The 144,179-nt window shown below is 44.4% G+C and overlaps 9 protein-coding genes and 1 long non-coding RNA gene across 10 annotated transcripts; 7 read left to right on the forward strand and 3 right to left on the reverse strand.

Moving 5' to 3' along the window:
• The first annotated feature begins 2,074 nt into the window (after positions 1-2,074).
• Positions 2,075-3,001, forward strand: LOC113036986 (olfactory receptor 4S2-like). Its single transcript, XM_026193643.2, has one exon. It carries the CDS (start codon positions 2,075-2,077, stop codon positions 2,999-3,001), a length of 927 nt encoding a protein of 308 aa, XP_026049428.2.
• Positions 3,002-12,997: 9,996 nt separating this feature from the next.
• Positions 12,998-13,975, reverse strand: LOC113036496 (olfactory receptor 11A1-like). The gene has a single exon (XM_026192887.2). The coding sequence runs from the start codon at positions 13,973-13,975 to the stop codon at positions 12,998-13,000; it is 978 nt and encodes a 325-aa protein (XP_026048672.2).
• Positions 13,976-31,205: 17,230 nt separating this feature from the next.
• LOC113036500 (olfactory receptor 11A1-like) lies at positions 31,206-32,168 on the forward strand. Its single transcript, XM_026192893.2, has one exon. The coding sequence runs from the start codon at positions 31,206-31,208 to the stop codon at positions 32,166-32,168; it is 963 nt and encodes a 320-aa protein (XP_026048678.2).
• An 8,575-nt stretch (positions 32,169-40,743) lies between these two features.
• LOC113036501 (olfactory receptor 11A1-like) lies at positions 40,744-47,515 on the forward strand. Its single transcript, XM_080289154.1, has 2 exons — positions 40,744-41,124; positions 45,192-47,515. Exons 1-2 carry the CDS (start codon positions 40,744-40,746, stop codon positions 45,738-45,740), a joined length of 930 nt encoding a protein of 309 aa, XP_080145280.1. The 3' UTR covers positions 45,741-47,515.
• Positions 41,135-45,062, forward strand: LOC145420187 (uncharacterized). The gene is made up of 3 exons (XR_013901485.1): positions 41,135-42,360; positions 43,141-43,290; positions 43,608-45,062. It is a non-coding gene; the product is annotated as an uncharacterized LOC145420187 (long non-coding RNA).
• Positions 47,516-53,211: 5,696 nt separating the features above from the next.
• LOC113036503 (olfactory receptor 4B13-like) lies at positions 53,212-66,171 on the reverse strand. The gene is made up of 3 exons (XM_026192896.2): positions 66,056-66,171; positions 65,459-65,523; positions 53,212-54,409 (listed from the first exon to the last, which is right to left on the reverse strand). Exon 3 carries the CDS (start codon positions 54,139-54,141, stop codon positions 53,212-53,214), a length of 930 nt encoding a protein of 309 aa, XP_026048681.1. The 5' UTR covers positions 54,142-54,409; positions 65,459-65,523; positions 66,056-66,171.
• Positions 66,172-78,620: 12,449 nt separating this feature from the next.
• LOC113036504 (olfactory receptor 4B13-like) lies at positions 78,621-79,547 on the forward strand. Its single transcript, XM_026192898.1, has one exon. The coding sequence runs from the start codon at positions 78,621-78,623 to the stop codon at positions 79,545-79,547; it is 927 nt and encodes a 308-aa protein (XP_026048683.1).
• Positions 79,548-87,735: 8,188 nt separating this feature from the next.
• Positions 87,736-89,329, reverse strand: LOC113036505 (olfactory receptor 11A1-like). Its single transcript, XM_026192899.2, has one exon. It carries the CDS (start codon positions 89,327-89,329, stop codon positions 88,400-88,402), a length of 930 nt encoding a protein of 309 aa, XP_026048684.1. The 3' UTR covers positions 87,736-88,399.
• A 17,623-nt stretch (positions 89,330-106,952) lies between these two features.
• Positions 106,953-108,076, forward strand: LOC113036506 (olfactory receptor 52K1-like). Its single transcript, XM_026192900.2, has one exon. It carries the CDS (start codon positions 107,123-107,125, stop codon positions 108,074-108,076), a length of 954 nt encoding a protein of 317 aa, XP_026048685.1. The 5' UTR covers positions 106,953-107,122.
• A 12,760-nt stretch (positions 108,077-120,836) lies between these two features.
• Positions 120,837-121,766, forward strand: LOC113036566 (olfactory receptor 52K1-like). The gene has a single exon (XM_026192984.1). It carries the CDS (start codon positions 120,837-120,839, stop codon positions 121,764-121,766), a length of 930 nt encoding a protein of 309 aa, XP_026048769.1.
• The last annotated feature ends 22,413 nt before the right edge of the window (positions 121,767-144,179 follow it).

The following is a 144,179-nucleotide window of genomic DNA, read 5'->3' on the forward strand; positions in this document are numbered from 1 at the left end:
CCCTTAAGGCTTTTGAGATCCAGCAGCTCCTCTGTCACGTTCATCTTGTCGTCGACTCCTCATAAAAGAATCAGCAGTTGCGCGGTGTCAGATGCATCGGTGCTTTCATCACAGGCTAATGAGAAATAATCAAAATCCACTCCTCTGTCCCGCAGCTGTCTGTGAATGTCTGACGATATATCCTCACCTCTTCGTGCCACAGTGTTGCGTGCCAAGCAAGCATTCAGAAATTCTTGCTTCCACTCGGGGCAAATGTTCTCCACCATTTTCATGACACAGTCTTTGACAAACGTACCTTCAGTGAAAGCTTTGCCATGTTTAGCTGTTAACATAGCCACTTCGTAGCTGGCTTTCATGATATTTTCATGTGTCTCACAGGCCCGCATGAAAAACCGCTGTTGCGAAGCCAGAGCAGCTTGGAGTTGCTTCACTTTTTCAGCGCGCTCACTCCTTGTTAGCTTGTTATATGTTGCAGCATGTTTAGTCTCGTAGTGTCTCCTAATGTTAAAATCCTTAAACAAGGCAACAGTGTCTTTACAAATCAGGCAAACACAATTGCCTCGAATTTCAGTAAAAAAATACTGCAATTCCCACCGCTCCTGAAAGCAGCGGCCCTCACCATCAACCTTTCTCTTTTTTTGTACAGTCGCCATGGCAGAAATGAGCAGAGAAGGGCGGGCTCGCCGCACAGGCGCAAGTAGCAGAAAAAATGTGCTGCCACCATGTGGTGAAAAAAGGAACTACACCTTTAAAGCCAGGATTTATTTATTCAGACTTAGAAAGTGAGCCATAAATTACACATAATTAGACTGAAGCTGTGGGCCGTGATTGGGCCGCGGGCCGGACTTTGGACATGCCTGCAGTAAGAGAAGGTACGACCTCTCTTGTGACCTTAAGATGTGTGTGTATGCCAGAGTGCTCTGGGAGGCACACAGAGTCTTTGCAGGCTGCTAAGGATCAGACATCCTATCAATATGCAATTGATTATATAACTGTAAGCATATATGAGTAAATATTTCTAAGCATAAATGACAATCCAGCAATATAAACCTAACAGATGTCAACTCTCCCCACTCCTTTAACCTTTTTATAGAACCCTTAGCACAGTCAACACGGCAAAACAACACCTTCATCCCTGTTTCTATAGGGTGTACAAAACACCATATTTCATTATATGCCGATGATGTCTGTCGGACGACATGTCGGCTATCCAGTCGACCTTACCCACACTATTGAACTTAATAGATACTTTTGGTAAGCTATCAGGTTTTAAGATTAACCTCGGGAAATCTGCTCTTATGTTACTCAAATTAGACTGGAACACTCTCAATACCCCACCAGATATAAACATTGTAGGACAGGTTAATTATTTAGGTACTTAGGTAGTGATGTCTGTAGCCTCTATTGTTAAGAACAACTGCTGTGATATTTTTAAAAAGATAGAAAAGGATGTTAATAGATGGACGCATGCGTCAGCGCCAGCTCGGATCGCTGTAGTTAAAATGAATGTATTACCAAGAATTCATTTTATAAGTTCAATGTTTCCTTTAGCCCCCCCCCCCCCCCCCCCCCAGTCGATTACTGGAAAAAAGTGCTCTGCTCGAGTCATTCATATGGATTAACAGGCATTCACGTATAAAGTGGGATATATTACAAAGATCCAGACTAGGTGGCGGATGGGCAGTGCTGAATGTTAAACTATATAATTTTGGCATTCACACTGAAACATATCAGCCAATCAAAAGATCAAAAATTATAGAAATATAACAGCTCCACATATAAAACCCTTTAATAAGTTTAGAATTACAGTTTTTTGTATTTCAGCAAAAGTTGTTTTCATGCTGAGAGTAGCGGTGAGACACAATTAGTGTCCGTTGGCAATGAGCTCAGACTATTACATCACCCGGTTGAAGAGTTTAAATGAAGGAACGTCTGCATGTCAGTCAGTTTTATGCTAATTCACTTCTGCAACATGCTGTAAGTAGACTGAAAACTACTTTTGTTTGGCAGTTCTATTAAATAACACTGTGATCCTCGTTTAACTTTCATAGTTCCGAGAAGCAAACTGTTGATCATGACGAACCTTTCACAGGTTTCATATTTCACTTTCAGTGCCTACTTTGACACTGGGCCATTCAAATACTTATATTTCACTATTGTCATGTCTCTGTATGTGTTTATATTTGGATCTAACCTGCTGCTGATTGTGGTTATCTGTGTGAACAGAAGCTTACATGAACCTATGTACATGTTTCTGTGCAGCCTGTTTGTGAATGAGCTGTATGGTAGTACAGGGCTGTTTCCGTCCCTCCTGCTTCAGATCCTCTCTGATGTTCACACTGTTTCTGCTCCTCTCTGCTTCCTGCAGATCTTCTGTCTGTACACTTATGCAAATGTAGAGTTTTATAACTTAGCCATCATGTCTTATGACAGGTATCTTGCTATCTGCTGTCCTCTACAGTATCACACACATATGACGTTTAACAAGGTTGCCAAGCTCATCGTTCTCACATGGCTGTTCCCTATTCTGAATATAGTCGTGATGATATCACTGAATGCCTCACTGCAGCTCTGTGGACACACTGTTGACACACTGTACTGCAACAATTACTCTGTCGTGAAACTGGCCTGCTTTGACACAACAATTAATAACATCTATGGACTCATGTACACATTCACTGTACTAATTGGTCTTGCATTGCTAAACTTGTTCACTTATGTTAAGATTCTTAAAGTGTGTTTTTCTGGATCCAAACAGACCCGGCAGAAAGCCGTCAGCACCTGCACGCCTCACCTCGCTTCTCTGCTCAACTTTTCATTTGGTTGCTTCTTTGAAATAGTGCAGAGCAGGTTTAACCTGAGCAGAGCTCCCATGATTTTACGCATTTTCCTATCAATATATTTTCTCACTTGCCAACCAGCTTTCAACCCCGTCCTGTACGGACTCAAACTAACCAAAATCCGACTCATATGTAAAAGTCTTTTATTTGGTAAGATATGAATTTAAAAAGTTAATAGATACTTTACTAAGTTGATTTCTGGAACTGTTTGGAATATGTGTGACTGTAACAGGCATTACATTTACATTTTTCAAAACAAGTTCAAACAAAACTAGTTTATTTAAATCTTTGTCACATATTGTCACTTTGAATAATATGAAATGCTAATCTTTCACAATAAGGATATTTAGAAATCTTATAAATGAAACATTTATTTACACAATCAATTCTCACATAACAGAGAATAAAACATATTTAAGCACATTAGTCAGAATGGTACATAGCGTGGTGTTTATGTAAAACTTTTCTAGTCTCAATGATGAATCAAGGATTTTGTAAACTAGAGGAAACAACGGTCCATAAAAGTCTCAACGAACAGGATAAATGAATGGAAACATTTTAATTTAAAATTAAAAGAAATCCAATAAAGTATTCTTTGGAAGCGCCTTCATCTTTGTCTTTTAATTGCTGATTATAATATGCCGTGTTAATGAACAGCATTGTGCAGCTGCAGGTTTATCAGTGGTCACAGTACTCTGCTGAGGCAGCTGAATTCTTGCAACACCGTGATTACAAATGTGGAGCTGAACAGCGATCAACGCTGACCTCAATAGTTCAAGCTGGCCTGATAGACACTCACAGAAACATTGGTAGAAACATCCATCACAAGAATCCATGATGGTTCCCTTAAAAATGGTTTTCCATAAAAACTGTTAAATCTGTGATGGTTTAAAACTGGGGAGTGGGATACAGTGTAGAAGCTTCCAGCTCGGCACATGTATATGGGGTTAGGTTGTAATTAAAGTCATTTATCACAAAGGTCTGGGCCGGGAGTAAAACCTCTGACCCTGTCATTGAAATGCTTATTTTTTTCCACTTATGTAGCCACAACAACATTAATAGATACTTAGTCCAGTTACATTTTATTTATAGTGTCACATCACAATAACAGTTATGTCCAAGTGCTTTATAATGTAAGATAAATCCTACGATAACACATAGAGGTGTTAGTAATTATACACAATAATACATCTAATACACGTTTACTCCCCCATCCAAATCACTGAATTCACTGTGAATGAATGGTTCGCTCTCAGGAGCTCAGTGAACTCCAGTGTGTTACTGTGATAGGACGACACCTGCGCAACTAAAAATTCCACAGTGAGATGTTAGTGGGATAATAACCAAGTGGAAGTGATTGGGAACAACAGCAGCTCAGCCATGATGGCCATGTAAAATCACAGAGTGGGGTCAGTGGATGCTGAGATGCACAGTGTGCAGAGGTCACCAACTTTTTGCAGAGCCAAACTTCATGTGGCCTTCAGATTAGCTCAAGAAAATAATTATTATAATATGATGTGCTAAATTTGTTTAGATCAGAGGAATAAGGAAGGATTGGTCTGTGTTTTAGTTTGGCTTAGCTGTAGCCTGAGAGTGTAATTGTTTAGAAGGAAAGGAATTTATGGACACTGGGGTCAGCCTGCCATAGAAGGAGACAGGAAGCTACAGTTGGGGGTTGCTGATGCTTGTACCTTTAATAAAACTCATAATTGTTCTAAACTTAGAAGCAGGTTTGCAGGAGACTCTCCACCTGATCTGTAAATGTAAGTCAACAAGAGGCCACTGGCCCAGTGGATGCAGAGTGGGAGTCTCAGTGTTTCTAATATGTTAACTGTGTTTTCTATGTTGTGTAGAGGAATCTGGTGTAGCTTGGGTGAGGAGATTACTTTTATGACCCCAGGAAGTCACGTATACAGACACACACACACACACACACACACACACACACACACACACACACACACACAGTGCTTTGACTGTTACGACACACCCACACCTACATGCACACTCACTCACGTGCACTCACATAGACACACAGGCACTCACGTGCACGTGCATACACACACACAGAGACACAGAGTTTGCAGCACACCGTGGGGGTCTTATGATGGGGTCGCACATTCTTGATTTTTAGTTCACAAACACTTGTTGTAATGACTAACTGCTCCTGACATGTTGGAGATGTTTGCTCTTTATACAGTAAAGTTACAGCAGGATGCAAATAACATCAGGCTGATCCTGCCACGATTTGCTCCCCGGTTCAAATCACGGACAAACAGGATCCCACAGCTGTTTATGTTTTTAAACCCATTTTGCACAGAGAGGCATTTTTTGAAAAATGTATTGATGCAATGTTGAACATTATTACACAGGAAAAAACAACTACAGTAAAAATAATCACAGCGTGACGCCTCTGCCTTTGTAAATGGAGGGACAGTAACTGCGTGTAAAACCTGCAGACAGTCAGATTAACAGTATTTGTCTCTATCTGCCATTCTGTGATTCATCTCCTGTAAACAATAACGTGGCCACAGCGTTACTTGTATTTGCTTAATTGTTTACTGAATGTTTGCAAAAAGGTTTGGGAACCGCTGCTTTACACCTACATGAGGATCCTCAAAGTCTGTTTTTCTGGGTCCAAACAGACCCGACAGAAAGCCGTCAGCACCTCACCTCACTTCTCTACTCTACTCTACTTTTCTTTTTAAATTGTGCAAAACAGACTTGATATGAAACACGTCCCAAATCTGTTGCGTATTTTTTTTATCTTTATATTGGCTCACATTTCAGCCGCTCTTCAATCCTGTGCTCTACGGACTGAATCTGACCAAAGTCCGCATCGAATGTAAAATTCTGATTTTTGGTAAAATGCAAATGCTTGATGTGGAAACTGTGGTATATTTCTTTAAATTCAATAAGCTGGGGAAGTAAGTAAAGGGGAAAATAAAAATCCCCCTTTTGGCACTGCTTCATCTATCTCAGGGTTCCCCACCTGCCAATTTCAATTTTAACACCTGTACATGAGTAAAAATAAACATGTTTTAGTATCAAAATATATTAAAATAAATAAATAAATAAATTCAATAAGTTGAAATAAAAAGATCAGAATGAACATTGACAAAATTGGATATGTTTTTATTAAATGTTCCTGTCAGGAGTTGAAAAAATGGGTTGACTGTTTGGGAAAATAACTCAGATTATTTCTATGATTATTCTCATGGTGGCTTTTTTATGTTTTACGTGTTTTCTGCCTAATATAACCACAGCAATAAACATCTGTCTTAGTTACTGTCCTGAATGTACATTAACAGCTCAGGGCAAAGTTAGCCGGATCGGTTGCCCCTCAGTAAATAAGTGATTCAATATGTCAGGGAGATAATAGCATAATATTGTTAAGTGTTTAATCGGTGATGCATTCAAGGTACAGGTGTCAAAGTTGCATTCACTGTACTTTTAAGCAAATTTGCCCAGGGTTAGTAAATCCAGTGCTAGAAAGTGTTACAGGACACGGATGAGCCTGAGGAGGTTTTGTAAGTTTCTCGAAAACAACAGAAACAAAATTCCAGTTACCGTATTTTCACGACCATAAGACGCACTGTGCTAAAAGGCGCAGTCTCAGTTATGTGTGCCATTACTGTATTTAACACACACATAAGGCGCACTGGATCATAGGGCGCATACAAGTACCGTATGCGTATTTAAAAATAAAGCGGGAGCAAACCTGAGTTCGGTACCTTACTCGCATTTCTATTACCAGTAATCGTCATCATCAACAACACACAAGCATACAAGTGTGCGTATTTAAAAATAAAGCAGGAGCAAAACAAAGTTTGGTACTCACATTTTTATCATCAATCAAACCCATCGAAGTCCTCATCCTCTGTGTCTGAATTGAACAGCTGTGCTAAATCTCCATCAAACATGCCAGGTTCACTTTCTTCACTGTCAGAGTCACTTTCCGTGCCGTGCGGCTCCTCGGAAATGATGCCGGCTTTCGCGAAAGCTCGAACAACAGTGCCAGCAGACATGTTAGCCCAAGCATCTACAATCCATTGGCAAATTGTGGCGTAACTCGCCCGGCGCTGGTTTCCACTCTTGGTTAAACTGTGGTCTCCATCGGTCATCCATCGCTGGATGTGTTTGTCGCCGATGTGTTTGCTGCAGTAGGAGCGGAAGATGGCCAGCTTTTCCTTATAATCCGCTGGAAGTTGCTGCGCTACCGTAGTCCTGGTCCGGATGGAAAAATGGCACCGTTTCATAAAAAGTGAAAGTGAAACTGCTTTTAGCCGAATGGTGACCGTCGAAACGCTTCTCCCGCTCGTTCTTTGCTCGATGATCGCCTTATGTCCGCGGAAACTCAGCTGCGTCTTCTTGACCTGCCGGAGCTTGTTTTCCAGCTTCCTCCACTTGCGAACCATCGATTCATTAATCTTAAATTCTCTCACGGCTGCTCGATTTCCATGTTCCTCCGCGTAGCTGATGGCCTTCAGTTTAAACTGTGCTTCGTAAGCGTGTCTCTTTGCCATTTTCAGGGTTGTTAAAACAACGATGTCCTGCATAACGCACATACCTGTTCTTTTATACAGGTATGTGCAATAAAGTCAACGCACACACTTCACCCTTTAGCGTTCTCATGGTGTTCTCTACTACGTCCTCCTTACAACACACAGGGCGCACTGCGCTATAGGGCGCGCCGCACTTTTTGAAGAAAATCTAAGACTTTTAAGTGCGCCTTATGGTTGTGAAAATACGGTACTCTCTTTCCAGACTCCACAGAGCCTAAACTCATTTTTCATGTGACAAGTAATTCCAAATACAAGTTCTGAAATAGCTCAACAATGATAACAAATCATGTCTTGGAAGCTAAATAAAGTGTGGTGATAACTGAAGGTTAGCAAAGGTACCAGCAAGCCAGCACCTACAGCTTTCATCACTGTAACGAGCTTCTAAATTTAGAGGCTGACCACAAACAGGATGCAGCATTTCCAGTCCAGTATAACTCTTTATTGTTTTATACAGCTTTTACTCAGTGCTTTTGCACTAATGCCTGGTCAGCTTCAGTGTACAGCACCAGCCTCCTCGCTGTCAGCTTCTCTCCTTCTGGCCCAGTCCCAGCGTAAAACAAGGAGAGGCTTAATTAGCTCATGGCTGCTAGCTGTTCCAGCCTCCCCTGCAGCTGAGGCACAAACCACATGTTTATAGGAAATACACTCAACTCAAAACCATAAAAAAACATATTTTTTCCATTTTCCAAACAAAAATATTAAATCCTCGGCTGACTGGGAACCAAGTAAGAATTTCATAATATATCAATAAATATATTTTATTCCCCCCAAAGTTAAAAAAGGAAACTAAATTCTTTGTACATTTTTAGTTTGTAATGCAACATCGTTGCTCTCAGAGATGTAACTGAACACACTGTGATGTGTAACCACTTCTAACATTAAAAACACTTAGCTTATTAGTGCTTCACATGTTTATCAAGAGCTTTTCGAGTTATATATATGACGGAAATATAACAGTTCTTAGTAGGTGAAGAGTTTTTAGGCTATGAATACACGTTTACAGATCAGGGAATGTTAAATACTGGAGGTGATCAACCAATTATCCAGTCCCAGGACAGGAAGAGACTCCACCCAACTACTCAGCAGGCACGCCCAGGTGTCCACCCCCTAAGAAAGAAAAGGGGAAAAAGACCCACAGCCATCGTCTGGTGGGAGGAACCACACATAAAACAAACACTGACAACATTGGATCATAACAATGCCAAAGATCAAACCTGAAGAAAGTTAAAAATCAGTAATTAACTTTGAACTGTAAAAATGGCCTTTCAACAAGAATACATTTATGTTCCATAAAAATTATTAATTAAAATAAAAAGATAAGAGAAAACAAAAAATTGTTGATGCTTTTCTATGTTGTGAGTTTATTAGTTGAATTTTAAAAAATTATTGCAAATTTCCCACAAGCTCTCAGAAATCAGATACTGCTGCAGCAAATCCATCTCTGCAGCACTTTTGGCCTCTTTCCTATCAGTGCCACACACTGGCACGAGTGTTTAATGATTCTTTGAGCTGTTGTTTTTCCGGGGTGGAATGATTGTCACCCAAACACCTTTAAGGCCTTTAACAGTGAGAATTGTTCCTAGAGTATTTAAAAGTAGAATGGGAGGCAGAGCCTTCAGTTTTCAAATTCAAATTTCAAATTCAAATTTTATTTGTCACACACACACAGCCATACACAGTATGACATGGGGGTGAAATGCTTGTAGCTGTACAATGCCCGACCATTAAATGACAGAAGAAAGTTTTACAATATTTACAATTTACAGGTTACTACAAAATTTACAAATTAACTTAGGAATTTACAGTAAAGAATGTGCAAATAGCAGAAGAGATTATAAAGATAAGGATTATAAATTATAGGAATTATAGGATTATAGGAAATGTGTGGTGGTGCGTGTGGTGACGTGTGTGGGAGAGTCCAGTCTTATAGTGACGTGTTTGGGAGAGTCCAGTCCTACACCTGGTTCAGGGCCCGAATAGCCTGGGGGAAGAAGCTCCTCCTCATTCTCTCTGTTTTGGCTTTAAGGGAGCGGAAGCGCTTCCCAGACCTCAACAGTGAGAAGAGCCCATTGTTGGGATGGGAGAGGTCCATCATAATCTTCCTAGCTTTGGACTTGCACCGCTTGGTGTAGATGGACAGCAGGTCAGGGAGCTCTGATTGAATGATGCGTTCTGCCGAGCGCACCACCCTTTGCAGATCTCGTCTGTCCTGCTTGGTGCTGTTCCCAAACCAGGTGCAGATGTTTGACGTCAGGACGCTCTCGATGGTGCAGGAGTAGAAGTTCTTGAGCACCTTCAGTGGCAGATGGAAGTCTCTAAGTCTTCTGAGGAAGAAGAGACGCTGACGGGCTTTCTTAACCAGGGTGTTGATGTGACAGGACCATGACAGGTCCTGAGTGATGTGGACACCCAGGTATCGGAAACTGTCCACTCTCTCCACTGGCGTGCCACTGATGATGAGGGGTTTGTAATTCCTCGCCTGCTTTGTAGTGAAGTCCACGATCAGCTCCTTAGTCTTGCTGATGTTTAGGAGGAGGTTATTCTCCTGGCACCAGGTCTCCAGGTTCCTAATCTCCTCCAGGTAGGCCGTCTCGATGTTGTCGGAGATCAGGCCCACAACAGCAGTGTCGTCAGCAAACTTGACAATGGAGGTGGTGTCGGATGTGGCTACACAGTCATAAGTGTACAGTGAGTACACCAGGGGGCTTAAAACACAGCCCTGAGGCACTCCAGTGCTGAGTGAGATGGAGGGGGAGACTTGTTTTCCTACCCTCACTGATTGGGGTCTGTCTGTGAGGAAGTTGAGGATCCACTGACACAGTGATGAGCTGAGTCCTAGATCCGTCAACTTGGTGAAAAGCTTAGAGGGAATTATTGTGTTGAACACTGAACTGTAGTCCACGAACAGCATCCTAACATAATTCCCTCTGCCATTGTCCAGGTGACTCAGGGATGTGTGGAGCAGGTGAGATATGGCATCGTCTGTGGAACGATTAGTCCGGTAAGCAAACTGAAGTGAGTCGATGGTAGCAGGAAGTGAAGAAGTGATGTGATCTCTCATCAGCCTTTCAAAACACTTCATCACAATTGAAGTCAGTGCTACTGGACGGTAGTCATTGTGGCAAGCGGGCTGTTGTTTCTTTGGTACAGGGACAATAATGGACTGTTTGAAGCACGTGGGAACCACAGCTTGGGCCAGGGAGAGGTTGAAGATCTCCATGAACACCGGTGCTAGTTGATCAGCGCAGGCTCTAAGGACCCGGCCAGGGATTGCATCTGGTCCTGCTGCCTTCCTGGTGTTCACCCTCCTGAAGGTGTTCCTCACGGCATGCTCTGTGATGACGAATGCATTTTCTTCACTGGTGCACTCCGAGCGCGCGCAGCCGTTTGTTGTTTTAATTGCTGCGGCGTCGAAGCGAGCATAAAACGTGTTCAGCTCATCAGCCAGTGAAGCATCTGCATTCATCATTGAAGAAGCTGGTCGTTTATAGTCCGTTATAGTCCGCAGTCCTTTCCACAGGCTCCTAGAGTCGCACTGTCGTAGCTGTGACTCTAGTTTTTCCCCGTAGCTCCGCTTTGCCTTTCGGACCGCGCTGCGCACGTTGTAGGACGCAGCCTTGTATAGGTCCATATTACCGGAGACAAGCCCTTCATTGTAGGCATCGGTGCGTGATCTCAGAGCGTCGCGGATGTTTTTATCCACCCACGGCTTCTGGTTGGGAAACGTTCGGATGATAGTTCTTTCTGCTGTGTCGTCCGCTAGTTTCCCGATAAATCCCACAACCGCTTCCGCAAACATGTTGATGTCATCAGAGCTGCGCCGAAACATGTCACAGTCTGCGTCATCCAGTGCGTCCTGCAGCGCGGCCACCGATTGGTCCGTCCAGCGAGCGACCTCCCTCCTGATTGGTGGTTGCTGCTTTAGCCTTTGTTTGTAAGCAGGCATGAGGAAGATGGCGGCATGGTCTGATTTTCCAAATGCCGGCAGGGGTTGAGCCTTGTAACAGTTCTTGAACAGGGTGTAGCAGTGGTCTAATGTCCTCGTGCCCCGGGTGGGGCAGTTGATGTGCTGGTGAAGGTTGTGAAATGTCCGTTTGAGATTCACTCTGTCAAAATCTCCCATAACAATGAGTGCGGCATCTCGGTGAAGTGTTTGTTGATGTGTGAGAGCCTCATGTAGCTCACATAAGGCAGTGTCCGAGTCCGCGTGAGGCAGAATGTAAACAGTGCAGGCAATGACCGCAGTGAATTCCCGAGGGAGATAGAAAGGGCGACACTTAACGATCAAAAGCTCCAGATTGGGCGAGCAAGAGCGTGTGAGTGGGGAGATGTTTGTGCTGTCGCACCATCTGTTGTTCACCATCAAACACACTCCACCACCTCTTTTCTTCCCCGACTCCATTGTCCTGTCCATGCGGTAAACCGAAAAGAACCCCGTCGGCTGCACGGCGTGGTCTGGTATCGCTGGGTTCAGCCAAGTCTCGGTGAAGCAGAGGAGGTTGCAGTCCCGAATGTCTCTCTGGAACTTGATTCTGGCTCTGAGGTCATCAAGCTTGTTCTCGATGGATTGAACATTGGCTAGCAGGATACTGGGCATGGGTGCGCGGTGTGCGCGAGCCCGTAGCCTGTTCCTGATGCCGGCTCTTGTACCTCGAGGCCGTCGCTTAGGGTCGCGTCCTTTGTTCTCTCTCAGGATCTCCTTTGGCCAGTTTGGGTCCGGAGTTAAACATGGTGAAATGTTCGTGTATTGCAGACCAATAGAAACCAAAGTGTCTCTACTGTAGCGGATTCGTGTGTTTTGCATGATGCCCATGCAAGATTATCGCAGATATAGCAAAAAGTGACGAAAAACTGCAAAAAGTGGAGAAGTTAGGGCAGAGCATCCAGCACGGCAGCCGACCTCATCGGCGCCATTTTAAGTTTTTCAGGCCCCTCTTCTGTGGAACCAGCTTCAGTTTGGATTCAGGAGACAGACACTATCTCTACTTTCAAGATTAGGCTTCAAACTAAAGAGCAATATGTGTAATTTGTGATGACTGAATAAAACTTAAATCATTTGGCCTAGTAGCTGCCTACCAATGACACTGCTTTAAATATAATTGCATTTGAGCTACAAATCGAAAGTAAAATGTAATTCTGCTTTTGTTTTCAGGCACATAGTTACAACAAATTTTTATTCATAAAAAAATAAATTATTCAAACATTGTGTTTGATGATAGCAGCAAAATGAAATGATCACAGTGATTTCTTAAACAAGATGTGACACGCTTCAAAGTCTTAAACTCAGAAAATTCAGGAAAAGAAAAAATATTTTTTTAAAAACTGAGGTCACATATTTAATGACTAAAGTACCGATGTATATTTTAGCAAAGAATTACAGGTTAAAGTTTGCATTTGTTTCAGTTTTGTTCAGATTTAGTCTGTATGCAGGTGTCTTTATGGTAGCTGACATGAGAGCAAATGATCAAAGGATTTAAACAATAAATTAATAGTGAGTTATGATAAATAAAGCGATAATAAGAGATGACTTTATTCTCATAAACTGTCAACAGTAAATTGAGCATGAGCCAGCAGCCCACAACCCTCTTACTCTCATTTCCTCTTTACTAATGCACTGCCTTGTCTAAGTTTCAACATCAAGCACCTGCATTTGACAAAGATTAGACCTTTATATATGATCCGGATTTTGGTCAGACTCAGTCCATAAAGTAAAGGATTACAGAGCGGTGGGCATATGAGCCAATATAATGATAAAAAAATACGCACCATATTTGGGACGTGTTTCATGTTGGATCTACTTTGTGCAGTTTCGAAGAAGGAACCACATGAAAAGTTGAGCAGAGAAGCGAGGTGAGGCGTGCAGGTGCTGACGGCTTTCTGTCGCGTCTGTTTGGATCCAGAAAAACAGACTTTGAGGATCCTCATGTAGGTGTAGAGAATCAGAGTGACAGAGGATATGGTTATGAAAATAGCACCAAGTATTCCACAGATGTTATTGACTGTGGTGTCAGAACAGGCCAGTTTAACAACAGAATAGTTGTCACAGTACACTTTGTTAATGATGTTCCCACACAGCTGCAGAGGAGCACTCAGAGAAATCAAAAGAGTGATTCCAAGAAATGAGGAAAACCACGTTAGAACAATGAGCATGGATACCTTGCATGGACTCATACGTGTGTGATATTGAAGAGGAAAACATATTGCAAGATATCTGTCATAAGACATGACGGCTAAGTTACTGAGCTGCAAATTTGCATAAGAGTACACACAGAAGATCTGCAGGAAGCAGAGAGGAGCAGAAACAGTGTGAACATCAGAGAGGATCTGAAGCAGGAGGAATGGAAACAGCCCTGTACTACCATACAGCTCATTCACAAACAGGCTGCACAGAAACATGTACATAGGTTCATGTAAGCTTCTGTTCACACAGATAACCACAATCAGCAGGACATTGACAGTAACAATAACAATATATAAAAATGCAACAACTATGAAATATAAATATTTCAAAGCCCCGCTGTCGAGGTAGGCAGTGAGTGTGAAATATGAAACCTGTGAAGAGTTCATCATGATCCTCTTTTTGTTTTTACCATACATCACTTAAACTGTGCACAAACTGAGCTACATTTAAGGATGAGAATCACCCAACAGCGGCCTGATTGTAAGTCCCTCCCAACTGCACTGAATCACTTCTTGTTTTATCCTTTTCACTGCAGCAGTATGACGTCATCATCAGGGGACACACCGGAGAGATTTTAAACTAGTGGTTTCGAAAACGCAAATGGGCCTTCAGAAAAATGTATATTTGTCTTTTGTTAGAATAGAATAGAATAAAATAGAATAGAATTGAATAGTACTTCATTATCTTGGTTGCCCCATGCCAACTGTGCAGGAGTGAAAAAATATAGATAAATACTACAAACATCAGCAATAAATAGCAAACATGGACCTAGTTTTCCTGAGACAGGAGGATCAGGTGATGACCTCCAGGGGTGTCAGAGGGCAGCCAATGATGTTTTTGGCAGTGTTAATGACCCTCTGTGCAGCCTTCCTGCTCTCAGTCGTGGCCCCTGAGGAGAGCACGCTCTCCACTGAGGAGCAGTAGAAGGCCAGCAGCAGCTTCTGGTCCAGGGTATTCGTCCTCAGGACACAGAGGAGGTACAGCTGCCGCTGGGTCTTCTTTTCCAGGGCGATGCTGTTGTGGGTCCAGGTGAGATCAGCTGAGATGTGGGTGCCCAGAAAGTAGAGCTTCTGAACCTCAAGTTTTGTGGTTTTCCACAGGCGATCAGCTTTGCAGCACATTTGCCTAAAGCTGCGGATAGCTTCTGTGAACCAGGGCAGGGATTAAGCACTACTGCCTTTTCTGATTTAAGAGGAGCCACTTTATCTAGAATTTTTTGACATTGCGAGTTGAAGGAGGCCACATATATCTATATCATCGGTTTCAGATAAATTATGGCCTCCGCTGTGTGTTGGGCAAAGTCTAGTCTAAGAGAGTAAGAAAATGAGAAGCAGTGTGACATGAACTGTCAGCAACATGGAAATTAAAATCCCCCAGCAGAAGGATTCTTTCCAGCTTGATGGTTGAGGATAGAAAGTCCACAAACTCCACTAAGAAACTCCTGGCTAGTCCCGGTGGCCTATAGATTAAGATCACATAGAAGGGATAAGTCCTATTGAGCTCCATCATCTGAATTTCAAAAGAGTTAAAGGAAGGAGGTTTTCACCAGACAACAGAAAAAGGAGTTTCTAGCAATAACTTCCAGCCCACCTCCACGTACTGAAAGGTGCAGTGTGGTTAGACAATTACAGTCTGCTGGGCACAGTTCACTAAAATGAACACGTTCCATATTCTGCTGCCAAGGTTCGGTTAGGAACATAAAATACAAGTTATTCCGAATAAAAAGGTCATTGAGAACAAATGCCTTATTTGAGATTGAATGGCAGTTAATAGGGTCATCTTAATCAGCGGAGCTAAAGCATCACGTCTCCAGGTTCCGCTGATCAAAGACGGAACAATTTGTCAGATCAAAACAGTCCTGTAGCTGGAGGAGAGCATAACCTGGCCATGTTTTAATGACCTGGGTGCTTGGAGCACTCTGTTTCCTGAGGGGGTTGTGGGCAGGGATGAGGAGCACAGAAAAGTGGTCAGATTGACCGAGACCATTCTCTTTTCCTTTTTTTCTTCTTCTTTTTTTCTTTCTTTTTTTCTCTTTTTTTTTCCCTTTTTTTTCCGCCTGTCCCATTTGGTTCTTTAGCCATCAGAATTGTTGTCTGAAGACCAACAAGGATACCCAATGGATTTACTTTGCCAAATGGATCATCGTGGCATTGCCGTATTGGTCCATTTGGTCGATCTTTGTTTTTATTATTTATTATATTTTATTTTCAGATGTTACAGACGGGACAGACATGAGTGAGGGATAGGAAAGGGAGAGAGAAAGAGGAAGGAAAGGAAAAACAGAAGGGGAGAGGGACAGTGAGAAAGGGGGGGAGAAAAAAAATAAAAATCTCCTGGATCACCTGTTGAGAGAGGAATAGAAAACAAGCAAAAAAGACAAAAAAACAAAACAAAAACAAAGCAACATACTAAACGCATAACATACCAAAGATTTGTCACATTCTTATGGGATGCCTCGGCCCCATAAGAACGCGAATAGTGACCTTCAGCGTCCCTATGCTAATTAAATCAAATCAAATCAAATCACTTTTATTGTCACATCACATGTGCAGGCACACTGGCACAGCACATGCGAGTGAAATTCTTGTGTGCGAGCCCCACAAGCAACAGAGATGTGCAAACACAACAACACAAACGAGCAAAATACAAGAATGGCCAACCTGAAACTAATAAATATATGTACAATATATAATAGTGTATGCATTTCTGGATGTGTATACTAAATATTTTCCTACGTGTGTGTGTGTGTGTGTGTGTGTGTGTGTGTGTGTGTGTGTGTGTGTGTGTGTGTGTGTGTGTGTGTGTGTGTGTGTGTGTGTATACACATTTTTACAAATTAAATAGTAAAAAAAAAAAAAATAATAATAATAATAATAATAAAATATATAAATATACAGAGTTGAATATGTGCAAAACAAGTGGCATTTATATACAGTGTGGAGTGCATAATGTTGAAGTTCCAGTAGTGAAGCTGAGGTGTCTATGACGTGTTCAGCAGTCTGATGGCCTGATGGAAGAAGCTGTCTCTCAGTCTGCTGGTACGGGACCGGATGCTGCAGAACCTCCTTCCTGATGGAAGCAGTCTGAACAGTTCATGGCTGGGGTGACTGGAGTCCTTGATGATCCTCCCCCCTTTCCTCAGGCAGCGCTTCCTGTAGATTCAGAGCACCGCACTACTCGCTGGAGAGCTTTGCAGTTGTAGGCAGTGCTGTTGCCATACCAGGTGGTGATGCATCCAGTGAGGATGCTCTCAATGGCACAGTGATAGAAGGTCCTGAGGATGCGGGGGCTCATGCCGAATCTTTTCAGTCTCCTGAGAAAGAAGAGGCGCTGCTGCGCCTTCTTCACTGTTTTGTTTGTGTGTACTGACCACGTAAGATCCTCAGCCAGATGTACTCCAAGGAACCGGAAGCTGCTCACTCTCTCCACAGCAGCGCCGTTGATGGTGATGGGGGTGCGTACTTCTCTGCACCTCCGGAAGTCCACTATCAACTCCTTTGTCTTTGCGACGTTGAGGGTGGGATGGTTGTCTTGACACCAGTGGGTCAGGGCGCTGACCTCCTCCCTGTAAGCCGTCTCATCACCGTTGGTGATAAGACCCACCATTGTAGTGTCGTCTGCAAACTTCACAATGATGTTGGAGCTGTTAGTGGCCGTGCAGTCGTAGGTGTAGAGTGAGTACAGGAGAGGGCTCAGTACACACCCCTGTGGAGCACCAGTGTTCAGTGTGATGGGGGATGAGGTGATGCTGCCCAGTCTGACCACCTGGCGTCTGTCAGACAGGAAGCTAAGGATCCAGCTGCAGAGGGAGCTGCTCAGTCCTAGATCCTGCAGTTTCCTGTCCAGCTTCGAGGGAACGATGGTATTGAATGCTGAGCTGTAATCTACAAACAGCATTCTCACATACGTGTCTCTCTTCTCCAGGTGTGACAGGGCAGTGTGTAGTGTCAGGGCTATGGCATCATCAGTGGACCTGTTGTGGCGGTATGCAAACTGTAGAGGGTCCAGTGAGTCGGGTAGTGGAGAGCAGATGAAGTCCCTGACCAGCTTCTCGAAGCATTTGCTTACGATGGGGGTCAGGGCTACAGGTCGGCAGTCGTTCAATGAGGAGATGGTGGAGGATTTGGGTACAGGGACGATGGTGGCCATTTTTAAGCAGGCTGGGACTACAGACAGAGAGAGGGAAAGGTTGAAGATGTGCGTGAACACTCCAGCCAGCTGAGCCGCGCATGACCTGAGGACGCGGCCGGGAATCCCGTCCGGACCAGTAGCTTTGCGCGCGTTCACCTTCCTGAAGCACCTCCGCACATCCTCCTCAGACACAGTGTGCGCACTGATGTCATCCGCGGTGCGCACACTGTCCGGTCTCATGGTGTTCGCTGTGTCGAATCTAGCGTAGAATACGTTTAGATCCTCACACAGAGAGGCCGTGGTCTGCGGTGTGCTGGTTTTCCCTCTAAAGTCTGTGATCGTGTTTAGTCCCTGCCACATACTCCGAGGGTTGTCAAACTGTTGCTCCACCCTGTCCCTGTACTCACGTTTGGCTGCTTTGATTGTCTTCCGGAGTTGGTAATGTGCGTGTTTGTAGTCCGATGGCAAAGGCGGTGTTCCGTGCCGCCAGTGCCGCGCGAACATCTCCGTTAATCCAGGGTTTTTGATTTGGGAAGGATTTAACTGTTCTGGCTGGGACGACATCTTCCACGCATTTCCTGATAAATCCGCAGACTGACTCTGTGTACTCGTCAATGTCTCTGGCGGCCACGTGAAACATTTCCCAGTCCGCGTGATCAAAACAGTCCCGCAGCGCAGACTCCGATTGGTTCGTCCAACAGTGCACCGCCATCCGGGTTGGAGCTTCCTGTTTCAGCTTCTGCCTGTAGGCGGGCAGGAGCAGGATGGAGCAGTGATCTGATTGGCCGAATGGGGCGCGTGGGAGGGCTTTGTATGCATCCCGGAAAGAGGTGTAACAGTGGTCGAGTTGCCGATTTCCACGTGTGTTGAAAAGGATGTGTTGGTGGAGTTTGGGTGAGACTTTCTTCAGGTTTCCCTTATTAAAGTCTCCGGCTGTGATAAACGCTGCCTCTGGGTGTGCGGTTTCCTCGCTGCTGATCGCGCTGTACAGTTCCCTGGGTGCACGGTCAGTGTCGGCTTGTGGGGGAATGTAAACAGCCGTAATAATCACTGCTGTAAATTCCCTCGGTAGCCAGAATGGCCGGCACTTAATCATCAGGTATTCCAGGTCCGGTGAGCAGAAGGATTTGACCGGGTGCACGTTCGCATAATCACACCAGCTGTTGTTGATCATGAAACACACACCACCGCCTCTGCTTTTCCCAGTAAGATCCTGTGACCTGTCCGCGCGATGCACGGAGAACCCCGGCAGTTGTATTGCGGAGTCCGGTACTTTGTCCGATAGCCAGGTTTCTGTGAGGCAGATCACGCAGCAGTCCCGCATCTCTCGCTGGAATGAGATCCGTGCCCGAAGCTCGCACAGCTTGTTCTCCAGAGACTGCATATTAGCCAGTAATAAACTGGGTAACGGTGGTCTGTAAGTGCGCCGTCTCAGTCGAACCAGAACGCCAGATCTTCTCCCTCTGCGTCGGCGTTTGCGGCCTCCAGGGCCAGAGAACAAAGGCGTCTCAGGTGAGATGAATGGGGGGTCTGCAAACGGAGCGTCCGTGTTGCAAAACTTGAACTCCGGAAAGTTATAAGAAAGACCGTCTTTTATGTCCAGTAAGGTTTGTCGGTCGTACACAAGGAGACAAGTGCTGCTCGTGAAAAAATAAAGGAAAAGTAAAATTAAACACAGAAGAAAGCCGTTGCTTCGGGGAGCTCGCGACGAGGCTGCCATACTCGGCGCCATCTTGTACTTTGTACGAGTCGGATTGTGGATGGAATCCAATAGAATGATGCTCCTGGCTGTAATACATGTTCCTGCTCTGTATTCCAGCCCTGACCCTAACATTAAACCTAATCCCAACCATTTCCAAAGCGATTCATGATGACACAGTAAAATAAATGTACATGTGTGGATTGATTTCAAACGGTTCTCATGTTTTCGAAAGCGTAACATAAAGACGGGTTGGGTGGCTGAAAGTGTAACATACCAACGATAGTGTCGGTATGTTACACTTTGGGATGAGAATGTGTTGCAGAACCCCAACAAAGACGATTTGATATATAAATCTAAACCATAAAAATAGGCTTTCAACAGCAGCAGGTTCTTCATGATGGAATAACTCATTGGTGCTTTGGACAAAGATGTCAAATACAATTTAGCATGCTCCAATGTCAGCTTTTCTATTAACTCAAACAACATAGAGTTTTGCCTTTTGAACCTTTTTGATATATATGAAAATATATAAAATAGAAAAGAAGGGAAAACTTTCGCAGTAAGATTTTTGGTTTGTATTTTTAAGCTCCATGTAGACTGGAAAAAGTTCTACCCAGCCTTATTCATTTAGACCAGATGGGATTTATCTGACAAACAATGGCTAATATAAGACCAATATTGCATATTGTCACAGTCCTGGGTTGGTGACCCAGTGTTTTGTGTATTATTATTGTTGTTATTCTATGATTTCTCCTTTGTATATGACTTATAGTGTTCTGAGTTCTGTTTTTGTATTCTAGTTTGAGGTTTTGTTCTAGTGCCCCTGTGTCTAGTTCTTAGGTTTAGTTCTGTCCCCAGTCTGTTTCCTGTTTTACTTTGAAGGTCAGCTGTTTGGTTCCTCCCAATCTCGTCTTTGTAATTAGTGTCAACCGTGGGTGAAAAAAAGGATGAAAGGTATTGAGATGGCAGGAACTGAACAGAAGATGGCATTGTTTGCTGATGATGTTTTGGTCTTCTTGGAGGAGCCAATTAAATCATTTTGAGCTTTAACTAATATACTAAATCATTTTGGGAAACTGTCAGCTTACAAAATTAAGGTGATAATTTTAAACTTTGCTGTCCCTAGATCTGTCAGACAGGTATAATCTCCAATGTGGAGCCAAATTACTCAAGTACTTGAGAATAAATGTTTAAAAAGACCTTTTAAAACTCTCACAAGCAAATTATAGCCTCTTGTCCTTCATTTGCATTTTCAAATGAAAAGTGCAACACACGCACAATGCAACATTTGCGAGACAGTTTTGTCTTTTCGAGGGGGAAGTACATCAAATATGAGAAGACATCTCAGTAGCAAGCACCCCACAGTTATGCTACAACAACAGCACAGTCAAAACCCAGCTACTAGCATTGGACAACCTAGCGGCCAGCAGCAGGAGCAACAATCTTCAACAGCAGCATTGTCAACAGCGGTCACATCACCTGCCCGATTTGTTTCAGAAGATAAGAGCTGATGTTCAGGAAAAAATCAAGACAGCACCTGCTGTGTGCTTAACAACTGACTGCTGGACCTCCAGCACATCAACAAGTTACATGTGTGTTACATGCCACTATGTGTCATGGTCTGGGTGGGTACCTGCAGGTCTCCAACAGCGGCTCCTCCTCCTTTAGGCGGAGTTCGGTTGCTCCTCCCTGGCTGACCACCTGTGAGTAATTATTCCGGCAGTATATCAGACCTGCGCACTCAACCGTTCATCGCCTGAGTATCTGCTATCCCCATGTTAGTCAAGTGGAGCATCATTGCTCTGTCCAGAATCTGTGTGATGACTTACCTGTTCTTCTTGTTCTCAGAGGTAGCACCTGGAGTGGAGGTCTTGTCTCCCTCATTCCCGCCTTCCTGGACCTGGGCCGCTCGCTGCTGATACGACGTTGCCTGCCTCCCCACGTCTCGACCGCTTCCAGGCCTTCCGCCCCACCTGTCCCCTCCACCTGAAACCAAGTAAGGCAACTCAATTCAACTGTGGAGGTTGAGTCATTTGAGTCATTTGAGTCATTTGAGTCATTTGAGTCACTGAGTCAAATCACCAAATCACAACAAAAGTCGCCTCAAGGCGCTTCATAGATACAGAGAAAAACCCAACAATCATATGACCCCCTATGAGCAGCACTTTGGCAACAGTGGGAAGGAAAAACTCCCTTTTAACAGGAAGAAACCTCCGGCAGAACCAGGCTCAGGGAGGGGCGGGGCCATCTGCTGTGATTGGTTGGGGTGAGAGAAGGAAGACAGGATAAAGACATGCTGTGGAAGAGAGACAGAGGTTAATAACAGATATGATTCAGTGCAGAGAGGTCTGTTAACACATAGTGAGTGAGAAAGGTGACTGGAAAGGAAAAACTCAATGCATCATGGGAATCCCCGGCAGCCTACGTCTATTGCAGCATAACTAAGGGAGGATTCAGGGTCACCTGGTCCAGCCCTAACTATATGCTTTAGCAAAAAGGAAAGTTTGAAGCCTAATCTTGAAAGTAGAGATAGTGTCTGTCTCCTGAATCCAAACTGGAAGCTGGTTCCACAGAAGAGGGGCCTGAAAACTGAAGGCTCTGCCTCCCATTCTACTTTTAAATACTCTAGGAACAACAAGTAGGCCTGCAGAGCGAGAGCGAAGTGCTCTAATAGGGTGATATGGTACTACAAGGTCATTAAGATAAGATGGGGCCTGATTATTTAAGACCTTGTATGTGAGGAGCAGGATTTTAATTCTGGATTTAACAGGAAGCCAAAACAGGAGAAATCTGCTCTCTCTTTCTAGTCCCTGTCAGGACTCTTGCTGCAGCATTTTGGATTAGCTGAAGGCTTTTCAGGGAGTTTTTTGGACATCCTGATAATAATGAATTACAGTCGTCCAGCCTGGAAGTAATAAAAGCATGAACTAGTTTTTCAGCGTCACTCTGAGACAGGATATTTCTAACTTTAGAGATGTTGCACAAATGGAAGAAAGCAGTCCTACATATTTGTAAGACCTCCATCGTCCCGATACCCAAAAACTCCAACTCATCAAGCCTCAATGACTACCGCCCAGTAGCACTCACCCCCATCATCACTAAGTGCTTAGAGCAGCTGGTCCTAGCACACTTCAAATCCTGTCTCCCCCCCCACCCTGGACCCCCACCAATTCGCATACCGCCAGAACAGGAGCACAGAGGATGCAGTCTCCATCGCACTGCACTCTGTCCTCTCACACCTGGACAACAACAACACCTACACCAGAATGCTGTTTATAGACTTCAGTTCAGCATTCAATACAATCCACCCCTCACAACTCATCAGGAAACTGACACACCTGGGCATCAGTTCCCTCATGTGCAAATGGTTACTGGACTTCCTGACCAACCGCCCCCAACATGTCCGGCTGGATAACCGCTGCTCATCTACAATCACAATGAACACCGGTGTACCACAAGGCTGTGTGATGAGCCCTTTCCTCTACTCCCTCTTCACCCATGACTGCAGACCTGCTGATGGTTCCAACACCATCATTAAGTTTGCAGATGACACCACGGTGATTGGCCTCATCAGTGACAACGATGAGGCCGCCTACAGGGAGGAGGTGGATCGTCTGGCTGAGTGGTGCGACAGAAACAACCTGCTGCTTAACACCGAGAAGACCAAGGAGCTCATCGTGGACTACAGGAGAAATGCGCACCCACATCCACCCATCCACATTAAGGGGACGGCTGTGGAGCGTGTGAGCAGCTTCAAGTTCCTGGGAGTCCACATCTCCGAGGATCTCACCTGGACGACCAACTGCTCCAAGCTGGTCAAGAAGGCTCACCAGCGCCTCTTCTTCTTGAGGACTCTGAGGAAGAACTACCTGTCCTCAGACATCCTGGTGAACTTCTATCGTTGTACCATTGAGAGCATCCTGACCAACTGTATAACAGTCTGGTACGGGAACTGCTCTGCCTCGGACCGGAAGGCATTGCAGAGGGTTGTGAAAACTGCCCAGCGCATCGCCGGAGCACCACTTCCTGCCATAAAAGACATCTACAGGAAGCAGTGTCTGAAAAGGGCTGGGAAAATTACCAAAGACCCCAGTCACCCATCACATGAAGGTGAAAAAAAAGGTTGGGGACCGCTGCTGTACAGCATGAAGGTTAATAGAACCGCAGTCATATGAATATGATGTGTAAATTGATTTATTATTTATTCTTGTACATTCACGCCGTAGCGGCCCAATTCTTCACCCCAGTGAAGAGGTGATTGTTTCCTCGTTTTAATAAATTAAGCTGTTTGGTCTTTGTTCCCCACAACATATCACCAATTTGAAAAAATCTAAATTAGCTGTATGTAAGCGGCAATACATGGAAAACCGCGGGTCACACCATACAAGCTGGTTTACGGTTATTTAAATAAAATAAAAAAACGTGTCTATGCAGATGCTCAAAGCTTAACAACACAACCGCTATAACAATTTAATTTTTGTACAACCAGATTTTCATATACTTACATTTGAAAGTGTTTTCCTCTCCCACTTCGACCACCACCGTTATCAGAAACAAATCTCCTCCAAGACCCGCAGTGAATCCTGGGATATAGTAGGACACGAAGGATACATCGGACCCATCCTTAAAATTCGGGGCAAAGTAGGACGCATTTGTCGCCACATTTTGAGTACTCTTTGAATTCAGACAGCCTTCGTTGCGTCGCTGTGACGTCATTGCATCCAAATATGGCATTTTAAGCATCCTTCCTCTGAATTCGGACACACCTATCGTTGCCACCTGCCCAGCACAAGCAAAAGGGCACGCCCACCAGTAAGGGTAGGAGTACTGGTGGACGTAACTTCAGGGAAAGATTCTCCTCCACGTCTGATGTTGTCTGCAAAAAATCACATCCAGCACAAATACTTACACCCTGTCTGCCCTGGTTGATTCTGGTGCCAAACAGAGTTTTATGAACACCAATTTAGCGGCCCAGCATTGCTCCATGCACTCCGCGTCTCAGCTTTGTCCAGTCAGCTGCTCCCAGACATAACACACATCACTGAACCTGTAACTCTTACTGTCATGGTCCTGGGTCATGCGACCCAGTTTTTTTTTAGTTTCATGTTATTTTGTTATTTCATCTGTATTCCAGTTTCTTTTCAGTTATCTAGTTATTTGGTCAGGCTTAGTTTGCAGTCTAGTTCATGGTTTATCAGGTTCCCCTTGTGTCATGTCTAGTTTCCTTGTTTCCTGTTTTATTTTGTAAAACGTCTTGTGTTTTGTGTTCTGTGTTCTGTGATCATGTGCTTAGTTGTACTCTCCCCTGTCCTGTCATTAGGTTCATGTATGTCAGCTGTTTGCCCTCGTGTGTTTCCTCTTCCCCTAATCACCTCCTGTGTAGTTAAGTCCTCTGTTTTCATTGTGTCATTGTCAGGTCATCTGTTTTCCTCACCATAGTCACGGTCACTGTCATAGTTAGCTTTCATAGTTTGTTCCTAGTTTAGGTTTCTGTTTAGTTATTGCTCTTGTGCTGCTCTCGTTCTCGTTTGTTTTATTCGTGTTCATCAGCCACAATAAAAGGCTCGCTTTTTGTTTAAGTTCTCTCCCGTCTCCTCACTTGTGTTCGCACCTGGGTCCACCACACACACACCTCTGCACAGTCTGTCTCCACAAACTGTGACACTTACTCTCTCAGGTAATCATTTGGAGAACATTACCTTTTTTGTGTTTAACGCACCTCAGACACCCCATGTTTGGGCACTCCTGGTTAATGCAACACAACCCCTTGATCAATTGGAAGAGATGGGGTGTGTCAGAATGGGGGGAGGAGTGTCACATCTTGTCTGAAATCCACCACACCATCTATATCAGGTGACTCTCTGCCCTCCTCTTCTGAGCCACCCGATTTAACTTCTGTTCCACCAGTCTATCATGATTTATCAGAGGTTTTTCGCAAAGAGAGGGCTGCATCTCTCCCACCACATCGACCCTATGGTTGTGCAATAGACCTGCTCCCTGGAGCTAAGCTACCTACCAGCCGCCTCTACAGCCTCTCCCAGCCCGAGCGAGAAGCCATGGAAACATACATTAACGATTCACTCGCAGGAGGGATTATCAGACCCTCTTCATCCCCGGTTGCTGCTGGTTTCTTCTTTGTGGAAAAGAAAAACAAATCACTGAGACCGTGTATAGATTTCCATGGGCTAAACGACATTACAATAGAAAACAAATACCCACTACCCTTATTCACCTCTGCCTTTGAGCTCCTCCAGGGGGCCACAATCTTCAGCAAACTGGACCTGCGGAATGCCTACCACCAGGTAAGAATCCGTGAAGGCGATGAGTGGAAGACGGCATTCAAAACCCACCTGGGCCATTTTGAGTACCTGGTGATGCCTATCGGCCTGAGTAATGTGCCGGCTGTCTTCCAGGCTTTGGTCAACGACGTGCTACGAGATTTTATCAACCGGTTTATGTTTGTTTACCTGTCCTACAGCGCCTCCTGGAGAACACACTGTTTGTTAAGGGTGAAAAATGTGAATTCCATGTCCAGACTGTCTCTTTTCTCGGTTATACCATTGAACAGGGCAACCTTCAGCCAGACCCAGCCAAAGTGAAAGCAGTGGTAGAGTGGCCTGAACCCTCCAACCGGTGCCAGTTGCAGCGTTTCCTGGGGTTTGCAAATTTCTACCGCCGCTTCATTCAAGACCACAGTAAGATTGCTTTACCATTAACCCACCTTAATTACCCTAAAGTTCCGTGCCTGTAGGCTGACGCTGCACAATCAGCGTTCATGGATCTTAAGGAACAGTTCGCCTCTGCACCCATCCTCACCCAGCCAGATCTTTCTCTCCAGTTTGTGGTCGAAGTGGATGCTTCTGACTCTGGGGTGGGGGCTGTGCTGTCACAACAGAAGGAGGGTAAGCTTCACCCGTGTGCTTTTTTTTCTCATTGGCTCTCACCCGCAGAAAGAAACTACGACGCTGGGGATTGGGAGTTGCTACCTATCAAGCTAGCTTTGGAGGAGTGGAGACACTGGCTGGAGGGCTCTGCTCAACCATTCGTCGTGTGGACCGACCACAAGAATGGGCACTGTTTTTGTCCTGCTTCCGTTTCTCTATCACCTACAGGCCCGGATCTGGCAATGTGAAACCAGACGCATTATCTCACCAGTTCACTACCTCTGAGAGCAACTCTCTGAACCAGGGCTGCCGCCCTCCCATCCTAGGGGTCGGGTGCATTGTGTGCCGGGCAGCGGTCAGGAGCGGAGGCCCTGGCGGACTAACCCCCAGCTACCAAGACTGGCAACTGGGACATGGAATGTCACCCATCTGGTGGGGAAGGAGCCTGAGTTAGTCCGTGAGGTTGAGAGGTACCGGCTAGATATAGTCGGGCTCACCTCTACACATGGCTTGGGCCCTGGAACCAGTCTCCTGGAGAGGGGCTGGACTCTGTCTCAGTCTGGAGTTGCCCCTGGTGACAGGAGGCGGGCTGGGGTGGGTATTCTAATATCCCCTCGGCTTGCTGCTGGTACGTTGGGGTTCATCCCGGTGGATGAGAGGGTTTGTTCCCTGTGCCTTAGGGTCGGGGAACGGGTCCGAGTGGAAGTTCAGAGTACCCACCCTTCTTAGAGTCCCTGGGTGGGGTGCTGGAAGGTCCTCCACCTGGAGACTCTGTTGTCCTACTAGGAGACTTCAATGCTCACGTGGGTAACGACAGCGAGACCTGGAGGGGCGTGACTGGGAGGAACGGCATCCCTGATCTAAACCCGAGCAGTGTTTTGTTATTGGACCTCTGTGCAAATCACAGTTTGGCCATAACGAACACCTTGTTTGAACATAACATAACAGTTTCCATAAGTTCATGTGGCACCAGGACGCTCTAGGCCGCAGGTCGATGATCGATTTTGTAATCGTATCACTAGACCTGCTACCATATGTTCTGGACACTCGGGTAAAGAGAGGGGCTGAGCTGTCAACTGATCACCACCTGGTGGTGAGTTGGATCAGGTGGCGGGGAAGAATGTCAGACAGACCCGGTGCACCTAAACGCGTAGTGAGGGTGTGCTGGGAACGCTTAGCAGAGGCCCCGGTCCGCGAGATGTTCAACGCACACCTCCAGCAGAGCTTCAACAGCATTCCGAGGGAGACTGGGGACATTGAGTCCGAATGGACCATGTTCAACATCTCCATTGCCGAAGCTGCTGCATTGAGCTGCGGCTGCAAGGTGGTTGGTGCCTGTCGTGGTGGTAATCCCCAAACCAAATGGTGGACACCAGAGGTGAGGGGAGCCACCAGGCTGAAGAAGGAGTCCTATCGGGCTTGGTTAGCCTGTGGGACTCCGGAGGAAGCCGACAAGACTTTCGGACTGCCTCGAAGAGATTTTGGCAAACCGTCAGGCATCTCAGGAGGGGAAAGCGGTGCTCTACCTGCACTGTGTATAGTGCTGGCGGAGTGCTGCTGACTTCGACTGAGAAAAATTGTCGGGCGATGGAAGGAATACTTTGAGGATCTCCTTAATCCCACTGACACGTCTTCCGAGGAGGAAGCAGAGTCTGGGGATGATGGGGATGACCCGCCAATCTCTGGGGGCGAGGTCACTGAGGCAGTTAAACAACTCCTTGGTGGCAGAGCCCCTGGTGTGGATGAGGTCCGCCCTGAGTTCCTGAAGGCTCTGGATGTTGTAGGGCTGTCCTGGTTGACACGCCTCTGCAATGTTGCATGGAGATCAGGGGCAGTACCTGTGGACTGGCAGACTGGGGTGGTTGTCCCCATTTTTAAGAAGGGGGACCGGAGGGTGTGTTCCAGCTACAGGGGGATCACACTCCTCAGCCTCCCTGGGAAAGTCTATGCCAGGGTGCTGGAAAGGAGAGTTTGTCTGCTAGTCGAACCTCGGATTCAGGAGGAAAAATGCGGTTTTCGTCCTGGTCGCGGAACACTGGACCAGCTCTTTAGTTAAACAACTCCTTGGTGGCAGAGCCCCTGGTGTGGATGAGGTCCGCCAGGGGCTCAGAGTAGAGCCCCTGCTGCGCCACATCGAAAGGAGCCAGCTGAGGTGGTTCGGGCATCTGACAAGGATGCCCCCTGGGCGCCTCCTGGGTGAGGTGTTCCAGGCATGTCCCACCGGGAGGAGGCCCCGGGGCAGACCCAGGACACGCTGGAGAGATTATATCTCTCGGCTGGCCTGGGAACGCCTTGGTGTTCCCCTGGATAAGCTGGAGGAGGTGGCTAGGGAGAGGGAGGTCTGGGCCTCTTTGCTTAGGCTGCTGTCCCCGCGACCTGGCCTCGGATAAAGCGGATGAAGATGGATGGATGGATGGATGGATGGATGGATGGATTTCTAGGTGCAGCCAAGTGGCGGAGGGCTTTCACTTTGGTGGCCTCAGAATTTCATCTCTGCTTTTTGCGGATGATGTGGTTCTGTTGGCTTCATCGAGTGATGGCCTACAGGTCGCACTGGAACGGTTTGCAGCCGAGTGTGAAGCAGCGGGAATGAGGATCAGCACCTCCAAATCTGAGGCCATGGTTCTGAGCCGGAAAAGGGTTGCGTGCTGTGGTGGCAGATTTCTTTTCTCATGTATTAATCACATATTCAATCATATCACATTAGTTATAGTAATATCACTTTCTCACTATACTATAGTAAGAGCACTCCTGTCACCTGTTTACATGCATGTGGAATGTTAACACATTGAGGCCGTTGTAATGGGAGACGTTAAACAGATAGTGGTACTCCTTCTGCTTATCAGAGATGTAAATCCTTAGGTGACGGCCAAGCAGGAAACAAGGTCATAATTCTCTCTGTGAGCGAGAAGGTATAGCCCCCCCGTGAGAGGGGCCAATGTGTAAGAGTTTGTGGAATGTTCTTTGTCTGTGTCTCTGTATATAAGATGTAAGGGTGGTGGCCACAATTCAGGAATGGTCCTGGCGTTTCACTGGGATGCTCTCTCCACATTGCGGTGACTGGCCATCCTGAGGTAAAATTGCCTCAGTCCCACCGTTGTTTTCAAAAAGGGGGAACCACGGGGTGTGCTTCAGCGACTCACACATGCAGGTCATTGTTAAATTTTCCACAACAATGCCCATCGGGGATGAGCTGATGAGCTGATGCCCCTAGTGGAGGAGTTCAAGTATCTCGGGGTCTTGTTCACGAGTGATGGGAGAAGGGATCCGGAGATCGACAGACGGATTGGTACTGCTGCCGCAGTGATGTGGACGCTGACGTGTAAAAGCGAAGCTCTCACCTATGGCCACGAGCTGTGGGTAGTGACCGAAAGAACGAGATTGCGGATACAAGCGGTGGAAATGAGCTTCCTCCGAAGGGTGGCTGGCCTCTCCCTTAGAGATAGGGTGAGAAGTTCAGCCAGGGGCTCAGAGTAAAGCCGCTGCTCCTCCACATCGAAAGGAGCCAGCTGAGGTGGTTCGGGCATCTGACAAGGCTGCCTCCTGGGCGCCTCCTGGGTGAGGTGTTCGAGACATGTCCCACCAGGAGGAGGCCCCGGGGCAGACCCAGGACACGCTGGCCTGGGAACGCCTTGGTGTTCCCCCAGGTAAGCTGGAGGAGGTGGCTGGAGAGAGGGAGGTCTGGGCTTCTCTGCTTAGGCTGCTGCCCCCGCGACCCGGCCCCGGATAAAGCGGAAGAAGATGGATGGATAAAAGAAAAGAAAAGAATCGTGACAACAACGGTCGATCAAATAGACCAATATTCAATTCAATTCAATTCAATTTTATTTATATAGCGCCAAATCACAACATAAGTCGCCTCAAGGCGCTTCATAGATACAGAGAAAAACCCAACAATCATATGACCCCCTATGAGCAAGCACTTTGGCGACAGTGGGAAGGAAAAACTCCCTTTTAACAGGAAGAAACCTCCGGCAGAACCAGGCTCAGGGAGGGGCGGGGCCATCTGCTGCGACCGGTTGGGGTGAGAGAAGGAAGACAAGATAAAAGACATGCTGTGGAATATGGCAAGGCTGTGATGATCCACTTGATAAAGTAAATCTGTTGGGTGTCTTTCTTGGCCTTCAGACAACAATTTTGATGGCTAAAGAACCAAATGGGACAGGCAAAATAACAATAAAAAACGGAGCAGGTAACTGAGCTGTGTAGTACTGTACTGTGTAGATAGCAGAGAGCAGCAGTAAACTGGAAGAGAATGGAGGATTCAGAAAAGTGCAAGTGTTCACAACCAGATAATGGGATTTACAGGGAGAGGTTAGAAAAATAAGATCATCTTTGTAAAGACAAGAACATAACCCTGATTGGGGATTTTCTTGGCCTCTTTGCTGGGATTTCCTGAATCCCCTTTGTCCTTTTAAAAACAGTAATAGGCAGTCTTAAACATGAGTGTTAGATAATGAGCTCTGCCTCCTGCGGTGGGTGTCGGCTGAGATTAGAAGATGCATCAAATTTTCAGGTCAATGACAGCAGAAGATCAGCTCATGTAAGGATTTCATCCAAGACTTTGTTGTAATCATTAGAATGCTTTTGATAAAGGAACGATAAGTTTGGCTTATGTTTGACTTTTATTGTCTTTATTTATTATAAGCATATGGTCAGTGATGACACATTAAACCAACCCTTGCTCTTTGCTCCTGTAACAGATTTATGTTTCATCTAGGTCCAGCTTCTCATTGAAAATTTATATACAATAAGTTTAGAGCTCGTTTCTTCTGAACTTATTTATTATCATTAGGTTTGATGAGCCATTTGTACAGCCAGCAGATCTGTGAGATGTTGGAAAGATAAACAAAACAACATATTTTTAGGTGACCCATTCAGTTATCGTGAATCCAAAGAACAATGATGATAAACACCACACAGCTCTCCTTTTTCACCCTTGCTGGCTATTTTGACACAGGACGTGTCACTTACTTGTGCTTCTTTGTTATTCTTGCTTTGTATATTTTCATTGTAGGTTCCAATGTCCTGCTGATTGTGGTTATCTGTGTGAACAGAAGCTTACATGAACCTATGTACATGTTTCTGTGCAGCCTGTTTGTGAATGAGCTGTATGGTAGTACAGGGCTGTTTCCGTCCCTCCTGGTTCAGATCCTCTCTGATGTTCACACTGTTTCTGCTTCATTTTGTTTCTTGCAGATCTTCTGTGTCTATGCATATGGAAGTATTGAGTTTAGTAACTTGGCTGTTATTTCTTATGACAGATATCTTGCCATCTGCTGTCCTCTGCGATATCACACATGTATGAGTTCTAGTAAGGTATCCGTGCTCATTGCACTAACATGGTTGTTGACTTTTTTTGCAATAAGTGTTTTAATTTCTCTGAGTGCTCCTCTGCAGCTGTGTGGGAACATCATTAACAAAGTGTACTGTGACAACTACTCCATTGTTAAACTGGCCTGTTCTGACACCACAGCCAATAACATCTATGGAATACTCTACACGTTCACTTTAGTTCTTCTGGTAACTTTAATTTTTTACACCTACATGAGGATCCTTAAAGTCTGTTTTTCTGGATCCAAACAGATGCGACACAAAGCCATCAGCACCTGCACGCCTCACCTCGCCTCACTGCTCAATTTTTCATGTGGTGCTTTTTTTGAAATTATACAAAACAGATTTGATATGAGACAGCTCCCAAATATGTTGCGTATTTTTTTATCAATATATTGGCTGACGTGCCAACCACTCTTCAATCCTGTAATCTATGGGCTAAATCTGACCAAAATCCGAGTCTCATGTAAAAATGTAATTTGTAGAATGAAGGTTTTTACACTTTGTCACAAATCAAACTTTAAAATATAATATCCAGTTAAAACTATGTGTTTGTGCTTTATTCAGCAAATATTTGGCAGTTAAATTTCTCCACAGTTAATTCTGGAGAAGATTAAATACGTCTTCATGTCAGAATCAAGATCCATCCATTTTGTCCTTTTTGTTTTCCTGATCCGTCTCTTTTCTGATTTGAATTCAGCCTCAAGCTGACAGGTTTACAAGGACTGTTGCAGTGCCTTATTATAATGAAATCTTATGAGAAATGATATAATAAACTAAACACAGAATTGTCTGAACTGGTATTGTTTTTGGTCTTAATGTCTGAAATCAGAAGTCGTGCCATCACTTAGTTCATTATTTAATATATTTAGAAGTGTTAAGTTAGCCTAAAGGCTACAAGATCATTTTTGGCAGTCAGGTTGGGGCTAATGGTACCGCTGATTTGGTGCACAGATGAAGTTTCAATGCCAGTTTCTTTGCCTTTTAGATTTAATAAATGTAAGTTAGTAAACAGGTTTTTCTCTTTATCCCGATACAGATGTGATTTCTTCCATTTTATAAATGCCTGCTTGTGCCTGAAATTTCTGCAAACCAACAGATTAAAGAGTCATTGACTTTGTTGCAGTAACCAGTGAAAATGGAAGTGAGAAAACATCCATCTACTCTGTTCTGGTTATCCTTATCAGGGTCGCTGGAACCTGTCACAGCTGCCATGGGGTGTGGGGTGCTACTTTGTTGTCAGACCCAAAAGACACAGCATTTATGCTGGATATGAAAAATATGTATGCGTGTGTGTGTGTGTGTGTGTGTGTGTGTGTGTGTGTGTGTGTGGGTGTGTGTGTGTGTGTGTGTGTGTTTAACCAAATAATAAGTTCAGTGTAGGGCTTTGAGTTATAATTTTCCTCAGTACTGTTTTTTCATTTTCATTCATTTCATTTCATTTATTTGTTCATTTTCAGGAACAACAAATACCTATATTGAACATAAAATGCACAAAACAAAAAACAAAAATTGCCTGAAAAAGGAGTGGGACGAAGAAAACTTATTAAATCCCACCCCTATACTCACTCATCAACAAAAAAAACAAACTTCCCGCAGCTACGCCCATCATTGCATACAGACCCATCAACAGCCCCGGGCACATACAAGCATCTAAGCGGCAGCTCGCAAACAACAATTAGAGCCTTCATAACTGAATACAGAATATATAAATTATAAATTGCATTACCACAGGTAACAGGCAGTAATAACTACAAGTAACGAACACACACATACACACATACATATACATACATATATATCTACACACACATGTACATATATGTACATACATACGCACACTCTTTTTTTTTTTTTTTTTTTTTTGAATCCATACCAGCAATGGTAAGAGAACAGACATTACAGAGCACACTAAAAGCATCATTGAGTATACTGTGACCAGACCAACTGTTTGTAGAGGAATTTAAATCTATGAATATTTTTGCATTGTTTCAATTGTAAACTCAGACTGTTCCAGATTTTCACACCACATACAGACACACAAAAGCCTTTACGGGTTGTTCGAGTTCTGGGTAATTTGAATTCTCCAAATCCTCTCACATTATAAACCTTTTCTCGAATTTCAAATCTAGTTTGTAAATTTGCCGGTAAAAGTTTAGTAAAAGCTTTATACAAAATTATGGATGTATTGTAATTAACCAGATCCTGGAATTTAAGTAACTTTGCCTGAAGAAAGAATTTGTGAGTATGATCTAGATAACCAGCCTTGTGAATAATACGCAGTGCTCGTTTCTGTACTGTGACTAATGGATTAGTTGTATTTTTATATGTATTTCCCCACACTTCCACACAATATGTAAGACATGGAAGAACCAGGGTACAGTACAGAGTACGAAGTAAATCTTTATCAAGGAATTGTTTCACTTTGTTCAAAACTGCGAGGCTTCTGGAAATTTAGGTTTTTATGTGTCTGACGTGGGGTTTCCATGAAATTTTATTATCAATTATAACTCCCAAAAATTTGTTTTCACTCACGTTATCAATTGGTACACCTTCAATGATAATTGGTAATTCTATATTATATTTTAAATTACCAAAAAACATTGCTTTAGTTTTATTTATATTTAATGATAATTTATTTATGTCCATCCATTTTTTTATTAATTTTAGCTCCCTGTTTACAGTCATTACAAGATCAGTATAATCATCGCTACTGAAAAATATGTTGGTGTCATCTGCGAACAGTATGAGTTTAAGTACTTGAGAAACATCAAAAATATCATTTATGTATACATTGAAAAGTTTTGGTCCCAACACTGACCCTTGGGGAACACCACATGTAATACCAAGTTTCTCTGAATGGTAATGCCCTATGCTAACATATTGTTCCCGACCCGTAACTTTTTAACCAGTTACCAGCTTTCCCTCGAATACCATATCTTTCCAATTTATCCAGTAAAATTGAGTGATTGATTGTGTCGAAGGCCTTTTTGAGATCAACAAAAATACCAACTGCATATTTATTTTTATCCAGTGTATCAGTAATTTCTTCTACTGCCTCAATTATCGCCATTGAAGTGGTTCTTTGTGTTCTGAAACCATACTGACCAACATTTATTATTTGATGTTTTTCAAGGAATTTTTCTAATCTTGAATTAAAAAGTTTTTCTAGAATTTTTGAGAATTGAGGCAGTAGAGAAATAGGCCTATAATTGGTAAAACTGTGTTTGTCATTACTTTTATATAGTGGTATTACTTTCGCAATTTTCATTTTTTTTGGAAAACAACCGGACTGAAATGATAAATTACAGATATATGTTAAGGGACTAGCAATATTCAGAATAACCTGTTTAACTACAGACATATTTATGTCATGATAATCCATTGAAGACTTACTTTTACATTTTAATGTGATATTTATTACTTCTTGCTCATTTGTAGCTGAGAGGAACAGTGAAAAGGGATTTGATTTTATATTACTGATATTTCATTTTTATGACACGGGATGTCCGCTGCTAGTTCAGGGCCAACATTTATGAAGAATTTATTGAACCCATCGACAATATTACTCATGTTGTGATTTTCACCATTTGCATCAGTAAAATATTCAGGATATGATGTTCCAGAAGATCCTTGTTTAATTAAGTTGTTTAACACATCCCAAGTTCCTTTTATATTGTTTTTATTTTCATATAATCTTCTTCTATAATAAAGTTGTTTGCTCGTTCTTATAATATCAGTCAATTTATTTCTATATGCTTTATATCTTTGTTCCACTTCTTTTGTTTTTACTTTGATGAACTGTTTATACAGATTGTTTTTCTTTTTGCAAGCATTAATAATTCCTTTTGTGAGCCAAGGACTTTTTATCTTTTTTTTCTTTGTCATGTGTTCGTTTACAGGACAATGTTTATTGTACCACATAGTAAAAATATCTAGGAAATTATCATAAGCCTTGTCCACATCTGACTCTTCATACACCGAACTCCAATCTTGTTGTGCTAAATCGAAATTGAAGGCATGAATTGCTTCTTCATTTATTGTTCGCTTTGCTATCATGATCTTGGTATCTATTTTTTTTAAATCACAGTCACACAAAGTAAAAACTGGTAAGTGGTCAGTTATATCACAGACAAGCAGGCCACTATTAATTTGGAAATCCATGACATTAGTAAAAATGTTGTCAATAATAGTGGCGCTATGTGAAGTTATTCTGCTTGGCTTTGTTATTGTTGGATATAGTGATAAGCTGTACATCGTGTCAGTAAAGTCATCAATGGCTTTTAACCTTGTTGGATTTAGCAAATCAATGTTAAAATCACCACAGATAAATAGTAATTTTTGGTTCACCGAAGCAAACGTTTTTTCTATCCATTCATTAAAAGTGTCAATACTTGAACTGGGTGTCCGATATATACAACTTATTATAACGTTTCTCTTTTTGTCATTCATAATCTCAATAGTCAAACATTCCAAAATTCCATCAATAGCCATAGACATAGTTGTTACAACATTATATTTTATAGAGTTATGAACATATATAGCAACCCCGCCGCCCGCCTTATTTAATCTATTCATGTATTTTAAATCATATCCATTCAAACAAAAATCTATTCCTTTATCGACATTGAACCAAGTTTCAGTGATGGCTATAACACTAAAGGGGCGAGAAAATTGTTGCAAATAGTCCTTAATGAAATCAAAATTAGAGTACATACTTCTGCTGTTAAAGTGAATTAATGAGAGCTTCCCGTCTAGGTTAATTTCTTTTTCATATTGTTCCTGAGTGAAATAATTACAATTTTTAACAAAAGTAGAGAGAAAGTTACTTTCAGAATCTATTTCTGGATCTATTATATTATGCTCCTTATATTCACAATCTAGATCAATTACTTTCTGTTGAAGAACTAATTTCAACGTGTCCATGTCATTTCCTGGTGTAATTGATACATTGGTGTCAGTTATACTTGTCCAGATCCTCCATGTTCCTCACTATCAGTACTTTTGCCTCTTCTGGTGTCCCGTTTAGCTTAATGAAAATCTTACAGTTTGTTACCCATGTATGTTGTATTTTACCGTTCTTCTTCAGTTGCCTTGCCTTCCTCGCGATGTCTGCGTTTTTTCGTGTCAGATGCTCATTAATGAAAACGTCCGTGCCTTTCAGTTTGCGTCCTTGTTTCAGCAGTGCGACCTTGTTCTTCCGATTGACAAATCTCATAATGATGGCCGGCAGTCTGTCACTCCTCCTGGGCAGTGAGTGACATGCTTCTATGTGCTCCAGGTCCATCTCTATCCCCTTGCTTTGGAGGAAGGACGCCACCTGTTGCTCCACCGAGCGGGTCTCCTCGTCGCTGGGCTCCCCGACGTTCCCGGCCACCGCGCGCGCGTATGAGCGCGGCTTGATTTTAATACCGCTGATGACCACGTCGTTCGTACGGGTGTACTGCTCCAGCTCATCCACCCGCCGCTCGAGATCCATGATCCGTCTGTCCTTCTCGGCATTTTGGAGGCGTAGCTGTTTTACCTCCTCCAGAAGCCCCAGAAGCAGCTCCTGCTGCGCCCTGACTGCGGCCACGTCTCCGCACAGCGCTCCGAGGGAGGTTTTAATGTCCTCAACCTCCTCTGGTGTTGGGCCTTTCTTGGGTGGCATACTGAAGCGAGAGCACGAGGCGGCCACCACGAGGGACCCGGAAGCGGAATTTCTGATGATGGCGCCTGGCTAGGCCTGCTGGCTGATGGTGGAGCCTGGCTGTGGCCTGCTGGCTGATGGTGGAGCCTGGCTGTGGCCTGCTGGCTGATAGTGGAGCCTGGCTGGGCCTGCTAGCTGATGGTGGATCCTGGCTGCGGCCTGCTGGCTGATGGTGGATCCTGGCTGTGGCCTGCTGGCTGATGGTGGATCCTGGCTGTGGCCTGCTAGCTGATGGTGGATCCTGGCTGTGGCCTGCTGGCTGATGGTGGATCCTGGCTGTGGCCTGCTGGCTGATGGTGGATCCTGGCTGTGGCCTGCTAGCTGATGGTGGATCCTGGCTGTGGCCTGCTGGCTGATGGTGGATCCTGGCTGTGGCCTGCTGGCTGATGGTGGAGCCTGGCTGGGCCTGCTGGCTGATGGTGGATCCTGGCTGTGGCCTGCTGGCTGATGGAGGAGCCTGGCTGTGGCCTGCTGGCTGATGGAGGAGCCTGGCTGTGGCCTGCTGGCTGATGGTGGAGCCTGGCTGTGGCCTGCTAGCTGATGGTGGAGCCTGGCTGTGGCCTGCTGACTGATGGAGGAGCCTGGCTGGGCCTGCCGGCTGATGGAGGAGCCTGGCTGTGGCTGTGGCCTGCAGAGCTATGGCTGTTGGATGCCTGTTGCCTGTTATCATCCAGATATGATACAAACCACTGCAGTGCAGTACCTGTAATACCTACAGCATGTTCTAATCGCTCTAATAGGATATTATGGTTGACAGTATCGAATGCTGCACTGTGCTTTTCTCTTCAGTTTCGATCATTGCATGTGAAAAATAAAAAAACATTTTTTAAGTTTCAATTTTAATGTTGTTTATATAGAATTAAATCACAAAGACAGGTGCTTCAAGGCATTTCATATAAAGACCATACAAAAATACATATGCAGAGCATATCCTAGCAGCACATATTGTTAATTTACTGAGGAGGTGTCATAACTAAGGAGAGCTGCAGGACTCAAAATGCAGTCTTGGGAGGTTAAGTTCAGTGTGTTTTGTTTATAGTCAGTGTTCAACAATCATCCAAAGTGCCCTTAATAGAAGTCTGATAATTCATTGGCTCCAGTTCAGGCAAATCCAGAGTCTGTTCCCACAGCTAGGTCTCTCTCTAGGCTTAAATATCATGCACTTAGCTCCTACTTTACCTACCAATTGGATCATCTGTGGTGACAGATGAAGTGCAGGCCTGTGGCTGGCACATGATCAGTTATGCAACTGTTTCTGTTTGGTTTTGATGTTTATCTCATGCAACAGTACATGAGTGGAAACAAATTGAAAGCTGTCTGAAGAAAAAGATTATTATATCTATTTCAGTTCAATTCTATTGTATTTATACAGTGCAAAATCACAGTAACAGTCATTTATTGTAAGGAAGAAGGAAGAAACCTCCGGCAGAACCAGGCTCAGGGAGGGGCGGGGCTATCTGCTGCGACCAGTTGGGATGTGAGAAGGAAAACAAAGACATGATGTGGAAGAGAGACAGAGGTTAATAACAAGCATGATTCAATGCAGAGAGGTCTGTTAACACTGGCCTCATAGGCCAGGTGTTCCGTTCACAGGCTGCATGTGCTGCCTGGGCAATGGGTGGCCACAGTCCACTATATTTGGACTATATTTGGGGTACCACATGGTAAGTGGGCAGGTGCGCCTGCAGGTGGATAAAACAATGGCTATCACAGCCTGCCCCCATCTTAAGACTAAAACAGGGGTGTGACAGCTCTTGGCGCTTGCTGGTTTTTATCCATGGTTCGTCCTGAACTTAGTGGAGCTGACCAGCCCCTTAACTTATCTCATCCAAAAGGATGTCCCTGATTGGACCAGATCTGGTCAATTGGACAGAACAGTGCCAGGCAGCTTTTGCACAGGTGAAGAAGGTTTTCTGTGGGGAACCCCTGCACCATTTCTAACTTTTCCCTACCTTTCATCCTGCAGACTGATGCAGACTGACGTATGCCTGGGGGCTGTTTTTTCCTAGCAGTTAAGAAAGGTTGTGTACATCAGCAGGAAACCTTTGGAGTGGGAGTCCAGGTACAGCATCGTGGAGACAGAGTGCTTGGCAATCTGGTGGGTGGTCAACTTCCTCCATTATTACCTCCTGGGCCACCCTTTCACCTTCAGTTTGGATAATGCCCCCCTGCACTGGCTCCACTGCATGAAAGATCCCAATGCACGGATCTCACGGTGGGTTCTTGCTCTTCAGCCTTTTAAGTTCAAAGTGGTCCATAGGCTGGAGGCACAAATGGTCGTGGCTGATTTCCTCTCCCACCCAACTGGCAAAGTGTGGTTTGTGGCTCAGCTGCAGGGCAGTGGTGCACCAGCAGGTTCAGGGTGTCAGGGGAGGCTGGTTGTCACGGCCGGTGAGCATTACCTAATCCACCTTCTCTACTTCAGAAGCCACCGGGGCCAAAGGAGGAGGGCAGTAAGTCCGAGCTGCCAAGAAACACCCGAATCTGTGCAGAGTGTGTGATGTGGAACAATGGAGGTAGCTGGAAAGCTGCTCTGATAAGGGCGAAAGAAAACACTGCAAATAAATATTGCTTGACTCGCAACACTGTATGCTTTGGCTCATTTTTGTCACACATGACTTTCCTCTGATAGCAGTACCAAGTGCTGCACCATTCAGAGCTCTCTGTGTTCAGCAGAGTATCTTGAAAAATGTCCTTCATTTTTGGCAAGCAGCAACAAATACCTCTCTCTACGTCTCAAGGCACATACTGGTACCCTACTGTTGTCACTCGTAATTACATTAGGAAATTAACAGTAAAAAGTATGTGGAAAATGGGAAACCAGTAACTTTAGAATGTTAAGTGTTTAACTGGGAAAACTGGGACAATCTGGGCAAAAAAAACATTGTGTCCATTACACAAAAGCAACCCATGATAGTGTGTAGCTTTTTCCTTATTACTGACCTTGTTGGTCATGGAATCATAATCTAAAATATCTAAAATACGGACACATACAAAAGCAAACATACAAACACATCCCACAAATAAAAAAAACCCTCTTGCGTCTGTGGATTCTTTATTAAAGTGCAAAATATGATTATAGTTGTTTGTGTAGATAGAACAAACTTCCAACGTTACCAAGAGACACTTCCTGTGGGATGTTGGGTAATAGGGTCAGTCTCTTGCCGTGGGCTGAACTGAACTGAAATAGTTAAAAGGGAATGCAGAGTTTCACTCAGTTAGGAGGGGCTGACTGTGACCAGGTAAGGACAGCAGGTAGACACTGGGATTTACACAGTGGTCTAAAACCAAGCTGATGTTGATTTCACATTGAGTAATTTCATCTGACCACAGACAAACTGACCACAGTTTCAGTCTGTTAAAATCACATCATCCAGTGGGCACTGTCAATAAGCTTTATCAACTGAAGTGGTAATCATGACAAACTCTACACAGTTCTCACATTTCAGACTTGCATTCTTGAATATTGGGATTTTCAAGTATTTATTTTTTATGCTTGTCATGTGTTTCTTTGTTTCAGTAGTTTGCACCAATGTTCTGCTGATTGTGGTTATCTGTGTGAACAGAAGCTTACATGAACCTATGTACATGTTTCTGTGCAACCTGTTTGTGAATGCACTGTATGGTAGCACATCTCTGTTTCCACTGCTCCTGCTTCACATCATCTGTGATATTAATATCATTTCTGCATCTTTATGTTACTTGCAGATTTATTGTATTCACTGCTATGGGAGTGCTGAATATCTTAATCTGGCTGTTATGTCTTATGACAGATATCTCGCTATCTGTTTTCCATTGCAATACAACCAAGGCTGGACTGGGACAAAAAATCGGCCCGGGCATTTTGACTAGAGACCGGCCCACCAGGATAAAGATTGAAAATGTGACGTCATTCAGGGGTAAAACCGCAAAGGATTCTGGGAACTTGTGGCAAGACGTACTAGCGCACGCAGGCTTTCAATTGAACTCAGTTACACAGCGATAAAAAGAAACACAAAAAATGGCAAGAAGCTGTTGTATTATTAACTGCAACAGCCGGTCGCATGACAGCCACGGGAAGCCGATCGTTTTTTTTTAATCGGATTACGTCCTTGAAGAGAAATGTTTTAAGCCATGTTTCCGAAGTAAGAGCCGACGATGGTCTGGATATACCAAATATAACGTCCCAGAACACTCCAGTTCACATGTTAGTCTGCTCCAAGCATTCCCACAAAGGTCAGAGTTTTTAGTCGTTAATACGTCATTTTTCTTAACATAATTGGTGATATAGGTTACAAGTCTGGCGCTGAACAGAAATTGTCGCGCTATGCTCCTTTATTTATTGTGCATAAATAGTAAATTGTCCTGACACAATATTGCGTTTCGCTTCTGTTATTATGGTACATTGACAAAAACATATACGTTTATTCACAGGATAAAACAGTTGTTTTGTATCACTAATTGTCCAGTGCGATTACAACATACAATATTATTGTCACTGCTACATTTCTGTAATGCCTACCAGAAATTATTTCCACTACTAATTAATTACCGTTGAGCTCAAAGGTTATATTAATAAACAGTTAACGAATGTGTATCTATGAAGACGATTTGTGAGACTGGTAAACTTACCTTTGTTCGTACGATGGTCTTTCGTTCTACACGGTGCATTTCAAGGTCCTGTACCCATCCGCAGTGCCGTAGCTCCGCAAACGCACATAACGCACACTGCGTAGGGCACCAAATGGCCGGTAGGGCACCAAAAAAATCAGGGTCGTAAAAAAAAAAAGTAAACCATATTAATACTATAAATATCATATGCATTAATATGGTTAAACAATACAAAAGCAACATAAAACAATTTTCCCGAGAAAAGGGGTGAATCTGCTTTGTGCCCTGTCTCCAGTCTCCTCCTGGTGCCCCCCCACTCCCAGTGGTCTGTTCTATAATTGGTAAACACCTGTTTGAACATGGCCTCGAAACGGCAACAGGAGTCGGGAGCGGAGAAAAGAAAGAAGAAGAGGAAGCGTGATGAAACTCAGGCGTCGCTTGCCGGTAAGGCAATGTTTAAATAATAATAATAAAAAAAGTTCATTATTGTAGCCCTTGCTTGCACGCTCATGTCCGTCAACTCTGTGATAGCTCCTGTTAGCAGTGTTCATACTGTGTTAACAAATGTTGCAAATGATTGATGTTGGGTAGTTTGTTTACGTTGTGGATATGAATATAGAATGGACTACTAAAAGCAACTCATCATGGTCACTCAATTGACGGTTTTCAGATAACGTTAGCAATCGTGACTCACGATTGCTAACGTTATCGTGATTCGTGAGACTAGCATTTCCCTCCTCAGGTTGCTAGCTGGCTAACGTCATGCATGCTACTGATTAACCTTAACTTTGGGATAGGTCAGTGATGCAGTCAAGTATTATTATCAGATTAGACAAGATTACTTTGTATGTTGCTGCATTTCAGGATATCTATAAAGACGCATATCTTATTTATGCCATTGACGTCTGAACACATAAATAGTTCTCGTCTTTCTTTAGGTTCATAGATCAAGGGCGACATCTGTTGGTGAAACTGTAATATGAAACCTATATCTTCCAGTAATATAGATTTCCTACTTGCGCATTTATATCAAATTATGTACAGCATGTTTATATTGCCATTTGCCATTATGAAAATCTATACATGTAAAATATAGTTAGTAATTTTTAAATGTACCAGTGACTTACTTAATTTATTAGTCTTATAATGCAATCTTTCGTAGGCCTACTGTAGATTCAAAATTGTATTTCTGTAAAATCCCTGAATATTTTCTCTTGTATGCAGGGTCAATGCTTAAATATGTTCAAGGAGGATCTCAAGGACAGGATGAACCATCCAGTAGTAGTGCCATCCCTGGACATCAACCACCAGCCATTGTAGACCCTGCAACAATCCCTAGCCAAGAAGAACAAGAACCATCAACCACCAGTTCAGGTACAGTTCCATACACAAGTACCACTGAGAGTCCTGTCACTGAGAGACTATCAGAAAGTGACACTGTGGAGACATGTGTGCCCCCTTCAACCGATCCTGCTCTTTGGCCAGCTCACATTGTAGATGCTGATCGTGTTGAAATTGTGCGGAGAGGTCCTTTTAATGTCAGCTCTGATTTTAATTTTCCAAAGGGGCCTGATGGAAGAGCATTTCACACTAGCCTTAAGTTCAAAATTCTTCCCAATGGAGAAAAGGTTCACCGGAGCTGGTTAGTGTACTCACCGCAGAACAATGCTGTGTTCTGCTTTGCATGTAAGCTTTTCAGTGTGAAGGATATAAAGCTGAGTACAGAGGGCTTCAGTGACTGGTCGAACATCAACATCCGCACTGCACTGAAGTATAGAAGACACTGACAGATAAGGGAGTAGCTGACATTGATGGACCTGAGATGATGCAGGAAATCATCAACCTTCCTCAGCTGCCACCACAGACGTCTGCTTTGGAAATGCTGTCATTTTTACATGACAATCAGCTTCAAGAGGTATATCCCAATCTGTGGATTGCTCTGCGTATTGCACTGACCCTGCCTGTCACAGTTGCCTCTGCTGAGCGAAGCTTTTCAAAGCTCAAACTCATTAAAACGTACCTGCGTTCATCAATGGGGCAGGAACGTTTAAGTGGTCTGGCTGTTATCAGCATCAATGGTGACGTGGCTCAGAAGCTATCATATGATGACCTTATAGCTGATTTTGCAACCAGAAAATGCAGGCGTGTGCCTCTCTAGGCCCTAGAGAGGCACACCACGCCTGCATTTTCTGGTTGTCAGAGTATGCCCTAGAGTCTAGGGCATACTCTGACAACGAATTGTAAAAATGTTTAACATAGTTACTTAAGGAATGTGGCTTTTGTGTTCAAATTCTTATTTTTCTTATTTAAGTTTCTTATTTAAATTCTATTGTGAAACTATTTGTAAATATATTAATAATAATACTATTATATTATATATATTATTTTTTTATAAAAAAAATTACACATTATTGCCAGGCTCTTTGTTCTTCTTCCAATCTTCAATTTTTGTTTCAGTATTTATTTGTAACAGTATTTTTAACCTCCTTTAACCTTATTTATTTGTTTAACTGTCATGTTTGTTGTTATTTAATTAAACAAATTCCACTGAGAAATTCAAAAGTATTAATGTTTTTTGTTTTTTTTTTCAGTGGCGGGGGGGGCACCATAAAGCATTTGTGCTTAGGGCACCCAAATGGCTAGCAACGGCCCTGCCCATCCGTCAGTAAACTGTTCCTGGGCTTGTTGCAGTGACCTGAAGTTACTAAACTTCATGAGTGTATGCACTCACTCCAAGAACGTGTAATTATAAATATGAGCGTAGTGAAAGTTGGGCAGCACGCTAACGTATTTTGTCCCTCTGTGTGCTCGTAATGGTCTGACCCTTTCACTGGTTTGATTTTTCCTCGTATCTTTTCTTTGTCTTTTCGTCGAGTCTGTCTTTGTACGGACCGGCATTGTTCTCCTTCGTTTTGTACATTCCTTTTTTGTGCGGCAAAGAAAAACAAGAAGGTATTGGAACCGGAGAATGAACGTTTTGCGGTGCTGCAAATGCTTGCATTTGATGCGGTACTTGGATTGTTTTGCCACGAGTTCCCGGCATGCAATGCGCGAAAATCACGTGATTGCTAAACAAGGGGGCGGGTGCATTCGGCCTCCTTGGCTGTAATTGGTCCAGCCCAGAGTCGATCATGACCAATTGGCCAATCCAACACCTTTCATTATATATACCCTTCCTAAAAATAAAATAAAAAATCCATCGGCCCATAAAAACAAAAAATCGCCAGCGGCCCACCGGGCAAATGCCCGGTACGCCCGATGGCCAGTCCAGCTATGAATACAACACATACATGACACCCAAGAGGATTGCTATACTAATTGCTATAACATGGTTATATGCTATTCTTGCATGTGCTCTCATGATTTCATTGAGCTCCACTTTACCACTTTGTGGGAACATTATTGACAAAGTGTACTGTGACAACTACTCTGTCATAAAGCTGGCTTGTTCTGACACTAAAGCACTTAATATATATGGAATTATTATTGTTTTATGCACAGTATGTTGTCCTCTGATATTCATGCTTTACACTTACATAAAAATCCTTAGAGTTTGTTCTTCTGGTTCCAAACAGGTGAGGCAGAAAGCTGTCACTACCTGCAGTCCTCATCTTGCCTGTGTGTTAAACTTTTCATGTGGAGCTTGCTTTGAAATATTACAGAGTAGGTTCAATATGAGCGGTGTACCTATTTTGTTACGTATATTTCTCTCATTATATTGGCTAATAAGCCAACCACTATTAAATCCTTTAGTTTATGGCCTGAACATGACTAAGATCCGCATTTTATGTAAAAATCTGCTGACACTTAGACCTTTAAATTGAAGTAAAGTTTTGCACGATGATCCTAGACATACATTTTCTAAGGAGTTTCTTGGCTTTGGCTACACCTTAAGTCAACCTTAAGAAAAAATAGAAATTAAACCTTATTTCCAGGCAGCCATGGGTCATTTAAATGCCTTAGGATGTTTGAATGTTACTATTTTATTCTCGACTTCGAGATTTTGGGTTAGAGTTACATTTTTTGTATTACTATGTATATTTTTTAATTACTATGTCTGCTTGATGGTTGTGTAATTTCTGCTGACTACACAATAAATTGCCTAAAATAAAGAAATACTTGATCCATGAACAGTGTTGGGAAGGTTACTTTTCAAATCAAATCAAATCACTTTTTTTTTTTTTTTATTGTCACATCACATGTGCAGGCACACTGGCACAGCACATGCGAGTGAAATTCTTGTGTGCGAGCCCCACAAGCAACAGAGATGTGCAAACACAACAACACAAACGAGCAAAATACAAGAATGGTCGACCTAAAACTAATAAATATATGTACAATATATAACAGTGTATGCATTTCTGGATGTGTATACTAAATATTCTCCTACGTGTGTGTGTGTGTGTGTGTGTGTGTGTGTGTGTGTGTGTGTGTATACACATTTTTACAAATTAAATAGTAAAAAAATAAAATAAAATAATAATAATAATAATAATAATAAAATATACAGAGTTGAATATGTGCAAAACAAGTGGCATTTATATACAGTGTGGAGTGCATAATGTTGAAGTTCCAGTAGTGAAGCTGAGGTGTCTATGACGTGTTCAGCAGTCTGATGGCCTGATGGAAAAAGCTGTCTCTCAGTCTGCTGGTATTTTAAAATGTATTCCATTACAGAATACATAATACATGCCCCAAAATGTATTCTGTAACGTATTCCGTTACGTTACTCAATGAGAGTAACGTATTCTGAATACTTTGGATTACTTAATATATTATCATGCTGAATGTACTATTGCTGTGTGATTTATTACTATTACTGAAGGTCCGCGACTCCGAACTGTAGTAAAGGGACCTCTGACTAATACGGCGGGGTCCCTGTCGGCTCGTAGCCGAAAAATAGCTTTACTTTGTTGTGTGGGTCAACTTTTCTTGCGAGAGACAGAGAGAGGCGTTGAAAGACTGCTCCAACGGAACTTATTGTTTTCGGAGGAAAACAGGAACACGGTGTACAGTCGAGTCTTAATAGCTTACTTACAACTGGGCTCGTCAGGCTCTCTTCTTGGCTGCAGTGGTTATTATTATATTTACATGCTTCCAGCTCCCGTTTTTCCTCGATGACAACTCGTACCTTTCCACTCGCCTTTTTCTCCCTCCTCGCGCTCACAGACCCATAACGTGTATGGCAGTCCATTCTCCCTGCAGCACGGACTACACTGCCCATGATGCTACATTCTTTAGAGCTATGCTTGTAGCATTCAGCCTGTTAGCTTAGCACAACAACAACAACAAAAGGTGCTCTCTCACCCAGGAAACACACAGTCGCAGAGAGAGAGAGAGCGTCGCCCTGTAACCATGGCAACCGTAACGCTGCCGCCTGGAACAACAGAACGTAGCTGTCAAACAAAACCCAAACAGTCCTGACCCGCGACAACATGAAACAGGAAAGTACCGCAGTGTAATCCATTTATTTCAACAAAGTAACTGTATTCTGAATACCACCTTTTTAAACGGTAACTGTAACGGAATACAGTTACTCATATTTTGTATTTTAAATACGTAACGGCGGTACATGTATTCCGTTACTCCCCAACACTGTCCATCAATGAAGTGAAAAACATCATTACTGAAATGTTCCCGTCACTTTAAAGTGCTGTATTTTAAAAATATTTAGCCTGTTTGCAATCAACCCTCTGCACTCTACATCATTTCAACAATATATCTGGACAGTCACACTGAACAAAGCTTTCGACCTTCAAAAGACGGAGTGCCAATTCATATGAGCACACTTGCAGTGTTTATATGAAAATGATTGAAACCAGCTTTCTTTAGTAGGAAAATAAAATATTTTCAACCCTAACAGTGGATTGCTTGAGGGCGCTCCACCTGGGTCGTCATTCTGGGAGACTTCAACACTCATGTGGGCAACTACAGTGAAACTTGGGGGAAAGGGTCTGATTGACCTAAAACTGAGAAGTGTTCTGTTACTGGACTTCTGTGCAAGAGTAACAACCTAGGCCACATCGATGATCAATCTTATAATCGTATCATTGATCTGGGTTTGGTTAACATATTGGACTTTGCAGACAGCCTATGCATACCAGCAGTCCAAGCAGAACGTGACTCGGGTCTGGGAGGACTTCAGAGAGGCATTGGAAAAATATTTTTGGACTGCCTTGAAGTTATTCTCTCGGTGGCATCCGTGCCACTGTCCTGGGAAGAACTGAGGAGAGCCCCAGACGAGGGGTCACCCAGTAGCCACAGAGCAGAAGCCAGAGGGGGCTGCACTGGCGTGCCCCCCGGCTCTGCCGGCGGCCAGCTGTGCCGGAGTGAACCGAGCCGCAGGCCCAGAGGCCGGAGGCTCGAGGGCCCCCTACGCACTGGAAGAGGCCTGACCGAGCAACAGGCGCCAGGCCCTGCCAAGTAGCCACCGGGAGTGAGCTGGTACATACCTGAGCACCCAGCCCCGGACACCAAGAACCACCAACACACCGACCCCTGAGGGCATCAGTTACCGGCAGGGAGTGTGATGAGGGGAGATAGGCCTCCATACTTCGGAGGGCCTGGGAGTTCCCAGAGAGGTGGAGTCAAGATCAAGGTCAAGGTAACTTTATTTATACCCATAGGCAAGGTAAATTTGCTTTACAGAAAAAATGCTGTCATTTTTTCTGTAAAGCAAATTCACAGAAATCTAAGACCCAACATAGACACAGACAAACAGGCACACACAGACACAAACATGCATTCCACCCTCATGCACACATATACAAATACTCAGCACTCAACCAGTGTAAGGATAGACATAAATGGACATGTTCACACAATCACACTCCCCAAACATACTCTATACCACGGGTCCAGGTACCCTCGCCCCCAGAGGGGGAAACGGCAGCTAGACCCAGGAGATGTTACTCTTTCCCCCGGGGTGGAGGCAAGCAGACCGCCCCAGGCTCCGCAGCAGCAGGGAGGCCCCGCATCCCAGATCCCAATCGGATGGCCAACACCTCCTCCAAGCCCCCCCGCCCCGATGGTGCTGCTGCCATAGAGCAGCAGGTGTTAGCACGGCCCCTCCCAAGAACCCTCAATGTCTACATGGATTTAAAATTGAGAGGTGCCAGCGCCAGAGGTGGGGTTGAATAGGCAAGGCAAGGCAAATTTATTTGTATAGCACAATTCAACAACAAGGTGATTCAAAGTGCTTTACAGAGACATTAGAAACAAAAGCAAATAAAAAGCATGATTTAAAATTGATTAAAACAAGCAAACAAACTAACTAACTAAACACACACATTTCACACCTGTTCGCGCGATCTGAACCCTTATCGTAAGGGGAGCTACCAGTCCTTCTGTGGACGAGCTACGAATACACAGACCGTCAAGGCCCTATATGTATGTGTTATGTGATTGTGAGTAATGTGGATGTCTAAGTTGTGGAATAAAATTGAGGCACAGGTGGCCAGAAGGGGGCGGGGGGGGGGGGGGGGGATGCCTCCCCTGCACCCTGGTGACACACCTGCACCCCAAGGCCCTTGGGGTGGCAGCCGATGATGGGCAGGAAAAGTAGGCACCCCTGTCCTTCGGCACCCACCAAGGCAAGGGAGCCCAAGCCCATCCAGACCGGGGCCTACGGCAGCAGCACCACCAAGCCCCACAGGACCCGGGGCAGCCTACCCGACCCCATCGCAGAGGAAACTGTACCCACCCAACATTCAATCATCTCCCAGACTACACAACAGTAGACACCCAGGTTAAGTTTATTCTCCACCTCTCCTATGTCTCTCCCTCTCCTGCAGAGTGGACTCCTGCAAGGATGGAACAACCTCCCTGCCAGTTAAAGTAGTTTCTGTAGTGACATCATCCAATTTGCCCAACAAACACGCTAAAGGGGAGGTTGGAATTTTACATTTCAGACACTTTGATAAGTCTTCACATATCTCGTGCCAAAACTTCTGCACTGGTGGACAGAACCAAAGAGCGTGGATGTAATTGTCTGGTGTATTGCCTTGACAGTGTGAGCAGTTGTTGGAAGATGTAAAGCCCATCTTGAACATCCGATGACCTGTATAGTGCACTCTATGTAGTATTTTGTATTGTATTAATTGCAGACTGGGATTTTTAATCAATTTAAAGGTTTTTAAGCATACCTGATAAATCTGCTTCCCACTTTGCAATAGGAAGTGATATTGATTCATCTAATTTAGAAAGTGTTCTGTATATTTTAGACAATAATTTGGGGGATTTAAGAGTAAGAAAATGTAGCACACTTGGTGGAGTTTGTAATTCAACTTGACTGAGGTTAAATTTCTTTTTTACTATGGATTTAATTTGTTGATATTCTAAAAAAAAAGTCCTATCGGGCTTGGTTAGCCTGTGGGACTCCGGAGGCAGCCGACAGGTATCGACAGGCCAAGCGGAATGCGGCTCGGGCAGTGGCTGAAGCAAAAACTCGGGTGTGGGAGGAGTTCGGAGAGGCCATGGAAAAAGACTTTCGGGCTGCCTCGAAGAGATTCTGACAAACCGTCAGACGTCTCAGGAGGGGAAAGCGGTGCTCTACCTGCACTGTGTATAGTGCTGGCGGAGCGCTGCTGACGTCGACTGAGAAAATTGTCGGGCGGTGGAAGGAATACTTCGAGGACCTCCTTAATCCCACTGACACGTCTTCCGAGGAGGAAGCAGAGTCTGGGGATGAGGGGAATGACCCGCCAATTTCCGGGGGCGAGGTCACTGAGGCAGTTAAACAACTCCTTGGTGGCAGAGCCCCTGGTGTTGATGAGGTCCGCCCCGAGTTCCTGAAGGCTCTGGACGTTGTAGGGCTGTCCTGGTTGACACGCCTCTGCAATGTTGCGTGGAGATCAGGGGCAGTACCTGTGGACTGGCAGACCGGGGTGGTGGTCCCCATCTTCAAGAAAGGGGACCGGAGGGTGTGTTCCAACTACAGGGGGATCACACTCCTCAGCCTCCCTGGGAAAGTCTATGCCAGGGTGCTGGAAAGGAGAGTTCGTCCGCTAGTCGAACCTCGGATACAGGAGGAACAATGCGGTTTTCGTCCTGGTCGCGGAACACTGGACCAGCTCTTTATCCTCTCCAGGATACTTGAGGGTGCATGGGAGTTTGCCCAACCAGTCTACATGTGTTTTGTGGACTTGGAGAAGGCATTCGACCGTGTCCCTCGGGGTGTCCTGTGGGGGGTGTTGCGGGAATATGGGGTGTCTGGCCCATTGCTACGGGCCATTCGATCCCTATACAACCGTTGCAAGAGCTTGGTTCGCATTGCCGGCAATAAGTCGGACTCGTTCACGGTGGGTGATGGGCTCCGCCAGGGCTGCCCTTTGTCTCCGGTTCTGTTCATAATTTTTATGGACAGGATTTCTAGGCGCAGCCAAGTGGCGGAGGGCTTTCACTTTGGTGGCCTCAGAATCTCATCTCTGATTTTTGCAGATGATGTGGTTCTGTTGGCTTCATCGGGTGAGGGCCTCCAGCTCGCACTGGAACGGTTCGCAGCCGAGTGTGAAGCAGCGGGAATGAGGATCAGCACCTCCAAATCTGAGGCCATGGTTCTCAGCCGGAAAAGTGTGGAGTGCCCACTCCGGGTCGGGGATGAGTTCCTGCCCCAAGTGGAGGAGTTCAAGTATCTCGGGGTCTTGTTCACGAGTGATGGGAGAAGGGAGCCGGAGATCGACAGACGGATTGGGGCTGCAGCTGCAGTAATGCGAACGCTGCACCGGTCCGTCGTGGTGAAGAGGGAGCTGAGTGTAAAAGCGAAGCTCTCAATTTACCGGTCGATCTACGTCCCTACCCTCACCTATGGCCACGAGCTGTGGGTAGTGACCGAAAGAACGAGATCGCGGATACAAGCGGCAGAAATGAGCTTCCTCCGAAGGCTGGCTGGCCTCTCCCTTAGAGATGGGGTGAGAAGTTCGGCCATCCGGGAGGGGCTCAGAGTAGAGCCCCTGCTGCTCCACATCGAAAGGAGCCAGCTGAGGTGGTTCGGGCATCTGACAAGGATGCCCCCTGGGCGCCTCCTGGGTGAGGTGTTCCAGGCATGTCCCACCGGGAGGAGGCCCCGGGGCAGACCCAGGACATGCTGGAGAGATTATATCTCTCGGCTGGCCTGGGAACGCCTTGGTATTCCCCCTGGATAAGCTGGAGGAGGTGGCTGGGGAGAGAGAGGTCTGGGCCTCTTTGCTTAGGCTGCTGCCCCCGCGACCCGGCCCGGACAAAGCGGATGAAAATGGATGGATGGATGGATATTCTAAAAATCTTTTCTTGTTGATCCCATATTGTGTAACTAGTCCGTCAAACGATATAAAGTCTGTTCCTTCCAATATATGTTCTAAGTATTTAATTCCTTTACAACTCCAATCTGGAAAATTAATCTAATCTTAATTAACATACATTTTTAACATACATTGGAGATACTGTATTTTGGAAATTCTGTTCCCCATGTAGGTATTTCTAGATTCAGTCGTGTGATGGATTTGATTATATTCAGTAAATTTACTGTTTCTGATTAAATATTTTGATATAAGCTGAAATAAAGTTTCCACAGTATTTTCTACATTTTTTTAAATCGCTTTCTCATGAATGACAAAAATAAATGTAGTATTTTCTTTTCAATGCAAATTTCTGGATTGTTCCAAATGGCTGTTAGTTGACATGGGATAAATGAAGAGGTGAAGTTCTTTTTAAAAATTTCCACCAGACTGTAAGAGGTGTTTATGTGAAGGCTTTGAAAGCAGTCATGATTCTTAATACTGGAGCTGATGAGTGCGAGATTAGAAATTTTTCTAGGTCCAGCCAAGGGACCTAGAAGGTCCATTTTGAAAGATATGACAATCTATTGCATGAGATAAAATGTAGTAATAAAAAGATCACCATTGTGTTTGGGCTTTTGCAGAGTTTTTATATTTATCCGTAACAGTTTATTTTTCCTTAAAACTTCCAAAAGTTTGAATCTAGTGATGTAAACCAAGCACTACAAGGGTTATTTGTGACCAGTTCAAAACTTGTTTATTTTAGGCAAAATCGTCACTTTATTGGCAACTACTCTTCCCATGAGATATATAGGTAAAAGTTTTCCTATATGTGAGATCATCCTCTAACATTTTCAGTAGGGGAATGTAATTCAAGTCTGAGAGCCTGGTGGAAAATGTATACCTAAATGTCTAATATTACCCAACTGTAGTGGATTGGTGGAGGTGTTCTGAAAATTACAATTCAGAGGCAGAATTTGTAAGAGAAGAAAAGTAATACACCATACACATATAGGCTTAAAAATGGTCAATAACTGTTATTTCAGAGGTGTGTGTTTGTTATCAGACTTTTACAGATGTTGCGGATTTTGGTCATTTTCAGGCCGTACATCACAGGATTGAAGAGCGGCTGGCATGTAAGAAAATATAATGATAAAAATATGCGCAGCATGTTTGGCACATTTTTCATATTAAATCTGCTCTGTAAAATTTCAAAGCTGGCTCCAAAGGAAAAGTTCAATATGGAAGCCAGGTGAGGCGTGCAGGTACTGATAGCCTTCTGTCTCGTCTGATCAGAACCAGAAAAACAAACCAGCAGAATCTTCATGTAGGTGTAAAGAATGAAAAGCAAAGCGCCAAAGATTGTGCTAAAAGTAGCAAGGAGGCCATACAAGTTGATCACAGTGGTGTCTGAGCATGCCAACTTCACAACAGAGTGTGTGTCACAATATACTTTATAAATTGTGTTTCCACAGAACTGCAAAGGTGAAGTTAAAGATAGCAAGACAACCATTGCAAAACAAGGATAGAACCACGTTGCAGCTATAAGTATGCCGATTTTTTTTGATGTCATATGTGTGTTGTATTGCAGAGGACAGCAGATAGCAAGGTACCTGTCGTAAGACATGATGGCTAAATTTAAATATTCTACAGCCCCATATGAATGTACACAGAAAACCTGCAGGAAACAGATACTGGTAGAAACAGTGTGAACATCAGAGAGGATCTGAACCAGGAGGGACGGAAACAGCCCTGTACTACCATACAGCTCATTCATAAACAGGCTGCACAGAAACATGTACATAGGTTCATGTAAGCTTCTGTTCACACAGATAACCACAATCAGCAGGACATTGGAACCTACAATGAAAATATACAAAGCAAGAATAACAAAGAAGCACAAGTAAGTGACACGTCCTGTGTCAAAATAGCCAGTAAGGGTGAAAAAGGAGAGCTGTGTGGTGTTTATCATGATTGTTCTTTGGATTTAGAGCAATTGACTGGTTCACATCAATAAATAATTTACCTTTTCTTGAAACTGGACTGCACTGACACCACATGCACCTTACACATTAAGCTCACCTGAGGATGAGTGAGTGTTATAATACTAAAGCAATTCATTGTCAGGGAAAGAACATAACAATGTCAATTAAAGGTTTAGTTTAGAAATAACTAACAAAATGTCCCGTAGCCCTGTCCCCACTGAGCTGAAACACTGCTTCAGCTTCTTATAAATCTTCCTAGAGAGAGAGAGAGAGAGAGAGAGAGAGAGAGAGATTAGTTCAGAAGTTTTTTTTACTCTAAATTTGGTAAATATTCAACCTCAAATTAATTGTATTTCCTCTATCCCACAGCAGCACAGTTCAGCACTGCCACGTACCTAGAGGAAGACAGAGGGGAGAGATAAATGTAGGCCTACCGGATTGTTCTTTGCTATTTATTTTACTGAGAGTATTAAATTAACCACAAACTTACAACATCAAGGAAATGTATGTAGAAGTAAAATGCTCTATTCACATCCCAACCTATTGTTTCCTTCAGATTAAAGTTATGGGAGAATACCCAGAACTTCACACAGTGGCACTGAAGGTAGTGTTGCTATTCTCATACTTTTGTGAGCCCGGATTTTCTGCTCTAACAGCTGGTGCTAGGCTGTTCTGGAGGATCTGAGGGATAATGGCCCTGTCCTGCTCATGCAGGGATGACCCACCACTGCCAGTTGCCCGTTGGCTCTGGTCCTTTGGGCCTCTTGACCTTTGGCTATGAAGGCTCCACCGTGTGCCTCCCTCTTCCTTCTTTTGGGGATGACACATAGTTATCCTCAGGGCGTGTGGCCTCTGGTGTTCAGTTCTCTTCAGGGTCAGGGGGTTGTGCATGGCCTCGTCATATTCTAACTGTGGTGTTCTTGTGTGCCCAGTTTGTTTTTCCTGGAACAGTACTCAACTCACCTGCAACTTGCTTCACTGTTCATCTGCAATCACTCATCACCTCATGGGCTTACTAACTACTAACTATCAAATAAGGGAGACTTTGGAGACACTCAATGCACACTCAGCTGTGCTGATGGTGGTCAAGGTCAAGGTCAAGTTTATTTCTATAGCACATTTCAAACAGCTGATGCTGCACAAAGTGGTTAACAATATAAAAATGGCATTAAAAAGCAAAAATGTAATACAATACTAACAGTATAAAACAATAATAGGACAATAAAAGAATTAAAACAATAACTAAAACTATTTCAAATGCTTGGGTCATAGTGTGTTAAAAGCCAGGGCATAAAAATGTGTCTTTAGTAATGATTTAAATTGCTCAAGTGTTTGTGCAGATCTAATATTTAAGGGGAGACTATTCCAAAGTCTGGGACCTGCCACAGAGAAGGATCTATCACCACGGGATTTGAGATTAGTCCGTGGGATGGATAGCATTAGTTTTGAGCTGGACCTCGTGGTTTTTCCTGGAGCATAGGCAGAGAGGAGCTCAGACAGGTAAGGAGGGGCTCGGGCATTAAGTGACTTAAAAACAATAAGTAAAAGTTTAAATTGGATCCTGTAGGCGACAGGAAGCCAGTGTAAAGAAGCTAAAACTGGGGTTATAAGCTCTCTCCGTTTGGTACCAGTTAGCAGGCGAGCAGCTGCATTTTGAACCATCTGAAGACAATGGATGGTGGCCTGATCTAGACCATAATACAATGAATTGCAGTAGTCCAATCTGCAAGTAAGAAAAAGGTGAATAACACATTCAAAGACGTTAGCCGGGAGGGATGGCTTTACCTTGGCTAGCTGTCTTAACTGAAACAAGCAGGACTGAACTACTGCACTCACCTGCTTATTCAATTTAAAAGAACCATCAATGTAGACACCGGGGTTTTTTACATGTGATTTACAATACGAGTAAAGGGGCCCAGAGTGCTGTCGATATGATTAAAGTTGCCAAAAATGACAACCTCAGTTTTATTTTCATTTAGCTTTAAAAAATTAAATGACCACCACTGTTTGACATCGTCAGCGTAATGAGAGCTGTGGATGGTCTGACCCCTCTTTTAAAGATAGATAAATCTGCAAATCATCAGCAAAACAGTGAAATGAAATGCTGCATCGCGAGAAGATGGAGCCCAATGGAGTGCAAATAGAGTGCGAACAGGGCAGGACCCAAAATAGAGCCTTGAGGTACACCGTATTTAAGAGGGGCTATTTTGGAGTTATGGGGGCCCATATTGACATGAAAAGACCTTTCTGATAAGTAGGACCGAAACCACTGTAGGGCAGATCCTTTTAGGCCAGCATGAAATTCTAGCTGTGATAACAGGATGTCATGGTCGACCGTGTCAAAAGCTGCTGACAAGTCCAACAACAAAAGGGCAGCAGGGCTACCAGAGTCCAGAGTTAAAAGAATATAGTATTCAATTTAATCAGTTCCTCATCTAAAACAGTATTAAACAATACAGTAAATGATAACAGAAATTACACGGGCATTTCCTTTTAAAAATAAGCAAAAAAGAAAAAATATATACTGTAATAATATACTGTAAATACAGACTTCACTTACCCAGTTTATTATGCTATGCAGACCAAATGACACCTTATTTTTATTAATCACATATTACTCCTCACATCTGGTGTGCGTCTGATACAATTGCAGTCAAGATTGCTGGTCAGAAACTGACAGTGCAGGTAAACGTCAATATACGGGACATTTAAGGTAGCTGTATGTCCCGGCTAAAACAAGATAGTTGGATACCCTATCCACTCAGGCTACACGCTTCGGCCGTGTCTGCCTCACCTGCATCACCTGCCTGCCCGCCGCTTCACTCTGGATCTCTGGAAATAAAGGATGGGATTAACCATCTGTCTCATCCTGCTGCTCAACTAGACACTATTTTTGCCTGCAAAGTAAGACATTGCTCCTAACTCACTGCCTTTGATTTAGGAATTAATTACACTCTCCCTCTCTTTCAGTAATCCCCACATCAGAGACTCCTGCTACATTTTCCACATTTCCAGTTTTGCACACTGGCAGGGTCTCGCATGGCAAATTGGTCCTGGGTGAGGGACCAGACAAAGAGCGATTCATGGGGGCCAACCAGGCACAGTTCGAATAAGGGGACCTGGGCCCATCCTCTTGTAGATCCAACAGCTGCAGGAGGTGCCATAGCAGTTGGGTGCGATGTGTGTTGGGCGGTGGCCCGGAACAGAGGCCCTGGCGGATGGATCCCTGGCTACCAAGACTAGCAATTGCAAAGAAAAGCGTCTGGACTTCTTTAAGTTGCTTGAAGACGTTTCACCTCTCATGCGAGAAGCTTCTTCAGTTCTAAGGTCAAATGGTGGAGAGTCCCAGATATAAACCTAGTGGGAGTTTCCCCCCACAGAGGGACAAAGGACCCCCTGGTGATCCTCTAATCACCTGAGCCAAGGTGTGAAACTGGGTGTGGGTCCCAATCAGCCAGGGTTTCGGGTGAGCTCATTGTGAAACCTGGCCCCACCTTATCATGCGAATTCCTGAGGTCAGATGGTCCAGGATGTGAGTGGGCGTTAAGGCGTCTGGGAAGGGATCTCAAAACTGGATTATAGATGGCAGACAGTTGGTGTCGTAAACCCCGCCTCTGTTCAAAGATGGTCGCTCACAGTGGACATAGATGGCTTCTTTCACTCCAATTTCGAACCATCTGTCCTCTCTGTCCAACATGTGAACATTGGCATCCTCAAAGAGTGACCTTTGACCTTTAGATGCAGATGGACTGCTGAGTCTTGTCCTGTGGAGGTGGCTCTTCTGTGTTGTGCCATGCACTTGTGAAGTGGCTGTTTGGTCTCTCCGATGTAGAGGTCTGGGCATTCCTCGCTGCACTGTACAGCATACACCACATTGTTAAGTTTGTGTTTTGGAGTTTTGTCTTTCGGGTGAACCAGTTTTTGTCTGAGCGTGTTGCTGGGTCTGAAATGCACCGGGATGTCGTGCTTGGAGAAAACTCTCCTGAGTTTCTCTGATACACCGGCTACATAGGGGATGACAATGTTGTTGCGTCTGTCCTTCTTTTCCTCCCTCGCTGGTGTCTGGTCTTCTTTTCTGTGCATCTTTGCTGACTTTATAAATGGCCAATTAGGATAGCCGCATGTTTTAAGCGCTTCCCTACATGTGTGTGTTCCTTCTTTTTTTCCTTCAGGCTTAGAGGGAACATGTTCTGCCCGGTGGTGTAGGGTCCTGATTACTCCAAGTTTGTGTTCCAAAGGGTGATGGGAGTCAAAGAGGAGGTACTGGTCCGTGTGTGTGGGCTTCCGGTAAACTTTGATGTTGAGGTTGCCGTTCTCTTCGATGTGCACAGCGCAGTCCAGGAAAGGCAAACAGTTGTCCTTTGTGTCTTCCCTGGTGAACTTGATGTTTTTATCCACAGCGTTAATGTGCGCAGTGAAGGATTCCACTTCTTGTGTCTTGATTTTGACCCAGGTGTCGTCCACATATCTGTACCAGTGGCTGGATACTCTTCCTTTGAAAGAGCCAAGAGCCTTCCTTTCCACTTCCTCCATGTAAAGGTTGGCTACAATAGGTGACACGGGGGAGCCCATGGCACAGCCATGTTTTTGTCTGTAAAAGCCTTCGTTGTACTTGAAATATGTAGTGGTGAGGCAGAGGTCTAACAGTGTGCAGATCTGATCGGGTGTGAAGTTGGTCCTGTCCTCCAAGGAGCTGTCTTCTTGTAGTCGTTTTCTGACCGTCTCCACGGCCTCCGTGGTGGGTATGCAAGTGAAGAGAGAGACTACATCAAAGGACACCATGGTTTCATCTGGATCCAGGGTAAGTTTCTGGACCTTGTCGGTGAAGTCAGTGGAGTTCTTGATGTGGTGTGGTGTGTTCCCCACGAGAGGAGCAAGGATGGTAGCAAGGTGTTTTGAAATGTTATAACATTATAACATTGCAAAACACCTTGCTACCATAGATTTAAATCTGGGACTCCCCACCATTTGACCTTAGAACTGAAGAAGCTTCTCGGATGAGAGGTGAAACGTTTTCAAGCAACTTAAAGAAGACGCTTTTCTTTGCAAGCTCCTTTGACTACGATGACCTGGATGACTGAAAACCTTTACAGACAAGACTAGCAATTGGTACATTGAATGCCAACCCTCTGGTGGGGATGGAGTCTGAGTTAGTGCATGAGGTTTACAGGTCGGGGTCCCGTCAACACATCGCTTGGTGTCAGGAACCAATCTCCTGGAGAGGGGCTGGAAGTCATGATCCTGTGTCTTCTGACCCAACGTTTTGAGTTTATGTTTATGTTTAAGTCCTTTAGGTTTTCTAAGTTCATTTCTGTTTTGCCTAGGTTGCCTTGTTGTAGTTTAATCTTTCAGATCACCTTGGGTCTTCAACCCCAGTGTTTAAGTTTCCTTTGCTTTCATGTGCGTCGTGTTAGTGCATCTTATGTTGTCAAGCTCTTGTTGTCATGTCTGCGTCTCATTAAGTTTCCTGTTTTATTTTGAAGAGGTATTGTGCTTCTGCGATCCATGTGTTTAGTTTTACTCTCCTCCTGTGATGTTATGTTCATTCATATCAGCTGTTTCCCCATGTGTTTCCACTTCCCCATATCACCTCATGTGTGCATTTAGTCTGTTTCCAGTCATTCATCATCAGATCGTCTGCTAAGTTCACGTCATGTTTCCAGGTCTTTCTATGTATCCATGCCAGGTCTCCATGTTTAAGGTTTTTCATGTTTTAATTTTAGTCCACCAAGTTTAGGTTATTGTTCAGTTTCACCAATGCCCTTTGTTTGCATTTATTTTGTCAGGCTTAATGAACAGCTTGTTTTCTGTTAAGATTACGTTTTGTTCTTGCGTGTCTGCACTTGGGTCCTCTTCCTCACTCAACAGTCTGCTTTGTAGCCAGACTGTGACACTGGACTCTGTCTCAGTCTGGAATTGCCCTTGGTGAGAGGGGGCGAGCTGTGGTGGGTATCCTAGTGTCCCTTCGGCTTGCAGGGTTTCTCCCTGTGGATGAGAAGGTTTGTTCTCTGTGGGTTGGGGAATGGGTCCTGACTGTTGTCCTCGCATACAGTTCAGAGTACCCAGCCTTCTTGGGGTCCCTGGGGTGCTTGAGGGCACTCCACCTGGGGACTGTTCTCCTACTGGGAGATTTTCAGGGAGAGTGAGACCTGGAGGGGCTCGATTGGGAGGAACAGCATCCTGGATCTGAACCCAAGGGGTTTTTTGTTACTGGACTGTACAAACCACAGTTTGTCCATAACGAACACCATGTTCGAACATACGGGTGTCCATAAGTGCACAGGGCACTGGGACAGTGATGGGTCTGTCTAGCACAGACCCACCGCTGGAACAAGACAATTCTACTACAACAGCAAAAAGCATGGCACACCAAGCAGAGCTCTTTGATTTCATGCACGAGGGAGAGAACTGTGACAAGCGTGTTCCTGTCGCTCACCCCAGTCGCTCTCGTCTGCTCCCTCGTAACACTGCTCTTTATTGTGGTTACATGAATAAGTTCATTAACATATGATGTCTTACATAGGCATACATGTAAACAAAGAGTACCTTGTCTGTGTGTACGTATAGGCATGCGTGTGTGTGTGTGTGTGTGTGTGTGTGTGTGTGTGTGTGTGTGTGTGTGTGTGTGTGTGTGTGTGTGTGTGTGTGTGTGTGTGTGTGTGTGTGTGTGAGAGAGAGAGAGAGGGGGGTCAAAATGTGACCCTGTGAAGACTCCCAAAGCTGGTGCCAGGAGTCCAGCGGTCCACCTAAACAACAGGCACTTGAACTTAAGCAGATACAGAGTAGGTGTCCTCCCATACCATAAATCAGTAAGAGAAGGCACGACCTCTCTCATGACCTTAAGATGTGTGTGCATGCCAGAGTGCTCTGGGAGACACACAGAGTCTTTGCAGACTGCTAAGGATCAGACATCCTATCATTATGCAATCGATTATAAAACTCTAAGCATATATGAGTAAATATTTCTAAGCATAAATGACAATCCACAATGTAAACCTGACACACATCCGCATGTCAATGATTGATTTTGTAATCGTATTACCATAAATTCTGGACACTTGGTTGAAGAGAGGGGCTGAGCTGTCAACTGATCACCACCTGGTGGTGAGTTGAATCAGATGCCGGGGGAGGATGCTGGAGAGACCTGGTGTACTTAAATGTATAGTGAGGGTGCACTGGGAACACCTAGCACAGACCCTGGTTCGTGAGCTCTTTAACACACACCTTCAGCAGAGCTTTACGAGCATTCCCAATGAGACAGGGGACACTGAGTCGGAATGGACCATGTTGAGCATCTCCATTGCTGAAGCTGCTACACTGAGCTCTACACCACAAGGCGGTTGGTCTCTGTCATGGTGGTAACGAATGGTGGACACCAGAGATGAAGGGAGCCACCAGGCTGAAGAAGAAATCCAGCCGGGCTTAGCCTGTGGGACTTTAGATGCAGCTGCAGCATGACAGGCCAAGCTGAACATGGCTTGGGCAGTGGCTGAAGCAAAAACTTGGGTGTAGGAGAAGGTCGGAGAGGCCATGGAAAAAGACTTTTGGACTGCCTTGAAGTGATTCTGGCAAAACATCAGGCGACTCAGGACGGGAAAGCTGTGGTCTACCTGTACTGTGTATAGCGCAGGTGGTGAGCTGCAGACTTGAATGGCCGACTGTGGTGGTGGATGTGTTCCAACTATAGGGGTGTTCACACTCCTCACCTCTCTGGGAAAGTCTATGCCAGGGTGCTGGAAAGGAGAGTTTGTTCGGTAGTCAGACCTCGGATACAGGACGAACAATGGCGAGCGGTGGGCGACCAGGACAGAGAGACTGAGTCCAAAACAAAAAATCCACAAGAAACGCAGGAGCTCAGCAACAGTTCACAGATAGTTCAGGGGGTCGACCCAGAGGCCGACAGCACAGGAGCCAAGGGGAAAAGGGGGGCCGGCCGCACGGATGGCAGCGACGACAGAGTTCAGGCCCAAAACAACAATGATGTCCAGCCAACTGCTTGGAAAGTGGCCAGCAGGGTTGACGTGGCGAACATGGATGAGACGGCTATGCAATACGTGCCGTCCGAACAGGACATGTACCTGATGGTGGCGTGGCAGTCGCAGGACCGGGTGAGGCAGGACCAGATGAGGCAGGGCCAGGTGACGGTGTGGAAACCATAGATGGAGGATGTGGTGGCACTGAAGCAGTTCCTCTGACCCTCCAGCAGAAACTGATGACGGCTGAACGGGCCCCTCGGACCCTCCACCGGGAACAGCAGACGGCTGAATGGGCCCCTCAGACCCTCCAGTGGAGGCAGAAGACCGCTGGCTGGGCTCTCCAGAACCCTTGGCGGACACCAGGACACAGGCTGCACTAATGGTTGAGCTGCACACTGAGCAGGTAACTGAAATGCAGACAATGGAGTATGTACCTGAGCTCCAGGTTGGGCAGCTGACTGGGCTAACAGTAGTAGTGGTGGTGGTAGTGAAAGAGGGGTTGGAGCACTGATAGGCAGAGGAGCAGGCTAAAAAATAAAAAAAACAGTCCTTGTGAGTTTAGCTCTCTGTTTAGAGTGAGCAGATGCAGATGAACAGCAGTCTTTAACAATCTTAGAGCCAGAGTGAACAGTCTCAACATCCAAAAAAGTCTCTCTTTTACTCACCACAGCCATCTTTTCTGAAATCCTGGGGTCCGGCTATGGAGAGGGCGTCAGCAGTGTGAGCGCCACTTCCTTCCCAAAGGCTGAACTGACAGGCCGGGCAAAACATCCTCCGTCGTACCGGGCAACGAATCCTCCACCGGGCTGGGAAGGCAAGCGGCTGTGTCTGGGTGGAGATGGAACTCGTTGAGGAGGAAATCCTGTACGAGGGGATGAAGTGAGCTCATGGAAGACCAGAAATAAGTCGCTGTAGCCAGGCCTCCACAGTGCGGTGAAGCTCCTTCCCGGACTGGTTCAGCCACAGGTTTACCAACTTCTCAACGAAGTAAATAATGTCCTCACAAAGCTCCTCCAACGGGACGAATTGCAGTGGGTCTGTACCAGAACACTGGGCTGGTCCATATTGTCACGGCTGCAGCGGCACATGTGTAGGGTTGTGATAGAGCACCCAAAATGCAGGCACATCTTGTGATGTAAGTGCTTTATTTAAGGTGAGCAGGATACAGCAGGAGCAGAGAATGGCATACACAGAAACTAAAGGGGAGCTAAATTGAGAAAACGAACAAAACCGACCTGGAATCTGTAAACATACTGCAGAAACACCAGGAGATTCGGGGAGACAACGCAGATGGACCAGCAACAAGCAGAGGAAAACACAGGGCTTATCAGAATCAGAATACTTTATTAATCCCAAAGGAAATTAGGGAGGTATATACATACAGGAGCAATCAGAGAATGGGAGACAGGAGGGAAACACAGCTGGGAGAAATCAGAGCTGACGAGACAAGGGGAAGCAAAGCCAGACACACTACACACGGGACAGGGACTATCAAAGTAAGACAGGAAATACAACAGGTATGCACAGACACGAGCTGACACACAGACATACACAAAACAGACGAAACACGGAACCAAACCGAATTAAAACGTCTAAACCCAAATACATAGACAGAATACAGTAGAACAGCGGTTCCCAACCTTTTTTGTGCCACGGACTGGTTTATGCCCGACAATATTTTCACGGACCGGCCTTTAAGGTGTCGCGGATAAATACAACAAAATAAAACTAGTACCGGAACCGAAAAAAATAAGTTTTTTTCATAACACACATGAAAAGACCCAGGAAAACCGTGTTAACGATAAAAACAATAACAAAATGACGCTGAAAACCGATAAAAACCTTGAAAACCAGACATTTCACACCTGAGCCTCAACTCTCGCGGCCCGGTACCAAACGACTCACGGACCGGTACCGGCCCGGGGGTTGGGGACTGCTGTAGTAGAACACAATATCATAATAATAAACACAAAACACCAGGCCAAATGGCCCAGGACCGTGACAGTTACACATTGTGTTTGTAATTTTTATGGACAGACTTTCTAGGCATAGCCAAGTGGTGAAGGACCTCTACTTGGGTCATCTCAGATAATCCCACATCTCTGCTTTTTCCAGCTTCATCAGGTGATGGCCTCAAGCTGGCACTGGAACTGTTCACAGCGCAGTGTGAAGTGGTGGGAATGAGAATCAGCATTGCAATTCTGAGGCCATGGTCCTCAGCCAGAAAATGGTGGAGTGCCCACTGAGGGTCAGGGACAAGTTCTTGCCCCAAGCGGAAGGGTTTAAGTATCTCTGGGTCTTGTTTACGAGTAACAGGAGAAGGGAGCGGGAGATCGACAGATGGATTGGTGCTGCGGCTGCAGTGATGCGGATATGCTGGGTCTCTGCTAGAGTAGTGCAGGAGTCGGACATGGCAGAAACACTTACCCCAGAAGCCACCCAGGAGGCATCCTTATCAGATGTCCGAACCAGTTTAACCAGATCCTTTCAATGTAGAGAAGTAGGGGTTCTACTCTGAGCCCAGCTCAAATGACTGAACTCCTCATCATTTCGCCAATGGAGAGGCCAGCTGCCCTTCAGAGAAAATTCGTTTTCACTTTTTTTGTATCCATGAGCTCAGTCTTTAGGTAATTACCTGTTCTTCCTGTTCTATGATGCACTCTAATTCTCTCTTTAAATTAACCATTCCTTTTAAAATGATCAGTTAACTATTTGACGAATATTATTTCAAGATTATTTTAATTAAAACAAGTTTAGAAATTTGTCTATAATAAGCTAAAGCAGCTAGATCAAGAAAGGGATTCCTAAGTACCCTGGGTTCTGGAAATGTCATGGTTGTGGGTCATTTTGACCCAGCGTTTTGTGTTTCCTTTTGGTTTCACCTTCTGTTTTGTGTTTATTCTGATTTTGGTATTAGTTCTTAGGATTTGGTTCTTGTGTTTAGTGTTTGAGTGTTGTATCAGCCCTACCTGTGTGTGTCCTCTGTGCTCTGTTCGGGTCCCCGAGTTTTGTGTTGTAAAACAGTCTGTGTGTTTCCTGATTTACTTTGTAGGTTTGTGTTTTGTTATGCCCATTAGTTCCAGCTGTGTCCCCTCCTGTGTGCCATTTCCTGATTGCCTGGTGTGTGTATTTATAGTGTGTGTCTGCCTGTGCTCCTGGTCGCGTCATCTGTGTTTCTCTGCGTTAGTTGGTATCTCTCCGTGTCTCTCTCTGTTCCATCTCGTGTTCCAGGTTTATTAGTTTTTCCCAGTTTAGGTTTGTGTCTTCGTGCAGACCTCGCCACCCTCATTTCTGTGTATGTTTCACCCCTTGTAAATAAAACGCTCACCTGCATATAGCCGTTTCTTGCATCTTGGGTCCTCATTTAACTCCACCACACGACTGCTGCCCCAGCTGTGACAGGAAAGGAGAATAGCATAGAATAGGGTCAACATTATTGTCATTGCACATGTCACAAATACAAGGCAATGAAATGCAGTTTGCATCCATCCAGAAGTGCTTTAGCCATTATTCTGCCCTCGCACTTAACTAGGCAGACAGACAACCATCATCCCATGTAGAAAAAACCACACCGTTGTTCCTTTCTGGTGGATTTATTTGATTGGATGCATAGCATGGCTTTGTTGAAATACATGAATGGATGAATGGTAAAACTGTAAACAAACACAAAATATCCCGTGTGAGCTGATTTAAGTAAACATTCTTACAATTAGAAGATGTTATGACCTGTTACTATGCAAAGCAAAGCAGAACGAAACAAGCTAACAAGCTAACGTTAGCGGTTAGCTAGCACTAATTAGCGTCTAGGCTAATGACTAATAAAGCACATCATTGAGTGAATTTATTTTCTCAAAATATCACAAACAACACACGGCAGTTAGTGCTAAACATTCACTGGTAAAACACAACATTACTGCCAACTTACAGACTGTGCTGGCTTAAGAGGCAGCATAGGCAGGCACAGGAGTAGCAAACTGTCCTTCTCCCATTAGACAGGAAGTAATGAGAAGTAGCACTTCACTTTTACATTCCGGTAGAATGTCAAAATAAAATGAACAGTGTGCCAGAAACGAATAAAGATTGCATGAACTTATATAACACTACATAACGTGAGTGGTGACTCTTCAGAATCAGAATCAGAATCAGAATACTTTATTGATCCCTGGGGGAAATTATTTAGGAGCCAGAACACTCCCCACCTGACATCAGTAAGATGTCACACTTGGACCCAAACTAAACTTGTTGCACAGCAGCTGATACAAGAAGAACAACGTCTGTGACTGGCCTAAAGTAAACTTTGGCTTTACCATCTTTCACCACCTTGACTTCTACCTTCCTGACAAGTCCGTCACTACTAGGATGAACCTTTGCGATCACCCCCATGGGCCACTGATTTCTCTTCACAAGACGATCTTTCAGGAGGATCACATCCCCCTGCTGCAGGTTTGGTCTGGTGGAATGCCACTTGCGGTGGCATTGCAGTGTTGATAAGTACTCCTTACGCCAGCGATGCCGGAAAGAGTTGGCCAGACTCTGAACTCTTTTCCACTGTTGCCTGTAAAGGTCCTTCTCCCCGAAGTCACCTGAGGGTGTTGGAGGTGCACCAACTTTTTGCGTGAGGAGTGTGGCAGGAGTAAGGATGCACGGAACATCGGGATCACTTGACACTGGAACCAGCGGCCGTGCGTTGATGATGGCGGCCACCTCTGCCATGAAGGTGGTCAGGACGTCGTGCGTGAGGGGCCTGGAACCAAGTTGAGCGAGCTGGGAGTCTAATATCTTAAGTGCCACTCCTATCATCCGCTCCCAACTGCCCCCCATGTGAGAAGACTAGGGAGGGTTGAAGACCCAACTACATCCATGATCATTTAGGAAGGATTTACCACGTGGGTCAGAAGGAATCCTTTTGTCAAACCCTAGCTCACTGGAGGCTCCTGTGAAGTTAGTTCCACAATCCGATCTCAATTGCTTTGCAGGTCCTCTGACTGAAAAGAACCTGCGGAGAGCGTTAATGAAGCTAGATGTGTCCATCCCCTCTATGATCTCAAGGTGAACTGCCCTTGTGCTCATGCAGGTGAACATCACTGCCCATCGTTTGCTGCTGGCAAGTCCGCCCCGAGTACGACGAGAGGCAACCGACCATGGCCCAAACACATCTATGCCTACGTAAGAGAATGGAGGCTCAGCACTAAGACGTTCTGCAGGAAGATCTGACATTTTTTGGAACTGTGTTACTCCCCTTAGCTTGCGACAAACTACGCATGAGTAAATGAGGCTGCTGATCTGGCGTTTACCTCCTAAGACCCAGTAACCTGCGGATCTTAAAGCACCCTCTGTAAGATGACGCCCCTGGTGCCTGACACTTTCATGGTAATAGCGGACTAACAGGTTAGTTACATGGTGTTTGTGCGGCATAATCAAGGGGTGTTTTTCTGTGGACTCAAGGTCAGAATGAAGAAGGCGTCCGCCAAGCCTCAGGAGGCCTGATTTGTCAAGGTAGGGAGAAAGCTTTAAGAGAGGGCTTTTCTTTGGGATGTCCTTCCCTGACTCTATTTGTTTGAGCTCCTCTGGGAAGCTTTCTTGTTGGACTGCTTTTATAACCGATGCATCACAGAAGACACAGATTTCTCTGTGCTTCGCACCAAGTAAGGCTTGGTGTAAGGCTTTTCGGTTTGAGAGACTCTGAATGTGAAGATGTCGCCTTCAATGTCCCAACAGACTCCTAAGCTTCTCTGCATTGGAGGAAACTCTGTGTTGAAATCTATGTCCTTGAGCCCCCTTGCCAAGTCTACAGTAGAGAATGCTTTCATGACATTTGGGCTGTTTGAAGCTATTTTGTGGAGCCTCAGGTTGGACGCAGCGAGCAGCTCCTGTGCGTCTTTGAGGAGCTTAATTGCCTCTGACTCAGTAGGGAGGGATTTGAGTCCATCATCGACATAGAAATGTCTTTGAACAAACTGTTTGGCCTCAGAATAGTGCTGTGTGTCGAACAGGTGTGCCGCCTTTCTCAGACCGAAAATTGCCACCGCTGGGGAAGGGCTTGTTAAGGTTCACATAATTGAGGAAGGAGAGTACAAACAACCAGTTCCAGAAGATCTTGGTCAAACAATTGATTTTAATGAATACACGCGTGGGAAGACCATTCTGTATGTAGACAGGAATTAATCTTCGACTTAATCAAAGCATACACAGATTTTTATAGCATCAGGGTTTGAATTAACGACGCCCTTTCATACGTCACAGACAGAATATATACATACGTCAAATCAAAACCACAATGACTTTTAACACAGTTTAAAAGAATGTTGTCTTCTATCTTCATGGCCGGTACTTCCTGTCACTGCTGGATGCTCTCTTGTCATCTTGACACCTCAGCAGCAGTTCTGTGACAAACTGCTCTTTTTGCAACCCCAAGCAAAACATGATTAAACTTCCACCTATAAATGATTCTCTCTAACTGAGTGTGTGTGTGTGTGTGTGTGTGTGTGTGTGTGTGTGTGTGTGTGTGTGTGTGTGTGTGTGTGTGTGTGTGTGTGTGTGTGTGTGTCTGTGTGTGTCGTCCTCAAATGCTGTCTCATCTCACCCGTTGCACTTCTGACCTTTTACCAGACCAGAGGCTCATCCTTATGTGTAATAACCTAACTGAAACTACATGTACTATGTTGAATAAATGTTTTAATCAAGAACCTCTACTAAGGGCTTAGTAAAAGAATATAAAAGTATAACAGACAATTTGAATAACCTAGTAATTCAAATAGCCTCGTCTAACCTGCTCAGAATAACTTAGACTCTGCTTTCACTTCTGCTTTCCCTTCTGCAAACTCTCTGCAACTTCCTGTCAGCCTGCAACTTATTCTTTCTAAAACACAGAACACATGCACTTTCATTCTGTACTCGAAAACTGGCTCTCTTGGGTCATTGTTGCGGTACCAAAGGAACCGGAGGAAGTTCCTGTGGTCTTCTCGCACCTGAAAGCAGTGGAACATTTGTTGTATGTCCGCTGTGACAGCCACCGTTTCTTCTCTGAAACAGATGAGCACCCCAATCAGACTGTTATTCATATTTGGACCTTTGAGCAGCACATCATTTAAGGACACTCCCTGAAACTTAGCACTCGAGTCAAATACCACCTTGATGTTCCTGGGCTTCTGCGGGTGATAAACGCCAAAGAAGGGCAGATACCAGCATTCTTCTCCTTCTTCGAGAGCTGGTGCTGGTTCGGTGTGATCCCTGTCAAACAACCCCTGCATAAAATCCATAAAATGTCTCTCCATCTCAGCGCGTTTATTTAATGTGCGGCGCAACGACTCTAAGCGGCTGAGTGCTTGATTTCTGTTGTTTGGGAGGCGGGCTCTCAGTGTACAGAAAGGAAGTGGAGCTGTCCAGCTATTTGCATCGTCTTGGTAAAAGTCTCTTTCCATAATTTCCAGAAAGGCTTGGTCCTCAAGGGAAGGGGCTAGCTCTTCGTCCTTTTCACTTTGCTGGAATATGTGTTTCCCTATTTGACATGAATTGTGAGTGTCCCAGGATTTGTTGTGTGACTGCTCTTTGACATGAAAGCTGTTTTGACAGGGTGTTAGGAGACTTGGACGCCCGTTCTCTAGAACACTCGTTCTGTATGTGCCTATGATGGCTGGCTTATGGGCTCCTCCTAGGCATACATCACCTACAATAACCCACCCAAGTGCAAGTCTCTGGGCAAATGGAGCATTGACTGGTCCATTCACTTGTTCATACACTTTGTGCACTTGTATTATGTCTCGGCCTAACAGCAACATAATCTCAGGGTCTAGGGGCTGCATATGATCTGCTAGGTGTTTGAGGTGTGGATGGGCTAGAGCAATCTCTTGCGTTGGGATTTCATTCTTGTTGTCTGGGAGTGAGTCACACTCGAGCAAAGAAGGCAGAGGAGAGCTGAACTGGCCATCAACGGATTGTATAAAGAGGTTCTCAGCTAAGCGGCCATTTGTGGTGGAAACCCCTGTACATGTCTTAAGTGTGTATGGCGCTAGGTTGCTCATTGGGATGCCAAAGGTGTCGAAAAGATTTGACTTCGCTAATGACCTATTGCTCTGGTCATCTATGATAGCGTAAACCTTGACCTTTTTGTCTGAATGCCCCTTTGGATAAATGTAGGCTTGACATATTTTGGAGCAGGAATGCCCCCCACCTAAGTCCCCACAAACTTGAGTGCATGCTGAGCTAGTCTTCAAGTCTAGGCTACTCTCTCCGCCATGCTCCTGCCTGTCCTGGTATGGGGCAATGTTTTGAGCTTTTGTGTTTTGTGTCCATGGAGCTGGACCTGCATGCAGCGCTGCAACGTAATAAATGGTAAATGGCCTGCATTTGTATAGCGCTTTACTCAGTCCCTAAGGACCCCAAAGTGCTTTACACTACATTCAGTCATTCACCCATTCACACACACATTCACACACTGGCAATGGCAAGCTACGTTGTAGCCACAGCTGCCCTGGGGCGCATTAACAGAGGCAACGTGTTTGTTGCAGTTGCACTCTAAGCAAGTAATCTCTTCCTTACAGTCTTTAGCTTGGTGAGCTGAGGAATCGCAGCACCTAAAACAGATGTTGTGTTCTCTGAGGTATGCCTTACGCTCATCTAGTGTCTTTTCTCTGAAACCTCTACACTTCTTTAACGGGTGTGGTTTATTGTGGATGGGACACAGTTTGTTTGTGAACTCACTCATGCTGCCTAAGCTTGGTTTGTGAGTTTTGTTTACCTCTGTTTTGTGGACGGCAACAGGCGGTCTTGACTTGATAAATCTTGTATAGTGGTTGTCGTGAGTTGTGGGATAGGATGTGGGACTTGATACAGTAGACCTAAAACTGGGGTCATTTCTCATTTTCGCTTCATCTTGTATGAAGCGACAGAAGAATGAGAATGGAGGGAAATATACATCATGTCTCTGCTTGTATTTAGTCCCCACTGACATCCACCTGTCTTGAAGATTTGTTGGCAACTTATCAAATATCGGGGCAATGCCCCTTGATGTGTCCAAATACACTAACCCAGGTAAAGAGCCGTCTGATTTGGCTGCATCAATGTGGGGGCGATCGTGGCTCAAGAGTTGGGAGTTTGCCTTGTAATCGGAAGGTTGCCGGTTCGAGCCCCGGCTTGGACAGTCTCGGTCGTTGTGTCCTTGGGCAAGACACTTCACCCGTTGCCTACTGGTGGTGGTCAGAGGGCCCGGTGGCGCCAGTGTCCGGCAGCCTCGCCTCTGTCAGTGCACCCCAGGGTGGCTGTGGCTACAATGTAGCTGCCATCACCAGTGTGTGAATGTGTGGATGACTGGATATGTAAAGCGCTTTGGGGTCCTTAGGGACTAGTAAAGCGCTATATAAATACAGGCCATTTACCATTTACCAATTTCAGAAAGCAGGTCGCCAAGTTCTCTGAGATTCTGGGGGTCTTTGTTTGACACTCTAGGAAAGCGTTCAAGTCTGTCAAGGAGCGACTTCTCAATAGCCTCTGGGGTACCATAACATTCTTGTAGCCGTGTCCAAACTCGACGTAGGCCCTCTGCTGGATTGTTGAGATGGACAGAGCGTATACGTTTGGCATGCTTAGACGACTCTTCTCCAAGCCACCGGGTGAGCAAATCTAACTGTTCGCTAGGCTTTAAGGTTAACCCTTCAATAGCGTTACAGAAAGAAGCTCTCCATGCCCAGTAGTCCTCTGCTCTGTCTGTAAACTTTGTCAGGCCATCTGCCACCAATTCTCTTTTTGCCAGAAACTTAGCGAGATTAGCAAAGTCACTGTTCCCGTTGTTGAATTGCGTTGGCTGGAAAGGTGGAGTGTAAGGGGAAAAGCTCATAGGTTGAGGTGTGGTACTTACATACCTTTGGCCACATTTTTCTTGGGTATCAGCAGCTGGTGTCAGATGGCTGCCAATCTCATATTTGATGTCCTGTTGATTTACCTGTGGGACATATTGAGGTGAAGTGGCTGGATCGGGGATTGGACTGATGTCACACTGTTTTATCGGTGTAAAGTGTTAAGTGTCACGGCTGGCGGGGTGAGCCATGTGGTGTTGGAGGAAAAGGAGGACCCAAAATGCAGGCCGCCGACTGATGGTTCAAGGTTCAAGGTTCTTTATTTGTCACATGCATAGTTATACAAGTATAACACACAGTGAAATGTAGCCTGACACGCTCCTCGACATGTGCAAAAATTGGGGGGGGGGGTAGAGGAAGAACATTATATATATATATATATATATAGTATATACATTGGGTGAATGTGCAGTAGTAGCAGCAAGCAGGTGAATTCTGTACATTAATATGAATAGACATCTGACTATTTTACAGGATAGACAATATAAACATATTTAAAATTAAAGGAATTGAAATGTACATTGTGCCTTGGTTTAGTGTCTGGAAGAGTCCTGACTCAGTCAATTATAGATGATGTGAGAGGGCGGGTGTGTGTGTTTAGGGCACGGATGGCTTGGGGATAGAAGCTCCTCTTGAGTCTCTCTGTCCTTGCCCGGAAGATGCGGAACCTTCTACCAGATTGCAGAAGTTGGAACAGTTTGTTGCCAGGATGGGACGGGTCCTTCAGTATCTGCTCTAGTCCGGCATCTCCTGGTGTAGGTGTCCTGAAGCGGGGGGAGAGCAATCCTGCAGCAGCGTTCTGCTGTACGGATCACTCTCTGGAGAGCTTTTTGGTCCTTCACACAGCTGTTCCCAAACCACGATGTCATGTTCTGTGTGAGGATGCTCTCCACAGCGCCTGTATAGAAAATCCTGAAGATCTCTGGAGAGACCCTGAACTTCCTCAGTTGTCGTAGGTGGTACAGGCGCTGCCTAGCCTTTTTGGTCTGGACCTGAATGTGGGCAGCCCATGTCAGGTCTGAGGAGATGTGGACACCGAGATACTTGAAGGACTGCACCCTCTCCACTGGAGCTCCATTGATGATAATGGGCTTGTAGTCTCTGTGCTGACTGCTTCTGAAGTCCACCACCAGCTCCTTGGTCTTGCCGACGTTGAGCTGGAGGTGGTTGTCCTGGCACCACGATGCCAGATTCTTCACTTCATCCATGTAGGCCGCCTCATCGTTGTTGGAGATGGCACCCAGCACCACTGTGATGATATGAGTGAGGGTTTATTTACAGGTGACAGTGGCAGAAACAGACAACGAAGCATGAGAAAACAACTGAAGAAACCTAAACTGGGAGAACTAAATGACAAACCTGAGAGCATACAAAAGGTGTGTGGGGCAGAGAGACGCAGAGACAGGAACGAAACACCATAGAACGCAGACGAGCCGACAACGAACACAGACCGACACCCACTAAATATACACACACAAGGTAATCGGGTAATCACACACAGGAGGGAAGAACAGCTGAACCCAATACACATGATGAGCGGAGGAGACAAGCTGAACACAATGACAGACAGACAGAGACCTTCAGAACAAAACAGGAAATCTAGAACCCGAACCGGACACAAGAGGGGAGGACACAGAATAACTAGAACAGAGGAAAATAATCACAAAACACAAAACGCTGGGTCAACGACCCAAGACCATGACAGTACCCCCCCCTCCAAGGGCTGGCTCCAGACAGCCCAAAACAAAAACAGACGACCAACCCAGGGCGGGCGGCGGGGGGTCCAGGACGGAGGGACCAAAACCAAACAAAAAACAAGCTCCAGTGATCCAAAACAATTGTCCAAAACACAACACACACTGGAGTCCCTGAACAGGGTCCCAAAACATAGTTCAGGAGGCCGGCCCGGAGGCTGACAACTCAGGAGCCTAGAACAGTTCATCTACGGGGGCCGACCATGTGGAAGGCAGTGGCGGCGACGGGGAAACAGTTCAGGCGGCTGACCGTGCAGACGGCAACGGCGGCGACGGGGAAACAGTTCAGGCGGCTGACCGTGCGGACGGCAACGGCGGCGATGGAGAAACAGTTCAGACGGCCGACCGTGCGGACGGCAACGGCGGTGATGGGGAAACAGTTCAGGCGGCCGACCGTGCGGATGGCAACGGCGGCGGTGACACAAGTCCGGAGGCCGGCCGCACGGAAGGTAGCGGCGCAATTCGGGAGGTCGTCCATAGTGGCGATGATGCCCAACAAGCGGCCTGGCAGATGACCGCCGATGTCGAGGCGGCATTTTGGGACCCAAAGGCTGCGTGGCCCCCGCAGCACCAGGCAAGGCAGAGGCTGAAGCGGAGGCTGGACCAGACGTGGCTAAAGCTGGACCAGGCGAAGGTGAAGCTGACTCGGAGGCTGGACCAGGCGAGGATGAAGCCGGAGCTGGACCCGGCGAGTATGAAGCCGGAGCTGGACCCGGCGATGATGAAGCCGGAGCTGGACCTGGCGACGGCGTGGGTGAAGCTGGACCAGGCGACGGCGTGGGTGAAGCTGGACCAGGCAACGGCGAAGCTGAGGCTGAGGCTGCAGCTGGCGAGGATGAAGAGGCTGCAGCTGGCGGCTGGACGGGCTCCTCAGGCCCTCCAGCTGACGAGGCAGGAAGCTGGCTAGGTTCTCCTGAACCTCCAGCTGACGAGTCTTGGGGCTGGACGGGCTCGTCGGGCCCTCCAGCTGACGAGGCAGGTTGCTGGATGGGCTCGTCGGGCCCTCCAGCTGACGAGGCAGGAGGCCGGAGCGGTCCCTCGAACCCTCCAGCGGAGACAGTCACTGAACCAGTGGGCACAGGGGCCCCAGGAACACACAGGACAGAACCAGCAGGTGCGGGGACCTCTGGCAGGCACAGGACAGAACCAGCAGGTGCGGGGACCTCTGGCAGGCGCAGGACAGAACCAGCAGGCACACGGGCCTCTGGCAGGAACAGATCGGAACCAGCAGGAACACGGGCCTCTGGCAGGAACAGATCGGAACCAGCAGGCACACGGGCCTCTGGCAGGGACAGATCGGAACCAGCAGGAACACGGGCCTCTGGCAGGAACAGATCGGAACCAGCAGGCACACGGGCCTCTGGCAGGGACAGATCGGAACCAGCAGGCACGGTGGCCTCTGGCAAACACAAAGCAGACTGCAGCTGCACCGAGCATTGACTCAGCTCAGGCAGCGACAGCCGGGTGCAGTCCTCAGCTCGCTTCTTAACCTCCAGGGGTCCAGAGTCTGCTGAGGGCTAAAACCCAGCCTCTGGGGAGGCCCTGGAGTGCATCTCAGTCTCAGAACTGGCCAGCTCTTGAGGAATTTTTACAGGATTGTTATTAGGTTTGTCTCTCTGCTTAGAATAAGAAGTTGTTGAACCGTCCTTTATGGATTGAACTGTCATGGCTTGCTGTACCGGAGGAGTTGGTGAAGATGATGGCTGAATAGGTGGCTGAGCTGATAATAAGGCTGATGAGTCTTCTACCAACTGAGCTATTGACTGGGCTATGGATTGTAACATGGTTTGTAGTAAGTCTGGCTGTGGTAATGACTGAGCTATGGGTCGTGAGGCTGAATGTGGTGGAGGTGGCGACAGGGCTACCGACCGGGCGGCTAACTGAGCTTGAGGCCGGGCGGCTAACTGGGCTTCAGGCCGGGCGGCTAACTGGGCTTCAGGCCGGGCGGCTAACTGGGCTTCAGGCCGGGCGGCTACTATGACCTGTTACTATGCAAAGCAAAGCAGAACGAAACAAGCTAACGTTAGCGGTTAGCTAGCGCTAATTAGCGTCTAGGCTAATGACTAATAAAGCACATCATTGAGTGAATTTATTTTCTCAAAATATCACAAACAACACACGGCAGTTAGTGCTGAACATTCACTGGTAAAACACAACATTACTGCCAACTGCCAACTACTGTTAGCATGTGTTAACATGGGTCAGATGACAGGAGGCAGAGTTCAGGAGTCTGACAGCTGTGGGGAAGAAGCTGTTCCAGTACCTGGTGGTCTTAGTCCGGAGGCTCCTGTAGCGCCTCCCAGAGGGCAGGGGGTGAAGAGTCCATGTGATGGGTGACTGGGGTCTTTGATGATTTTCCCAGCCCTTTTCAGACACCGCTTGCTGTAGATGTCATTTGTGGCAGGAAGTGGTGCTCCGGCGATGCGCTGGGCAGTTTTCACGACCCTCTGCAACGCCTTCCGGTCCGAGGCAGAGCAGTTCCCGTACCAGACTGTTATACAGTTGGTCAGGATGCTCTCGATGGTGCAGCGATAGAAGTTCACCAGGATGTCTGAGGACAGGTGGTTCTTCCTCAGAGTCCTCAAGAAGAAGAGGCGCTGGTGAGCCTTCTTGACCAGCTTGGAGCAGTTGGTCGTCCAGATGAGATCCTCGGAGATGTGGACTCCCAGGAACTTGAAGCTGCTCACACGCTCCACAGCCGTCCCCTTAATGTGGATGGGTGGATGTGGGTGCGCATTTCTCCTGTAGTCCACGATGAGCTCCTTGGTCTTCTCGGTGTTAAGCAGCAGGTTGTTTCTGTCGCACCACTCAGCCAGACGATCCACCTCCTCCCTGTAGGCGGCCTCATCGTTGTCACTGATGAGGCCAATCACCGTGGTGTCATCTGCAAACTTAATGATGGTGTTGGAACCATCAGCAGGTCTGCAGTCATGGGTGAAGAGGGAGTAGAGGAAAGGGCTCATCACACAGCCTTGTGGTACACCGGTGTTCATTGTGATTGTAGATGAGCAGCGGTTATCCAGCCGGACATGTTGGGGGCGGTTGGTCAGGAAGTCCAGTAACCATTTGCACATGAGGGAACTGATGCCCAGGTGTGTCAGTTTCCTGATGAGTTGTGAGGGGTGGATTGTATTGAATGCTGAACTGAAGTCTATAAACAGCATTCTGGTGTAGGTGTTGTTGTTGTCCAGGTGTGAGAGGACAGAGTGCAGTGCGATGGAGACTGCATCCTCTGTGCTCCTGTTCTGACGGTATGCGAATTGGTGGGGGTCCAGAGTGGGGGGGAGAAAGGATTTGAAGTGTGCTAGTCGGGCTGCCACAAACGATTATTTTGATAGTCGACTAGTCACCGATTATTTTTGCGATTAGTCGACTAATCAGATCATCATCCATTGGACGTACAACGTACAGCTTATTGCACCAGCAGCATCTGCTCTTATATAACTATCATTAGCTTACAGCTTTAAGTGTTTAAGGTGCTAACTAAAAATAAAGACAAGATGATAGTTTATTAAAGTTTAATGACATTTGCAGATTGTTTCGGTGAAGTTTAATAAACTCCTTGCTATCTAAAATATAACAGGACACCGGAGTAAACTCTGGAGCATCTCACACTTCTGATAATCAGCTGTCTGCTTGTGGTTTATTCAGCTGTGTAGAAACGATAACTTTAATCTCAGCCAAACCGATTTACTCAGGAACAAATAAAATACTAAAAAAAACAAACAATAACATTGTTAAGTTATCTAAGTGACTCATATATCATGTTTAACCTGAGTAGCGAAAGACGGCGGTGGGTTTGAAAAAGATTTGCCGGGAGTCCGGTGTTCTCACGGCTCTAGTTAGCCTAGCTCCCGGCTAGCTATCGAGCTAGTGGGTAACAGACGTCTCAGAAAACGTCGGAGCGCTTTTGAAAATATGTGGTGTCTTGATAAACTGAGCAGATATTTGAGGTTTACACAGCTACATTCTCGCCTGAAAATATGTTAATCGTTTATTTTGTGACCCAGAAAGAATAATAAGAGTAATATTAAAACTAACTAGCTGCCGCCATTGTTGGAAACTGAGCTGGGCTGCGCTATGAATTCTGGGACACAGCTGCTTCTTCTTCTTCTTCTTCTTCGGGGTTTAACGGTAGCTGGCATCCTTGTACATGCAGTGCTGCCATCTTCTGTTTCAGTCCGTTATTACACTCTTAAATCCTGCTACTTATTCCTGCGTCTTTTGTGATCTTACAAAGCTTCAAACGACGCGTCGACTATTAAATCAGTCGTCGACAATTTTGATAGTCGACGTAATCGTGACTAGTCGACTAATCGTGGCAGCCCTATGTGCTAGGACCAGCTGCTCTAAGCACTTAGTGATGATGGGGGTGAGTGCTACTGGGTGGTAGTTGTTGAGGCTTGATGGGTTGGAGTTTTGGGGTATGGGGACGATGGAGGAGGATTTGAAGCAGGCTGGTACCACAGCGTGGTTGAATATGTCTGTCAGCAGTCCTGCAAGCTCGCCAGAACACGCCCCCCCCCCCCCCCACACACACACACACCCCTCTCTACAGGCAGCTTTATAAGAAGCTGCCTGTAGAGTTTAAGCTCACTTGGGACAGGAGCCAAAGCACAGCAGGCTAATGATCAAAACCACACATCACAAATCTTTTGTGACTTATTTCTGAACTAACCTTTATTTACTTTTTAACTTGCCTGAAAATGAAACTCTTCAGTGTTATTACACTCACTTATCTTCCTTTGTAGTTGATATTTAGGTTGCATGATGGCCCATTTCACTCCAACTTTAAACATATTTAATTTTTCACTTCTATAACAAAAGATAGTTTAATAAGTTTTTTAGATGAACCAGTCAATTGTTCTAAATCCAAAGAACAATCATGATAAACACCACACAGCTCTCCTTTTTCACCCTTACTGGCTATTTTGACACAGGACATGTAACTAACTTGTGCTTCTTTGTTATTCTTGCTTTGTATATTTTCATTGTAGGTTCCAATGTCCTGCTGATTGTGGTTATCTGTGTGAACAGAAGCTTACATGAACCTATGTACATGTTTCTGTGCAGCCTGTTTATGAATGAGCTGTATGGTAGTACAGGGCTGTTTCCGTCCCTCCTGGTTCAGATCCTCTCTGATGTTCACACTGTTTCTACCAGTATCTGTTTCCTGCAGGTTTTCTGTGTTCATATATATGGGGCTGTAGAATATTTAAATTTAGCCATCATGTCTTACGACAGGTACCTTGCTATCTGCTGTCCTCTGCAATACAACACACATATGACATCAAAAAAAATCGCCATACTTATAGCTGCAACGTGGTTCTATCCTTGTTTTGCAATGGCTCCCTTATTATATTTGACCTCACGTTTGCAGCTGTGTGGAAACACAATTTATAAAGTATACTGTGACACACACTCTGTTGTGAAGTTGGCATGCTCAGACACCACTGTGATCAACTTGTATGGCCTCCTTGCTACTTTTAGCATGATCTTTGGTGCTTTGCTTTTCATTCTTTACACCTACATGAAGATTCTGCTGGTTTGTTTTTCTGGTTCTGATCAGACGAGACAGAAGGCTATCAGTACCTGCACGCCTCACCTGGCTTCCATATTGAACTTTTCCTTTGGAGCCAGCTTTGAAATTTTACAGAGCAGATTTAATATGAAAAATGTGCCAAACATGCTGCGCATATTTTTATCATTATATTTTCTTACATGCCAGCCGCTCTTCAATCCTGTGATGTACGGCCTGAAAATGACCAAAATCCGCAACATCTGTAAAAGCCTGATAACAAACATAAAATAGTTGTGTGTACTTTGTCATCCCAGTTTACCCATTAATGTACATTTAGTGCCTAATGCATGTTCCATGTCTGTACTTTAGTATACGAGACAGCATTGCAATCAGTATTTTACATGTCCTGATCATTTTTAGCACACTGAATGAAGTTAGATCTTCACGGCAATCTTTGAGAAAATGTATCGTACTATGAAAAATCTGATTTCTGAGTAACTTGGACATAGCATTACTCCACAGGATTTAAATGTGCAAAGGTATCTTTGAAGAGTTTGAACTTTAAGCCACAGTCAGTGGAAATTCAAAAAGAGGAAATTCAAGGCTATCATTATCCTCATAGGAGAGACTTAGCAACAAACTCTAAAATACAAACATAAAGTAAATTGCTGTTTGCTCATCATGTTTTGACTGACAATTAGTAGTAAACATGCGAGGCGTTAGTTGCCTAAGTAACCTTATCATTTGTTTATCAACTTTATCATGGCCTAACCAGCAGTATCCTTTACTCCCACTGGTAGCTACTTTAAACACTCAACTCACAGCTGCATTTAACTCAGTCTGTGGTTACATCATTGCTAGTCTCATCCTGAATGTTCACTCCTTAATCTCTCAACATCCACTAGTGTCACTCTTAACTGTCTGCTTAATAGGGAAAGTTTACAAAAGTAGATGATATTACATTTTCAAATGTGAGAAGATTTTTTTATTGGGGTGTTTAAAAAATGGTAATCAATTCAATTCAATTCAATTTTATTTATATAGCGCCAAATCACAACAAAAGTCGCCTCAAGGCGCTTCATAGATACAGAGAAAAACCCAACAATCATATGACCCCCTATGAGCAAGCACTTTGGCGACAGTGGGAAGGAAAAACTCCCTTTTAACAGGAAGAAACCTCCGGCAGAACCAGGCTCAGGGAGGGGCGGCCATCTGCTGCGACCGGTTGGGGTGAGAGAAGGAAGACAGGATAAAGACATGCTGTGGAAGAGAGACAGAGGTTAATAACAGATATGATTCAATGCAGAGAGGTCTATTAATACATAGTGAGTGAGAAAGGTGACTGGAAAGGAAAAACTCAATGCATCATGGGAATCCCCCGGCAGCCTACATCTATTGCAGCATAACAAAGGGAGGATTCAGGGTCACCTGGTCCAGCCCTAACTATATGCTTTAGAAAAAAGGAAAGTTTTAAGCCTAATCTTAAAAGTAGAGATAGTGTCTGTCTCCCGAATCCAAACTGGAAGCTGGTTCCACAGAAGAGGGGCCTGAAAACTGAAGGCTCTCCCTCCCATTCTACTTTTAAATACTCTAGGAACAACAAGTAGGCCTGCAGAGCGAGAGCGGAGCGCTCTAATAGGGTGATATGGTACTACAAGGTCATTAAGATAAGATGGGGCCTGATTATTTAAGACCTTGTATGTGAGGAGCAGGATTTTGAATTCAATTCTGGATTTAACAGGAAGCCAATGAAGGGAAGCCAAAACAGGAGAAATATGCTCTCTCTTTCTAGTCCCTGTCAGGACTCTTGCTGCAGCATTTTGGATTAGCTGAAGGCTTTTCAGTGAGTTTTTTGGACATCCTGATAATAATGAATTACAGTAGTCCAGCCTGGAAGTAATAAATGCATGAACTAGTTTTTCAGCGTCACTCTGAGACAGGATATTTCTAATTTTAGAGATGTTGCGCAAATGGAAGAAAGCAGTCTTACATATTTGTTTAATATGTGCGTTGAAGGACATGTCCTGGTCAAAAATGACTCCAAGGTTCCTCACCGCGTTACTGGAGGCCAAGGTAATGCCATCCAGAGTAAGAATCTGATTAGATACCATATTTCTAAGATTTTCAGGGCCGAGTACAATAACCTCAGTTTTATCTGAATTAAGAAGCAGAAAGTTAGCGGCCATCCAGGTCTTTATGTCTTTAAGACATTCCTGCAGTTTAACTAATTGGTGTGTGTTATCTGGCTTCATGGACAGATAGAGCTGGGTGTCATCTGCATAGCAGTGAAAATGTATGCTATGTCTTCTAATGATACTGCCTAAGGGAAGCATGTATAATGTAAACAGAATTGGTCCTAGCACTGAACCCTGTGGAACTCCATAATTAACCTCAGTGTGTGAAGAGGACTCTCCATTTACATGCACGAATTGGAGTCTATTAGATAGATATGATACAAACCACTGCAGCACAGTACCTGTAATACCTACAGCATGTTCTAATCGCTCTAATAGGATATTATGATCAACAGTATCGAACGCTGCACTGAGGTCTAGCAGGACAAGCACAGAGATGAGTCCACTGTCAGAGGCCATAAGAAGATCATTTGTAACCTTCACTAAAGCTGTTTCTGTGCTGTGCTGAGCTCTAAAACCTGACTGAAACTCTTCAAATAAACCATTCCTCTGCAGATGATCTGTTAGCTGTTTGACAACTACTCTTTCAAGGATTTTTGAAGGGTTTCCAGTCACCTGGTGGATGTAAAGACGAACCTTGAGTAATTCCTAAGAAGATAAGGCCTCCCTCTTGCCCACTGTTCATAGATCCAGCTTTAAGAGAGATCTGAACAGCACTGGTGTCCATGGCAGTGCTGTATGGAGAAAGCAATGTCTCTGGACAAAGAACACTGTCTGCCCTTTGTCCATCTGCAGTGTGCTAAAGATTATGTGCAGGAGTTATTGTGAGAATGTTTAATAGATGGATGAGCTCACTTACAGATAATAATATATATTATATTATTATTATTCTATCATATAATATCACATCATCTTCTCCAATAAATGTCTAAGTGTGCATGCTGTCATTCAGTTCTGTTTTTGTCTATTTCAAGACTGGTGGAAATGTCAGAACTCACTTATGATAGAAAGAACATAGAAAGAGGTGCTTGTGTGAATAGGTGTTCATGACTGAACGAGGCAAGTTGTGTAAAACCCTTTGTGGGCTTAGTTAGAGTACAAAGGGGCTGTATAAGAGGCAGTACATTTACCATTTGAAAATCAAAGAGTATTTTTGGTCATACATGTAAAAAAAATACAGAAAGTCTTACAGGACTCTTTTTTTTTTTAAATTGCAGTTAAGCAACTTGCTTTGATATTGCCTAGAGAAAGAAAACTCCTTTGTAAAGCATGATTTTGTCACACACTGTGGAGGAATAAGCTAATTCTTGTAAAAACTCTTTAAAAAAAACTGTGAGTGCAAAGGATTAATGCACAAGAAGATGACTGTAAGGGAAGAGCACCTGAAAGGCTTAATCTGGGACATGTGGACTGTAGGACGAATTTCAGAGACGCAGTCAGTTTGAGACTAAACGCTGTAGGACTAAGCACTGATGTTTCATATGAACCGGAGGGCTAATTTCCTAGAAAATAGATTTAAAGTGATAACTGTTCTGATATCAAAAGTTTTTAAGGTAGACTGTTTTCTTGGATTTGGTAAATGTTTAAATATGCAATTGTAACTCTCTGGTGCCACCTTAAAACCTGTAGTCTGTAATAGGACATGATGTCGTCGGTAAACAGAAAGTAAGTCTGTGAATTAAGGAGAAGGCATGTGCAGCATGGTGGCCTTAGCCAGATAAATCCAGTGGCATCCACATACATCCTATGCCTTTGGTAGCATTGTGGTTTGTTACAGTTTCACCTTTCCCTGTGTCAATAAACCTGTGAACCGGGAATCGTGTCATCAGAGTCTTGATGTGGGGAAGGAGTTTAGCTGACTACCCAACCATAGCAGAGGCAGTACAATAACCTTTGCAGACATCCAGACCTTCTGACACTGTGTGTACCATTCAATTCAATTTCAATTCAATTTTATTTATATAGCGCCAAATCACAACATAAGTCGCCTCAAGGCGCTTCATAGATACAGAGAAAAACCCAACAATCATATGACCAGTGTTGGGAAGGTTACTTTTAAAATGTATTCCATTACAGATTACAGAATACTGTATTCTGTAACGTATTCCGTTACGTTACTCAATGAGAGTAACGTATTCTGTATACTTTGGATTACTTAATATATTATCATGCTGAATGTACTATTGCTGTGTGATTTATTACTATTACTGAAGGTCCGCGACTCCGAACTGTAGTAAAGGGACCTCTGACTAATACGGCGGGGTCCCTGTCGGCTCGTAGCCGAAAAATAGCTTTACTTTGTTGTGTGGGTCAACTTTTCTTGCGAGAGACAGAGAGAGGCGTTGAAAGACTGCTCCAACAGAACTTATTGTTTTCGGAGGAAAACAGGAACACAGTGTACAGTCGAGTCTTAATAGCTTACTTACAACTGGGCTCGTCAGGCTCTCTTCTTGGCTGCAGTGGTTATTATTATATTTACATGCTTCCAGCTCCCGTTTTTCCTCGATGACAACTCGTACCTTTCCACTCGCCTTTTTCTCCCTCCTCGCTCACAGACACATAACGTGTATGGCAGTCCATTCTCCCTGCAGCACGGACTACACTGCCCATGATGCTACATTCTTTAGAGCTATGCTTGTAGCATTCTGCCTGTTAGCTTAGCACAACAACAACAACAACAACAACAACGAAAAGGCGCTCTCTCACCCAGGAAACACACAGTCACAGAGAGAGAGAGAGCGTCGCCCTGTAACCATGGCAACCGTAACGCTGCCGCCTGGAACGAAAGAACGTAGCTGTCAAACAAACCCAAACAGTCCTGACCCGCGACAAAATGAAACAGGAAAGTACCGCAGTGTAATCCATTTATTTCAACAAAGTAACTGTATTCTGAATACCACCTTTTTAAACGGTAACTGTAACAGAATACAGTTACTCATATTTTGTATTTTAAATACGTAACGGCAGTACATGTATTCCGTTACTCCCCAACACTGCATATGACCCCCTATGAGCAGCACTTTGGCAACAGTGGGAAGGAAAAACTCCCTTTTAACAGGAAGAAACCTCCGGCAGAACCAGGCTCAGGGAGGGGCGGGGCCATCTGCTGTGATTGGTTGGGGTGAGAGAAGGAAGACAGGATAAAGACATGCTGTGGAAGAGAGACAGAGATTAATAACAGATATGATTCAGTGCAGAGAGGTCTGTTAATACATACTGAGTGAGAAAGGTGACTGGAAAGGAAAAACTCAATGCATCATGGGAATCCCCCGTCAGCCTACGTCTATTGCAGCATAACTAAGGGAGGATTCAGGGTCACCTCAGGGTGTACCATGAGGCCAGGGTCCCTCCGATCTGGCAGGTAATGGTTCTGCTCAGCCGTGCGTTGCCACAGTACCCTGGTGTAGGGCTGTGCGATATGACCAAAATCTCATCTCCCGATATAAGAATTCTATCGTCCGATAACGATATAAATCACAAAAATGTAACATTTCCTGTAAATTCTGTGAATCTCGGGCAGCTCAACTTGTGTGAAGTGTTTCCAGCTGCGCGTCGTGTAGCTGGAGTCGAGTGTTTTAACCGATGCATGAAACGATACATTTTTAGACATAAGTTGTAACGGCGCCGTTTTCTTTGTGAGTATTTATTACACGGCGTGCTGCGGGGAAAAGCTGTTCTAACGTTTGCGTCTAAGGTTTATTTTTTAGCACCTGGCGGCTCTTTTTTACTTCTCATCCGTAAATAATCTGCTCTTTCACGTGATTCAGTTTATTTTGAAAAGTCTCAACAGGATCTTAAGCTTTATTGTGAAAGGTTTACGTGGAAAATAAACAACCGGACACGCGGTGGTGCTACCATCGTTGTTGCTAACCACAACGCATAAAAACAGGGGCTTGTAGCTGCCATCACCAGTGTGTGGATGTGTGTGTGAATGGGTGGATGACTGGATATGTAAAGCGCTTTGGGGTCCTTAGGGACTAGTAAAGCGCTATATAAATACAGGCCATTTACCATTTGTGCGTCCGTAGTGGTTATATAAAATATAAGAGAAAGAGAGAACTTTAAGAAATTAATAATAACTACAGTGACCATCAAAACCATGAACAAATATTGCCGTAAACAGCTTATTTTGCGACACCACGAAACAAACGTTAGCGTGAAATGAAACGATAGACATTTTTATATCATCATCCGATTTAAATCGTTATATCGAGCAGCCCTACCCTGGTGCATTCCCATACTCAGTTAATCTTTTGTAGATGATGGATGGAGGGAAAGCCCAGGTCCTGCTCCACAGCTGGAAACATGAAGTCTGGTACTCGAGGGAGGCTTCAAAAAGACATAGTCTACCCTGGGCACGTGTGTTAGAAGGAGGATTATGGGATAGAGCACAGAGCTCAAACGAACCTTAGCGCCCAGCGTGCTACAGAAAGTCCTCCACACTTGAGACCCCAACTGGGGACCACGATCTGACACCATTTTTAAAGGGAGTTCATGGAGCACCAAAACATGTTCCACCATAAGATTAGCTGTCTTTGTGGGAATCTTTTGTAGGGCTAGGAAATCACCGGCCTTGAAAAACATGTCAACTATATCGAGAATTACTATCTTGCCATTTGAAGGAGGTAAACTGGTCACAAAGTCAAGTGTGACGTGAGACCAGGGCCTGCGTGGGACTGTGAGTGGCTGCGGGAGACCACAAGATGGTAGAGCTTGGCGCTTAATTTGGGCACAAGTGGTGCAGGCTGAAAGATATTCTCTCACGCTGTCCTGGTCCGTGGGAGTACATGGAGGGGGTTTCCTTCTGTGGCTGCTGAGACATCCCTTTCAGTGCTTCAACTGAGCCTCGGCTGCGAGCAATCAGCGGGAGACCTACTTCAGCTGACTCAACCGGCTCCTCCTCGCCAGTTTGTTCTACTCTTCTCGGTGGTAAATGACGTTTCCCTTTGTGGTTTTCCTTGTGTGATTTATCTCTTGGAGTAATTCCTGTCTTCCCTTCATTCAGCGGACTTTCAACCCTGGCTTCACCTTACTGGGACAGTCCCTGTCTCCCAGCCTGTTCGCCCGCCTGCTCTCTAACCTCCACGCTTCAGCTTGAGAGCCTCCAGATGCTTTCCACGGACCTCTCTCCCCTCCCCTCAGTGATACTAACCCAGACTGGCACAGTAAAGCGAACTATTCTCCAGTTTCTAGTTATTAAGCTCTAGTTTTCTCTTCCGATTTTAACTACCTCTCCCTCTGTTACAGAATATTCCCTCGGCTCTCTGACCTCTTCCTCGTTCCTGCAACCAGCCTTTTTGGGCCCCCTCGTCACTTTAGACCACCTTTTTTAAATAAATGTCACTGTAAGCATTCCTCGCCCGTGTTTGTCTGCACTTTTGGGTCCACTTTCCTGGGCGAACCTGTTGGTTCATGACACACATCTTTATCCACTGAAGGCCACCAGAAATATTTTATTCAATGTCTTTCCTGTGTGGGCGGGGGGTGGGGGGGTTATGAGCTCATGGCTGAACTAGTTAAACATGATTGTGTAGAAAGAGGTTCATCAGGAATGCTCAATTACTGAGCAAAGCTTATACTACTACTATTAAAACTTCATACTAAACTTTTCCTCATTTTTGAACATGTGGCTCAAATGCAGGGCTCTAGACCAACTTTTTGCCAACTTGTTTTTCAACCGCGTCACTTAAAACCGCAGTTTTACATGTGCACTTTTCTAGCGCAAAAAAGACGTAAACACAAAGTGCGGACCCGCCGACACATCAGAATCAGTGAGCTGTCGGCTTTCAGCCCCGACGGTGTGTCCGTGTACGGTCCGTCAGGTGAGAAAGCCGAGAAAGAGAACGCTGATTCTGAGGCGTCGGTCCGCTCTGTGTTTACGTCTTTGTGTGGAACCCGTTTACCTGCTCTTATTTGCTGTTTGGTGGTTGTTGAAATAGTTTTTGAGCTTTATCGCTTCATTCAAGCTACTCACCTCTCTCTATCCACCTGCACTTTCAACTGGACCACAGCCAATCAGAGAGGTCCCGCCCTTGACTATATCTGATTGGTTTAGACCACGATAGGGGCATAATGTGTGTCTGTGGTTGACCACACGGAGACTTTCAGAGTTGCGGAAACTTTTCCTTTTTTTTTTCTTTACTCAAACAGTTGGTCTCACCGGTGCGAACTAGGATGTTTTTTAGTCGCACCATTGAAAAATTGGTCTCACTCTAGAGCCCTGAAATGTCAAGGTTAGCGGGAAGAAAGGACCCAGGCATCGGTCTCTCATTGACTGGACACAGTACATTTTATTTACAGTGCCCCAAAAACAGTTCTAAATGTGAAAAAGTCCCAATGGTGTTCTCTTCCCCAGATGCCAGTGGTAGTGCAGCTTTACTCATGAAAATCCAACGTGCTTCTTCTCCTCTGACTGTCCACTCCCATTCATTCCCATTCATTTCCTATGGCGATCACTTTTGACTGGGAACACCACAGGTGTAACAAAGTTGATTAAAACACTCAAAATTCACTGAAAGAGGTGCTGGTCACTTTTATATGTTCAAGTGCATAGTGTGGAGGATGTCATAAGGCCTTGGGGCAATCAGATGTAAAACACAATATTTATGGGTGTTTTAAGTTGTAAATCGAACACGACAGGAAGGATTAAAGGAGAAAACATACATTTTAATATAGGTTTAAAATATATTTTGATGAACTCAGGAGTCATTTTGTAAAAATATATCTTTTAAAAATGTGTCACCAGGACTGTGAAAAAAATGCTTTTAAATTTTGTTGACCCTATAAACAATTTAAAGTTATACACAGAAGTTTCATACAGCTTCACTTTAGTACAATAAATTCTGAGTTTGTATTAGCAAAACTAAATCAGGTTGGAGTTCAGTATGAGTAAATATACTAATAGCACTTATAATAGTATATTATATACTATAATACACTATAAACTTACACAGTTAGATAAAATGGTCCAATAACATAAAGAAAAATCTCAAAATGTATTAGTTCATACTAACAAATTATATGTGTTATAAGATTTTTACATGTTACACGGATTTTGGAGAGATTCAGTCCATACATTAAAGGGTTGAAGAGCGGTGGGCATGTCAGAAAGTAAAGTGATAGAAATATCCTCAACATATTTGGTGAACTGTTCATGTTAAATCTGCTCTGCAGTATTTCAAAGCAGGCTCCAAAGGAGAAGTTGAGCAGAGAAGCGAGGTGAGGCGTGCAGGTGCTGACGGCTTTCTGTCGAGTCTGTTTGGATCCAGAAAAACAGACTTTCAGGATCCTCATGTAGGTGTACAGGATTACAATTAAAGGCCCAAAGACTGACAAGGCACTAACAGTGAGTCCATAGATGTTATTCAGTGTGGTGTCAGAGCAGGCCAGCTTCACGATGGAATGGTTGTCACAGTACACTTTGTTTATAATGTTTCCACACCGTTTTAAAGGAACGATCAAAGGCAGTGTCAGGAAATTCACAAGAAGTGGTGGTGACCATACCGCTACAATGAGTTTAGTAACTTTGTTAGATGTCATCAGTTTGTTGTATTGCAGAGGACAACAGATAGCAAGATACCTGTCATACGACATGACTGCTAAGTTTAAAAACTCTATACTTCCATAAGAGTAGACAGAGAAAACCTGCAGGAAGCAGAGAGGAGCAGAAACAGTGTGAACATCAGAGAGGATCTGAACCAGGAGGGACGGAAACAGCCCTGTACTACCATACAGCTCATTCACAAACAGGCTGCACAGAAACATGTACATAGGTTCATGTAAGCTTCTGTTCACACAGATAACCACAATCAGCAGGAGATTAGATCCAAATATAAACACATACAGAGACATGACAATAGTGAAATATAAGTACCTGAAAGTCCCACCGTCAAAGTAGGCACCAAGTATGAAATCTGAAAGCTGTGTGGAATTTTTCATGAGCCTTGTTTTCATTCAGTTACTATTGTTCACACGAAAAAACAGTTCTTTGCATTTTGGTGTTGACTTGACTGGAAGCTGTGAGGCAGCTCTTTCAAACTTGTGTTTGTTTCGCATGACGTAGAACTAAAATTTGAAGCCCAATTTGAAACAACAACCAGTCACAACTTACAACTCAAAGCCTGAAACGTTCAGTGAGTCTGAGTCAGCTTCAGCCTGCTGGAGCCGCTGAAACTCTGCTTAGGCTTCTTTAAAACGTTTAGAAGACGCCCACAGCAGTGTGACCTCATTATGAAAGGTCACACTGGTTAATATTCATGTCTTATTATTGGCAGACAAACAAACAAATAAATGCTGAATGTTGCATGGTCGTCGTCCTACATTTTACTGTGCTTTCTTAAAAATATTTTTAGTGGTTCATAGTAGGACTGCAATTATCAATTATTTTAGTAATTGATTAATTTAAAAAAAAATACAGGTCTTTCAAAATTAACTGCTCATTTGTCAAAAAGAAACAAAACAACCCATTTGGATTCACGTGTCATTATTAGATTCAATTTTTTAAATAAAACATTTTCTTAAATGCAAAAATATATAAATACTTTCAAGTAGGGTCAAATAAGATAAGATAAATGTGCAGCCTAGACTAAGGCACAACAAATGAATCTTTACTCTGTGTTCTTACATGTGTGCATGCTTGTTTAAATGTGTGCCTGAATAAATGAGTTTGAGTCTGTTCGTGTCCTTTAAAGGAGAATGTGATGGCTGCAATGAAGAAAAGCGAGTGTGTCAGCATTGTGAAGTTTGCCCTGTGCTTTGATGCTGAAAACAAATGTTATGATGGTGTATACCTTCATTAATATTAACAATAATTCTGTTTCCAACCTAAAATCCCTCAGGTCAGTGACTCAGAGTTTTACTGGCCCGTGTACATTTTTAATGGCTTTATTAGATTTTGAAAAAAGCTTTAATTTTTATATTTTTAAATATTACCACAATTTAATTTAGATACTATTTAATAGAATTTCACCTTGAAAGAAATATGGTCTAGTACACCGCATGCCCCCCTTTAGGCTCCCCCTTGATGGCTTCCATGTAAAATTGGACAGCGTCCTTCAGGCTTCATTAGGCTGTGTAATTTAAACATGCATCAGACTAAGTTATCAATTCATTCATGTATTTTAATACTATGGAGCCCCGCAGGGGACTTGGGAGAAAAAAAAATTAAGACGGACTTTTGCGAGATCCCGAGTTTGTTTTCCGAGATCTCGCAAAACAAACTCGGGATCTCGCAAAACTTTTCCGAGATCTCGCAAAACAAACTCAGGATCTCGCAAAACAAACTCGGGATCTCGCAAAACAAACTCGGGATCTCGCAAAACAAACTCGGGATCTCGCAAAACTTTTGTGAGATCTCGCAAAACAAACTCGGGATCTCGCAAAACAAACTCGGGATCTCGCAAAACAAACTCAGGATCTCGCAAAACAAACTCGGGATCTCGCAAAACAAACTCGGGATCTCGCAAAACTTTTCCGAGATCTCGCAAAACAAACTCAGGATCTCGCAAAACAAACTCGGGATCTCGCAAAACAAACTCGGGATCTCGCAAAACTTTTGTGAGATCTTGCAAAACAAACTCGGGATCTCGCAAAACTTTTCCGAGATCTTGCAAAACAAACTCGGGATCTCGCAAAAGTTGAATTCCAACAATGGCGGCAGCTACTTAGTTGTAATATTACTCTTTCTGGGTCACAAAATACACTTTTAAGATATTTTGAGGCGTGAATGTAGCTGTGTAAACGTCAGATATCTGCTCGGTTTACAAGACATCACATATTTGCAAAAGTGCTCCGACGTTTTCGGAGATCTGACACCCACTAGCTCGAAGCTAACGGGAGGTCGAGACCTACTACAGCCAGGAGGAACACCGCTCTCGCGGCACATCGTGCCTTGACCTCCCGGTCGGCTTTGAGCTGGCGGCCTCCGAAGAATGCGGCTAAAACTTTTGCGAGATCTCGCAAAAGTCCGTCTTAATTTTTTTTCTCCCATGTCCCCTGCGGGGCTCCCTATAATACAACTTCTGGAGCTTTGCTGCAGATTATTTGTAAAATGAACAGCGGTGGATGGAGCAGCTACAGAGTTCGCTTTTCTTCATGTCAGAGTTTGTTGATCAGGGGCTTTGTTGATGGACTCACACAAGCTTTTACCAAGTAAAGATTTGAATGGTGATCACAGGGACTGTGACTGTTTTCTTTCACTCAACCAGTAACAGCTCCGCCTCTTTACTCGTGATGGTGCATAAACAGACTCCGCCTCAACGTTAAACTGTGCCAGTGTCACCATCACTGCTGTTGTTGTGTAATCAGTCTTTTTGTTAAAAACTGGGGGGTGGGCTCAATATTGTCAGACTTTCTATTCACACACTGCTCCCGAATAAGTTTGTATTGCAGGTCTGTTTTAGTTGCAAATGTGGGTGAAATGCTGGTGTATGAGTCTCCATTTGAGCTGCTGCGTTTCCCCAGTTAGACATGTCTCCATGTCTCATTTGGTACTCTTGTCTCTGTGATTCATGTTCACTCTGTCTTTCCTGTGTGCTGTGTCTCCTTGTTTAGTTGGTTTCTCTGTGCCTATCTTGTATTTCCTGTTTTACTTTGAAGGTCTTGTGTCCTGGGTTTTCAGTTTTGCTTCCTCCTCACTTTGTTACATCAGATTAGTCCTAGCTGTGTTTCTCTCCTGCTTCCTATTCCCTCACTACTGAATGGTAGTGGTGTGTATATAAGCCCTGTGTTTTCCTCTGTCCGTTGTAATTTTCCCAGTTTCCTAATTTTAGTTCCATGTTTCTAGTTTGGGTTAGCACTTTTATATTTGGCTCTTGCATGTGCAGCAATAAAGCTCTTTGAGTTTACTTTTCTGTTTATGAGCCTGCATTTGGGTCCTACATCATGCCTGCCACAGCACCAAACATGACAAGAGGACTCTCCATTTACATGAACAAATCGGAGTCTATTAGATAGATATGATGCAAACCACTGCCACTTTTCACCCTGCTGATATTCTCTGGGTCTGTCCAGATCCCCTCAGCAGACACGAAGTGACCCAAATACTGAACCTCCTTTCTCACAGGCTGGCACTTAGAAGGCTTTAACTTCACGCCATGCTCCCGAAGCCGATCGAACACCAGCTGCAGTCTTTCCAGATACTCATCAAAGGTTTTGGAGAATATGATGAGGTCATCAAGATAGATTAGAAGGTGGGTGAAGTTCATATCACCAAAGCAGCAGGTCATGAGTCTCTGAAAGGAGGAGGGAGCATTCTGTAATCCAAAGGGCATACGATTTGCTTCAAACAGCCCCATAGGGGTGCTGGCCACACCAACTTAAAGACAGTCCTCCCCAGATTCCACCAACATGTCTCCTGCCACACCAGAGGAGACAAGACTTTAGACCATGTGTATTCCAACCTGGCTGGAGCCTACAAAGCCACACCCCTCCCCCACATTGGACAATCGGACCATCTCTCTCTGTTCCTCACACCTCGGTATTCACCACTCATCCAACATGTGAAACCTGCTGTGAGGACAATTAAAGTGTGGCCAGAGGGAACAGACGCAGCGCTCCAGGACAGATTTAAAAACACAGACTGGAATATGTTCACCCACACAGACCTGGACCAGTACGCCTCATCTGTACTGGATTACATCTCCAAAACCACAGACAGTGTCACCACCCAGAAACGGATCACCATGTACCCCAACCAGAAGCCTTGGATGAACCGGGATGTTCGTCTCCTCCTGAAGGCCCGCAACACCGCCTTTAGGTCAGGAGATGCACACGCCTACAGTACAGCCAGGGCTAATCTAAAGAAGGGCATCAAAAAAGCCAAACACCATTACAAAAAGAAGGTAGAAGAACACTTCTCCAACTCCAACCCCTGACGCATGTGGCAAGGACTCCAGACCATTACAGACTACAGGACCACCAAACCCTCCCCCGCATCCTCTGATGTCTCCTTCCTCAACGAGCTCAACAACTTTTATGCTCATTTTAAGCGAGGGAACCCCACAACCACAACCAAAGCAGACATGACGCCAGACCACCAACCTCTGACTCTCTCCCCCACCAATGTAGGAGCGGTGCTGAACAGGATCAATGTCCACAAGGCTGCAGGTCCTGATGGCATCCCCGGGCGTGTTCTCAGAGCGTGTTCTGGGGAGCTTGCAGGAGTGCTCACAGACATATTCAATCTGTCCTTGGCCCACGCTGTGGTACCGGCCTGCTTCAAATCCACCTTATATCTCACTTATCTTAACTGCACTACTGTATAGCTCTGTGTAAATAATCATTCTGTACATTCGATAATTTTTAATCCTACAACTGTTTACAACTTGCATAGTTCCCATTTCTGTATAGCTGTATATCTCAGATTTCTGTAAAGTTATTTATTTCATATTCTGTATAGTTTTTCATATTTATATCCTGTTCATAGCCTGTACATAGCTTGTACTCACTACAGCCTGTACATACTTATAGTTATAGAATATTCACAACATACTTCATACCGTGTACATTATAACATACCATAATAGACCCATTTCTGTAATATACTCACATATCTATATTATTGCTAATATATATTGTAATATATCTATATCACTAAAGCACTTCTGGATGGATGCAAACTGCATTTCGTTGCCCTGTACCTGTGCATGTGCAATGACAATAAAGTTGAATTCTATTCTATTCTATTCTAAGTATCATCCTCGGTCAATTCAAAATAAATTTGAATGTCATCCACGTAGCAATGATAAAAGAGTTTGTACTTTTCAATAATACGACCAAGGGGTAACATATATAGAGAAAACAGCATAGGACCCAGCACAGACCTCTGAGGGACACCACAGATAACGGGGGCAATGGAAGAGGAGTAGGTACCCGCATGGCAGGGAAGGACCTCTGCATTAATTACATTAAATCCCTCCTTAATAATGCGAGATGGGAGAATGTCATGAACAGAATTTGAGTTTTTTAGATGATCAATAATTCCCTTAAGGGTAGGAAGTGACACTGGTTCAAACTGAGCAAGTGTCATAGAGCAGCGTAAAGCGGGGGCTTGGCACATCCCCGAAGCTTTTAAGGCTCTTAAGGTGGAGATTTTATCAGTGAAGTGATTTAAAAACTGCTCACAAAGAGCCGAAGAAGCCAGCCACAATGCTTCAGGATAAGGGTTAACCAAGGAGTTAAAAATATTGAATAAAACGCATGGATTATGACTATTATTCGTAACGATGGCTGACAGAAAAGCCGCTTTAGCCATTTTAGCAGCTGGGACAAGGGACACCTGGAGCCTATCCTTTTTCCACCGCCTCTCAGCTTGGTGGCAGGTATGGCGTAGGGCACGTGTAGAGTCATTTAATCAAGGTCGGGAACAGCATATAGGACATTTCAGTTTTGAAGGGGCCACAGAGTCCAGTATGGAGGTGCATATAGCAAGTAGGGAGTTGGCAAAGTCATCAAATAAAGACTGTGTGATGCCATCCGTATCAGGGAGAACAGATTCAGAGAAAGACACATTCAGCCACAGTCCCAGGATCACTGAAACGGCCAAGGCGTCGAGGGCCCCCAGGGTTCAGATCAGTTTCGTATAGATCAGCATGAAAAATGACTGGAAAGTGGTCAGAAATCCCAAAGTTGCTAGTGTCCCTGACACCAATGTCCAATCCATGAGAGAAAACCAAATCAAGTGTGTGACCTTTAGAGTGTTTTGGAGCATTTACCCTCGGAGTAAGATTAAAAGAATCAGCTAAAACCAGAAAGTCTTTGGCAAGCCTGTCGTCTTTACAACAGATATGAATGTTAACCAGCAATAAGAAGACGGTCATAATTTAAGCAAATAGATCCTAAAAAGTCAGCAAAATCATTGATAAAAGTCTTGTTGTATTTCGGAGGACGGTAGACCACAACACAAAGAGCCAGTGGGGGGACCAGCAAGTTCCAATAATTGTGCTTCAAAGCTAGCAAACATTGGCGAGGGCAGCTGCCGTATCCGGAATTTATTCCTAAAGACCACCGCAAGTCCTCCACCCCTACCCGAAAGCCTCGGTGAGCTGAAAAAAGCACCGTCTGGGGGAAGGAGCTCAGAAAAGGGAAAGGACTCACCAGGACGAATCCAGGTTTCTGTCAGGAGCAGTAAATCCAGACCCGTAGTGGTAAAAAAGTCATTCATGATAAAAGTCGAGCCGACGAGCAGGTCACTGGAAGGGCTGGGTATGCTTGACTTTCAGCAGGTTAAATCCATCGATGATTGAGCAGTCTAAAAGTAAACAGCGTGAACCAGATCGAGAATCCATCTATGTTGAGATGGTATCACTGACGCTCCAACACGGTTCCGGCCTGTAGGGGTCCAGCCCATAAGTATGGAGTGGGCGAAGACTTAAAAGAGTCAGCCGGTCATAGGAAATCGAAGCAAAGCCACCAGAATAGCATATGAGCAGAAGGACAAAAAACAACAGAAGACAAGGACGTAGACAGAGACGGCAAACCGAACACACTGGCGCCATCTTGGGTGATAGTGGCAAGTCCTTTCTTTACATCAGCAAGAACTCTGGCAACCGGAATGTCTTGGGTGAGCTGCAGGGAGGGGTGACCTTCATTTAGGTCTGTATAAGTCTTTCTTTGCGGTCCGGCTTTTATTTTGCACATTAAATCCATCTCTTTCCCTGCTGGAATGTGTACCTTACGGCCAGTGTAAACAACGGGGCCCACTGTGTCATCCATATCACACTGTTCAGTGCTCCCAATCTCTAGTAGGGAGGTGTACCACTCCGGATGAGTCTCCTTGACCTTGAGAAGGAACTGCTGGCCATAGGTTGTCTGGAGGTGGCTTCTGGAGGCACGGAGGACATTAGTTCCCACCAGAGATGGGCAGTAACGCGTACTAACGCGTTACTGTAATCTGATTACTTTTTTCAAGTAACGAGTAAAGTAAGGGATTACTATTGCAAAAACGGTAATTAGATTACCGTTACTTTCCCGTAGTAACGCTGCATTACTGCGTTACTAAAACCGTGATTTTTTGCGAGAATGTCTCACGACAGTGACGTAAGCGAGTGCGACGTTCGTGACAACAGCTGTGTGCAGATCAACAATGGATCACATATCGAGTGCAGGAGAGAGTATGAGCGTGCAGCGTTTAAAGCGTGGAAGTACTGACCTTACTTTGAGTTTGATTCCATAAAAAGTGACAAAAACATTAGTGTCCGCTGTGCGTGGGAAGAAAACTTCTTTTTACAGCGAAAAAAACCCCTAAACTTCCGAACAAGCACCGAGTAGCTACGACGTAATGGGAAACTCACAGAGAAACTCGCGGATTCTTCCACTGACCGCGGCACACCTGCACCAGGGTAAACCTCCGCCTACCCCACTCCTGCTTTACAGGTGAAAATAGAGCAACAGGACCGCTGAGTCTTTGACTTTATTTATTTTCTGCTGTGTTTTACTTGCATCTATTTGAAAGACTGAGTGTAAACACAAAAAATATTTTATTCTATGTGCTGGAATGTGCAGAAAATAGGTTTAAATATTAAACTAATTTATTCAAGTCAGAGAATGTTGCATATAATTAAATTTTGCTTGATGCATAAAGTTAAAAGATTAAAACTAATAAAACAAGTTTTAAAAAGAGACTTTTCCATTTGATTACATTTTGTATGATGGATTATGCAGAAAAAGTAGAATTGGGCTGAAAGATCTATCACTTTATCACCTCTTCAGGTTGTAAATCGTGTTTTTAAAAAGTAACTAAGTAACTAAGTAATTAATTACTTTTGAAAATAAGTAATCAGTAAAGTAACGGGATTACTTTTTTGGGGAAGTAATCAGTAATTAGTTACTGATTACTTTTTTCAAGTAACTTGACCAACACTGGTTCCCACAAGCAGGGGAACAGAGGAGCGGTACTCTGAGTTAGTGACAACAAAAGCAGGCACACCCTTAAACTCTCTCCCCATCAATTTCAGGTTGATGTGTAGCACACCATGGTAGGTGACACTCTGGCCACTTGCATCTTCCATGGGTACTGTAGAGGGCTGTAGCTTTTGTTTATGGAGGGTGGTGTGGCTACGCCAGTACTGATGTGTAATACTGGTTATCTGGGAGCCAGAGTTGATGAGTGCCCTGCACTTCATTCCATTGACTCCCACCTCCCCCTCATTCCTGGGACCCACTAGGGGAGTGCTCTCTCCTTCATCACTTTTGTTCACCTGCAGTATGGTGACTTGCTGCTCGCCCATGGTTGCCCCGGTGACCATGGGCTTTACCTGTTTAAAGGCTGAGCTGAATGAGTGTAAATCAATCAATCAATCAATCAATCAATCAATCAATCAATCAATCAATCAATCAGAACTTTATTTGTCACATGCAAGTTGCCCTGCAGTGAAATGGGACACCCCCCGACCTTACATACACAACAAAGACATCACATGGGGAGACAGGTCGGAGATCAGTAGTATTACGGAAAAACACTGAAATGTACACTACAATGGGAAAGTCCAAGAGTGAAAAAAAGAGAGCTCTACTCATGCTGGGCTCCTGGAAGGACAGCATGAGAACAGAAAACAAAAAAACTCCTCTGCACAAAAAGCACATAAATGTCCACAGCACAACATTATGGAGCACGTGACAAGCAACAGGGGTGGGTAGGGGGTGAGGAGTAATCCGAAGCAAACACAGCAGCCATCCTGCCCTGTGCTATTATTCCAGCGCTGGGCCCAGACCCGCCGTGTTCTCCAGGAGGGAATAAGCATCGAAGGCGTTTGGAAAGGGAGGGGGGATGAGTGAATGTGTATCAGTGTATGTGTGTTTCCAGAGTTCAGCTGAGACAGTGTCCTTCGCCCTGCCAGGCTAAGTAAACATTCTTCCAGCCAACCCAGCTTGCATAAAATGGGAAGAACAGTCTAACTACAGTTTGTTATCAGGGTGTTTTTGTTCAGCTCCAGCCTTGAGACCGCAGCTGGGGCTGAAGGGGTAGCCGCATCAAGTGATGGCAGTTTTTACTTTAGTGCAAACAGCTCATGAGAATTTCAAAGCTGTTCTAACAGTCCGACACTGGTCTCTCAATCTCCCGTTGGAGAGCCGTGAGCTTCTCCATGATGTAATCAAACTTACACTCCGTGATGTTGTCGTTCTTGTGCTCAAAGAGCCGATTCTGAGAACTCACGACCACAGTGAGCTTCTCCAAGATGTATCCAGTTTGCGCTCAGAGGTGTTATTCTGAGTATTCACAGCAGCCGTAAGCTTCTCCAAGATCTTATCCGTGCTGCACTCAATGAGCCCATTTTGAGAACTCACGCCTCGTCCCATCGTTTCAATCCCACCGGGCAGCCTTGTGGGGGTTTTAACAGCCGGTTCCACTTTCTTAATACTTCGATAAGCCAGGGCCAAGCCAGCTCAGAAGAACCAGCAAGAACTCAGCAAGAACCCTGTTATCATGGTTCCGAATAGGTAGATATCTTCAGCGTCTTCGATCGACAGTCCCGCCAGGCACGCGACCCTCCAGTTCTGCCACCCGTCCATCGTGTATCCGGCAGGGAAAGTCCCTCCAGGACACTCAGGCTCACCCGAGCCCAGACTTCTCGTTGAGAAAAGGGTGTCACAATTGCATTCAGGGACCAGTTGATCAAATCCATAATTCCTCTTTTAGGTTTTAGAGAACAGACTGTGAGAGAGTGTTCCAGGGAAAAAGTAATTTAAAAAATCACGAGACAAGACAAGCACATAAGAGGCTAAGCAGGGAAGATAAGGGAAAGGAGAGGAGAAAAGTGTGACCACCTTCGCCGAGAGGATCGTGTGTCCATGTCTGATCAGGCCCTGGGAGCACTGCTCTGCAAACCCAGGCTATATGTTCTTGCTTCCCACACTGGTAGCATGTGACCACTGACATTGGGGTTGTAGCCCCAGGAGGTGGTCGGACTCTCAGCGGGGTGGCAGAGGATGGAGCAGCAATTCTCAATTCAAGGTGGTTCAGCTCGGCCATCTGCTCCTCCTGGCTCAATGCTAATTTCTTTGACTTGTTTTGAGGCTGGAATCTTTTTGTTTCTTTCGCTAGATTTCGGAGCTCAGCCTGTAGCTCACGGAAACTCAACAGCCGGGGCTTCATGGGTGAGATCCTCGCGTACACATCCTCATCATTAAGTCCCCATATGAACTGCCAGGTGAGTTTACTGTCATGGTCAGGGAAAGGCTTGCCTCCTCTTTGGTTTTCTTCCAGTGTTGCCTCCAGTGCTATCGCATATGAACAGGCAGACTCCCCCGACCTCTGAGCACGCTCGTAGAAGTCAAGCAATAGATCTGAGGAGCTCTGTGTGTCACCGTACTCTGCCCTCAGTTCTTTGAATGCCCTTTCAGGTGTTTGGTCATGGAGACGTAGATTCAGAACCAGGTTTTTATGGCTTCACCAGTTAGGTGACGCACCACGGTGGAAAAGCGGAGGTGAATGGGGGCAGATATTTCAAAATGAAACATGTACACATACTCCTCACACTCTCATCAGACAGTACAAGAACCTCTTAATAAACATAATATATGCTTAGCTTAAATGACAATCCGCTATTTTACACAGTGGAACACTTATTTTTAAACAAAACCAATGCGGTACGCCACTGAAAGTGCTTACTTTTGCAAATCACAGTAAACACTGAACCAAGATGGCACCCGCACGAACGAGAAACCTGAACTACGGTAACCTACAGAGGACAAATGGTCAAAATTACTTAAATCTACAATGTATATGCAGCTCAACAGAAAAACTGGAACGCGGTGGTAGAAGCTTGCCGATGCGTCTTGGGAATGACGGATATGGAAGGTACCTGCTACAAGGATTTGCTGCTGCTTTTGCCATGATAGATCAGAATCAGAATCAGAAAGGGTTTTATTGCCAAATGTTGAGCAGGTTTACAACATTAGGAAATTGCTGCGGTGCTTCAGTGCAAACATACTGTCATAAAAATATAAAAATAAGAATAAGAATTAAAAGTGCTAAGTGGATAGATATATACATGATATATACATGAGAATAAGAATTATGAGTGCTACGTAGAAAGATATATACATGAGTGCAGGTGGTGATCAGTGCCAAACATGGAATGATGCAGTGAACACAGCATAGGGTCATGTGTTAGTGGCGGGAACAGTCATATGGTTATTGTTCATGTGTCCAACAGCAGAGGGGAAGAAACTGCTCTTATGGCGAGAGGTTCTGGTGCGAATGGACCGGAGCCTCCTGCCTGAGGGGAGCAGGTCAAACAGACTGTGTCCAGGGTGAGAAGGGTCAGCTGAGATCCGAGCTGCACGCCGCAATGTCCTGGAGGTGTACAGGTCCTGCAGAGATGGGAGTCTGCAGCCAATCACCTTCTCAGCAGAGCGCACAACACGCTGCAGTCTCTGTTTGTCCCTGATAGTGGCTCCAGCGTACCACACGGTGATGGAGGAGGTGAGGATGGACTCGATGATTGCAGTGTAGAACTGCATCATCGTCCGTGTTGGCAGGTTGAATTTCTTCAGCTGCATCAGGAAGTACATCCTCTGCTGGGCTTTCTTGATGACGGAGGTGATGGTGGGCTCCCACTTCAGGTCCTGGGTGATGGTGGTACCCAGGAAGCGGAATGAGTCCACAGAGGTGATGGGGGTGTCAGTCAGGATGATGGGGGGGAGTGGGGCTGTGTGCTTCCTGAAGTCCACAATAATCTCCACTGTCTTCTGGGCATTCAGCACCAGGTTGTTGTGGCTGCACCAGGACACCAGACGTTCAACCTCCCTCCTGTAGGCAGACTCATCCCCGTCCGAGATGAGCCCAATAACGGTGGTGTCATCTGCAAACTTGATTAGCTTGACAGACTGGTGGGTGGAAGTGCAGCAGTTGGTGTACAGGGAGAAGAGCAGAGGAGAAAGAACACAGCCCTGAGGGGAGCCGGTGCTGATGGTCCGGGAGTCCGAGACATTCTTTCCCAGCCTCACGTGCTGCTTCCTGTCCGTCAGGAAGTCAGTGATCCACCGGCAGATGGGATCAGGCACATTCATCTGGGAAAGCTTGCCTCGGAGATGGTCTGGAAGGATGGTGTTGAAGGCAGAGCTGAAGTCCACAAACAGGATCCTGGCGTAGGTTCCTGGGGAGTCCAGATGCTGCAGGATGAAGTGTAGGGCCATGTTGATGGCGTCGTCTACAGACCTGTTGGCTCTGTATGCAAACTGCAGGGGGTCCAGGAGGGGGGCCGTGAGGGTCCTGAGATGGGAGAGAACTAGGCGCTCAAATGACTTCATGACCACAGATGTCAGAGCCACGGGTCTGTAGTCATTTAGTCCAGTGATCCTAGGTTTCTTGGGGACAGGGATTATGGTGGAGGACTTGAAGCAGGCAGGCACATGGCATGCCTGCAGTGAGGAGTTGAAAATGCCAGAAAACACTGGGGCCAGCTCGTTTGCACAGTGTCTGAGGGTGGCAGGAGACACGCCGTCTGGGCCGGGAGCTTTTCGAGCATTCAGACTCTTAAACTGCTTCCTCACATCTGCTTCATGAATATGAAGAGTTGTGGTGGGAGGAGGTGGTGTGAAATCCTCTTTTGTGTGGAGTGAGGAGGGGGGTGTTGTAGGTGAACGGTTTGAAGGTGGTGATGGCTCTATGGAGGGGGGAGAGGTGGGGGAATTAGTGTCCAAAGTGTCTCTATTGTTGGGGTCGTTGGAGGTGTGAAGGCTGCCTGATGGCTCGTCAAAACGGCAGTAGAAGTTGTTAAGGGTGTTGGCTAAGAGCAAGTCGTCAGTGGAGTGGGGGGTTTTAGGCTTGTAGTTTGTGATATTCCTAAAACCTTTCCACACAGAGGCCGAGTCATTCTCTGAGATCTGCTGCTGCATCTTCTCAGAGTGCTGATGTTTAGCAATGTCCACTTCTTTAGTGAACCTGTACTTGGCCTCTCTGTAGCAGTCCCTGTCTCCGCTTCTGAACGCCTTTCTCTTTTCCAGCCACAGCTTTTTGAGTTTAGGAGTAAACCAGGGTTTGTCATTGTTATAACTCACCCTGGTGCGTGATGGCACAATGCTGTCCTCACAGAAGTGGATATAGGAGGTGACAGTGTCCGTAAACTCGTCCAAGCTGTTAGAAGCAGCCTTCAATGTGTCCCAGTCTGTGGTCTCCAAACACGTGCGAAGCTCCTCCACAGCCTCGTTGCTCCACAGTTTTTTGGTCCTCACGACAGGTTTGGAGAGCTTCAGCCTCTGTCTGTACGCGGGGATTAGGTGGATCATGACGTGGTCAGAAAGTCCATGCACAGGAACTGGCAACTCAGTGGTAAAAAGCTTGCTGCTGCATTTTGCAAGTGACGGATATTGCAAGAGCCTGGCACCACAGTGCTAGAAGGGTTTGCTGCTGCTTTTGCACCAATAGATGCGGAGAAACTTTCAACTTGTTGGTAGGAAAACTTGATGCTGTGTTTGCAAATGAGTGATAAATGAGAACCTGGCAATCCAATGCCTATTTTGTTTTAGTCTATGCAGAGAAACTGGGAGCCAAGAGCATGCTGGTTTTTGCTATGGAGGGATGGAGGGGAAAGGAACTGGCAACCCAGTGTTTTTTGGGTTTTTTTGCCTCCCCCAGTCTATGCAGAGAAACTGGCAGTTTGATGGTAGGAAGTTTGCTGCTGCATTTGTGAGTGACAGTGACAGAACCTGGCATCCCCATGCCAACTTGCTTGTGCACTTAGTGAAAGGCGGGATGGAAAACATCAAAACTGGCATCCCATGGCTAGCAGAGATAAACAACGATGGAGGAGCAGTAGAGCATGGAACTAGTGTTAGCTTTCCAGCTTGCATTAATTTAACTGTGATTAATATGTTTTGAAGCTGAACTTTAATCTCAGCCAAACGGATTTACTCAGGAACAAATACAACACTGAAATAAAGCAAACATTAACATTTAGAAGTTATCTAAGTGACTTATATATCATGTTTAACCTGAGTAGCGATATCTTTCTATTAATAAAAAATAGTATACCTATATGCCTGAATAAAAACACACAGGTGAGATGTTAAAAGGCTTATATTTTTTATTTTAATATTTTAAAATTACAACAGACAGTCACTGGGGTTTGGAAGAGAACTGAACAAATATTTAAAATATAATCTGATCATTTTTGGAGCAGGATTCTGAAACTCTAGGATTTACCTTGCTGTTTTTGTTCCAGGTGAAAATGTTAAAATATTTTTAAGGTTAGATTTAATTCAGAGTCAGCTAATCTCAGCCAAACCAATTCACTCACGAACAAATAAAACACAAAATAAACCAAACATTAACATTTAAAAGTTATCTAAGAGACTTATAGATCATGTTCAACCTGAGTAGTGAAAGACCGTGGGAGGTTTGAAAAAGATGTGCCGGGAGTTCGCTGTTCTCACCGAGCTCTAGTGTCCCTTGACCTCCCGGTCAACTATCAAGCTGGTGGGTAACAGACGTCTTGGAAAACGTCGGGGCACTTTTGCAGATATGTGCTGTCTTGATAAACCAAGAAGATATTTGAAGTTTATGGTTGCTGTCGGATACTCGATGGTCGGTTGTGTCGTGTGTCTGGCGACACTCTCGATGGAGGACATTGAACGACATCTACCAATTCTGAACCACGGTAACAGAGTTCTGGCTGATTGGAGCTGGTTCGGACCTGGCTTATCAAAGAACAAGAAGCGTCTACAGCTGTTCAAAATCCCACAAGGTGGCCGACATGATAGACGATGGGCAGGGCTGTGAGTACTCAGACTGTGTTTATTGAACACAATATGGATAAGATCTTGGAGAAGAACAACAGGAATTGAGAGACCTGGTGACTAGTGACGGACATTAGACCAACTGTAAAATTGGAAGCTGTTTGTTCGCACTAACCAAACCAACTACCATATTCATATCATGCGGCCCTGGCGCCAACTGGATGCTCAAGGCAAAAGCTGACGGGAATAACAAAACTCTCCCTTAGATAATAAGACTGTTGTGACTTTCGTCCTCCTCATTCAAGGCCACCCGCGTCGACCTAAGATTGTTGACTTTTGCCTAACTGAGTGAAGGGACACTTTCTCTCGGCTGAACACGGAACAACCACACACTCACGCTTACACGCGCATGTACACTGACACATACCGACACTAACCGCCCCACCCCATCCAAATGCCTTCAAAGCTTATGTCTTCTATGTTGTGAGATGTGATGATTCATGAGCTCAGTCTGGGGGGAGTTCTTTTTTTTTTCCTCGTCTTTCCTCATGTTGTGCATTTTCTATGGTTTTGGTTTGGGTCGCTGCTCGTGTGGTCGACTGGCCAGTCAGTGTGGAAAAACTTTCCTAGCAGTCCTTCACAAACAGGGAACAGTCTGTCTCTTCTCTCCATCTGTCAGCTGCTGCTGGCTCTTCCTCCTCCTCTTCCTCACACACTGCTGAGTTTGTCCTGGTGGATCATCAGGGCTGCAAAGCCTCACAGATGATGTGCAGCAGTGGGTCCCTCAGTCTGTCCTCACTCTGGACACTTGCAGTCGTCACACATGGAAATCAAATGTGTGATAAGCTGCAGGATTCAAACACAAGTGTAACTTATAAACACATGTTCATACTTTTATTCCACAATCAGAGAGAAAGAAACAGAGAGAGAGTGCAGGACAGACAGACAGGTGACAGTCTCAGGTGTACACACTGCTACACAACAGCAGCAGAGAAGCAGGATTTAGTGTTTGTGTTATTACGAGTGTAAACAAGAAGAGTTCCAGATGGTGCAGTGGACACATGTGTGACTGCTGTGATTAAAGCATCTTTCTTTCAGCTTAACGAGTGAACCGTCAGCTCGTTCAAACACACGTTAAAGTCCGTTTGGCTCGACACCACCGAACAGAGGCAGCAATATAACATAGCTCACATTAACAGTGCAGTGAATCCTGCTTGTGCCGTGATGTTCAGGACTGCAAACCGAGCAGCATCACTGACTTTCAGCTTGTTGTGTTTGTGGATATATGACTGACTTTAATTATCCATGAAATCATCACATTCTCTGTCAGATTAAGGTCGACTATTGAACGGCGCATATTTTAAAGGCTTTAAAACCAAGTTAGTACAAACATCACTAATGTCACATGACTTTGCCGACATGTGACCAACAGTAATGTTTTAATGTTCTTCATTATTAAACATTTGTACATAAATAAGTGACACAATATTCAGTACTTACTTTTGAAAGTTTACTCTTTGGCTGCCCCGCTTCAGCCATCTGCCGTTTTTTTCAAAAAAATTATCCACACCCACCGCGCTATGAATTGTAGGATGGGTAGGTGCAGGAAGGATACACCTCCAATCTTTCAAATTTGGGGAAGCACAGATTTTTGGCCACATTTGGAGCAGGCTTCGAATTGGGGCAGTCTTCGTCACGTCACTGTGATGTAATTGGGCTTTAAATGCAGCCTCCGAAGGATGCAGACCCTAAATTGGGACACAGCTATTGAGACAGGCCCTGTTTGTCTGCCTGCCCCTCTGTGTGTATGTTTCCATTACTTCCTGTTTTACTTTGGTAGTCTCCTGTCTGTGTGTACCATATTTTGCTTTGGTTCTCTTATTTTGAAGGTACCTTCGTTCTCTGTCTCACGTGTTATGTTTAGCTTTGCGTCCTCTGTCTCATTGTGTGTAATTTACCCAAGCTGAGTTTCCTGTTCAATTCACTTTTATTTATATAGCGCCAAATCACAACATAAGTCGCCTCAAGGCGCTTCATAGATACAGAGAAAAACCCAACAATCATATGACCCCCTATGAGCAGCACTTTGGCGACAGTGGGAAGGAAAAACTCCCTTTTAACAGGAAGAAACCTCCGGCAGAACCAGGCTCAGGGAGGGGCGGGGCCATCTGCTGTGATTGGTTGGGGTGAGAGAAGGAAGACAGGATAAAGACATGCTGTGGAAGAGAGACAGAGGTTAATAACAGATATGATTCAGTGCAGAGAGGTCTGTTAATACATAGTGAGTGAGAAAGGTGACTGGAAAGGAAAAACTCAATGCATCATGGGAATCCCCGGCAGCCTACGTCTATTGCAGCATAACTAAGGGAGGATCCAGGGTCACCTGGTCCAGCCCTCTCATGTCTCGTTATAGAAATGTTTCATGCCATTCATTTCTTATATTTCTTCTCTGGCAGGTATTTGCTGTTAAGCAGACAAGAAGTTATCTCACTGCATTGGCTGAGTTCATGTCTGCTTAAGGTTTGTCTCTCTCAGCTCTCTTTTCACTATGATGTTGACAATATTTCATGTTAAGAATTTTCTGGAAAATGTTTTGAATGCTGCTGTTTTCAGGTTGTTTTCAAGTAAAACCAAGCCATTGTGAAGTAGGCCTCCGTGCTTCCCCTCGAATATTTCTGTTTTCCCTGTCAGTGGACAAAGCTCAGCAAGAGGAAATGATTCACTGCTACCATGTCTTACACAATGCATGTTACAGAGCAGACAACTGGACCTGGACATCACTTAGCACATGGAGCAACACAACATAACTAATGATTCATCTTAACAGCTTGAAGAGTTTCATACAGGATGTGTGTTGTAGTGTGGAGTATTAATAGATCATCATTGACATCATTTAATATCTCAGTGATGCTGTTTGCTCTTTAATGTTGTCTAAATACACTCAGTTCAGTTTTATTTGTATATCACCAAATGGAGGTTTAATTAAAGGTTAAAGGTTTCTTTCTCTTTGTTTTCAGGCTGGTTGAACGGAAAACCTTTTAGGAAAGAGGGAGCATGGAGAACGTCTCTTTGCACACACATTTTATCCTGGATGGCTTTAGTGAACTCGGAGAGCTGAGGCCGTTCCTCTTCATCCCGTTCTCCTTCATGTTTGTTGTGTCACTGTTTGCTAACTCCCTGCTGGTGTACGTGATTGTTTCACAGAGAAGCCTCCACTCGCCGATGTACATCCTCATTGCCAGCATGGCGTGCATTGACCTCAGCCTCCCTGTATTCTTTGTTCCCCACATGCTGCTGAGCTTCCTGTTTGACTGGAGGGGGATCTCTCTCATCGGCTGCCTTGTTCAGATGCACTTCATCCACTTTTTTGGAACTTTTCAGTCCACTCTGCTGGTATGGATGGCTCTGGATCGCTACTTTGCCATCTGCACACCCCTTTACTACCACAATCACATGATCTTATCGAGATTCATTGCATTTTTAATACCACTTGTTGTCAGAAATGTTCTCATGATCACACTCCTTGTATGTCTGGCTGGAAAATTGCCATTCTGTTTGAGAAATGTGATAAACCACTGTTTCTGTGAGCACATGGCCTTGGTGGAGCTGGCCTGTGGAAGCACCACCATCAATAACCTCGTGGGTTTGATGGCCGTGTTTCTCATTCCTGTTCTTGACTTTGTCTTCATCGCTGCCTCCTATGTGGTGATATTCAGCTCTGTGCTGAAGTCCAGCAGGTCAGGTGTAAAAGCACTTCACACCTGCATCACTCACATCATGGTCATCACAGTCAGCCTCATTCTGGCTCTGACTGCTTTCCTGTCATATCGGATCAGAAACGGCCTCCCTGCAGCCAGTCGAGTTTTCTTCAGCACCATGTACCTGCTTTTTCCAAGCTGTTTCAACCCAGTTGTCTATGGCATTAGGACCAATGAGATCCGACAGCACATCCTCAAGAGACTGACTTGCTGTCACATTTGCCAGATGAGCCCAGTTACTAACAAATGATTATCAAAAGGCCAACTCCCCAGCTGTCTCATGAAAACTTCAGGTTTTTATACGTCCTCATCAAGCAGGGCACTATTCGAGATGCTCTATTCTTAACCCTAAAATGAAAGGTGAAAGGTGTACTCCACTCCTATGACTAGGGATTTTCACAAGATGCTAGTACATGTTGAATTTGATGTGTTCATTTGTATTAGAGCGTGCAAAAACTAAAACAGTGAAAGAGCTGTCTCCTTCTTCAAATCCATCTTGAAGAAGGCACATAGATCATGGTTGAAAAGCAAAGAAAGGAACACTAAAGAATCTGTTTCCTTGAAAAGTGTTTATTCATTCATTAGATCCAACAAGGAAGAGTTAGACTGAATGAATGCCCCTTTAGGTCAGCGGCATTCAATTAAAATTTAAGGAGGTCCAGATAACGAAAATTTCCACATGCATTATAATAATGTACCAGTGTCTGAATATACTCAACAACTGATGGTCAATTAAAATAAATAAAATACAATTCAGAATTATTTAATTTGTGTTTATTATTTAATTTCATAACCAGGAAGATAATATAATGAAAAATAATAATCAAATGTTCTGTTACGTTTCAAGTAAAACTATAAAAAGTTGCATTTCCTGCGAAAATGCAGCGTGACTGCCGTGTAAATGGTAAATGGTAAATGGCCTGTATTTATATAGCGCTTTTCTAGTCCCTAAGGACCCCAAAGCGCTTTACACAACCTGTCATCCACCCATTCACACACTGGTGATGGCAGCTACATTGTAGCCACAGCCACCCTGGGGCGCACTGACAGAGGCGAGGCTGCCGGACACTGGCGCCACCGGGCCCCCTGACCACCACCAGTAGGCAACGGGTGAAGTGTCTTGCCCAAGGACACAACGACCGAGACTGTCCAAGCCGGGGCTCGAACCGGCAACCTTCCGATTACAAGGCGAACTCCCAACTCTTGAGCCACGATCGTGTAGCGGAAATTATCTGCCGAAAACAGCTGAAGAAGCAGAAGTGTCTGCTTGAAAAGATGTGAAAGGGTACACTGAAGAGTGTCAAGAAAACAGAGGGAACGCGAGCAGGGAAGATTCACTGCACCAGGTGCAAGGTGAAGGATTCAGACCTGCGCCACCCAGTCTCAGTTATTTTATGGCTACAATATATTCTGCATCATTAATGATATAATCTATAGTATTGATACTGCATTAAGATGTTTATTAAAACCTGCTGACTTTACATTAACCTTTTTATTACAGGTACAGCTAAGACCATTGTATACACATGGCATTTTGTGCTCATTAAAGAGTTAAAGCTCAGTCATTAAAGGTCTCAAGCTTTGTTTGGCGCGAATGTCCAGGCAATCTATTGTGTAGGTGACTTAGAGCAACAGAAGGTTAAAACTGCATACACGCTTACAAAACACATATAGTACATATAATCTAGAAACAGGCTTGAGTGAAGGCCTGAATGTATTCAGCTTCTTGTTGGAACCTGTGGCATTTGAGTTTACTTAGTAACAGGCGACAGAAGATGGGTCAACAGGAGGACAAGTCCACGGGGACCTCCAGGGCCTGAAATCATCGCCATATTTGGGAAAAGATGTTAGAAAGAGGAGCTTCTGTGTCTGACCATATCTCTAAAAATTGTCTCATTGTCTGTACAAGATGCAAATGATGTTCTTAGAAATACAAAAATATGTTATAGAACGCAAGAGGGGGCGTCAAACCCTGATGATATATGAACCATTCTCTGTGTATTTTTGGCAGAAGAAGTCCGCAGATGCAATGCTGTGTACTTCTTCCCGCACGTGTGTTCTTAATAAACTCTTCATCTGATTGCACTCTACTGGGCCTCCATTGGTTTGTTTTTGTGCCACTTGTCTTATTCGGGACACTGCTCATCTCAATGAGCCAAATCGGTAGTCATGCCAGACAGAGATATGATGAGAGAGAAAATGTATAGCATGCAAAAGAATGGTAAATGGCCTGTATTTATATAGCGCTTTACTAGTCCCTAAGGACCCCAAAGCGCTTTACATATCCTGTCATCCACACACACATTCACACACTGGTGATGGCAGCTACATTGCAGCCACAGCCACCCTGGGGCGCACTGACAGAGGCGAGGCTGCCGGACACTGGCGCCACCGGGCCCTCTGACCACCACCAGTAGGCAACGGGTGAAGTGTCTCGCCCAAGGACACAACGACTGAGACTGTCCAAGCCGGGGCTCGAACCGGCAACCTTCCGATTACAAGACGAACTCCCAACTCTTGAGCCACGATCGCCCTATAAAGAAGCTGAAGTGTCTGCTAAAAAAAAGGGGAGGGGGGAGGGGTGAAGAAGCTATGCTGTCAGCTGAAAAGAGGTCAAGAAGATGAAGTGGTGATGAAAAGAGGTGAAGAAGCTATACTTCTTCACCTGCCCAAAAAAGGAGAAAAGGATGAACAGGCTGCTGAAGACAACTGACGAAGCTGAAGTCCATATTAGAAAAGTTGCTGAAATCATAAAACTTTGCACAATTGCAATAAATTCACAAAAATATTGACCAATGAAAACAGTCAGCTGGAAAAAACTGAACAAGCTGAAGTTTCGTTAAAAGTAGTAGTTGTTTAATGGTGAGCAATTGGCTGCTGTCGGCTGAAAAGAGGTGAAGAAGTTTTCGAAAGTCCCATAAAATCAACATTTGAATTAATGGGGAGATGTTCCATTTGTTCCCTCTTAGAGGCCATGCTGCGTATGTTCAGAGGGCCACCGAGGAGCCCTTTGTCTTTACACTGTGGATCCCATATAGCCCTGGCTTAATTAAGAGTCCGAAATAACTTACACGAGCCATGCTTTTTGAACGCAGGGTTCCTCTGTATACGCATGGGTATGATAGGCTGTGTTGTGTTTATATCTTTCAACTCTAATTAAATCTCTTACCAAACCCCTCCGCTGTGTTACTTCCTTTCTTAATAAATTAGGCTTTGAAATGTCTGGAACAATTAAGGCACCCTTTCGTGGTTGCTTCAGGGCCTTGTCAAGAACTTTGGTTTTTGTAGTCTTGTAGATACTCTGGGGTTATCCTCTCTTGTTGGGGTCTTCTTCCTTCCTCCTCATCATGATCTGATGGCGGAGCTTCTAAATCAATTTTCCAGCATTCACCATCTTAGCATTTCCATTTCCGTAAGTTTAATACAGAGCTCTGGTGTAACTGGTGTTATGTAGACTTCTGAGCATGTCCAACAAATTGACAGGATACTTGTGGTGTAGGGAAGTTGGGAAAGCATTTGGGACTTGTGATTTTTAACATACACTGACTGGTTAAATTGGCAGTTTTGCTTTTATGCTCAGCTCTCTTTTCACCACAACATACTAGTACAGCTTCTGCATTACTGCAGATGCTGCACTGATCTGTCTGTTAATCTCTCTCCTTATGAATAACACCTAGAGATACTTAAACTCCTCCACTTGGGACACCAACTCTTCCCTGACCTGAAGTGTTCACCCAAACCAAGGCAGCTCTCTGGGTGCTCAGCACCCCCAAAGCGCTGATCCTAGAATCGCCCCTGCACTCTGCCATGACACCAGTCAGTCAGAAGTGCCAGCTTGATGCCAGATCCGGACCAGACCCGTTTTCTATGAGCCTGGGCCAGATGGACCAAACCATAATCGGTCCAGATATGGCATGCCATCACATAAACAGTGCCATCTATGCCAGGCCTGGCCCACATCTGGATGACATACGACAGAGAGGAGATTGCTCGAGAAGGAATCACGTACACAGATTCAATCTGGGACAGCTTGCACATTGAACTGTCACTGAACTCTTCTCACTTTAAATAAAACGCACTGTCTATTCCTTCTAAATCTCCACTCCTGGGTCCTGGGTCGGCATGTTATGAAGGGACATTTCTCAGATAAGTTTCCCACACCAGTAAAAGAGTCCGACCGCCAGTGAGTGTGGGGAGTCTGACGGGCGCCATTGCTTTTTTTTTTTTTTTTTTTTTGTCCCGTTTGGATCTTTAGCATCAGAATTGTTGTCTTAAGGCCAAGAAAGATGCCAAGCGGATTTATTTTACCAAGTGGATCATCATGGCCTTGCCATATTGGTCCATTTGATTAACCTTTATTATAATTATGAATTTATTTTATTTTCAGTTGCTACAAACGGGACAGACATGACTGGGGGATAGGACAGGGAGAAAGAATGAAAGAAAGAGAGGGAGAGAAAGAAAACCAAAGGGGAGAAGAGACGGTGAGAAGGGGGGAAGAAAGAAAAACAAAAAAACAAACAACAAAAAAAACAAAACTCCTGGGTCACCTGTATGGAGAAAAAAAACAGAAGAGAAAGCAAACAACAAAGAGCAACATAATAAAAAAACCAGCACCGTCACAATAAACTAGCTAGCAGTAGATATCAGTAGATACTAAATAATAAACGATATTGTGCAGCACGCAGGATAGACAGCGCACAGTGTGCTTTGAGGCAGCAGCCAAGAAAGCTGTAGTCCGCGTCTATGAATACCCATGTGTACACCTGTGTGCATACCTGTGTGGATCAGCATGCTTGCATTCCAAAGGTTTCTCCATGTAACGATCTGCTAGGGAGTGTGGGGGGGCCACAGCCCCGTCCTCCAGGGTATGAAGCAGGTATGGAGGAGATCAAAACTCCAGACATCCAGAGGACGGGCGCCATTGCTAACTTTGTTTCCCACCCAAGTTGTTCTGCTAAACTAATCTTTCGTTCTCTAACTCACCCATGCAGTGCTTTGATTGACTCAGGTGCAGAACAAAGTTTTCTGGACGAGCCACTAGCCTGTGAGTTAGGCTTCCCGGTGATGCCTCTACCAGAGACACTCCAAGTAGCAACGATCAACGGTAGCCCGCTGGCAGTAGTCACACACTGCACCGAGGACATCACTCTTTTCCTCTCCAGTAATCACACTGAACATATCATTCTTTTTCTTTTCAATGCTCCCCACACCGGATTGGTGTTGGGCTAGCCTTGGTTTAAACATCATAACCCTCAGATTGTTTGAGAGAGGGGTAGAATTACGGTTGGAGTTCTTTGTGCCCTGAACAGTTTTTGCGTTCTGCTACACCGAACAAAATGCCCGCTGCTCTACCTTACAATATAAAGCGCCTTGAAGCGATTGTTGTTGTGATTTGGCGCTATATGAATTGAATTGAATTGAATTGTCCTACTGAACCAGCCTCTTCCCTAGACCTGTCAGCAGTTCTGGAAGAGTATCATTATTTAGCTCCAGTTTTTTGTAAAGAAAAAGGTTGCTGAGAGATGGTGGTCTAGGGCAATGAAACAGAGGGAGAGGAGAGTCAGGATGGTTCAGAGAATTGAATGAATAACAGTCCAGTAACAGTCTGTATGTCTTACTTTGTCAGAAGGCAAAGTGATGCCAGACTGTGAGGTAGCAGCCTGGGTGAGTCCAGTCCAATAATCAACCTGTTGGAGTAGCGTTCAGGTAGCTGCTCTGTGGGTGGATTATATTCTTAAACTTAGTTACAAAATTCCAGAAAGACATCTACTGTGATGAAGTCTACTCTCCACTGCTGTGTAATCAATTATTGTAAATGTAAATGTTATCAGGAAATGATCAGACAGGAGAGGGTTTTCAGGAAACACTGTTACATGTTCAGTTTCTATGCCATATGTTAAAACAAGATCTAGAGTGTGATTAAAGTGGTGGGTGGGTTCTTTTACATTTTGAGAGAAGCCAATTGAATCTAATAACACATTAGACTGTGTCACCCCATATGGAAAAGAAATAGAAAAACTTATAAAAGACTTGCATCAGCTTTAGCTTGCTTCATATGGTCAATCATATAAGGCTCATATGATTTACTCATGAACCCACATAGCAAGCAGGTCTGGCCCGGATCTGGTATCAAGCCGGCACTGCTGGCTGACTTCTGGCATGATAAGACGTATGTCATCCAGATATGGGCCAGGCCTGGCATAGGTGGCACTGTCTATGTGATGGCATGCCACATCTGGCTCATTTGTGGTTTGGTTTATGTGGCCCAGGCTTATAGAAAACAGGCCTGGCCCAGATCTGGCATCAAGCTGGCACTTCTGACTGACTGGTGTCATGGCAGAGTGTATGTCAACCAGATGTGCGCCAGGTCTGGCAATGACGCCACTGTTTATGCGATGGCATGCCATATCTGGCCCACATACCTCTAAAATGATGGCCCTTTGGTTGCCCAGACCAGGTTTTCCAGAGGTAATCCACACATGGGCCAGCAAAGGACCACCAGTGTGTCTGCAACTGGCCTTGTGCTGGCCAATGTGTGGGCCACCTTTGGCAAACCAGATCTGGGCCACCAAAGGGCCGTCATTCTTTGCGGTATGTGAACCTGTGAAGACTCCCCAGACCTGCTGGTACCAGGAGTCCAGCAGTCCACCTAAACAAAGGGCTTTTATAGCAGATACAGAGTAGGTGTCCTCTCATAGTATAAATCAGTAAGAGAAGGTATGACCTCTCTCATGACCTTAAGATGTGTGTTTATGCCACAGTGCTCTGGGAGGCACACAGAGTCTTTGCAGCCTGCTAAGGATCAAACATACTATCACTACACAATCGATTATACACCTCTAAGAATATATGGTTATATATTATATAAGCGCCTTGAGGCGACTTTTGTTGTGATTTGGCGCTATATAAATAAAATTTAATTGAATTGAATATTTCTAAGCATAAATAACAATCCAACAACATAAACCTAACAGGGACAGCTTGGAATAAAACTGTTAAGTGCACGTCACGGCAGTGTGCCATGCAGGACACATCTCCCTTCTAGAAGTGAATAAAAGTGTTAAATGATCTACTGAGCAGTGTGTTGTCTTCCATCAGATGCCTATGAGGAATCAAAAAACTTGGTGAAGTGTTGAGACGCAACACCTGCCTGTGGGATTTGTTTTGGTTGTTTTTTTCCTTCTCCCGTTTTTCTCCCTCTCCATTCCTGGTGTTGTTTAAGGAAGTTGCACTTCTGGAAGTCAGGCGCTGAAGGACATCCGACCTGGAAGCACCTCTACGTGGGAGCTGAGTTGATTCAGCATCCCAGCTGTTGACAGACGGTGACAGTCAGCGCTGGAATATTTCACCAAGCCTGGTATTAACTCTGGTGTCTAAACTGAGTGAAGTGAGAGAAGAGACTGTTTGCTGTGTTTGCCTGCTCAAGGATTTCCAACAGGGAGGAAGGAGTTGAGGAATCATGAGCACAGGTCATTGCTGGGAAAGTGACAGAAGGTGGTACCACGAACTACAGGAGAAATGGGGAAGGCTCACTGATGATTGTTTGCACACTTGCATTGCCTATTGGACTAATTTATCACTGTAAATAAATTCACTGTCTGCTCTCCAAGAGTTCACATCTGGGTCCTCCCTTCCACCCACCCTGAAAAAATGCTATGTTGAGGACTTCTTTAAGTTGCTTGAAGACGTTTCACCTCTCATCTGAGAAGCTTCTTCAGTTCTAAGGTCAAATGGTGGGGTGCAAGCTCCTTTGACTACGATGACCTGGATGACTGAGAACCTTCACAGACATATGTTGAGGATGTCATTTTTAGCTTCTACATGGATGTTAAAATCACCCACAATAATTATTTTATCTGAGCTGATCACTAAATCAGGTAAAAAGTCTGAGAAATCAGACAGAAACTCTGTGTAAGGCCCAGGTGGATGATAGATGACCAAACATTTGGGTATTCCAACTGAGGTAGACAAGGCTAAGCTCTTTGGTCCAGTTGTGGCTACTGTAATATTCTTTCTTTGTGATTTGTTTATGTTTAAGTAATTTTCGTTTGTTTTTTGTTTGTTCCTGGTGTAAACTGGTTGCTGAAATACAGAATAAATCATTATTTTGACTAATTATCAAACCATTCACTAACAGGTCTGTGTAGGTTCTCAGTCATCCAACTCGTGGTAGTCTGTGGAGCTTGGAAAGAAAGCAGCTGGACTTCTTTAACTTTCATGAAGATGTTTCACCTTCCATCCAAGAAGTTTCTTTAAAGCCATCCAGGATAAAATGTGTGTGCATGCTCCCTCCTTCCTAATACCTTTTCAGTTCAATCAGCCTGAAAAGAAAGAGAAAGAAACATTTAACCTTCACCGGAAATCAAACTACATTTCTCTCATTTAAGTTTTAAAAACCGTCATACAGCCATACCAAATCAAAAATCAAACTAGGGTGAATGCCAGGGCCTACTATGATGCAAGCCACCAATCTCAGTTTGATTTCTGCAGCATAATTTCATAAATGATTCAATCAGCTGTGACATCCTCTCACACACTGAGTTCGGCTAAACATGACACGCATGTTGTTACAGAGGAAACACATGAACCCGAACTGCAGTCCAAAGAACTTTATTGCAGTTCTGTAATACTGAGGAGTAAAGCTAAATGATTTATTTTAAGCTTATTTTATGGATATAAAACATTGAAAATTGCAGTGTGCTGTTAGGGTCAGAGTGAGGGCACAGTGGGGACTCTTTCATCATGTATACTGTGTGTTTGCACGTTAATGAGTCCCAGACGAGCTCCTCATTCTTTCATCCTCCTCAGCAACTGTGATGCAACACAAGGCTCAGCCTCGGAGGCCTGTGGCCAGTCAGAAAAAATGGAACTACACTGACACACCTCAAAAATGCAACAACTGATTAATATGCAGTATTGTCCACATTATTTTCCTTTTTATGGAGGAATGTAACAAACTTTGTGTTTGTGTGGTTGTTGCAGGAAACAAAACAGCTTTCTTGTGGTCACCTCACAGGAGCATAAACACCAAAGCAGAGTCCCAAAGCCGCTCTGAAGAGTCCCCTTCCATTATTCCCCGTGCTGTACTGTGTGTTAATTGGCCTGTAGCTGGTTCAATCCTCCAGAGTGTCCGAGTGGCTACAGGCCTCTGAGGTCGGGTCTTGTTTTGCATCACAGTTGCTGTTGATGAAACAATGAGAAGCTCGTCTGAGACTCATTAATGTGCAAAGACACAGTATACATGATGGAAGAGTCCCCACTGTGCCCTCACTCTGACCCTAACATCACAATGCATTTTTCAATGTGCTATATGCAAAAATAATAATCCTAAAATACAGAACAAGGTGCTTTGAATTTTTACTTTTGGACATTGTTTTTTTGTTTTTTGTATTGAATATTTTGTAGTTGGTATTTTACTAGGCTATAACATTACTGCTGATTGAACTACTGATGCCTGTCTTAGCCACAACACTTTTGCTAAAGAGATTTTTATTTTCAAGATTCATATTTTCCTCGTTAAACAAAAATTAAATAAAAATTGTGTCCATCCTTCCATCTTCTTCAGCTTATGCAGGGCCGGGTCGCGGGGGCAGCAGCCTAAGCAGAGAAGCCCTCCAGCTTGTCTGGGGGAACAACAAGGTGTTCCTAGGCCAGCCAAGAAATATGATCTCTCCGGCATGTCCTGGGTCTGCTGCGGACATTCTAGTGCAAGCTGGAGGGCATCACCCGATGAAGCCAACAGAACCCCATCATCCACAAAAAGCAGGGCTGAGATTCTGAGGCCACCTAAGTAAAAGCCCTCCGCCACTTGGCTGTGCCTTGAAATTCTGTCTATAAAGATTATGAACAGAATCGGTGACAACTGGCAGCTGTGGCGCAGCCCATCACCCACCAGGAACGAGTCCAACTTATTGCCAGCTTTGCAGACAGAGCTCTTGCAACGGTTGTCTAAGGACTGAATGGCCCGTAGCAATTGTCCAGACACCCCATACTCCCGGAGCACCCCCCACAAGACCCCCCGAGGGACCTGTGGTTTAGACTGAGAAGACTAATGCCTTCTCCAAGTCCACAAAACACATGTAGACTGGTTGGGCAAACTCCCATGCGCCCTTGAGTATCCTTGAGAGGATAAAGAGCTGGTCCAGTGTTCCGCAACCAGGACGAAAACCACTTTGTTCCTCCTGTATCCGAGGTTCGACTAATGGACGCACTCTCCTTTCCAGCACCCTGGCATAGACTTTCCAAGGAGGCTGCGGAATGTGATTCCCGTGTAGTTGGAACACACCCTCCGGTCCGCTTTATCAAAGATGGGAAGCACCACCCCGGTCTGCCTGTCCAGGGGTACTGCCCCTGATCTCCATGCAACATTGTAGAGGCGTGTCAACCAGGATCGCCCTACAACTTCCAGAGCCTTCCGGAACTCGGGGCGGACCTCATCCACCCCAGGGGCTCTGCCACCAAGAAGTTGTTTAGCTGCCTCAGTGACCTCGCCCCCAGAGATTGGCGGGTCATGCCCTTTGTCCTCAGACTCTGCTGGGGATTAAGGAGGTCAGTGGGATTAAGGAGGTCCTCAACATATTCCTTCCACCGCCCGACAATTTTCTCAGTCGAAGTCAGCAGCGCTCCCCCCACACTATACACAGTGCAGGTAGAGCACCGTTTTCCCCTCCTGAGACGCCTGACGGTTTGTCAGAATCTCTTCGAGGCAGTCCGAACGTCTTTTTCCATTGCCTCTCCGAACTCCTCCCACACCAGAGTTTTTGCTTCAGCCACAGCCCGTGGCGCGTTCCATTTGGCCTGTGGGTTCCCTATTAGCTGCCTCCAAGGTCACACAGGCTAACCAAACCCGAAAGGAAAGATCCCTTAAAAAATATAATTTTTTAAACTCCTCCACTTGGGACACCAACTCTTCCCTGACCTGAAGTGTTCACTCAAACCAAGGCCTCAGACTTGGAGGTGTTCATTCTCCTTCCTGCCGCTTCACACTCAGCAGTAAACTACTTCACTGACAGGTGGAGGCCACTACCTTATACAGCCAAAACAACCGCATAGTCTGCAACCAACATAGAAGAGATCCTGATGCCACCAAGGTGAAAAACTTCCATCACTTGTCCCACCTGGAAATTCTGTCCATAAAAACAGTGAACATAGTCGGTGACAAACAGCAGGCAGTTTTGTAAAGAAGCTGGAGTCATTACAAGCTTCTCACATAAGACACAAGATGTAAGAGATCTAACAGGCCGCACAGCACAACTGCCAACAACACAGCTGAACGCATGTCATCGTTCCACCTACAGGGTTACTGGAACAAGCATTGTTGGTGCCTGGAAGTAAACAGGAAGTAAAACTGAAAGTAAAGATCAAAACACAAGTCTAAAAACAGGACACAAACTGCAGTGTGCTGTTTGAATTTAGCATCAGGGCTTTAGCATTAGTTCATCAACACAGTGATGTTCATACACACTGCATTCTTTACATTTTCCCACAGTGTGTCTGTTATTTTGACCATGTGTTCTGTGATATTCAGCTGGTCACACCAACAGGGTTGCAAAGTGGTCGCGTCAGACGGAGAGTATTAAAGTGCTCAGTCAGATCAGCAGGGACAGGTGGATGGAGGAATGGATGGAGGTGGATCAGGGTTTGACACCATCCGCCTGCAATCGAGGCACACAGTCAGCAAGTCAAGCCTGCTCATTTATTTCCATTCAGGAACAATTAGGTAACCTCTGACTCTTTATGAATAATCTTTCATAAAAGTCTTCATTCTTCTTTATATGCAGCAGAGAGTTCCCGTACTCTAATATTTCTGAGGAACTGACTGATTTTTCACTGAACCGATTGTTCTGAGTGTGCTTTCAGTGTTGTCTTCAATGTGAACCCTGTGAACTCTGAGAGGACACATGAGCTGCCTCGGCTGTGAGTGAGGTTTGTTTGCTGTGATCATTTGTGCTGCTCGTGTGTTTTTCACTAACAGCTGATGTTGAGCCAGTTCAAACTTTCCATGCGGTGGAAAGCACACCACACCGTCTGAGTCTCCTGTTTTTATCAGATTTTTATCACTTCTTAACTGTTGTTACTTGAATATTAAACATACTAAAGTTGACCTTTGAGTCAAAGGCAAGGTAGAAAAAAACATACAAGAATGGTGAGAAGTGAAGAGGGGAGGGAGGGCTCCACTGACATGAAATAGCTGAGAGTCTGAACCGCAAGTAGAATTAAAATGTGACTACAAAGTAAAGAAAGAGTGAGGTGGAAATCATACAACTGTGTAATGAAGATTTCTCCTGCTTGATTTCATAAATCCTCTAACATTTGTAGGTTCAGCTTTCAATATTTATGTCATGGATAAAGCTTATGTAGTTCTGAATAAGAAAAGAGTCCATGTGAAAACTGTGAAGGAGCTCCTTGATTCAATCAGCATCTGACAAACAGAAACAGCTCTAACTGTTGAATGTTTATTGTAGATCGTCCTTGAGCCACATTCATGGATTTCAGAATTCTGTGGACACACATAAAACATGGCGCACCATCTCTGTTTAGAAGATATCAATGTGTGTAAAGACGACTGTTGTATGTATCACACTTTCATGCAAGAGGCCTAAACAGTGACACTGGTGTTGCAGCAGTTTGTCGTTCATGGCAGGGTTGGGACTTTGTGGTTCCTCGGTTGTTTCTAAAGATCTTAACTCATTTCCTCTTATCTGTGAGTGAGAGTTTGGACTTTCCCATTGCTTTGAGTATTGGTCAGTCTACTGAGTGCTGTTAAACAAATTATTTTTATGCTGCAAAGAGAAACTACAAGCTGTATTCTATAAAAAGGGGTTAACCGTCTGTTAGCCAACGCTGGAAGGTTGAAGTGTCAACAGAACACAGAGTCTGTGTCTTTGGCTCCAGCTTTCTTTATCAGTTCTTTCAATTTGTATTAAACCACTGTGGATTATTCAGATTTTTTGTCTCATTTCAGCCTGATCCAGCTAAAAACTAGGAGGGTTGGGGAGGCGACAGAGATGGAGGCAGTGAAGGAGAACATCTCCTCACACAAATATTTCTTCCTGGATGGCTTTAGTGAACTCGGAGAGCTGAGGCCGTTCCTCTTCATCCCGTTCTCCTTCATGTTTGTTGTGTCACTGTTTGCTAACTCCCTGCTGGTGTACGTGATCGTTTCACAGAGAAGCCTCCACTCGCCGATGTACATCCTCATTGCCAGCATGGCGTGCATTGACCTCAGCCTCCCTGTATTCTTTGTTCCCCACATGCTGCTGAGCTTCCTGTTCGACTGGAGGGGGATCTCTCTCATCGGCTGCCTTGTTCAGATGTATTTCATTCACTTGTTAGGAGCCTTTCAGTCCACTCTGCTGCTGTGGATGGCTCTAGATCGTTACTTTGCCATCTGCACCCCGCTCCACTATCAAGAACAAATGGCTTTAGCAAGATTTCTTAAATTTGTAATCCCTTTTTCCATCAGAAATATGTTTGCTGTCTTGGTGGTGGTCAGTCTGGCTGGAAAATTGCCATTCTGTCTGAGAAATGTGATAAACCACTGCTTCTGTGAGCACATGGCCTTGGTGGAGCTGGCCTGTGGAAGCACCACCATTAACAGCCTGGTGGGGTTGATCTCAGTCTTCTCTGTCCCTGTGACTGACTTCTTCCTCATCACTGCTTCTTACACAGTCATATTCAGCTCTGTGTTGAGCTCAGGAAAGTCAAGTGCCAAAGCTCTTCACACCTGTGTAACGCACATCGTGGTCATGACTGTTAGTCTGACCATCATACTCACAGCTTTCCTCTCATATCGAATAAGAAACGGTCTCCCTGCAGCCATTAGGATTTTCTTCAGCATACTGTACCTGTTCTTTCCAAGCTGTTTCAACCCGATCATCTACGGCATCAGAACTAAGGAGATCCGACAGCACATCCTCAATACACTGAGAGTCTGACCCATATTTTTTTCAGAGCAAATATAAATATTTCAATAACTTGGAATTTTCTTTATATTTATTAAACATATAGTTGGAATCATGTAATAACATATGATGCCTAACATATGTGCAATTCATTTTATTTTGTATGGTATGTATTTGACAATCAGATGCTGAGAAGAACATTACCATATAGAAATTAACTATGACTATAACATAGCAGTTGAATAAATCAGGGGGGGGGAAACGGTTTAAACATCTGCATCTTCATGTCTTTAGAGACACTGGCACTCAGAATGGTGTAGTACAGCAATATAGTCACTAGGTGTCAGTGTGCTGCTATCACACCTTCTATGTATGCTACACCACTCAGATAAAACGTTACACTCAAGCAGTGTATCTACTCTGGTCCAAAGAAATCCCACTTTGTACGGATGTCCACAATTTTTCCCTTTTTATCTCCTCTCACATTCATGAAGCACCGTGAAAACTAGAAAAAAAATACTTTTAATAGTACATATGGCATCCATCTCAGCCACTTATTTCTTTTAAGAAAGTGCACAGATGCTCAACAAAATTAACCAGCATAATTTAACTGTGCACACCCTGTAGAGCAGCAGTAGAAAAGTTGTGTTATCGTTCTGTCTTGACTCTCTTCTGCTTCCTGTGACTCATGGAGGAGGAGACTACTCTACAATGATCATCATTCCATTCTAAGAAAAAAATGTATGTCACTGGACTCGTAAATTATCTTTTTCCACTAGAAGTGTACACAAACTGAACCCAAATCAAAGGAAAAAGTCTGAAATCAATGTGACGATCTCACATGCTGGCTTCATTTCATTTTTCCACCTTTCTCAGAGCTATTTAGAAGATCAGCACATCCAACAGGTCTCAGGTCTCAGAAAAAAGCCTTCAGGTCTAAGGGCTCAGAATTTTTTTTTTCAGGCTTCAGGTTCCAGACAAAAACCCATCAGGTCCGAGGTCTCAGAAGTAAGGTGTCAGGTCTCAGAACACAAGCTATCAGACTGAGAGTAGCTTCCTGCAGGTGGCGCTGTTGTCAGGTCGCAGCCTAATAGATTTCCAATTACATCATCAACGTGTGACAGTGAAGGAACGAAGAATTCTACCACAGGATTTGAATGTTTTTTGTTGGGTTTTTGTCTTTCTTGTTTTGTTTTTTTGTCATTTCAGTCCACACTCCAAACCAGTTTGTGGCGGTAATCCACCATTTTGCTGTTTACCAACCGCCAATAAACAATATGAAGATGAAGAATTCTACCACAGCTCAGACCAATGACTGTAGAAAACATGGACGACGCGAAGGCTCCCCAAAAATGAAGCCAAAACGTCTCTATCACCCCCTGGTGTCTGGCTGCAGCATAGGGCATAGGTCATAAACCCCGCCTCCTCCGTGTTAGTGGATGGGACTGGGGTCAGACTAAAATAAATTTATTCTCCTCAGATAAGATTCTTTCTTTTGTTATCAATAGTTCTCATCACGCTGATTTATGTTCAAGGGGTCTCCTCTCCCATAAGTCTGATTCTAATTCCTACCGCGGTGATGTTAAATTGGGGTGAAACGTCATCATAGCAGCTTTGACTGACAGCTGCAGTCACGGAGAAACTTGCGTATCGTACGCATAGCGTACGCTCTGAGAGGAGGGCCAGCGTTTACGCTATGAAAACACGACTGAGTGTTTTAACCTGACAGCCCGAGGTGTTCTTCAGTAAACTGGACTACCCGACAGAAGGACCCGAGGCCCCGCTGCACTTTTTCGGTAAGTTAAACGTGTTGATGCACTCAGCTGCATGAAGAGCACATGAGATTTTCTCTGACACAATTAAATAAAACCTGATGAAGGTCAAAGGTCGTCACTTGTATATTGAACTACAAACTTGTCATCTGGAATTCTTTCAGTTTTTTGCAGATGGTGTGTTATTTACCATAAAGTGATTCAGAGTTATTCATACCAGAGTAACCAGAGAGGATCATATATTTTTAAATGTATAACTTTCTACAGGACTGAATATAATATCTTTATGTAAAAGTCCGGAGCCTCTGGGGTGTATCTGAGTATTTATAACATTACACAAACCAAAGGTCTCATCACAGTGTTGATGAAATGCTGGGTTTATCCATCTCCTGGGGCGGGCCTACGGAGGAGTGATGAAGATTTCCCTGTGAGGGAGCTGCTGGTGAAGATCATGAGTCCTGCTTGATCAATGCGATGAGCTTCAGTCTTCCTGGTGTTTCTTAAATGATGCCTCTTTCAGCGGGTCAACAGAACATCTGGCACAGGACAGCTGTGATGAAAGAAAGGGAAGAAGTTTCTCCAAACCTCTGGACCCAGAAACCCAGCTTGGTCCTGATGGTCTCCCTCACTAGTTTCTCTCCAGGGTGAATGTAGCTGTTGATATAATATGGACCCTATTATTAAATGAAAAGAACAAATTAGACTACACTACTGAAACCTTCTGCTGCTGTTTTAAAGTCTCCATGTTACCAGGATGTAGAGGGCTCTGAAGATTTAAACAGTTTTAGATGCATTACACTCACAGTCTTATGTTAAAAACTCAATGGACAGCGTTACATTTTTGATATTAACAGTAACTCTGGGCCTCTGTGGAGTGTGCAGCTGATCTCACCGCTGTCTAAAAATGTATAACAAAACCTAAGGAGTCCTGAATCCTTCAATAACACAGACTATTAGAGTAACAGGTGTGTAGCATCGCTAACTATCTAGCAAAAAGCCTCCAACACATTGGATGTGATAGCGGCTAATCTAACTAACGAATTAACAACAGAGCGATTTTAGATGTTGTAGAACTATAAGATGATAAGCTGTGTGTCTTTTTCATAACAGTGAACTGGTTGTATTTACCTTAATTTAACGAGTCGTCAGTCACGGTAAACCCATCAGCAAAAAACTGGAGCAGCCGGGCTACGTAAAAAGTGTAGGGGGGCGTGTTTGCAGTCATGTCCAGTGGCATGGCGTGACGCAGTCGCTCCACCTCAAGTCACTACTGCGCAGACTCTGGCTACAAAAATGCAAGATGGCAGCCTCCACAAGCGTTCACTGCCACAGCCGTGGTGCTACTGCCTGAAAGGCCCAATCACCACGAGTTTTAAAACGAGTGTGCGGCACCACCAGCAGTCTCTGATCTAATGACTTTAAAGCTCGAGAAGATGAATGTGGTTTCTGCAGGTCAGATAGAATTTTGGGGAGCTTGACCATGTAGGGCCTTAAAGGTTAGAACTAAAATTTTAAAATGAAGCCTGAAACTTACAGGCTACCAGTGAAGGGATGCCCAAACTGGAATGATATGAGATCTTCTCTTGGTGCCTGTCAAGAGACGTGCTGCAGCATTCTGCACAGTCTGAAGACGATTTAAGGCTGATTTGTTAAAACAAGTAAAAAGACCGTTATAGTAGTCTAAAAAGGAGCAAATAAAAACATGAATAATCATTTCAAGTTCAGGCTTTGGCACCAGTAGTCTGAGTTTTGAAATATTGTGTAAATGATAAAAACAGTTTCTCAGAATGCTGCTCGAGCGACATCGAGCTGTCAAATATGACACCGAGGTTTCTGAGGCTCGATTTTACAGAAGGGTCTAAGAAGCTGATATGCTGCCGTTTCAGTGGAATGCAATTTACGAAAACCAGACTGGAAAGTGTCCTAAACAGCATTTTTATCCAGGAAATAGTTAAGTTATTCTACTACTACTTTTTCTAAAATCTTCGATATAAAAGGCAATTTGGATATTGGCCTATAACTGTTAGGAAGACATGGATCCAGCTGAGGTTTCTTTAATACTGGCTCAACAACAGCTTGTTTAAAGAAGCTGGGGACTGAGCCAGTATGAAGAGAAATATTTATCATTTCCATAATACAGAGGCCAATGGAATCAAACACACTAGTGAAAAGTGAAGATGGAAGGACATCGAGGGGGCTTGAAGTCTGTTTTATATGACGAAGCAGGCCTCTGATGTCCTGAAACGTAACAGGAGTAAAAGAGGACCAAGTATCAGAGCTGAGCAAATTGTAAGTTTGATATTGAGAAGATGATGGAGAGATATTAGACCTGATGGCAGTGACCTTGTTTGTGAAATAAACTAATTGTATTCAGACGTTGAGTGAACTGGTGCACAAGGACCATCAGGAGAAACAATACTCTTAATTGTTTTAAACAAGAATTTAGGGTCTTTCTTTTTTGAAGCTATGAGGTGTGAAAAATACTCAGTTCTGGCATTTTCCACATGTCATTTAGTAAGAGGACAGATTATTTAAGGTGTAACCTATAGACCTCAAGCTTGGAAGTCTTCCACAAACGTTCTAACTTGCGACAATATCTCCTGAAATTACAAATGTTTTCATTTATCCAAGGACGAGATTTCAAACAATTAAAAAACAATAAAAGGTTTGCAAAGAGCTGACCTTAATCATTTGCAGCTCAAATGAAGTGAAGGAATCCGAATTCATCAGTCTGCATGTGAATCTGTCCTGGTGCACAATAGCAATGCTAATGAACGTTTTCAGTTGTAGTGGGTTTTCTATATAGCTTGTTGAGTTGCGGGATCTAGGATCGCACCCCTCCCAGGCACCTGTCAGACCAGGGGGGCCAACATCAACATTGTGGGGGCTCGTCTGGAATTAGTGCCTCCTCTTGGCGGCAACTAATCATTAAGTAATAAACTAAGACTAACGTCCTGGACCAACGTGCTACGCCTGCTCCATCTGAGGTACCAGAATGGCGGCTTTGCAAGAGCTGCAACGAGGAATACAGAGAAAACTTCATGAGCTTATTAACACTGCTAAGACAGAGGTGCTGTACTAGCTTGTAGACACCATCAAGGATGAGGTGGAAGATGACCTACCAGGACATGATGCAACAGAGGTGGAACTCTATGACTTCATTGTGGACTTTTTGAAAAGTGACCGCCTGGCAAGTCAGGAGGACCAAGGCATGTCTCACCTGCTAGTATTCAACGACTTCATCACTGACCTGCAACGACCTCCGGTGGCTGGGTGCAGAAACAGACTCTGTTATAACACCATCAGTAGTTAGTGTCAGTGGCGTGTCTAGAAAATTTTTGTTGGGGGGGCCAGGTAGGGGCACAGATTTGGAGAAGGGTGGCAGATTTAATTGGCAGATAATGTTTAAAAAAAAAATTCTACCAACCCTTAACCATAATTCAATAACCCTATAAACCTAATAACCAAATGCACTTTTAACTCTTATTAGAATGAGATTTTAACCACTACGGTGCAAAGTTTTTAGATACTGCGTTGATAAAGTACAAGAGATACAATCAGTGCTTTGTCAGTGTTTACTCAGCATTCAAGGACATCAATATTTGCATAGCATTTTTACTGACATATAGTGCACATATGTTTTGGGCAAAAACATTTTTGAAAATTAAAATACGAACATTTGTAACAAACAATTGACAAATTAGCCAATGCCAATGCAAAACTTTATCTGCCTGTTAAAAAAAGAAGATAATCTTCTCACAAACTGGTGTTTGATTTTGAAACAGGAAAAAAGTGGGGAAACAACTGAAAAGACTAACATTTGAATAAAACCTGAAAGCAAGTAAATACTTTCTATGCTGCCTTATGGTAAACTTTGGTAATATTGATAAAGAACAACACTGGCTGATGATAAAATACAGTCAGCTGGCATGGTGACACTGCCAGTATTAACCTGCAGGGCTGGACTGGGACAAAAAAATCGGGCATTTTTACTACAGACCGACCCACCAGGTATTAAAGCCATAAAGCCTTTGAATGAAAACAAACCCTGTGGTGACAGTGATGTACAGTCTTGTTGGTATATGTATGATTTCTATACATTTTACGTCAGATAAAAACTTTGGTTGTAAGATTTAGATAATTATTTAATAAAAGCGAGATATTTTAAATGAGAATAAGAAAGAAAAGTATTTCCTTGTGCCCACCTTTCCCTGTTAATGCCCTACCTGGCCCCCTGGCAAAACTTTGCTAGATCCGCCCCTGCACAGTTACCAGCTGTCAGCTACATAAAAAAGGATCCTGGTGTTATTTGTCTCTCAGAAACAGTTCATAACTTCCCTTCAACTCATTCATGTGACCTAAAAGGTAAACCTGTTTCTCCATCACCTGTTCAGCTCTGATGATTCAGTAAGGACATCTCCTGGTTTCATGTTTCCCTCTCACCACATATCCAAACCGATATCATGACCAGCAGCTTTACAGCTGTGGCTCCAGCAAACATCAGCTGATACTAGAAATTAATATTAAATAAATTCTAACAACAGCTGATCAAGCTTAAACGTGCTGCTGTTGTTTAGCGCGACATCTGCTGGTTTCCTCTTTCTGGCGCAAAGTGGGCGATAAACAAACAAGAGAGAAAAGCCGATCAGCTGATCATTGATCAGATTCATGATTGAAGTAGCAACAGGAGAGGGAGGGAGAGAATGAGAGAAGAGGCAGCTGTGCAGCATAAAGACAGAATAAATCCAGCTTTGTGTCTTTTTCCATTCTAGCTAAAGTTCGGGACAAACTGCGTCTCTTCTCAGCTCAATACGAAACGCGTAATATTTTCTCTGAATGAGGGACCATTCCATTTTTTTAAGGAGCCGTTGGCAACTCTACTAACTAACCTTATGAATAAAATAAAGTTCACTATCAGTAACATCATAGCACCCACCCAGCTGTATAAAAACTCCGTCAAGCTGGCTAGAACGCAGTATGAGTTATTGCAACTGACAGTAAAAAGTCAGCACAACTAAAATAAACTCCACCTAAACTTGGTTTATATCTGACCCAGATAGACTGCAGCTCATAACTTCTTACCTGAAGTTCAGTTCACCTGACACTCGGACTGGTGGCTGCCTCGGGGCTCTCCTCCTGCCTCCCCTTCCCTCATCCACCTGCTGCCTCTGTGGAAGCCCCGTCATAGCCACCACCAAACAACGGAGTTATTTTTACACATCGACCTGCATCTGGCCAATCCACCACCTCTCATTGTTCATGCCGTTACAAAAAAAATAAAAAATAAGTCACCGGGCAGATGCCCGGTATGCCCGATGGCCAGTCCAGCTATGTTAACCTGCAACCAAATCTGCAGCTCCATACAGCAATGTTACAACTTAGATTACATCTTATAACTCATAACTCTTATGTTAGCTGCCCTCTGTAGCATACTGTCTGAAATATTCCACAGCTGCAATAATTCTTTAAGTGTTATTTTTTCCTTGGGATTCTAATTTCACCGAAGTTTACTAAACTCAACAAACTTGATATTACTTACCGGGACATTTATTCTGTCCTCATTTTCTTTCACCGAAAAATTGTTTCCTGCAGTGCCATCTTTCGCACTTGGCTCTCCTACCTTTGCTAACGTGATGCACATAGCGCAGAAGCGATGCTGCATTCACTTACACTCGGATATCTGAGCGTCACCGTGAAAACATAATCGGACATTTGATATTTGATTGAATTTTATTGTTTTGCCTTTGGGGTGGCACCTGGGGTGGCCAGTCTGGTTTGGGGGGTGGCCTGTGCCCCCCCCAGGCCACCCCGCTGGACACGCCATTGGTTAGTGTGAAGACAGATAGTACGGTGGCTGGGAAGAGCAAATCGCAACAAATTAAAAAACCGCAACAAATTACAAAAACCCACAACAAATTACAAAACCCCGCAACAAATTACAAAAACCCACAACAAAGTACAAAAACCCGCAACAAATTACAAAAACCCACAACAAATTAAAACAAAACCCGCAACAAATTACAAAAACCCACAACAAATTAAAAAAACCCACAACAAAGTACAAAAACCCACAACAAATAAAAAAAAACCCGCAACAAATTACAAAAACCCACAACAAAGTACAAAAACCCACAACAAATTAAAAAAACCCACAACAAAGTACAAAAACCCGCAACAAATTACAAAAACCCACAACAAATTAAAACAAAACCCGCAACAAATTACAAAAACCCGCAACAAATTACAAAAACCCACAACAAATTACAAAACCCCACAACAAATTACAAAAACCCACAACAAATCACAAAAACCCACAACAAATTTAAAAAACCCACAACAAAGTACAAAAACCCACAACAAATAAAAAAAAACCCGCAACAAATTACAAAAACCCACAACAAATTACAAAAACCCACAACAAATTACAAAACCCCACAACAAATTACAAAAACCCACAACAAATTACAAAACCCCGCAACAAATTACAAAACCCCACAATAAATTACAAAACCCCACAACAAATTACAAAAACCCACAACAAATTACAAAACCCCACAACAAATTAAAAAAAAACCCACAACAAATTAAAAAAACCCACAACAAATTACAATAACCCGCAACAAATTTAAAAAAAACGCAACAAATTACAAAAACCCACAACAAATTACAAAACCCCACAACAAATTACAAAAACCCGCAACAAATTACAAAAACCCGCAACAAATTACAAAAACCCGCAACAAATTACAAAACCCCACAACAAATTACAAAAACCCGCAACAAATTACAAAAACCCGCAACAAATTACAAAAACCCACAACAAATTAAAAAAAACCCACAAAAAATTACAAAAACCTGCAACAAATTACAAAAACCCACAACAAATTAAAAAAAACCCACAAAAAATTACAAAAACCTGCAACAAATTACAAAAACCCACAACAAAGAACAAAAAACCCGCAACAAATAAAAAAAAACCCGCAACAAATTACAAAAACCCACAACAAATTACAAAAACCCCACAACAAATTGCAAAAAAACCCCACAACAAATTACAAAACCCCACAACAAATTGCAAAAAAACCCCACAACAAATTACAAAAACCCACAACAAATTACAAAAACCCACAACAAATTACAAAACCCCACAACAAAGTACAAAAACCCACAACAAATTTAAAAAAAAACCACAACAAAGTACAAAAACCCACAACAAATAAAAAAAAAACCCACAACAAATTACAAAAACCCACAACAAATTACAAAAACCCGCAACAAATTACAAAACCCCACAACAAATTACAAAAACCCACAACAAATTACAAAAACCCACAACAAAGTACAAAAACCCACAACAAATTAAAAAAAACCCACAACAAAGTACAAAAACCCACAACAAATAAAAAAAAACCCGCAACAAATTACAAAAACCCACAACAAATTAAAAAAACCCACAACAAAGTACAAAAACCCACAACAAAGTACAAAAACCCACAACAAATAAAAAAAAACCCACAACAAATTACAAAAACCCACAACAAATTTAAAAAACCCGCAACAAATTAAAAATCCTTGACGGAAAGGGATTGTCTGAAATACCGGAAGTGACACAACGATTAGCCTAATAGGGCTTTTGGAGCGTGATGTCACGAGAGGGGGCGTGGCCAGGATTTTTGGTTGAGGCGCCATGTTTCTGGGCCAAACAAAGCGCTAGCAAAGAGGAGCGAAAGTACACGGATAACACCAGCTATGGTTCGTACTTGCTGTGCGGTCGGTTGTAAAGTTAGATCGCAAGACCGGCAAGAGAATAAGGTTGAAAATGGTTTATCTTTTCATTCTTTCCCCAACTGGAAGCAACATGAGGCAGCTTATGTATCGGATGTTGCCAAAAGAAGGCGTCTAGTCTGGATAGCAGCTGTGAGACCAGCTGATATCCAGTTCTCTTCCATCTCCAAATATCTGTTGGTGTGCTCCAGACATTTTCATTCAGGTAAGTTATAGATATGTTCATATCACTCTTTATCCGGTCTTTAAGTCTGTCATCACTAGCCGTGTCTGGGCTCAAACTCCGCTGCAGGTCCATAAATCACACCATCACTATGGCATTACTGAGAGTTGAAAAACTATCTAAAGTCTTTCATCTGTAATAAAATGATCAGCGTTCTGCTCTACCATGTATAACAATTGAGTTTATCATCCAGGCATCCATGAAAACGAAACGGAATTCATGACATTTAACAGAGTTAGAAATTAGCAGGAAGTTAGCTCGCTAGCTTCTATCTAAATGTCTAAATGTCTCGTATTCAGAGAAAATATTACGCATTTCGTATTGAACTGAAAAGGAACACAGTTTGTCCCGTACGTCAGCTAGAATGGAAAAAGACACAAAGCTGGAGTCAATCTGTGTCTTTACGCTGCACGGCAGCTTCTTCTTCTCTCATTCTCTCCCCCTCCCTCTCCTGTTGCTACTTCAATCATGAAACTGATCAATGATCAGCTGATCGGCTTTTCTCTCGTTTGTTTATCTCCCACTTTCCACCAGAAAGAGGAAACCAGCAGATGTCGCGCTAAAAACTGGCTGAGTTAATGCCAGTTAATGCGACATCGAAATGCAGCTGATTGAAGTGAAAAGCTCGACTCTGTGGGGGTCAAAGTTCGCAGAACTATGAATGCAGCTGGAATCCACAGCTGTTCATGGCGTGTTCATGGAGCTGCATGCTCACCTGCTGGACATCACTACCTGACAGGTTTAACTGTCTTCAGAACATTGCAGAGGCCTTACTGACAGTGTTTGGCTCTACATGTCTGTGTGAGCAGATTTTCTCTCACATGAGTCCTCAGGCAGCCTCTGAATGCTGGAGACCTGTGTCTCTGAGTGGGAGACCAGAGATCACATTAACATGTGTATCCCTGTATTAACAAACATGCTATATTGGCTTAGTTTATTTTTATTATCATTGTTGTGAGGAGACCATAAATAGCATTTGCATTTTCTGTTGTACAGTTCATTTGCTGTTATGGATAAAAAGTGTCTTTTTTTTGTTTCAAAATAGCTGATAACTATTCGCTGATAGCTGCAAACATCTGTAAACAAATATAATCTTATAAAGTTGTTCTATATAGTGTGTAACTGTTAATATAGAGCGTTGTTAAATTTATTGCTAATGCAGTCAATGGAAATTTTAGATGTCACTCATCATCAGAAAGGTTGCCGACCCCTGATGTCGACAGATTGATGAAGGGCTATCTGAGAATTTGACAGAAGCAGAGATAATCCACACTGTCCTAAAGATAATTAAACCAGGTACATTTTAAGGATATGTTAATGACCAAACCTGGATTAACAGTGGCTAAGCTCAAACGGTTCCTTTGAGCACACCTGAGAGACAAGAGCAGTACAGAGCTATTTCAGGAGCTTAACAATGCTAAACAACAGGACAGAGAAAGTCCACATCAGTACATGTACCGGCTAATGGGGCTAACACAGCGCGTGATGTTTGGTTCTCAGCAGAGTAGCTCAGAGTTCCAATATACCAAGAGTATACAAGGAGTATTTCTTCATTCATTGTATCAAGGAATGAGTAGAAATACACTCATGTCCGAAGAGACCAAGTCAGTTAGTGAAGAGGTAGAGAGACAGACTCGCCTAGGTCAGACACATAAAGCAAAAGCAGTCACAGTTAGTGCCATGCAGCAGGGTGAAAGACAACTTGCAGCTCAGCCTCCAGCCGAGGTCCAAGCCACCGTCCTGAAAACCCGAGCTGAAGTCCAGGCACAACGAGCAGCCCTGCATGAACTAACAGCACAGGTGTCTGCTTTGGCCAAGACTATTGAGAAGGCTCTCACTTCAGAGGGAAGCCCTTCTGAGTCCACACAGGTCAGCTCACTCAGTACTGCCCCACCATCCAAGTCCTCCGTGAAAGGAAAATGCAGGCCCTGTATAACCCAAGGGATTGCCAGTTGTAACCACTGTTTCCAGTGTGGCCAGGAGGGACACCGGGCCGTGGGCTGTCTGTCCAAGTACAAATCAGGAAACACCAAAGGGTCACTGGGGAGGGACCACCAGTGATCAGACAAGAGCCAGAGTCCCAAAACATTGTAACGAACCATGAGAGAAGGACTCCAACTGATAATCAGCCACTCTTAAGAAAGAGACCAGGGAAAGGAAACCATGTTGTCCGACTGATAGGCAAAAGGTGTATGCTTACCTGTTACCTTAATGGTGTACCAACTGAGGTGCTACTGGACAGTGGGGTTCAGGTCACAATAATGGCAAAGTCGTGGATAGAGAAGCACCTACCAGCCACCGAAGTCAGGTCGCTTAAAGAGCTTTTACCAAATGATCCACTTAGAATAACAGCAGCTAATGGGACGGATGTCCCCTTTGAGGGTTGGGCTGAGGTACTAGTGGAAATCAGAAGTGAAAAACATGGCCAGGTAGCCATACATGTACCCATGTTAGTGAGTCAGAGCTGTGTGAATGGTCTGTTATTAGGTTTCAATGTGATAGACGAACTCGTCCTAGAATGTCTGGAAAAATCAGGGAGCGTCAGTTTAAGTGATTTGCTAGCAGAGGCATTAAAACTCCATCGAGATACAGCTGAAACAATTGTTTCTGTTGTCAGCAAAACCCCAACGTGCCAACAAACTAGGAATGAGATGATCAGATTAGTAAAGAGACGTCTCACAGTTCCTAGTGGCCAAATATGTCAAGTGAAATGCCACATCAGGGATTGGCCTGAGGAAGGGACAATGTTATTTGAACCAGCCTTAAAAAGAGATGTCCCAGATGGACTGGATTTATTTCCTGCTTTAGTTATCGTGCCTCCCGGTGCATTTAAAACTGTAAAAATCCCAGTCTGCAATTCAGCCAAACATGATATCTTCTTGCCACCAAGGACGGCCTTGGGCTGCATAGAAGGAATCATAGACAGTAGGCCAACAGACTTTGGTCCCCCTTATCAGCAGCCAGGGCAGTCAAGTACTGATACATATATATGTACCACGCAGGGTAGCCAAGCCAGTCACAGCAGTGCCAGAGCAAACAGTATCCCAGAAACTTATACATCCAAAAAGTGGCATCCTCCTGTTAACTTGGAGCATCTTGACCAGCAGCAGCAAGAAGTTGTGCGTCAGATGCTCTTTGAGGAATCTGATGTGTTTGCTAGAGGGGAGGGAGACATAGGTTGCATACCCAACTTGCAGCTAAAGATTAATGTAACAGACAACAATCCAGTTCAAAAGTGCTATAAGTCTATCCCTAAGCCTTTGTACCAGGAGGTTAAAGACTATGTGAAGAATCTCCTAGACAGAGGTTGGATCCGCAAATCTGTGTCCTCATACTCCTCTCCAGTTGTCTGTGCCTGTAAGAAGGACCATAGTTTGCGGCTATGTGTGGACTTTATGGGACTGAACAAAAAAAACACTTGCAGATCGTCATCCCTTGCCACGCATACAGGACTTACTTGGCAACGTGGGTGGCAACACATGGTTCTCAATATTAGATCAAGGAAGCGCATATCACCAAGGGTTTGCAAGTGAGGAATCCAGACAGCTCACAGCTTTAAATAAACCGTGGGGGCTTTATGAATGGATTCGAATCCCATTTGGTTTGACAAATGCACCTGCAGCATTCCAAAGGTGTATGGAGGGAGTGCTCTATGGAATTAGAGATGAGTGCTGTGCTCCATATCTTGATGATGTGTTGTGTTATTCTACATCCTTTGAGGCACATGTCAACCACCTCAGACAAGTTCTGGGCCGCATGAGAGAACATAGGCTCAAACTGAGATGCGTGAGTTGTTCAAAAGAGAGGTTCGTCATCTTGGACGTTTAGTATCAGGAGATGGAGATTGATCCACAGGACTTGGAGGCAATCTTGGCTCTGAAAGATAAAGTGCCTCACACTGTTAGAGATGTTAAGTCCTTGCTGGGATTCCTGGGGTACAATTGCTCCTTCATTCAAGACTTTTCTCGGTTGGCTAAGCCGCTGTTTGAACTTCTCCAGAAACCTAGCAGTGCTGACAAAGGTAAAAACAACAATCAACATGAGACAAATGGCCAGCAAAAACACCAATCATTTGGACAGCAGAGCACCAGGGTGTTTTGGCTAAACTTGTGGATGTGCTGACGACTCCACCCACCCTAGCATACCCAGACTTCAACCTTCCATTCATTCTACACACGGACGCATCCAGTGAAGGGTTAGGTGTACTTTGTACTTCCCCAAAGAGCTCCAATGGAACATATAACCACCAGCAGTCTTCTCGAGTTCCTTTGTATTGACTACCTACACCTAGAGCAAAGTCAGGGCTATGAGTACATTCTTGTTCTTGTCGACCACTTTACACGCTTTGTCCAGGCGTATCCAACAAGGAATAAATCTGGGAAAACCGCAGCTGACAAAATATTCCACGACTTTATCCCTCGCTTTGGATTCCCAGAGAAACTCCACCACAATCAGGGGAAGGAGTTTGAGAACTGAACTTGTTCAGCAGGTTACAACGGCTGACTGGTATTGGTCATTCACGAACAACGCCATATCACCCGCAAAGCAATCCAGTAGAGAGACTTAACCGGACCCTCCTTCAAATGTTGCATACTCTGGAGGAGGAGAAAAAGAGTCAGTGGAAAGATCATCTGGCTCATGTTATACATGCCTATAATTGTACAAGGCATGAGGACACCGGTTTCTCCCCATTTTTCCTCCTATATGGCCGATCTCCACGTTTGCCTGTGGACTTGCTGTTTTTGCCCAAAAGAAATCCTGAAACATTAGATCGACAGTCATATGCACAGAAATAGGAAAAGAAGATGCGTTTCGCATATGAAATGGCAGCACAAAACAATGAGAAATCCTCTGCTAAGGGCAAGAGACAATATGACCGTGCAGTGAGAGGTGTTGTTCTCTGTCCAGGTGCCCGAGTGCTCCTGAGAAACCTGTCAGAACGAGGCGGACCTGGCAAGCTGCGGGCGTACTGGGAGCAGGTAGTGCACCGTGTGGTGGAAAGAGTCAACAGTGGACCGGTTTACCGAGTACAGCCTGAAAAGGGTCCGAAAACAGTGTGAGTACTCCACAGGAACCTACTGCTTCCAGTAAATGAACTGCTCCTGAAGGAAACTCCTCTTTCACAACCTGAAAGGAGACCATACAAGGTAACAAAACAGAAAACGGCAGTTGTTGACACACATGACCAAAACACAGACAGTTCTGATGAAGAATACTCTTACCAAAAGATTCCATGTTAAAGGCTGAGATTTTGAAAGGAAGAACAACCACAGACAGTGCACCATCCTCAGGCTGACCAAAGACTAAGAGCCCCAGCTCATGAATTCCACCCTTCTGTCATGGAGGAAACTAACATCCCAGATCAGGATGAGAATGTACCGCAGGCACACTACAGAGCTTTTGAGGACATTGCACTGGAAGACAAACATCACACTGAGCCAGATCTGCGTAGCAAGCCACCACCTAACCCAACAGCTGATGGGAATAAACAACAAGAAGAAATAGAAATTGCGAGGAGATCGCAGCGCACTGCCAGGCGAAGAGAGATGTTCACCTATAACACCCTGGGACAACCATCATACCAGCAATGGAACGCAGGGGTGAACTCTCTCCTGCCCACATACCCTCTCCAGGGTATTCCCAGTACTCTTCCACTCCCATACTTCACATACCCACATCCATACATGGACAACTGTTACACTCAACCACAGTAACTAGAGACATACATCCCTCAACATGAAAAGTGTCAGGAGACAAAAATAAAAATAGGGGAGAGTGTAAAAGGTTAACATGTGTGTTTAAGTTTAAATATGTGGTTAATAAATCTGGATTAAACTAATAGTTTAAAAAAAGTTAAGAGATAAAAAGACTTATGGGGATTTTAGTTCAGTTCATGTCTTCATAGAGGGAAAAAAAAGAGAACACCCCAGTTGTGTTTTTCTGTGTTTGTTATGTCTCATTGCTGATTCAGTATTTTCCCACTACACTTTACATCTTCCCTGGCATTACTTACAAATACCACTAGGTGGCGCATAGTGCTCAGGAGGATCGTGAACCCCCCTTCAGGCAAATCTGCAGAATAAATCCTGCAGTTGAACTGTAAACAAGTTCATGATCTGTGCCTCTTTATTTCAATACACAGGTGGGTTACTAGTCCTCAAAATGACTAAAAGGTAACACAGTAGAAGCAATAAGACTGTTGTGAACTTGTCAATGAAAGTATAACGTTGTAAGTTAAGTAATGCTGAAGTACTGTGCTTAGAATGAGATCGTGATGTGAACGTGGTTGTGCTAGGCCAGGGGTCAGCAACCTTTAAGACCCAAAGAGCCATTTGGACACAGTTTCCACGCAAAAGAAAACACTGGGATCTAAAATGAAGATAACACTGTATATATTGTTTTTTTTACCTTAATGCTTTGTGTGAACAACTAAGGCGTGTTGCTTATGAAATCCATGAAGTGCTACAGAGAAAATTACATTTTATTTATGTAATGAACACATTTTGAACTCTTAAAGAAATATAACAAAAAGCAAAGACACCCAGCTGAACTAAATGATCCATGTAGCAAAGAAAAACTGTTGTGAGCCGCCAGCCTTATATCGCCTTTGGGCTTTTGGAGCACAGCAGAGCCTTGACCTGAATTTTAAAAAATAATTGGAAAAAAGCACTATGCTACTAAAAAAATGAAAAATAAATATTTGCAAAATTCTGCATAAATATTTTTTATTTACTTATATGTATTTTACATGGTAAATGTGTGTGGTGGGGCTTGGTCTGCGGTACCGCTGCAGGGGAGGCGGACGCACCTGAGCTGCACCCACAATCACGCCTCGCCACCTTAAAGTCTGTGCTATCTATGCTGTTGTGTTAGTGTGTGTCGGGCTGTGAGCTGCAAAGCTACAGCCGGCTGTGTGCGTACAGCAACCGTGTGTGAAAAGTGGTCAATAAAGAGAAGCTGTAAAGCGTGTTCATGCAAACATCGTCGGGTCTGCCGTGATATGTTTACAACGGGACTGTAACTGTAAGCTGTCGTCTGTGAGGCGTGAGCGTGTTTGTTTTTAACATAGTTCACGGCTGCTGACATAATGTGGATCCCAAGATCCATAATTGGCCTACCTGGGGTTGAAAGTCTCGATAAATGCAGGTGTTTCGGCGGGTATACCGACTTCAGCGAGTGTGACGCTTATTTTGAGCGACGAAAAATAATAAAATATAATTTTCATTTTATATTTCAATATCAAAATAATCTTTCAATTTAGAACTACAAGTTTAAAAAGAACTAATACAAAAAAAATACACTTCAGCTAAATACTTCTAATTTATTTTCCCAAACCACGCGGAGCCGCAGTATAAGGACTAAAGAGCCGCAGGTTGTCGACCCTTGTGCTAAGCTAATGGACTGGCTAGCGGGAGAAGTGAGTTTCAAGTACCGTAGCAATGCTAATCAACGTTTTCAGTTGTAGTGGGTTTTCTATATATGTTGTTGAGCTGCGGGATCTAGGATCGCACCCCTCCCAGGTACCTGTCAGACCAGGGGGGGCAACACTTGCGACACTTAATAAATGTACTACTACAAAAGCAAGAGGATTGAGTGAATCATATAAATTCTAAAGAAATATATTTTCTTATTAAGCAAAGCTTATTAAGCAAAACTATCATGTTGAAGTGATCTTAATTGTCTCTGTATCTTTGAGCTATGGTACTAAGATGTAAAAAATATAACTGTTTGATGTTCAGTAATGACTCTGGATTCGTGATTACTAGCAAGCTTTGTTTTACTGTGTAACTGAGCAGACATTACATGTAAGCAACTTCACTCTCACCTTCGCGCTGTCTCATTGCGTGCGTGCACAGCGTACTACTCGGAACAGGTATATGAAAGCAGCATTAACGAACAATATTAGTCAGATGTTCTACATCCCCTTTCTTTAGCTTAGGACTGTATAAACGACTAACAACATCTTTAGCAATAATACATTAGCAACATATCCTAATCCATAGCATTCTAGCCTGGACATTAATGAATTACTTCACACCTGGAACTGTGTCATTGGTAAGAACATAGTGAGCATTTAACCTTGTTAACATCACGTCACATGTAGTGTCCATTGAGGTTTTTTTTCATGTTACAGTCCATCTCTTATGTCTTAGTGTTCATACTTGGGGTTTGGCTTGCAGACTCTCCCAAACTGTAATGTAATGTAACCTAATGTAAGCATTACTTGCCAGGCGACAGGGGGACTGGACAGGGGCTTGTGTGAAGTTTTGTGTGCGGCTATGTGTTTGTTCTTCAGTGTGTTGCACAGGTCTTTGGATGTGCTGTGGGGAACTTGTGGTTGGTGGTTGGGCCGCGGTGTAATCATCACGGGAATCTCCGTGTTGTGGTGGCGGTTCAGGGACTGGGAGGACATGCCTTCGGTTCCGCCTGTACTCTCCGCCTCCTGACTGGACGATGTATGAGCTGGGTTCCGTGCAGGCTTCCTTGATAGTCCCTAAGGAGTCATGTCCATGACGCATTTGCATCCGCACAACCTCACCTGGCATGGGGGGACGGAGGGGTCTGCTGGACTTGTCATAGTATTTCTTTTGTGCATGGCACTTGTGAACTAAGTTTGTTTTAACAGCTCTGTTGCTTTTGGGGCTGGGAATGAGCAGACGTTTACACACAGGTAGGGTAGTGCGCGTCTGTCTTGACATCAGCCTTTCAGCTGGAGAACCTAGTGTGTGATCTCGTGGCACATTGCGGAGATTGAGTAGGTTGAGGAAGACATCTGTTCCATCTCTCTTTGACCTTTCCATCAGCTGCTTTGCACTGCGAACTGCACGTTCAGCCAGTCCATTGGCCTGCGGATAGTGTGGGCTACTTGTCACATGAACAAAGTCCCAGTCCGAAGCAAAGTCTGCAAAGCGTTGGCTAGTGAACTGGGTGCCATTGTCTGATATTACTATGTGCGGGCAGCCATGGACGGAAAAGTGTCTTTTGAGCTTCGTAATGACAGTGCTGGCAGTTAGGTCACGAAGCAAGTCTACCTCGAACCAACCTGAGTAAGAGTCGACTACAACCAGGTGATGTCGACCATTCCACTCAAAGATGTCAGTGGCGATGGTTGACCAGGGTAAGTCCGGCACTGGATGTAGCTTGAGTGGCTCTTTCTGTTGATGTGGTCTGGTGCTGTTGCACACCGGACACGCAGTTGTTTCTTGCTCTATATCTTCAGTCATTGTGTTTAGTAGCTTCAGTCATTGTGTTTTGTGCATTTAGTAGCTTCTGTGCCTGGGTACCCTCTGTGGAGGATGGCAATATAATCCTTTTGCAAAGACTTTGGGATCACTGTCTTCAGGCCTTTTATGACAATGCCATCTTCTAGGGTGAGTTCATCCAGATATGGGTGGTATTGACGAAGTTCTGTGGGCAGCTGAGTTTGTCTGCAAGGCCAGCCTCTCATTATGACAGTGCTCAGTTTCTGTAGCTCTGGATCAGAGGCAGTGTGTTCCTTCAGCTGGGTCAGCCTAGAAGAAGAGATTTGTTGGATCGACATGATCTCGTAGTCTGCTGTTTCATCACTGTGCTGATCTGTCGAGCTTGTGGGAGCACGGGACAAAGTGTCGGCGAGGTACATCTGCGAGCCTTTTTTGTACACCATCTGAAAGTTGTACTTCTGCAGTCTGAGCATCATGCGCTGCAGTCTGGCTGGAGCTGAGGATAGTGACTAACGGCTGGTGATCGGTTTCGATTTGGATTTGCTTTCCATAGATGTAATCATTGAACTTGGAACATGCGAATACAACTGCAAGAAGTTCCTTCTCGATCTGTGCATAGCGCATTTCGGTCTGCGTCAGAGTATGAGAGGAGTAGGCGATCGGGGCGCCTTCCTGGAGGCATGCAGCCCCGAGTCCATACTGCGAGGCATCACACATTAGCGTGACGGGTTTCTGGACGTCGTAGTAGCTGAGAGTGGGTGGACTTGTTAGGCTCTGTTTTAAGGCATTGAATGCATCTTGATGCTGCTTCAGCCAGTACCACTGAATGTCTTTGCACGTTAGCTCCCGAAGTGGGGCTGAGAGCTCACTGAAATTAGGAATGAACTTTCCTAGGTAATTAATCATCCCTAAGAAGCGTTGGAGAGCTATGACGTTTTCAGGTGTGGGCATCTCCTTAATTGCTTTAGTCTTTGCTGGGTCAGGCTTTAAGCCCTTGCTTGTGAAAACGTGACCAACATAGCAGACTTCTATGAGACAGAATTTGCACTTTAGAGGATTGAGTCTCAGCTTGACTTCCCTTGCACGGTCGAGTACCTTTCTGAGATTCTGTTCATGCTCTTTCATATCTCTTCCGCTGATGATTATGTCGTCGACGATCCAGCAAAGATCTGCTCCATTGCACACTGGAACACCTCGCTGGCTGAGTTTATTCCATACGGCATTCTGAGAAAGCGGAATCTGCCAAACGGAGAGCTGAAAGTCGTGAGCATGGATGAATTTTGGTCGAGCGTTATCTGCCAAAAGGAGCATTTCGCATCCACGACAGAAAAAACTTTGGAGTTAGGCATTTGGGTGGCTACCTCCTCTATAGTACCCATAGGGTGATGCGGGCGTTTCAGCGCTTTGTTTAGATCTCTTGGATCGATGCAGAGTCTGATGTCATCTGAATTTTTCTTGTGGGTCGCCACCATAGACAACACCCATTCTGTTGGCTCAGTGACAGGGGTGATCACACCCAACTCGACCATGCAGGTTAATTCTGCTTTAACCTTGTCTTGCATTGGAACTGGTATTTTGCGTGCAAGCTTTACTACTTTACTACTTTCATGGAATAGGTAACCGGAAGCTTACCAAGTTTATCTTTGAAGAGGTCTGAATACTCTAAGAAGATTTTTGAAAAGGTGTTTTCCACATCCTTGGATACATGGTGGACTTCTTTGTTCAATGTGATTAATTGTAAGCGGAGTGAGTCTGGTAAGCCAAGTAGGGGTTATACGTCTCGTTTCACTACGAAGAACTGCAGAGGGTATTCCTTTCCTGCAGAGTGGCATGAGAGTGTCGCGGTGCAAGTTGTTTGAATTTCCTCTCCTCCATATGCCACCAGTTTAGTTTTCTGTGATGGCAGGAGTTTTTCATCTTGTCTCTGTTGTTCAAAAAGGTCAGCCGGCATGACATTACATGTCCACCTTGAGCTCTATGGGTTTTCCATTAATATGCACCATGGTGAAAATGTCATTCTTGTATGGAAAGCAGGGGTTTATAGTGTCTATATTAATTCCATTCACATAGAACATTTCCTCATCACTGCTAGGCGCTTGCATCTCAATGTGGTTAACGGGTCTCTTTTTGAATTGCCGTGTTTGTGATGACTTGCAGCATTTCTGGAAGTGATTCCATTTTTGGCACTTATGGCATTGCTGGCCATATGCTGGGCATTTGTCTCTTTTTGCCTCGTGGCAGTTGTTGCAGTTTGTTATTGCGTGAGCGGGCCTATGTTCTGGTTGTGTTGCACGCTCATTGCCTGTCTTCGTCTTGACTTTGTGTAGATGTTTTTCTTTATAATGTGATGCAAGGTATCCACCTTTGCGGCCATTTGTGTCATGGTCCTGTGGCCATGGCTCAGTGACTTTGTGTTTATGTTCTTTATTGTTATTACTTTCATTATTATTCGTGGCTGTTTTGGGATGGTTTGTGTTTGGGATTTTAGACACTGGGTTCTGGGTTTGTGCTCCCTCTATTGGTCCCTGGTGTTAGTGTTCCCCTGTCTCGTCAGGTTAATCAGGTCCAGCTGTTTCCCCCACCTGTGTGTGATTTCCCAGTGTCTCTCTGTAGTACTTATAGTGTGTGTTTTCCTCTGCTCCTCGTCGCGTCGTCTGTGTTTATACCCTGTGAAATCCCCTGCGTCCTCTCCCTGCTGTTCTCCCTTCATGTTCAGGTTTGCCACTCCTTTGTGTAGTTTTGCCCAGTTTAGTTTATCCTTAGTTCTGTTTTGCCATCTCCACTTTATGTTTGGTATTGTCAATAAATCGCCTTCATATCTGAGTAAGTGCTGCATTTGAGTCCTCCTTCCACTCTTCACACGGCCGCTGACCCGGACCGTGACAGTACGACGCGACCACGAGATGGACCCAGCAGCGCTTAACCCGTCCAAGGAGCTACGGGAGAATCTAATCGATGCCACACAGGAGCTTATCGACCTGTGGCTGGAAAACCCGGGTGGCACGTCCCAGCGCGCTATAGAGAGGCGGCTACAGCGTCTGGTGACCGGTCTCCCATGGCTTCTAGGCTCGCTTTGTTCGTGGGAGCGGGAGTTTCTCCTTTTGGATCTTGGACTTCACCCCCCGTCTGCATTCCCTTTCGAGCAGCCCGATGCGGTGAGTGAGCGGGACGCTTTGGCTTCCCCAGATTCCGGGACTTTGTTTTCTGGGGCTATTCAGAGCGGGATGAGAGACAGTATGGATCGCTTACCTACCTTCGTGGTAACGGATCCTTCCCAAGTGGGCGTCTACAAACCCTCTGCAAAACTGACAGACTGTGTCTCTGCCGCCCCTTCTGAGCCAGGACTTTTTCGCCATTCTCCGGCTCAGTTCTGTGTCCAGCCACAAGCTTCCCGGTCTGTAGCTCAACCGTTAGCCTCCCTAAGGCCACAATTACCTGTTCTGCCGCCGCTCCAGTTAGCCAC

The sequence above is a fragment of the Astatotilapia calliptera genome, chromosome 14, assembly GCF_964374335.1.
Source record: "Astatotilapia calliptera chromosome 14, fAstCal68.1, whole genome shotgun sequence".
In the NCBI taxonomy this organism is placed as follows: Eukaryota; Metazoa; Chordata; class Actinopteri; order Cichliformes; family Cichlidae; genus Astatotilapia; species Astatotilapia calliptera.

Excerpts from the sequence above, each read along its gene's own strand:
- LOC113036986 (XM_026193643.2), top strand. The coding sequence starts at position 2,075 with ATGACGAACCTTTCACAGGTTTCATATTTCACTTTCAGTGCCTACTTT.
- LOC113036496 (XM_026192887.2), bottom strand. The coding sequence starts at position 13,975 with ATGATGAACTCTTCACAGGTTTCATATTTCACACTCACTGCCTACCTC.
- LOC113036500 (XM_026192893.2), top strand. The coding sequence starts at position 31,206 with ATGATGATAAACACCACACAGCTCTCCTTTTTCACCCTTGCTGGCTAT.
- LOC113036501 (XM_080289154.1), top strand. The coding sequence starts at position 40,744 with ATGACAAACTCTACACAGTTCTCACATTTCAGACTTGCATTCTTGAAT. Across the intron at positions 41,125-45,191 it reads TCGCTATCTGTTTTCCATTG|GAATACAACACATACATGAC; the intron begins CAATACAACCAA and ends CAGTCCAGCTAT.
- LOC113036503 (XM_026192896.2), bottom strand. The coding sequence starts at position 54,141 with ATGATAAACACCACACAGCTCTCCTTTTTCACCCTTACTGGCTATTTT.
- LOC113036504 (XM_026192898.1), top strand. The coding sequence starts at position 78,621 with ATGATAAACACCACACAGCTCTCCTTTTTCACCCTTACTGGCTATTTT.
- LOC113036505 (XM_026192899.2), bottom strand. The coding sequence starts at position 89,329 with ATGAAAAATTCCACACAGCTTTCAGATTTCATACTTGGTGCCTACTTT.
- LOC113036506 (XM_026192900.2), top strand. The coding sequence starts at position 107,123 with ATGGAGAACGTCTCTTTGCACACACATTTTATCCTGGATGGCTTTAGT.
- LOC113036566 (XM_026192984.1), top strand. The coding sequence starts at position 120,837 with ATGGAGGCAGTGAAGGAGAACATCTCCTCACACAAATATTTCTTCCTG.